Source organism: Nicotiana tomentosiformis, chromosome 11 (genome assembly GCF_000390325.3).
Source record: "Nicotiana tomentosiformis chromosome 11, ASM39032v3, whole genome shotgun sequence".
NCBI classification, from domain to species: Eukaryota; Viridiplantae; Streptophyta; class Magnoliopsida; order Solanales; family Solanaceae; genus Nicotiana; species Nicotiana tomentosiformis.
Window position 1 is genome coordinate 110484891 of NC_090822.1, and position 130497 is coordinate 110615387.

The 130497-nt window shown below is 36.3% G+C and overlaps 7 protein-coding genes across 20 annotated transcripts; 3 read left to right on the forward strand and 4 right to left on the reverse strand.

Moving 5' to 3' along the window:
* Positions 1 to 35958: 35958 nt before the first annotated feature.
* Positions 35959 to 40754, reverse strand: LOC104098009 (auxin response factor 18-like). 9 transcript variants are annotated; one of them, XM_009604657.4, is made up of 5 exons: positions 40540 to 40752; positions 38442 to 39600; positions 36688 to 37565; positions 36467 to 36529; positions 35959 to 36296 (listed from the first exon to the last, which is right to left on the reverse strand). In XM_009604657.4, the coding sequence occupies exons 2-5, from the start codon at positions 39507 to 39509 to the stop codon at positions 36215 to 36217; spliced, it is 2091 nt and encodes a 696-aa protein (XP_009602952.1). In that variant the 5' UTR covers positions 39510 to 39600; positions 40540 to 40752; the 3' UTR covers positions 35959 to 36214. The 9 variants fall into 9 exon arrangements, with proteins under 9 accessions (XP_009602952.1, XP_009602948.1, XP_009602947.1 ...); XM_009604653.4 differs by having other exon boundaries at positions 40459 to 40752; XM_009604652.4 differs by having other exon boundaries at positions 40415 to 40752.
* A 16344-nt stretch (positions 40755 to 57098) lies between these two features.
* Positions 57099 to 59865, forward strand: LOC138900852 (uncharacterized). The gene is made up of 2 exons (XM_070188485.1): positions 57099 to 57156; positions 58415 to 59865. Exon 2 carries the CDS (start codon positions 58632 to 58634, stop codon positions 59676 to 59678), a length of 1047 nt encoding a protein of 348 aa, XP_070044586.1. The 5' UTR covers positions 57099 to 57156; positions 58415 to 58631; the 3' UTR covers positions 59679 to 59865.
* A 290-nt stretch (positions 59866 to 60155) lies between these two features.
* On the forward strand, positions 60156 to 63307 carry LOC108948073 (uncharacterized). The gene is made up of 6 exons (XM_070188484.1): positions 60156 to 60673; positions 60743 to 61057; positions 61145 to 61211; positions 62075 to 62703; positions 62786 to 62912; positions 62989 to 63307. Exons 2-6 carry the CDS (start codon positions 60930 to 60932, stop codon positions 63277 to 63279), a joined length of 1242 nt encoding a protein of 413 aa, XP_070044585.1. The 5' UTR covers positions 60156 to 60673; positions 60743 to 60929; the 3' UTR covers positions 63280 to 63307.
* Positions 63308 to 63349: 42 nt separating this feature from the next.
* On the forward strand, positions 63350 to 64136 carry LOC138900853 (uncharacterized). The gene is made up of 2 exons (XM_070188486.1): positions 63350 to 63472; positions 63543 to 64136. The coding sequence occupies exons 1-2, from the start codon at positions 63374 to 63376 to the stop codon at positions 64029 to 64031; spliced, it is 588 nt and encodes a 195-aa protein (XP_070044587.1). The 5' UTR covers positions 63350 to 63373; the 3' UTR covers positions 64032 to 64136.
* Positions 64137 to 79665: 15529 nt separating this feature from the next.
* LOC104113364 (GATA transcription factor 11-like) lies at positions 79666 to 84469 on the reverse strand. Of its 2 annotated transcripts, none has more exons than XM_009623498.4 (3): positions 84175 to 84469; positions 82842 to 83105; positions 79666 to 80578 (listed from the first exon to the last, which is right to left on the reverse strand). In XM_009623498.4, the coding sequence occupies exons 1-3, from the start codon at positions 84175 to 84177 to the stop codon at positions 79925 to 79927; spliced, it is 921 nt and encodes a 306-aa protein (XP_009621793.1). In that variant the 5' UTR covers positions 84178 to 84469; the 3' UTR covers positions 79666 to 79924. The 2 variants fall into 2 exon arrangements, with proteins under 2 accessions (XP_009621793.1, XP_009621794.1); XM_009623499.4 differs by having other exon boundaries at positions 82842 to 83102; positions 84175 to 84312.
* A 2140-nt stretch (positions 84470 to 86609) lies between these two features.
* Positions 86610 to 94056, reverse strand: LOC104113366 (protein-tyrosine sulfotransferase). 2 transcript variants are annotated; one of them, XM_009623500.4, is made up of 13 exons: positions 93824 to 94056; positions 92683 to 92770; positions 91914 to 92091; positions 91715 to 91786; positions 90861 to 91146; positions 89593 to 89733; positions 88533 to 88637; positions 88291 to 88438; positions 87767 to 87816; positions 87583 to 87651; positions 87366 to 87485; positions 87084 to 87218; positions 86610 to 86919 (listed from the first exon to the last, which is right to left on the reverse strand). In XM_009623500.4, exons 2-13 carry the CDS (start codon positions 92738 to 92740, stop codon positions 86776 to 86778), a joined length of 1506 nt encoding a protein of 501 aa, XP_009621795.1. In that variant the 5' UTR covers positions 92741 to 92770; positions 93824 to 94056; the 3' UTR covers positions 86610 to 86775. The 2 variants fall into 2 exon arrangements, with proteins under 2 accessions (XP_009621795.1, XP_033516460.1); XM_033660569.2 differs by lacking the exon at positions 93824 to 94056 and adding an exon at positions 93615 to 93635.
* Positions 94057 to 96140: 2084 nt separating this feature from the next.
* Positions 96141 to 106022, reverse strand: LOC104113367 (protein ENHANCED DISEASE RESISTANCE 2-like). 4 transcript variants are annotated; one of them, XM_009623502.4, is made up of 21 exons: positions 105605 to 106022; positions 103239 to 103313; positions 103058 to 103111; positions 102915 to 102980; positions 102787 to 102845; positions 102257 to 102387; positions 102018 to 102064; positions 101836 to 101933; positions 100770 to 100865; positions 100629 to 100693; positions 100476 to 100547; positions 100041 to 100187; positions 99626 to 99924; positions 99107 to 99170; positions 98849 to 99024; positions 98307 to 98408; positions 98177 to 98227; positions 97942 to 98085; positions 96928 to 97023; positions 96546 to 96647; positions 96141 to 96434 (listed from the first exon to the last, which is right to left on the reverse strand). In XM_009623502.4, exons 1-21 carry the CDS (start codon positions 105758 to 105760, stop codon positions 96342 to 96344), a joined length of 2193 nt encoding a protein of 730 aa, XP_009621797.1. In that variant the 5' UTR covers positions 105761 to 106022; the 3' UTR covers positions 96141 to 96341. The 4 variants fall into 4 exon arrangements, with proteins under 4 accessions (XP_009621797.1, XP_009621798.1, XP_033516459.1 ...); XM_009623503.4 differs by lacking the exon at positions 105605 to 106022 and adding an exon at positions 103494 to 105540 and having other exon boundaries at positions 102787 to 102841; XM_033660568.2 differs by lacking the exon at positions 105605 to 106022 and adding an exon at positions 103494 to 103631.
* Positions 106023 to 130497: the final 24475 nt, after the last annotated feature.

Sequence of the window (130497 nt, forward strand, 5' to 3'; positions counted from 1 at the left end):
GCCACTTGATTTTCACTACCTTTTCTATCTTGGATGTCAATATCAAACTCTTGAAACAAGAGCACCCATCTCATCAACCGAGCTTTGGAGTCCTTTTTGCTCATAAGATAACAAAGTGCCACATGATCCGTGTGGACAATGACTTTTGCACCCATCAAGTACGGGCGGAACTTCTCAATTGCAAACACAATGGCATGGAGATCTTTTTCAGTAACAGTATAGTTGAATTAGGCATTATTCATGGTATTGCTAGCATAGTATACCGGATGAAAATGTTTGTTGATCCGTTACCCCAAAATAGCCCCAACCGCTGCATCACTTGCATCACAGATGAGTTCAAAAGGCACACTCCAATTTGGAGCGGTAATGATGAGAGTAGTTGTCAACTTGAGCTTCAAAAATTCAAAATCTCTCATGCAATCATCATTGAAGTTAAACTTAGCATTCTTCTCAAGAAGCTTTCACAACGGATTCACCACCTTGGAGAAATCTTTGATGAAGCGTCGGTAAAAAATCGTGTGGCCTAAGAAACTCCACACACCCTTCACCGAAGTTGGAGGTGGAAGTTTAGAAATTACCTCAATCCTTGCCTTGTAAACTTCAATTCCATTCCTTGAGATTTTGTGGCCAAGGACAATGCCTTCATCTGCCATGAAATGACACTTCTCCCAATTGAGCACCAAATTTGTTTCTTCACATCTAGCCAACACTTTATCTAAATTTGCAAGATAATCATCGAAAATATCTCCAACCACCGAGAAGTCATCCATGAAAACCTCAGGGTAGTCCTCCACTATGTCCATGAAAATAGCCATCATACACCTTTGAAAAGTCGTCGGTGCATTGCACAAACCAAATGGCATCCTCTTGAAAGCGAAAGTACCATTGGGACATGTAAAGGTTTCTTTCTCTTGATATTCTGGAGCAATGAGAATCTGGTTGTATCCCGAGTACCCATCAAGAAAGTAGTAGAAAGCACGGTCTGCCAATCTATTGAGCATTTGATCTAAGAAAAGAAGTGACTTTATTGAGATTTCGATAGTCCATATACACCCTCAACCCGGTCACCGTTCTTGTAGGAATCAATTCATTCTTGTCATTGGTGACCATCGCCATGCCTCCCTTCTTTGGGACACATTGAACCGGAGAAGTCAACGGACTATTAGAGATGGGGTAGACAACCTCGGCATCCATCCACTTGATAATCTCCTTTTTGACAACTTCTTGCATAGCCTCATTGAGTCTCCTTTGATGTTCAATAGATATTTTGGCGCCATTCTCCAATTTGATCTTATGCATGCAAAAAGTGGGGCTTATTTCCCGAAGATCCGCCAAGGTCCACCCAATAGCCTTCTTCCTCTTTTGTAGCACCGCCAATGTAGAATCTACTTTCACGTTAGTCAATCAAGAGGAAAGAATAACCGATAAAGTAGAACAAGGACCAAAAAATTAATAGCGAAGATGTGGAGGCAATGGCTTCAACTCCAAGGTAGGAGACTTTTCAATAGAAGGCTTTGTAAGAGGAGTTGTCCTATTTTCAAGATCCAAGGATAATTTTCAGGGTGCATAGTTGTACGATCCCATTCCTTGCAAAGAGTTCACACATTCCATTAAGCCATCCATTTTGTCATTATCAAAGTTGAACAAGACGACCTCCAACATATCACCAATATTGATTGTAGCACTTATTTCATAAACAATAACATCGGTCACCAAGTCCACAAAAGAACACATATCATTGCCATTTGGTTGCTGCATGGACTTACACACATGGAGTACCATGTTTTCATCACCAACCCAAAAGGTGGGTTCTCCAGCTTCAACATCACAAAGAGCCTTTCCCATAGCAAGGAAAGGTCTCCCAAGAATAATCGGCACTTCATAATCAACCTCACAATCTAAAATGACAAAATCTGTCGGAAGAATGAATTTATCAATATGAACCAAGACGTCTTCAATCACTCCTAAGGGCCTCTTCATGGTATGATCGGCCATTTGCAATCTCATAGAGGTATGTCTTGGTTGCCCAATTCTCAAAGTCTTGAAAATCGAATAGGGCATCAAATTGATACTTGCCCCAAGATCACAAAGAGTTTTAGCAAACTCGACACTTCCAATTGTACAAGAAATCGTGAAAGCACCGGGATCATCCAACTTAGTATCCATTGAATGCACAATTGCACTCACTTGATGAGTGACTTTGATGGTCTCAAAATTCATTGACTGCTTCTTTGTTACAAGATCCTTCATAAATTTTGCATAACCGGCCATTTATTCCAAAACTTCAACTAATATAAATAGCGGAGGGATACCAACACTATCCATTCATCGACCTCGCCCGTGAGGATGACGTCGATAAGCGGAGGGACTAACTGTATGGGCTAAAAAATATCTTTGATATGGATATGCCACGCCAACATTATTATAGCCCTCGTCGACAGCCACGTGCTATCAGTAAGGTCCCTACAAAGATCTGCCTCGAGGCGAAGTAGCCTCAAAGCAATGAAGGGTGTGGTCGAAGAGTCAACAAAGATCAAGGTCGCGCAGTCACCGTGGATCAAGGTCAAGGTCGAGGTCGAGGTCGAACATCTTAGACAGAGTGATAACAGGTAGTTCTAAGATAAGACATAAAGGAGAATATTCTAGTGGATATTCTCTGCACATGTACTAATAGGGTTTTTTAGGAACATATTTCCTATAAATAGAAAGAGACACAATGATATGGGACATGGGATATTCATTTGTAAAGAACACATTGACTTTGTAAGAGAGAATTTGGTATGATCGCATATATACAAAAAATAATCTTTTTACCAAGATTCTTTTCTAGCATTTCCATCGGATCCAAGAACAACCCAAATGTTCAAAGGCTTATCAATCATTCATCATTGTTAGAAAGAATAACCACTGATCTCATCCCTTTTCGGGTGACTCACACGTTCTATTTACCTAAATGTCATTTGTCGCTATTTATTACTATTTAATGCCACATTCCATCTTTTTGGATCATTGAACATCACTATCTTTGTTCATATTTATTACCACCCGGACTGAATATACTAGTTGTTCTGTCTTTATGCACGTAGTTTTATCTAGTATATAAGGGTTACCTAAAGATTAACCCTTATTTATATAAAAATCTAATTGGTTGAGCCACAATCAATATTTTTTGGTCAAACAATATTGTCGAGATGTTTAATGAATATATATATATATATATATATATATATATATATATATATGTATTTATCTCAAAATTATTTTTAAAAATTCCTTTATGGTAAGTACCCTGTCTCAACTTATGAAGTTCTTGACATTATGTACGATATTCAGGAATTAATATGTTTAAATTAGTCAAATTTTGAACTTTGATGTTCTCTATTAAACTGAATTTTTGAAGGAAAATCTGCGCTTTTTAACATGTTTTGATTATTGTGATAACTTTAATGTGTACTTTTGATCATTTTGCTAGTAAATCTTTACAAATTTAATAAATTACTAAAATGTTAAAATAAATAATTGCGCTATGCTCACTCACATGTGCGCTATGCTAATGAAGATCATAACTTAATATTCGACTTAATTAGATTAGCGACTGGATTGCTGAAATTATTTCACTAATAATTTCATAACAAGAATTATTACTCCCCCTATTATGATACATATTTTTGGACGAATAATTAACAATTACATACAACCAAACACGTGAGACTGTTGTATTTGGTTTTTAGGTAAGGGTAATGTCCTGGTAAGTAATTAGGGCTAACCCTAACTCTTTTATTAGGTTATGGATTTGTGAACATGCTTTCAAACTCTTTTGACATATCATGTGCCAGTTATTTCTGGTTTTTCTTTGTCATGATTAATTTGCCTAAAAGAAGAAAAAAAAAGGAATGAGGAAGAATAACAAAAGAGAATATATGAAGTTCAAGTTAGTTAACTTGCCCACCATAAAGTCCTTTAATTTAATAAAAAAGAACAAAGATAGAAGAAGCAGAGTTTTCCATACTAATCAATTTGCCAAACATTTCCAGAAAGGCACTGCCAAATAAAAGAGGCCTAAGTAATATATACAAACACAGCATATTATTAGCGGTCGAAGTCTTGTTGCATGTAACATGTTCTATAATCAACATAGGAGAAGTACTACAAGATATTGTGAAGGACAAAAGTATCCATTTGGAAAATATATATGTACCAGCTCACACATAAATATAAGGTTATTTTTGGTACGATGGATAAGTAAAAATAATTCTATCATAAAAATTTAGTAGTGTCTTATCCCTTGTTTGGTTACTAATTCTAAGATAGGTTATTCTAGGAAAATAAAATAGTACCGGGATAACTTATATTTGCCAGAGGGTGGAATAGTAATCCCAGGATAAGCTATCCTAGGATAAAACAGTAATATTGACAATCTCATGATAAATACAATATACTAAATAGTCAATAAGAAATAATCCAGTATAACTAATCTCATCGTAACTAATCCCAACATAACTTGTTTTCAAATCAAACGACCCCTTAGGGCTCGTTTGGTACGAGATAAGAGACAATGAATCACGGATTAAATGTGAGATGAGTTTATATATCCTACCTTTGGTTGGAATAAAATCGCGGTATAAATAATCCTGAGATTAGTTATCCCTGAATTATAGTGTTATTTTTATCTCTATATAGGAGAATGGAATACAATCCCGGAATAATTAAGTACAAAATAATTAATCCTGAGATAACTTGTTTCCCAACCAAACGACCTCCTAGAGTGTTACCACAACCAAATGTAATAGTAGTATCAAAGCCTAGCAAACTGTAGTAGAACCTTTTCTTTTACTGTATATTAGTATTAGTATCCGTACGATGTGCGAATAATATTGTGATCCCACTAAATTAATTTAAAAAAAGTATACATGTAAATAACTATTGGCAGAAACTCAAATATTATAACCTCACATATAGTCCGTAAGAAAAATGAATAAAAATGTAATATGATTTAAAAATAAATAATACTATATAGAGTAATAATTGAAAAAATACATTTAATAATATCTTAATTTAAATTATAAGAAATATATTCTATTATTATCTCAACAGAAGTATCTTCCACAACAACATTAATTTCCACCAACCTAAGTTACATAATTTATTACCTTCTATGTTTTAATATTGAAAAGACAAAATAATATATACATGCGCGATAATTTATCGACAATTAATATATTTTTACTTTTGGGAGTTACCAAAATCAACAATTAGATCGAAATTTGTTCAATAATTCTGATGTCACTTCAATTTTAACCGTACAATTAAAGTTACTTTGCTTTTAACAATCTAAATGATACCTTTATGGCATAGTGCATTGTTCAAATCACTATTCATGAGCAAGAATATTCGATAAAGCTCTTCAACTTCAAGAGCTTCAATTTTATTTAATAATTTATTTTTTAATTCTCAATTAAACAAACTTTTAACTTAATTTTAATATTTCTATTCTGCCACGCACATGTCCTAAAAGAAAAATTAATCAAATACTATCTTTTACCTTTAGTTTTTGTAATTCATTTTATTTTGTGAAAATAGTAATTCCAAATAGTGTATATATATATATATATATATATATATATATATATATATATATATATATATATATATATATATTAGTAGTAGTAGTATGTGCTGATAATACTTCCATCTTTATCGTTAGAATTAGTTATGATAAGGTGTTATTTTTATCTTTCAATTCAATTTTTTCAAAGAAAAAATCTTATTAGTTAAATAGGGCAGTAGGTTGTATTTTTGGAAAAATATTCACTCTTTTCATTTAGATTCAAAAGAATCTTATTTACTATCTTTCCATCTAAATTTAAAAAAAGAAAATTTATCTTCCAATTTAAATTAAATATTATTATAAATATATTTCTAAAATGCCAAGTGGCTTCATAGTAGCTTGACACTTGGCTTAACGTAATGCAAACTTTATTCCTTTATTATTATTATTATTATTATTATTATTAGCAGTCGGAGGAGGAGGAGTATTAGTAGTACATGATGATAATACTTTACTTTATAATTAGTTATGATAAATGTGTTATTTTTATCTCTTAATTAGATTTATTTTAAAGAAAAAATCTTCTTAGTTAAAATAGGGCAGCAAGTTGTATCTTTAGAAAAATATTTAGTCTTTCCACTTAGATTCAAAAACATCTTATTTATTATTTTTCCATTTAAATTCAAATAAAAAATTTATCTTCCAATTTAAATTAAATATTATTATAAATATTTTTCTAAAATGTCAAGTGTCTTTATAGTAGCTTGTCACTTGACTTAACCATAATACACACACACACACACACACACACACACACACATATATATATATATATATATATATATATATATATATATATATATATATATATATATATATATATATATATATATATATATATAAAGTAAGAATATTTCCTATCTATGCTACACTATAAATTTAATTACTCCAATTAGAGAGATTATCACTTAATTATATTAGCATACACAACACTAACTAGTTTTATATATTATAGGAACTACAAATGAGTTAGCTACGCTCTTTAGTAAGCATTTGTCATTTTGCAAAGTAAATTTATTTGAAATTATTTTACGTTTTATAAAAGCAAGAAGTTATTTATTGCGAGTATTCCTTTTTTTAAAATCTATTTTTAATAAATCATACACCTGTTTTATTAAGATTATTAAATTTCTTTTTTAAAGAACGTGAAAATATTGTAGAACTCGGAGAATATGAAACCGAATGAACTATTCAACTTGTAACGATCCGACCGGTCGTTTTGAGCTCTAGTGCGTCGTTCGGAGGTTTGAGCCCTTGAGTAGTTTCACTTCATGCATTACGACTTGTACGTGTGGTCGGAATTGGATTTGGGGAAGTTCGAAGTTGATTCGGAAGGAAAATTCTAATTTCGGAGCTTTAAGAATTGACTAAGGTTTGACTTTTGAGTAAACGATCTCAAAATCGGGATTTAAAGATTACAATAGGTTCGTATGATGATTTCGGACTTGGGCGTATGTTCGGGTTGAGTATCGGGTGGTTCGAAAGCATTTCAGCGCTTAATATTGAAAGTTGGCATTTTGAAGGTTTTAGAATTTCTTAAGTTTGATTTGAAATGGACTTTGGTGTTATCGATGTCCATTTAAGGTTCCGATCCTTGAAATAGGTTCGTATCGTGATTTGTGACTTGTGCGCAAAGTTTGGCGTCATTCCGGAATGTTTAAGAATGAATCGGAAGCATTCGTCGAAGTTTGAATGTTTGGAAGTTTAAAGAAAGGTTTCGATCGTTGATTCGTAGTTTTGATATTGTTTGGTATGATTTGAGTCCTCAAGAAGGTTCGTGTTATGTTTTGGGACTGGTTTGTGTAATTAGACGGGGTCCCGGGGGCCTTTCGGAGGTGTTTGGATTGTGTCGCGCTCTTATTTGATGTTTCGACGTGTTTCTTTGGGAATAAATGGCACTATATTGACAAACAACCTTTGATTTATGATTTGATTGAATCATTAGATCTGTATCGTAATTACAGAGCCATAGCAATAAGAATCGTCGAATTCTGATATCGTATAAGAGAGTTATACCCATTTCTGTGTCGGATAAAATTGCTAGTTTCTAGTGCGAAGTTTTGTTCTTCGCGAACGCGAGAGAGGTTCCATGAACGCGAAAAAGAATTTCTGGGTTGACCAGTCAACGAAATTGCTATTCGCGAACGCGAAGGTCTCCTGCGAAGGCAATTAAGAAAAATCATTTGGACAGTGTTTTAAACCGAGAAATTTAGTATTTTGGGCATATCTTGAATTCTAGAGCTCCGCTTGAGGTGACTTTCACGGCGTTGTTCTCGTCTCAACAAGGGGGTAAATATATGACCTTTATTTTGATATTTATACATGATTATTTTTGTTGGTTATTATTTTTATCCGTGTTTGAATTGTAGAAATTGGAATTTTGAACCCCAAAGTTGAGAAATGGTAAATCCTTGATTTGAGAGTTGATTCATGGACGAAATTGGATGATTTTCTGGATATAGACCATATGAGTTATGGTTAATATTTATTTTTAATAATTTTCGAAATTCGGACACGTGGGCTCGAGGGTTGACTTTATTGACTTTTCGAGCGGAGTTGGAAATTATTGTAAATTGATTAATTATAAGCATTGGGGTATATTTTGATTGATTTGCACGTTGTTTGACTAGTTTTGGGACGTTTGGCTTTGAGTTGAGGTGTTAGAGAGGCGTTGGAACCGGTTATGGAACTTTGGAGCGAGATAAGTTTCCTATCTAACCTTGTGCGGGAAAAACTACCCCTAGGTGATGTAATTGTTATGTGCTATTAGTTGTGGGTGTTACATACGTACGAGATGACAAGAGTCCGTACGTTGCTAAAGTATGTTTATGTCCGCGTAGACTTATGACTTTACCATGTAATATCTAAAATATTTGAATTCATTATGCTGGCTTAATTAATTGAAATTATAATTGAACTTGATTTAGAAATATGACAAATGGACAAAAGTGCATGATTTTGAGTGTATTTTCATCTCAATTCTCGTGTAAGTTGCGGGAGATTACATAATATTTGAAGTGAATTGTACTCATTACATATTTCTTATTTGTAGGAGTGAGCTTGAAGGATAATGGAGCAAAAGATATCAAATTATTGCAAAAAGGAGAAAACTAAAGGCACAAAACAACGAAGTAAAGCGAAGGCACGGATCGCTTCACGAACTGAAAAACTTCACAAGCTTAATCCGCGTCTATGGGCGCACGACACGAGAAGGCAGACACGCCCTCCAGTTCTCCTATCCGATTTTGGATTGCCTTGGACGGCCCTAAACCCTACCTAGGTCATATAAATACATCCTAAAACGTCATTTTGGAGGGGGCCGCAATTTTGGAGGGGGAGACACTACTTTAGTGTTACACCACACCTTTGGAGGCAAGAATACACTAGGAGCAAGGAGGAAGATTCAACCATGAGTTTTTCCTTTCTTCTTCCTATTTTCTATTGTTGGTTATGAATTTTAGTATTGTATTTTCACATACTACTATGAGTAGCTAATTTATTATGTAGGGTTTTGATGGAACCTTTTGGAGGATGAATTCTTATTAAGTTTCAATATAATTTAGCCTTTGAATTTCTTTACTTGTTCAACTACATGCTTATTTCTGTTGATTGAATGGCCATCAATCGACTATGCCTATTTATTATGTATTGCTTGGGAAAAGGTACATATTCAAGTAATTGTTGAACAACGTCATTCCTAACGTATATAAGGAATCAATACGGTAGGTTTAAAGACGAGTTTAGGAATAACAAAGTCTTGACGTAGTCATAGTGAGCGGTAAGATTGTGCCAGCTAGCATAGTTCGGGAGAATATATCTAGTAAATTATTTTAGTTGCTCGGGAGAGAATTACAACACCTGAAGTGCTCACGATCAGTAGAGAATAATTAGGCTAATTTTAGGAGACGTAGCGGGAAGGATTCCGACAATTGGGAAAATCATAACTCTAGACCTCCTTAATCTTGTCTCCAACCCTTACTATCTTTAGTTGTTAATTTTTTATTTTAATTTGTTAGTTAATTAGTTAGACATAAGAATCTTAATATTTATAACTTAGAAATTGTTCAAGCTTGTCTTCTTGGTGATAGTGAACAGATGTAGATAAACCTTAGTTCTCTGTGGGATTCGACTCCGAACTCTTAGACCGAATTATATTTGCAGCGACCGCTTATCCTTTTTAGGACTAGAGTTGGGCGTGATAAAATTTTAGCGCCATTGCCGGGGAACTAACGGTGTAGTTGTAGGTGTACATATTGCTAGGTTGCATGTTTGAACATTTATTTTTGTTTTCTTGTATTTGAATTCTTTTATTTTACTTGTTAATTTGAGAAACATGGCATCTTGGAATTATGAGAGTTTTGATGTTGGTAATTCTACTGTTGATCTTCCTTGTGTGAATTGTGGAGGAAACCACCTGGGGAAAAATTGTCAAAATATTCCCGAAAGCGAGTTATGTGAACCAACTCAATCTTATGTGTGGAATATGTGTGGAATGTGTGGTGGTCAAGATGGTCACTTTCATGGTTGTGCTTATATTTCTTATCCTCCCCTAACCCCTTACTATAATGGTTCTACTTTTTCTGGTGAAGTTAATAGAAACAAAGAAGTAATGAGAAACAACTGCAGATACAAAAGCTAGGGAATACTATCCAAAGGCAAGAGGCAACTATTCTTAACCTGGAGGCACAAGTGAGTCAATTAGTTGAAGTATTTAATGCTCAACCAGCTGATATTGTGGATAGTAGCCAAAAGGAGCATGTATTATATACAAAATTTGAGGTGCTAAGGGAGGAGGTCAGAGTAGAACACCAACGATCAATCGAACTAGATTTTGAGGATGTCGATATTGTAGAAGAGATACTAGAGTCAACCAAGTACATTGATGATACATATTTAGTTGACTCTAGTGTCCTGGGTGTTGAGGATGTTGACAGTCCCAATGTTCATGTAGTTGAGCGCATTGGTCCACACTCCAAGCATTTTTTCACATTGTGTTTGGATGATGATATGGAATTAGAGTCATCCAAGCCAATTTAGGAGTCAAGGAATGAGGAACAAGATGCATATAATTTGGAATTCTTCTTGCCAGAAAGTCAAGATTACATACCTCATGCAAAGGCTAAGAAGTACAGAATACTATATTATTTTCTTGGGACAGTTAGATTTGTTCCACCACCCTTGGAGCATAGTAGAAAACTTGAAGCAAAACTTGGGATTCAATTCATATTCTCAAGGTGGAGGCAAAAAGTGATTCGCGTCGTGCCGCGACGTTAAATAAAACGCTTATTGGGACGCAACCCAGCTTTATTGCTTTCTTTTGTTTTTAATTCTTTTTATTATTATTTTATTGTATTAATTTTGTAGTGTCATTTTTTATTTTCTAGGAGGATGGGAAGCAAAGTCATTGGAAGAAAGCAAAAGCAAGTGAGATGGTTTGAACTAAGTGTGGGGTGCCCGCACAAAGAACCAAGTCTGGGAGAAGTCTGAGTACCCCATGAGCTGCTAATGCTTCGGCCTTTGGCCTGCTAGGGAGTTTATTTTACCCTCTTGTATTTATTAGTGTGTATTGGGGACAATAAATAATTTTAAGTGTGGGATGAAGAGACTGTTTGAGTGATTTTCTATGCTATTTTAGTTGTATTATTTTATGTGTAGAAAAAAATCAAAAATCAAATTAAAAAATTTGGTAGAAATAATCCCTCTTGATTTTTCTTATGGCCACGGTTCTTTTTCAAGGGATGACTCTTTGAACCGGGTAGCGGTTTTTTTTTTATAGGTAGAATTCTTAAAACGTTTTGGACTTTTCCCGATGATGGACCTCCTAGACAATTTTCTTGAGGGTTTAAAGTCCAAAGAAAAAAAAGTCTATTATTTTTTTTCTTTTTGAACTGATAATGGAATAGGAAGAACTTGAGTATCTATGCTTTTTGACATGTTTTATGTTGGGGCTTAGAGCTGGAGCATTTGTGCTGAGTACTTTCTTCTTGAGTCTTGTGACTATATGCCTTGAGAGTATATGTGACTTATTCTGACACTTGGGCTCATCTTTTGACTCCTATTATGTACATCCTATGTGATTGAAATACATTATGACTCTGTTAGTTGCTTTAACTTGAGAGTCGGGTCTGAGCAGTCCTGAATAAGTCATGTACATTGTGTGAGGTGAGATTTTGGTTGTACTCTGTGCCATCCCTTGTTAGTCTAGAACTTGCCTCGTGTGTTAGTCGAAGCGAAACGATTAAGTCTTGTGAGTTTAAGAAATGATATAGGCATTTCTTTGATTGATCCTTCATTAGCCCATTTGAGCCTGTAAACCTTTTCTTTGGTACCCATATTACAAGACGAATCCCTTTTGTTCTTAATTAAATCTTGTTGAACCTTTACCTCCGAAAGCACTTAAGTCTCTAGAAGTGAAGGAAAAGAGATTGGGTAGTTTTTGAATGGAACCATAGAAAGGACAAAAGGTACATGTATGAATAGAGAGAGCTACTAGCTGGAAATACCAATTTATGGAGGGTATTGAAAAGATTTTGAACAAAAACAAATTTAAAAAAAATAAAGATCCCTCCAATTCACTTTGATATGTGCTAGTACTTATGTAGATGTGCTTAAAGTCAATGGACTACGTTATTTACGGTGTCGTAGCGATATGTTGAGTGATCATGAAAAGGATGTGCTTAAAAGTTAAAGTGTATTGTATTAAAAGTGCTTAGGAGGGTTAGTCACTATTATCGATATCTATCATACCCGTTCTTAGCCTACATTACAACCCATGAAGACCTAATTGATCCTAGACTTTGCGAGCTTAAGTTAGTAGAGACTTACATTATAGGCAAGCCTATGGTACGAGCTTTGGGGGCACATGAGTTTCATTGCGAGAGAGAGTGAATTCTTTCATTCTGTGAGTCCTTAAATTATACTTGAACTTATATTTGAGTGTGCGGACTGATTACTCTCTTTGTTTTGTTGGTGAGGGCATATGATTTGCAAAGGATTGGTAGAGACCTTGATTTTTGAGTTGGCACAAGAAGCGAGTCTTAGTTTAGGATGTAATGGAGTCAAATTTTGAGGCTAGGATGTTAGAGAGAGTCACACAATTATTTTAATTAGTTTTGGCATGACGTAAAGCTTGAGGAAAAGTATGAATATTGCTTATGCTAGGCTCTAAGCGTTGATATAAACCATTGTCATTGGTGTGATGCTCGAGTACGTTTTGAAATGTATTCCTTGCCTATGCGCTTAATTTTGCACGCTCGAGGACGAGCAAAAGTCTAAGTATAGACTGGTGATAAATGGACAAAAGTGCATGATTTTGAGTGTATTTTCATCTCAATTGTCGTGTGAGTTGCCGGAGATTACATGATATTTGAAGTAAATTGTACTCATTACATATTTCTTATTTGTAGGAGTGAGTTTGAAGGATAATGGAGCAAAAGATATCAAATTATTGCAAAAAGGAGAAAACTGAGGGCACAAAACAGCGAAGTGAAGCGAAGGCATGGATCGCTTCGCGAACTGGAAAAAGTTCACAAGCTGAATCCGAGTCCATGGGCGCGCAACGCGCTAAGGAAGACACGCCCTCCAATTCTCCTATCCGATTTTGGATTGCCTTGGACGGCCCTAAACCCTACCTAGGTCATATAAATACATCCTAAAACGTTATTTTGTAGGGGGTGCCGCAATTTTGGAGGGGGAGACACTACTTTAGGGTTGCACAACACCTTTGGAGGCAAGAATACACTAGGGGCAAGGAGGAAGATTAAACCATGAGTTTTTCCTTTCTTCTTCCTATTTTCTATTGTTGGTTATGAATTTTAGTATTGTATTTTCACATACTACTATGAGTAGCTAATTTATTATGTAGGGTTTTGATGGAACCTTTTGGAGGATGAATTCTTATTAAGTTTCGATATAATTTAGCCTTTGAATTTCTTTACTTGTTCAACTACATGCTTATTTCTGTTGATTGAATGGCCATCAATTGACTATGCCTATTTATTATGTATTGCTTGGGAAAGGGTACATATTCAAGTAATTATTGAACAACGTCATTCCTAACGTATATGAGGAATCAATACGGTGGGTTTAAAGGTGGGTTTAGGAATAAAAAATCCTTGACATGGTCATAGTGAACGGTAAGGTTGTGCCAACTAGCGTAGTTCGAGAGAATATGTCTAGTAAATTATTGTAGTTGCTAGGGAGAAAATTATGACACCTGAAGTGCTCACGATCAGTAGAGAATAATTAGGCGAAATTAAGGAGACGTAGCGGAAAGGATTCCGACAATTGGGGAAATCATAACTCTAGACCTCCTTAATCTTGTCTCCAACCCTTACTATCTTTAGTTGTTAATTTTCTATTTTAATTTGTTAGTTAATTAGTTAGACATAAGAATCTTAATATTTATAACTTAGGAATTGTTCAAGCTTGTCTTCTTGGTGATGTGAACAGATGTAGCTAAACCTTAGTCCTCTGTGGGATTCGACTCCGGACTCTTAGACCGGATTATATTTGCAGGGACCGCTTATCCTTTTTAGGACTAGAGTTGGGAGTGATCAAAATATATACATATATATTAGGACGAGCTTTATTACCTTGAGTTGTTGGCAAGTTATTTGAGAAACAGTAAAGGTTATACTCACCTTGTGTTCATATACTGTACCGTAAGCTCATGTATCGGAATTCGATAATTTCTTTCCTTTCTTGTGGAGCGAGCCGAACGTCTCGGCAGCATTATGTACCACACTCTCATGGGAGTAGGTAGTTCGCATCGGCAGTCTAATAGATGCATCTATGGTTTGTGCCGCTCGATCCTCGGTAGTGTACATGTTATGATGGGATTAGGTCGATCGCCTCGGCAGTATCATATTCTTTTAAAAATCTGGTTGTACGACTTCGGCATAATCATGCGTTATATCGCTAGCAGTCCGAATATTCACGAGATTTTTCCTTCCACTAATACCTTGCATTTATATGGTATTTCTTATTTATTTGATATTGGCACTAGGTATTTTCTGAGCTGTTGAGATAGAATACGAGATGAGAAATTGATATCGTTTGAAGAAATGTTTGGAGATTATGTGAGTTACAGATTTACCTCACTACTATTGTTGTGCTTATTATCTGTTTATAATTTATCATATTGATTTATTAGACCACTATTAAGTGTCCCCTCGTCACTACTTCTACGGAGTTAGGCTAGATACTTACTGGGTATGCGTTGATTTACGTACTCATGATGCACTTCTGCACTAAATGTGCAGGATCCGATAGGTTTATTTGGTGGTCATCTTGGCGTGTAGGTGCAGCTGTTGAGGAGACTTTATGGGGGGCTGCATTCCAGGCTACGCATCGCAGCCCACAAAGTCTTCATCGTACCATTTACTTTATTACGTCTTATTTACATTTCAGACATATGTTGTATTATTATTATTGTACTCCCTAGTAAATGCTCGTGCACTTGTGACACCGAATTTTGGGATATACTAGTTGATGTTTACGGTTCTATATATTATCATCGCCTTTCATTTCTCTTATAAAGTATATTTTTTTTACGTTCCCGTGGATTTAAAAGTGTAAATTTCCTTCCTTATTAAAATTTATGATTTCGTTAGTAATAAAATGAGTAATTAAAATTGATCAATCACCGTTGGCTTGCCTGACGGCGGCGTTAGGCGCCATCACGACCTATAGTGGATTTTGGGTCGTATTGGAAAAAATATTCACTACTTGAATTATTCCAATTAAATAAAAAAAGATAAAACAAAAGAAAAAAGAGTTAGGGGTGCTGAATTACCACTAGGGGTGTCACTGGTTCGGTTCGGTCGGTTATTTTATAAAATTTGTACCATACCAATATTTCGGTTATTCTATGATGTATAACCGAAATTAGACTTTTAAAAACCGTACCAATCATGTCAATTTCTCTTCGGTATTAGTGCGGTTCGATTAATTTTCGATATTTTTCTAAATGTCATTTAAAAGTCACTAGTAGAAGCATAATGCAATAACATACCTACTTTTATAGGACTTATTAAAACTCTCTAAATAATTTTACTATTTAAAAGGTGATTAACTAAGAAAACATGAAAGATGGCCAGAGTATAGATCCGTCAACTATTCTATAGCAACGTAAAAGAAACTAAACAAAGACAAAGAAAATATAAGTCACACGGGTGGAAAGATATTAAGCAAGTTGAGACTCAAGAATAAAGTCTATAGAAAATTAAATATTTAAAAATATAAATTTAAATCATACGAAAATTCAGTACATTGTAGTTTGTTACTCATAATCGCTAGATTACCTTGTGTCTTGCTAGTAAATATGCTGTAAATAATTTAGTTTCAATAGAAGTATTGTAATAGGTTTGAGAATTAGGATTTTGGGTTTAATTAATTGTTGGCTTGTAACATTTTTATAATTTCATGGTCCAAGAAAAAATTTAATGCTTTATTATTTTTAATATTAATATATAAATATATTTTTTACATGTAAATTTATTCGGTACGGTTCGATATTTTTCGGTTTATTTTTATAAAATAAAAAACTTACTTTAATTATTGGTACGATTATAGATTCATATAAAAATTTACGATTTTATTAAAAGAAATCTAAAAATCGATTCGATTCGGTACGGTACGGTCGGTTTAGTCGGTTTTAAATATTCATAGATACACCTCATTACCATTTACCATTTGCTACGGTAAAAGTGCAGGAGTCTAATCACGCTTCAGGTGTCGGCGAAAAGAGTAAATCTCGAGATTTCAGTTTCTCGGGGAGAAATTGATATTTGCCAAATTTTAGCGGCTTTTGAGCAAACACGAGAACTAAATAGGAGCCATACACGTGGCCTTAGTCCCATACGTGTTTAGTTTAGTTTAAACGATAGGAAAGTAATATAAAAAGGTAATTGGTAGGACCCGCCGCATGATTTCATCCACGCCTGCCATGTCAGCATATCTATGTCGTTTTTTGGTAGGTATAAGAGAACGACAAAGAAAAGAGGACTTTATCTTATTGTCAAAACGATACCTCCTATCAACTATTTATGTAATTTTTCTTACTATGATTACTACAAATAATTCTATCTAGAAATACCCTCTCTTTTTTTGCTTTATGTAACTTTTTTTTTGTTTTCCACTAGGTGTACAAATACCTACTAGAACCTCGGTGAATTTAAATTTGTGATATATATAAAGCCTATTAAGAATATTTCAAGGCTAAAATCCGAGGGCCAAAATTTTTAATTTAAGTTCCTATCCATCTCACCAAAATTGTTGGTACGGCTTTATATAACTTTTGATTGGGTTAAGAAATGAACCTTAATTGTTGGTTGTAACTTAATGTAAATTATGACTCCACCAAACTGTGTATAAAGAATTTGGTTCTCTATCAGTTTCCACAAAACACAGCAGTAAGTAAATAACATAACGATATTTATGTGAAAAACTCTCAACTCACAGGATTAAAAACCATGACCTACACTCGTAAGATTTCAACTTCACTAATTGAGCAACTTTAGATTACAACCTATTGTAACCTAAGAATTAAAATTTTAATCTCTCACCTACTTACAATAACTATATTGCAAGTTTCTTTGTAATAACTCTATTACAAAGCTAACCACTTGACTAACTCTAGTCAACACAACCACATAGTTTATGTCACGACCCAATTTCACATATAGGTCGTGATGGCGCCCAACACTACAGTTAGGCAAGCCAACTAGTAATTTAAACTCATATTTAATTCTTTTAAAATTAACCGAGTAATTAAACTCTTCTTACTTGCAGGAATTTAGTAAATTAAAACAACCAAGAACAAAATTTAAATCCAAACATTCTACTAGTGTGTGTGCCAAGACCTGGTGCCACAAGTGTATGAGCATCCATTAGATTATACAAAACTACAAATACTGTATGAAATAAAATAGATAGAATGTAAATATAAGAAGGGACACCGGTAGCTGCAGAACGGCTCAGAAAGGCAGCTCACCATTATGCCCCTGGATAATGTGGGTGTAAGACGATAGGTCCCCCACTAGTACTTGCCTCAAGTCCTGCACAAAAAGTACAGCGAGTGTAGTATGAGTACGTAAACAACGTGTACCCAGTAAATATCAAGTCTAATCTCGAAGTGGTAGAGACGAGATGGCCGACTTTGACACTCACTATGGGTCAATAATAATAATTGAAATAAAACTAGAATATCTAATTCAGCATGATTCACAAAATATAACAATAATTTATTTAACCAGCAGAAATAATTAAATTCTTTCAATTGCAACAATTCTCAATATATATTAAATTCCTTCAATTTCAATAAATTTTTAATTTATTAATTAATCTCATTTACAGGAATAACAATAATTTCTTAGCAAGCAGGGATAATAATTCATTAAATTCCAAAGATTTCCAATTTATCAATTAGCTTCACGAGGTGCAATAAACTATCCAAGTATCGTGTAATTATTATTATTAAGCACGATTTCTGTCGAGGTCGTACGGCCCGATCCAGAGTGTCGTGTACACTATCGAGGGACGTGCGTCACGATCCATAGATGCATATATCCTGCTGAGGCGTTCGGCCCGCTCCACAAGAAAGGAGGACATTTTCTTATGTACCTCCGGAAGGAGAGTATATTTATTATAAAATAAATTCGGGAGAACGAATAATTTCTTTTAATAATTAATTAATTAAAACAGAAAATTAATCATATGAGATCTCCATCTTTAATATTTTTATCTAACAATTCACAATATATATATATATATATATATATATATATATATATATATATATATATATATATATATATATATATATATATATATATAGCTACGCACGAACTCGCGTCACCTCGTGCGTACGTAGCCCCCACAATTAGCAATAATTATTACTTTAATTACCTATGGGATAATTTCCCCCTCACAAGATTAGACAAGAAACTTACCTCGTCTTGCTCCAATTTAATCCACTAGAAGGCTTTTTTCAAGATTATCCAACTCTGTCTGGCTCAAATCTAGCCAAAATAATTTGATACAATCACTAAAAATTATAGGAATAAATTCTATAAGAAAATACTATATTTTTTTAATTAAAGTCCGAAATTAATTTAAAAATTGTCGGTGGGGCCCACGCCTCGAAATCCGATAAAAGTTATAAAATATGAACGCCCACTCAACCACGAGTCTACTCATACCAAAATCACTAAATTTCGATAACAATTCGGCCCTCAAATCCTCAAATTTATCCAAGAGAGTTTTCAAACTTTTTCCAACTCAATTCACCAATTAAATGATAAAAACAGTGATGGATTCGGGTAATATAATCAATTTTGAGTTAAGACCACTTACCCCATTGTTTTCTCTGAAAATCTCCCAAATCGTTAAAATTGAAAAATGGGACTAAGTCCCATTTTTAGAACTTAAACTCTCTGTCCAATGATTCCTTCTACGCGATCGTGAACTTCCTCACGCGGTCGCATAGTACAAATTTTACTTCCTAGAAAATAACCTTACGCGGTCGCATAAAGTCCCACGCGATCGCGAAGCACCGATTCCGCAAACCTACGCGATCACGAACCTCCTCACGCGATCGCGAAGCATTAAGCGCGTGGCCCAGATCCTCCCCAGTTTTCCCTACGCGATCGCAAATAACGACACGTGATCGCGATGCACAAGCTGGCCTAACCTACGCGATCGCGGACATGTCCACGCGATCGCAGAGAACAAATTTTCAGCTGCCCAAATTAAGCCTACGCAATCGCAACCCCATTCACGCGATCGCGTAGAACAAATCTACCTCTGCCCAAATTACTCTACGCGATCGCAGACCAACTTATGCGATCGCGTATATGGAAATCAGAAGAAAAATACCAGCAGTTATCAGCAGTCTCCCAAAGGCCAAAAGTAATCTGTTAGTCGTCCGAAACTCACCCGAGCCCCTCGGGATCTCAACCAAATATACCAACAAGTTTCAATACATCATACGAATTTAGTCGAACCTTCAAATCACACCAAACAATGCTAAAACTACGAATCATCCTCCAATTCAAGCTTAATGAAACTTAAGATTTCCAACTTCTATATTAGGTACCGAGACCTATCAAATCAAGTCTGATTGACCTCAAATTTTTCACACAAGTCATAAATGACATAACGAAGCTATAAAAATTTTCAAAACTGGATTTCGATTCCGGTATCAAAAAGTCAACTCCCCGGTCAAACTTTCAAACTTAAATTCTTGTTTTAGCCATTTCAAGACTAATTTAACTACGGACTTCCAAATAAAATTCTAAACTCGCTCTTAAGTCCAAAATCACCATACGGAGCAGTTGGAATCGTCAAAATTCTATTTCGGGGTTGTTTTCTCAAAATGTTGACTGAAGTCAAACTTGGCCTTTTAAAGCCAACTTAAGGAACCAAGTGTTCCGATTTCAACCCAAAATACTTCCAAATCCCGAACCAACCATCCCCGCAAGTCATAAATTATTAAAAGTACATACGGGAAGTTTTATTTTAGGGAACGGAGTTCTAAAATTAAAATGACCGGTTGGGTCATTACAGTTTATGGTTTACAAAGTGTCCTACGAGATGTTTCTAATTAAGCTGAGTAGGAGTTACAAGTAAATAATATAAACAAAGACACAACAATACTAAGGACACATGATGTAATCATGTCACGACCAAATTTTCCCTCCGTCTGGGTATCGTGATGGCACCTAGTCTTAGGGACTAGGTAAGCCTAACAATAATTAAAACAACATTGTTTAAATAGAATCTCTTAAAACTCCCAAAACCGGGAGTACAAGTCATAAGCTCTACAGAGTGTTTGCTAGAAAACTTCTAAATATAATTGTCTAGAAATAAGAATAAACAGTACAAAACAAAAAGTTGAAGGTGACTCTGAAGCCTACGAACGCAACAATAGGTTTACCTTGATTCTCCACAGTAACAGTCCACACAGATAACTAACGAACAAGTACCTGGATCTGCACAACAAAAAAAATGTGCAAAAGAGTAGCATGAGTATACCACAACGGTGCCCAGTAAGTATCAAGACTAACCTCGGTGAAGTAGTGACGAGGACTAGTTAAGACACTCACTGGTCTAATAAACTGAACAAGTATAAGTATAGGGATGACAGAACATGACATCTATCTAAGGACCCCGAGATATGGCTAACGACATAGCAACTGCAATAAAAAAATAAAAACAGCAAGTAACAGCGGAACAACAGAATAAGACACAGAAAAATGAACGAAAACACAACCCAAATCCAAAAATTCACAATACAATAAAGGCAAGTAGTAACTCAGCAGCTGCAATAGTTTTTACATCAGGTCTCAGCCAACAACCCCAATAAATTAGTCAAAATCCTTCAAGTGTAAACTTTCACCCGTAAGTTTTTTTTTTTTTTTTTAAATTGAGGTCTTTAGATTATAATCCTTTCCAATAAGAAATTATTTTTGAAATATAATTCATTCAAACATAGTTCTTTCAAGATAAAACCTTTCAAATATAAACTTTTCAAATCATATCCTTCGAATATAAGTTATCCTGTGACACCTGAGTATGGAAGATTTGCAGCCCCGAACACAGATATAACCACAGTGGGGAATCTATCGGAATACCGTCCCGTAATCCCAAAATAAATATGTAGTGCTGGGGAGATCTCCCGGAATATGTCCGTAGTCCCAAACTAAATATGCAAGACAAGGGGGATCTCTCGGAATACGTCTGTAGTCCCAATTTAAACATGGAGTGCTGGGGGGATCTCCCGAAATACGTCTGTAGTCCCAAAGTAAATATGCAAGACAGGGGGATCTCGCGAAATATGTCTGTAGTCCCAATTTAAATATGCAAGACAGGGGGATCTCCGGAATACGTCCGTAGTCCCAATTTAAATATGCAGTGCTGGGGGATCTCCCGGAATACGTCCATAGTCCCAATTTAAATATGCAGCGCAAACAACAAAGATAACAACTATAGCACGACAGAAACCTCGTAAATCACCACAACGAGTACAAAAGCAACAATGACAGAAATGCAAAATACGGCGAGCAAATCAACTCAAGAATTTAAGTCACTAGAACGGTATAACTCATTCACAAGAAATAATCACAGTAAAGAATGTTAGGCACCAGGAGAACAGCTTAACAAGAGAAAACAAAACAAAAATATAGCAACGATTCCACAATATTTAAGTCAACAATAAGAAGCCAACACGAGTCAAATAGTTCCAATAATGGCAAGTCAACTAAGATATAGGTTATCTAAACTCCTTTTGAGGTTGAACAATTACGAGAAAAATTCAACATTTCAAATAAGGATAAGTAGTAGAAGATAATCACAACTCCAATTAAGACTAAACAATTATAGAGTGAGAAAATAATGATTTCAATTAAAGATAAGCAGTTATAAAAAAAAAATATAACACGACGATAGAAGAGGTAAAAATCTTTGGTTAAGTCGAATAAGGGTCAAATAGACAGTAAGAGTGAATCCTAAAGCAATTATCTCTAGTCAAAGCATGTAGGGGTGAAACTAGCAAATAGGAATTCAAACGTATCAAAAACAACATCATACACAGTGAATATAAGGACATAAGAACCCTAAAAGGCCAACTTTCCACAAATAGGTCCGAACACGCACTCGTCACCTCGCGTACACAAACTACAATCAACATAGATAACTCAAATCCTAAGGGGTAGTTCCCTCACACAAGGTTAGGCAAGATACTTACCTCGAGTCAAGCTCAATAAATCTGTAAGAATGCCCCTTCCACGAATATCCGGCTCTGGATGGCCCAAATCTAGCCAAAAGAAATTACATATCATAATTATAACAATAATAGACTCATCTAATTAACGAAATCAACATTTTAACGAAAATTCCAAAATTAACTCAACATCGCCCGTGGGACCCACTTCTCGGAATCGGGTAAAAATCATAAAATATGAACACTCATTCACTCACGAGTCCAACCATAAAAGAATTACTCAAATCCGACCACAAATCCCCTTTCAAAACTCGAAATCTTCATAGAAGAAGTTCTTCCAATCTTTTCCCAATTTCAACCCCAAAAATCCGAAACTAAATGGAGAAAACAACTATAGATTAATGGAATACAACCAAAAACGAGTTAGGAATCATTACCCCAAAATTTCTTCTGAAAATCCCTCGAACAAAATCGCCTAATTCCGAGCTCTCAAGTCCAAAAACGAAGAATGAAACCAAATCCTCGAATTTCTCTTTTCTGCCCAGGCGTGACTGCACCTGCGCATAATTAGCTGCATATGCGCGACCGCAGGTGCGCATGTCCAACCGCACCTGCGCTTCCTCTCGCTTCTGCGCGCCAAAAATTCGATTATGCGGAGCCGCTGATGCGCACAATTTCTCCGCACCTGCGGAGACTGTCAAGTCCAGCTCTTCTCGCACCTGCGCCTCAATCTTCACAGATGCGGAATTTTCCTCGCACCTGCGACCCCTGGCACTCCTCCATTTTTCTGCTTCTGCGCTTGCCTCTTCGCACGTGCACTCTCGCACCTGCGGTCTCTTCTTCGCAGGTGCGAAAATACCAAAAGCTTGAAGACTTAGCAGTAACACAAATCAAACTTTTAATCCGTTAAGCACCCCGAAACTCACCCGAGGCCCCGGGACCTCAACCAAACATACCAACCAATCCTAATACACCATACGAACTTAGTCGAGCCTTAAAGTCACATCAAACAACGTCGAAACCACGAATCGCACCATGAATCGAACTTATAAAATTCAAATCTTTCAACTTATAAAACTCGTGCCGAAACCTATCAAATCAACCCGGAATGACGTCAAATTTTGCAGGCAAGTCCCAAATAACATAACGGAGCTGTTCCAACTCTCGGAATCGGATTCCGACCTTGATATCAAAAAGTCCACTTCTGGTCCAAATCTCCAAAAATTTGACTTTCGCCATTTCAAGCCTAAATCAGCTACAGACCTCAGATTTACAGTCCGGACACGCTCCTAAGTCCAAAATCTCCCAACGGAGCTAATGGAATCGACAGAACTCCATTCCGGAGTCATCTTCACATAGTTCCGACTACGGTCAAAATCCTAAGACTTAAGCTTCCATTTTAGGGACTAAGTGTCCCAAATCACTCTGAATCATCCGGTAACTGAATTCAACCACGCACGCAAGTCAATACACATAATATGAAGCTGTTCAGGGCCTTATGCCGTTGGGCAGGACTTAAATTCTCAAAACGACCAGCCGGGTCGTTACATCCTTCCCCTCTTAAACAAACGTTCGTCCTCGAACGTGCTAAGAATCGCCTCGAAGTCTTTAAATCACTGAAGGTACATATCCAACACACACCCGCGGGCGACTCCACGTCACCCCAATCCATATAAGCTTGACGACACCATCCCAACTGTAATTCATCCTTTCAGCCAATACCGATAAGCCTTAGAGTCAAAATTCTCACCTTCCATTTGTCTTCAAAAGACCCGATTCTAAATCCATAACCGATAACAGTCTCAACTAGCTGTAACAACTCATGCCTAAACCCACAAGGTATGACCACACAACAAAATGCCACATATAGGCCCATGATAACATTTTCGATCATAATAGTTGCCCGAAATAAAAAACCCGTACCGGTAATTAGACCCATATCCGTTAGCAACCTGTTTCAAACCTCCACAACGCTGATAATGATGCAAGAAACACGAAGACCTCATAACTATACACCCAATTCTATAAATCACAACTAACACCATCGGGCACACACCCCGCAAGCCAAAACTTAAGAAGCACATAACGAAATGGACTAAGTATGTAAAGGGAAACACATAAGATAAATATCAAACAAGCCCGACAGGCACAACTTTCTAACAATACCCTACTACGAATCAATTCAAAAGGAAAAATCACAGTACATGAACAAATCATAAGGATCTCATCCTGGTATCACCCTCCACCGTGGCACGCAGCCCGGCTCAAACATAACAAATCACATGGAGTCGCGAGGGTCTCGCCCTCAACTCTGAATCACACGTCGAATACATATCATACCAATGGAAGTCTTCCACTAACTCAATTCTGCCAATAAAATCTCAACACTTGCTAAATTCTCACCCCGGTAGAATATCAAATCACAAATTATAACCAAATTTACTCAGGAATCACATCAAACCTACCATAATGGACAACGTGAATTCACTTATAGTCAACTTTCAATAATTAATAGAAATAAATGATAGACACGGCTATCACTCATAGAGACTCCCAACGGGGTAAACATCTAAACATAATACTAAGTCATGAACTCACCCATAGGTGGGACAACAAGTAGGGGAACTCGCCCCGATAAGCAGGACCGAATCAAAATACGAATGGTGCCCCTCTGTAACAAATCAAAAGCATACATGTATGACATCATCTGGCGCAGTGACCTCGAGCCTACTATATAAAACACATCAACGGGTCGGGCCTTCCCCTCTTGGGAGCCCTCTAATCGCCTGAATACTCTGATGTAACACACCTGTCCGAAGTCTAGGACAATCTCTCACCCTATGGCCGGTATCTCCACACTCGAAGCAACCTCTCTGCTGACGTGGTTGTGGGAATTGTGCGGTATGGGTACTCTGAGACCCATGAGCACCCGAAATATTGTGCGAAGCCTGAAGTGCAAACTGAACTGGCTGACCCACAAAACCTCTACCATGTCATACCCTGTCTCCAAAATAAGGACCAGTAGATCTCTCTGGTCTACGAGGCCTCCTCACCTCCTTGTCCTCTCTCTCCTGATCTCGCCTGTACTCTCTCTCGTGGCCTCGCCTATCTTCTCTCTCCTGGTCCCATATGCCCTCTACTCGGCGGACGATCCCTACCACCTGCTGAAATGAAACATCTGACTCTAACTCACGAGCCATGCTGAACCGAATGTCATGTATGAGTCCCTCAATGAATCTATGGACACGCTCTCGAACTGTGGCGACCAAAGCAGGTGCATGCCTGGCCAAATCACTGAATCTCACGGCATACTCTGACACTGACATAGTGTCCTGGCGCAGCTGCTCAAACTCCGCGCGCCATGCATCTCGAAGGGACTGAGGTACAAACTCTCTCAGGAACATCTCTAAAAACTGAACCCATGTAAGTGAAGCTAACTCGGCCGGGCTACCCAACTCATATGCCCGCTACCACCGGTAGGCCACTCCCCTAAGCTGGAACGTAGTAAAAGCAACCCCGCTCGTCTTCACAATACCCATAGTATGGAGAATGCGGTGACACTCCTCCAGAAAACCCTGTGCACTCTCTGAATCCAAAACACTAAATGTAGGAAGATCATATTTCTTGAACCTTGCAAGTCTAAGCTGCTCTTCCTCAGATGCTACTGCCCTGACCATGGGATGAACTGGGACCACAGGCTGTGTCGCCATGATACCTGGAGCCTGACCAACATGAACTCGCTGCTCTGGAGTATGGGCAGCATGAGTCTGTGTTCCTCCCCCGGTCTGTGAAGTAGTTGGTGCAACCGGAATCAACCCCGCCTGAGCCAATGTACCAAACATGCTCAGGAACTGTACTAAGGTCTCCTGAAGTCCGGAGGTAACAGCAGGCGCCTCCGATACCTGCTCCCCAATTGGAACTAATGGCGGCTCCTCAACTGTTGCTCTGGTAGGTGCTCTGGCTGCGACACTTACTCCTTGTCGGCCTCTGCCTCTAGCGATACTTGCTCCAGGAGCAGTGTCGTCTATAACTATAGCTCATGTCCTCACCATTTGTGAGAGAATGGAATGATAAAAGTTCAAACTCCGAGATCAATAAGCTGGCACGATAGGAATGAAAGAAGTGAGATTGTCCTAAAAGTTTTGTAGCCTCTCGAAGATAAGTACAGACGTCTCCGTACCGATCCGCAAGACTCTACCCAAACTCTCTTATGACTTGTAGCACCTATGAACCTAGGGCTCTGATACCAACTTGTCACGACCCAATTTTCTCTCCGTCTGGGTATCGTGATGGCACCTAGTCTTAGGGACTAGGTAAGCCTAATAATAATTAAAACAACATTGTTTAAATATAATCTTCTAAAACTCCCAAAACCGGTAGTACAAGTCATAAGCTCTACAGAGTGTTTGCTAGAAAACTTCTAAATACAACTGTCGAGAAATAAGAATAAACAGTACAAAACGAAAAGTTGAAGGTGACTCTGAAGCCCGCGAACGCAACAGCAGGTTTACTTTGAGTCTCCACAGTAACAGTCCACACAGATAACTAACGAACAAGTACCTGGATCTGCACAACAAAAATAAATGTGCAAAATAGTAGCATGAGTACACCACAGCGGTGCCCAGTAAGTATCAAGACTAACCTCGGTGAAGTAGTGACGAGAACTAGTCAAGACACCCACTGGTCTAATAAACTGAACAAGTATAAGTATAGGGATGACAGAACATGACATCTATCTAAGGACCCCGAGATATGGCTAACGACATAGCAACTGCAATAAGGAAGGAAAAACAGCAAGTAACAGCGGAACACCAGAATAAGACACAGAAGAATGAACGAAAACACAACCCAAATCCAGAAATTCACAATACAATAAAGGCAAGTAGTAACTTAGCAGCTGCAATAGTTTTCACATCAGGTCTCAGCCAACAACCCCAATAAATTAGTTAAAATTCTTCAAGTGTAAACTTTCACCCGTAAGTTTTTTTTTTTTTTAAATTGAGGTCTTTAGATTATAATCCTTTCCAATAAGAAATTATTTTTGAAATATACTTCCTTCAAACATAGTTCTTTCAAGATAAAACCTTTCAAATATAAACTTTTCAAATCATATCCTTCGAATATAAGTCACCCTGTGACAACTGAGCATGGAAGATTTGCAGCCCCGAACACAGATATAACCACAGTGGGGAATCTACCGGAATAGCATCCTGTAATCCCAAAATAAATATGCAGTGCTGGGGGGATCTCTAGGAATACGTCCGTAGACCCAAAGTAAATATGCAAGACAAGGGGGATCTTCCGAAATACGTCCGTAGTCCCAATTTAAATATGCAGTGCTGGGGGATCTCCCGAAATACGTCCGTAGTCCCAAAGTAAATATACAAGACAGGGGGGTCTTCTGGAATACATCCGTAGTCCCAATTTAAATATGCAAGACAGGGGGATCTCCCGGAATACGTCCGTAGTCCCAATTTAAATATGTAGTGCTGGGGGATCTCCCGGAATACGTCCGTAGTCCCAATTTAAATATGCAGTGCTGGGGGATCTCCCGAAATACGTCCGTAGTCCCAATTTAAATATGCAGCGCAAACAACAGAGATAACAACTATAACACGACAGAAACCTCGTAAATCACCACAACGAGTACAAAAGCAACAATGACAGAAATGCTAAGTACGGCGAGCAAATCAACTCAAGAATTTAAGTCACAAGAACGGTATAACTCATTCACAAGAAATAACCACAGTAAAGAATGTTAGCACAAGGAGAACAGCTTAACAAAGGAAAATAAAACAAAAATGTAGCAACGATTCCACAATATTCAAGTCAACAATAAGAAGCCAACACGAGTCCAATAGTTTCAATAATGGAAAGTCAACTAAGATATAGGTTATCTAAACTCCTTTTGAGGTTGAGCAATTACGAGAAAAATTCAACAATTCAAATAAGGATAAGCAGCGGAAGATAATCACAACTCCAATTAAGACTAAACAATTATAGGGTGAGAAAATAATGATTTCAATTAAAGATAAGCAGTTATAAAAAAAATATAACACGACGATAGAAGAGGTAAAAATCTTTGGTTAAGTCGAATAAGGGTCAAATAGACAGTAAGAGTGAATCCTAAAGCAATTATCTCTAGTCAAAGCATGTAGGGGTGAAACTAGCAAATAGGAATTCAAACGTATCAAAAACAACATCATACACAGTGAATATAAGGACATAAGAACCCTAAAAGGCCAACTTTCCACAAATAGGTCTGAGCACGCACTCGTCACCTCGCGTACACAGATTACAATCAACATAGATAACTCAAATCATAAGGGGTAGTTCCTCCACACAAGGTTAGACAAGATACTTACCTCGAGTCAAGGTCAATAAATCCGTAAGAATGCCCCTTTCACGAATATCCGGCTCTAGATGACCCAAATCTAGCCAAAAGAAATTACATATCATAATTACAACAATAATAGACTCATCTAATTAACGAAATCAATATTTTAACGAAAATTCTGAAATTAACTCAACATCGCCCGTGGGGTCCACTTCTCGGAATCGGGTAAAATTATAAAATATGAACACCCATTCACTCATGAGTCCAACCATATAAGAATTACTCAAATCCGACCACAAATCCCCTTTCAAAACTTGAAATCTTCATAGAAGAAGTTCTTCCAATTTTTTCTCAATTTCAACCCCAAAAATCCGAAACTAAATGGAGAAAACAACTATAGATTAATGGAATACAACCAAAAATGAGTTAGGAATCATTACCCCAAAGTTTTCTCTGAAAATCCCTCGAAAAAAATCGCCAAATTCCGAGCTCTCAAGTCCAAAAGCGAAGAATGAAACCAAACCCTCGGATTTCTCTTTTCTGCCCAGGCGTGACCGCACCTGCGCATAATTAGCCGCATCTGCACGACCGCAGGTGCGCATGTCCAACCGCACTTGCGCTTCCTCTCACTTATGCGCGCCAAAAATCCGCTTCTGCGGAGCCGCTGATGCGCACAATTTCTCCGCACCTGCGGAGACTGTCAAGTCCAGCTCTTCTCGCACCTGCGCCTCAATCTTCGCATCTGCGGGCATCGCAGGTGCGGAATTTTCCTCGCACCTGCGACCCCTGGTACTCCTCCATTTTTTCGCTTTTGCGCTTGCCTCTCCGCACGTATGCTGTCGCACCTGCGGTCTCTTCTTCGCAAGTGAGAAAATACCAGAAGCCTGAAGATTTAGCAGTAACACAAATCAAACTTTTAATCCGTTAAGCATCCGAAACTCACCCGAGGCCCCCGGGACCTCAACCAAACATACCGACCAATCATAATACACCATACGAACTTAGTCGAGCCTTAAAGTCACATCACAAAATGTCGAAATCACGAATCGCACCATGAATCGAACTTATAAATTTCAAATTTTTCAACTTCTAAAACTCATGCCGAAACCTATTAAATCTACCCGGAATGACGTTAAATTTTGCAGGCAAGTCCCAAATAACATAACGGAGTTGTTCCAATTCTCGAAATCACATTCCGACCCCAATATCAAAAAGTCCACTTCCGGTCCAAATCTCCAAAAATTCGACTTTCGCCATTCCAAGCCTAAATCAGCTACAGACCTCAGATTTATAGTCCGGACACGCTCCTAAGTCCAAAATCACCCAACGGAGCTAATGGAATCGACGGAACTCCATTCCGGAGTCATCTTCACATAGTTCCGACTACGGTCAAAATCCTAAGACTTAAGCTTCCATTTTAGGGACTAAGTGTCCCAAATCACTCTGAATCATCCGGTAACTGAATTCAACCACGCACGCAAGTCAATACACATAATATGAAGCTGTTCAGGGCCTTATGCCGTTGGGCAGGACTTAAATTCTCAAAACGACCAGCCGGGTCGTTACAAATCAATGTCGGGATCTAGTCCTTCGTTATGTTACTGTTTTGTTCTTCAATCGCCTTTGGGAGAATAAAGGCGGCTGCACACTTGAGAGTAAAATATGTTTTAGGATTTGCAAGTGTGTATGATCCCTTGACTCATGTTGGTAATATATGAGTGTGGTCACCAAGGATGATACAAGTAAGTGTCCAGTACACAACATGCTTCAACAGTGACAGATGCGATGTTGCGTCTGCAGTGCATCATCTTTAACAGTTGTAAAGAGTTAACTTGTGAATGGAGCAACTGATATATATTTGCTCCCTCTGTCGTTCCGTTAACTGATTTCATTGGAACTTGTGCTAGATATTTGACTTGTTGTTCTGAGCACAGAGAGGCTTTGTATCACATTTTCTATCCGGTTCTCATATGAAATTTGTTAAATCATCAAAACAAAATGTCACATAACTTAAATAACTAATCGACAAAGGAATGTTATCAGTAAATTAAGCTCTAAAATATTAATTTTCCCTATATTAACCTGTTATATTTTCTCACCTTTTTTTTTTCATGCGTACTCAAGTCTCAAATTCTATTTGCCAGACAAGAGAAGAAAAAACAGTTCATGTGCTTCGGTTATTTATCTTTTGAAAGGTAAAGTATGATCTAATTGAAAAATTGTAACAAATCCGGTGGTGTTAAAAAAAGAAAAGGAACAGTTACTGGCATTTTTCTTTTTTGTTTTTGTTGCTGGAATTCTTTTTAAAAGTAGTGATGCATTTTCTATCTAAGCGGTTTGAACTGTTTCATTTGTTTTAAATGTGAAATAATTTTCTATGATGTTCATAACTTGACTAAGCTTCAATTTTCACTTATTTATTTGGCCTATTTATTTTGTATTGCTATCCCTACAAATCCATTAATTAAACCTGAAATACAGGAGTTATTACTGTGTTATAATATAATCCCCAAATTCCATTTTGTTTTATTAGAATTTCAGTACCTGTATGAGCAAAAAACAAAAAAAGAAAAAAAGAAAAGAAAAGAATTTGTTGGTACTCTTTTGTATCTGTTCAACTAGGGATGGCAATGGGGCGGTGCAGGTACGGGACAGGGCAGGTAGATTTGAACCTATGCGGGGCAGTTCAGGTTTGGGTTTGTGCGGGGCGGGCCGGAACGGGTTGATTGTTTTTAAAAAAGAGTTCCTGCAGTTGTGGAGCGGTTGCGGGTTGATGCGGATCTTGGTGCGGGTTTGGCCAAGCTAGAAACATATATTAATAATGCAATCACGCAATAGACTCTGGCTTGATAGAAGAGTTTTGATGCTTATAACAGTCTAGTATTGTACCATATAATCCCAATTTCATTTGCACGCTTATGCTTAGTATCAGCTATTTTTTTTGTAAGTATTAATATCAGCTTCTTCACTCCTCCTCCTGCTTCTTCACTTGCAAATTTCAGCACATTACCATTTTAGTAGTTGTTACCTCTCAATTCTCATCATTGATATTGATTAATTCTGAGTGTTTTAAATTCGTTATTTTGGTCATCGGTGATTTTGATTTATGTATTTTATCAATACAACTTGAATTATGGATTATTTTTTGCCAAAAAATAAATTTAGTAAAACAATTTACAGTTGCACCCACCTTAAATCCCTTAGTTGACTCTGACAAAATAAAATCCTTAATTGATATGGAAACTCCAATCAAAAAATTAAAAAGAAATAAAATTGACTAAATGAAGAAGAAAATATTATACGAGGCGGGGCGGGTGGACGCAAATGTGGGTGCGGGATGGGTAGACACGGGCGAAAATATTATGCGGGGTGGGACAGGACGGGACGGGTTGAAATTTTGCGGATTAAGACAGAACCTGCACCGCATCCGCATCGCAATGCTTGCCATCCCTATTCAACTTCTATCATACTCTTACAATTGTCTACACAAAAATTAGGAGACAAACCACCTTCGATCCAAAGACAAAACTAAAATATACAGAAAGTGATTTGAATAATTTAAGTTATAATGATTTAAATTTAATGTATGGGGTTAATGGGATCTTATGAAAACCAAGAAAACAATTTAAAATATGACTATTAAACAAAATCCTCGTTGATCCCCATGTACTTGAAGCAAAAGTCCGTAGACACACCGGCGCAGTTGGAACTGAAAACAAACACTTGGGATGAACAAAGTTTTATTTTTTTCCCTAATCTTTGACCCCAAATTTGTCGTTAATTAATTTCCTTAACTAGGTATTCCATAATGGACTATTCATATGTGCAATATGGTCAACCTAATTGGGGGATAAAGTTTTCTCATAAAAGACCTTTGGTAGATTTAAAAACATGCACTTAATTAAGGATTACATGTAGAAGTGCAATCAAAATTTAAATTTAATGGGTTCAATTCGAAAATTCTTTTAAAATATGAGTTTAAAATTTAATGTTCAATATTACTTTTCGAGAATTTTGACATATATGGTTTATAATTTATGCTGAAAATGATGGGTTCAAATGATCCCGCTCTTAATATTGTAGGTCTGCCTCTGAATGTAAGTTGGCTTTGTAGTTCAATACCAGAAATTATGGGTGTACAAAGAAAACCGACAAACTGCAGCAAATCGATAATCCGAATCAAAATGAGAAAAAAAACCCGACTATGGTTTGGTTTGGTGCTGGGAAAAACCCCCACCATAATTAGCTTGGTTTGGTTTTAATTAAAAAAAGTCAAACCGAAACCAAACCAACCTGACATTACATGTATAGAAGTTTTAAATATATTAATACATAAAAATATTTATTGTAGTGTAGTTTATAAATATTTCTTAAATATTTTCATAATTTTATCTTTTAACGTATTATTTTAAACTTGGACTTATAATTCTTGAATGCTACAATAAGATTTAGTCAATATTAATGCTAATAAAAGACATTCAATTAAATTGTACTAGGAATAATAATAGTGTTGGATATCTATACTTTTTATTTTTCCATGGTTTAGATAAAATTCACAACTTATTTTCTTATAGTGTTTAGTCATGTAAAAATAGTACTTGTTCAGTCGTACTTATTTTAGCAACTTAGTAATTTTAGATTATGTTTATTTTTATTAAGGCTTATTAATAATATTTGTTTTGTGTGATTTTATTATCTTTATTGTTGAATGTTTTAGTACAATGTCATAGCTCATCTCATATTTTATGCTATTTTCTTGAAAAATACCTTATATAGTTATGTCTTACTAGGATCAAAGAAATAGTTGGAGCACAAATTATATGTGTTGTGCTATGAAGACTTTATGAAAAAAAATCCGAAATAACCCGAAAAACCCGAGATTAAAAACCTGAGTTTTATTGATTTGGTTTGGTCTTCAGATTTAATAACCTGACATAATTTGTTTGGTTTGGTAATTGAAAAATCCGAACCAACTCGACTTATGTACACCCCTACCAGAAATTACCTGTGATTAACTTGAACAAGTCATGCATTTCATTTGGTCACATTACTACGCTAATGTTCCACTTGTTGGGATTAGTACTGAAATTGTTGAAATTATTATGTTAACGTGATGCATTAATTTTACATCATTGAATTATTAAATCTGCACTGTTAAACACACTTTCAAAGAGATTAATAAATACTACCAAAGTGCTTGTAGTCAAATAAACCATTAATGAGAGTTAGGACATATTGGAGAGAGCTTAAATAAGACTCACCCATCAATACGGCGATGCCATTGGAACCTCCACGTGAAAAGGGCTTCCCCCCCCCCCCCCTCCGCGTCACCCCACAGGGGTGTGTGGGTGGGGGTCTGATTAAATTAAAGTAGAAATTAATCACATCAATTTCATGAAAACCTAACCTTAATTGGGTTGGCAAGCAATGCTTCAACTGTTGTTTTACTCTTAAAACAAAACCACAACATGTGTCATTTATTTTTGTTTGTTCTTTTTCGATATTAATATCGTTCAAACATAAGTAGAAATACGAAGTTGAAGTTAGTTAACTTGCCAACCATTAAGTCCTTTCATACCAAAATAACAAAGACAAAGGAACAAATTTCACATTAGTAAAATTGCCAAAAGCATTTAAAGAAGCGAAAAGTAGATCCAAAATGAATGTTGCGAATGTACTTTACATTTGTGTCTTTTAACTTGTATCCTATTTTTTAAAATTATTGATTTGGTAGTCATTTCACAAAAAATTCTTAATAATATGACAATTACACCCTTGGCAAAAGATATAAAACGATCTCCTCCTCTCCTCTCAGCAAATTTATAAAAAAATCAAAAACTTGTCCAGATTCATTTTCAGAATCACACTTGCATGAAGTTGTTTCACAATGAAGCTAAAACTTCATGCTAATGCATGCTGAACTTATTTATCCTGCCGTCAATAGTTTTGTCATGAATTTTATCCAAAACTTCAGTCTAAACATGCTAAAGTTATTTAGTTCATTTGCTAAAATTTCAGACTAAACATGCTTAAGTTATTTAGTTCATTTGCTAAAACTTCATACTAAACATGCTTAAGTTATTTAGTTCATTTGCTAAAATTTCAGACTAATAATCTTTAAGTTATTTAGTTCATTTGCTAAAACTTCAGACTAAACATGCTTAAATTTTTGTCTTTTAGTATGTAATTTTCTAATGAGTTTTTGCTAATCCATGCTGAAGTTATTTAGTTTATTTGCTAAAATTTCAGACAAAACATGTTGAAGTTATTTAGTTCATTTGCTAAAACTTCAGACTACACATGCTGAAGTTTTTTAGTTCATTTGCTAAATTTTCAGACTAAACATGCTTAAGTTTTTGTCTTGCAGTATGTAATTTTCTAAAGAGTTTTTGCTAATGCATGCTGAAGTTATTTAGTTCATTTGCTAAAATTTCATACCAAAACATGCTAAAATTTTGTAACGCAATCTACAATTTTGCCCTGAGTTTTATCCGAAACTTCAGTCTAAACAAGCTGAAGTTTTTAAGTTTATTTGCTAAAACTTCAGCCTAAACATGCTTAAGTTTTTGTCATGCAGTTTGCCAATAGTCTTTTATTAAAGAAGGGCAAAATCGTCTTTTTAAAACGCTTTTAACAACAAAAAAAATAGGTACGTATGCAAACGGAAAAACAAAACAGGTATAGGTTAAAAAGGGGCGACCAAATAGGACTCCCCGTGCAATTTTTACCACAATAAGTGCTTGTTTCATTCATATCTTTCGACCATTCATTTTATTTCCCCGCATAGTTTCGGGTTATTTTCTGGATAAGAGATAGGCCATCAAAACAGTGGCGGAGCCAGAATTTAAAAGTTATGGGTTTGGATTCTAATTCTTTTAAATTGCTGAGTTTTAAATTAATAATGAGTACATATTCAATAAATTTCATAAGACAAATATAGGATTTAGATCAAAGCTATTGGGTTCGATCGAACCAGTAGCTAATAGGCTAGCTCGTCTCTGCATCAAAATAGAGTTAGTGACAATACTATGGGCAATAGATTAGAAAGTTAATATTACAAATGCTCTGGGTTCCCTAATTGAAAGAGGACATTTAAATGTTGATCTTTCAAGATAAGATTTTCCCATTTGAAATTATTATTATTTTATTTCAAGAATTGCATACATTTGAGTTTAAGTTATCTATTATTAAAAGAATTTTAACGGCACATGATTCAAGAAAAAGAATCAAGCTCCCAGGGCGTGTTGAAGACAAGCATATCCATGTCAAAAACATACATGCACCAGCGGACATATGAATATTCTCGTCTTTAAGATTAATAAAGCCAACAAATACAACAGCACTACACATCTAGCAAGATGTCGCAGTAGAACTGTTACAGTAAGCTGTAAGCACATTAAATGTTTCCAACATAACGAACTCAAATATCCATAGAGAAACAAACACAGTATTCCACTGATAGTGTCTCCTTAGCACTACAAAATGAAGCAGTGGATGTGAAAAGCAAAGGAAGGTACTTATTCACATAGGCTATCAAACGCCGACTCTATGCAAAGATGCTAAGTGGTCCTGCCCGGTTTGAAGAATCTAGACCACGTTCAGCAGTTGCGAGACCAGTGATCCATTTCCTGAAATACAGGATTGCAAGTCATTAATCACGAAGTGGCAAATACATAAAAGAGTTCCCTGCAAAACCTGCATTTGGAAGGTCGTAAAATCATACTTTTCAGCCTTAAGGATAATAAGTTTCATACAATGAGGATGTTGCATCCAATGGAAGAGCATGATTAACAATTACCTTTCAATATTGCTGCTTGGGTTCATCAGAATTGTCAATCTTTTAGCAGTCTTAAGGAAGTAGCTACAAAACAAGTCCAAGAAAAAGGTTCATTAAATTAATACAAAAAACTAATTTTTGTGTGTGCGCGCAAAAATATATGCTCACAACTGCCTTCAGAGGAAAAATCATCGAAATTGATTAATTATCAGAAGCAGAGGGTACTGAAAACAACAAAGCACCTGAATGGTTCATCTCCTGTGTGTTTAACAGCACCTGTTGCATCATGATAGAGCACACATGTCAGCATATCCGATCTTTCTAGTCCAAACAAGTTTCCAAGTCTTCTGTACAGTTCTTCATATGATCCCAGAACTGACAGATCAAGCGAAAGGCCTACATCCTCTGACTCAAGGAATACTTTGCAGTGACCAGTATCAGCACCAAGTTCAGCTGCATGATGACCTCGATTCCAAAGAAATGTAGTACTTGATACACTGTCTTGAAGACCTTTCTGCTCAAAAGCAAATCTTTCATCTCTCAGTTCTATCCTGCCTAAGTCTCTTCCTGTTTGGACTTCTTGAGCATTGGCAGAGCAGCGATTAGAAATTTGCTGCTCAGTCAGAATTGGCTGACCAAAGAGTAAGAATCGAGGTGTATTCACACTATCAGTTTTCTCCGACATCTGACTAGAAGTACTCATGGTAAGCAAGCAAGATATGTTGTCATTTCTGTCATTTTGGCCCTTATTGATGCAATTAGTACGTTTTGAATCAGCTGCAACTCGCTGGAAACTGGGTGGTAGGAGTCCCGATTGCACTTTGTTGCTAAGGTGCAGATCCAATAAAGGTACTCCAAATTGAGCATGCCTGGCTCTCTGTATGCCTGCAGTGATGTTGTCAGATAGACAACAGAAAGAACTGCTGGACCTGAGGGGGTTGCCTGAAAAAGATGGTAACGGAAATTGGCCGTCAAGTAAGAAATCTGGTGGTAGACGCAACTTTTTTCTTGGTGGTGAGAAGGGCGAGAGGTGAATGACTGGCATATTTGAGACCAGTTCGACAAGCCATGGGCTGACATGTTTTACATTTTGCAGTAAATCAGGTTCATCCCATGTCACCTGCAGCACATCACGGAAACAGTTAACCACAAGCAGCTTAAACTAAAAGTAAAAGCGCACTCACAACTGCATATTGCATTTTAAAATCTGAGGATTTCAAAGTGGCTGTAAGGCAATGCAATGAAAGAAATCATCAATAATGCATAGATAGAGTTTCTCCTACAATAATATCATCTAAAAGTATCCAAAACATGAAAAATGAAACAGCAGATCTTCATTGCACTAAGCTGATCAAAAGTAATAACCCATAAGCTACCCAGAACATGAGATAAATCCAAAATGTACTGAGACATTGTAATCTCAATCAATCAATCAACTACCTTTTATGACTTGCTTCAACTGTGAAAAAGTCTAAGAGTTGAACAGTCAGTTATGTAAGAATGACATCTCGCAAGTCGCAACACCTTAGAACTATGGAAATTGCAAGAAAGGCCAAAGAACATTGGAGAACTATTGACTCGCTATATGATATCAATATTCATTCGAATATATGCTTCGCAGAATATGTAAAAAAGGAAAAAGTAATACTCCATAAGCTAACCTGTTAACCAGAACATGAAATAAATGTTAAACATACTGAGACATTGTAATCTCAGTCAATCAATTAACTACATACTGTGGCTTGCTTAGAACACCTTGAAAAGTCCTAAGAATGTTGACAAGTGCCACTGCAGTTCAGCAATGCAAAAATGACATATCACAACTTAGAAGGATGGACAATAGGGAAAAAGAGTATTGGAGGACTATTGACTCGCTATATGATATTCACCTATCAGCCAAAGAGCCGATGGCCAAGAATATCAGAATAACGGCATTGTAATTGACATTAATAAGCAACAACACAGACTTTGGTCCCACTAAGAGTAGCTGCATTACCTGAAGAAGCCGCCAAGGCGAATTGGGCCAGTGGATGGGATCAGCAACCTGAATGGAGGATATAGTTCCCATGAACCAGCTGATTCGAGAAGAATCCTCAGTTTCAAAAGCCATTTTAAACCTCATCCCTGAGCACCAGTGAACCCTCATCGCAGTATTCACAGAAGACACCCTAACACAAAATTCTGGAGTGCTTGCACGGGGATAATATACAACTTCAAAAGGCTGCCCACTAGCAGCAAGATATGCAGCTTCAATAACTGATTCAGGCCTCACCCTTCCCTTTCCCTTGAAGCTCCCCCAAGAAGAATTAAGGCTTCCGTTCTTGTTCATGTCTTCCCTCAAAAACGTAGAAAATCCACCATAGTTTCCGGAAGCAGAGTTCCATCCAGATGGGGTTTCTGGCCCACCAATACCACCCCTTTTTGCCCTACGAATTCCCACACAAAGTTCACCATTTTCTGCCCTCAAAAACACAATGGAATCCCCTGCAACCAGCTTCTTCTGATTCACAAAATTACTCCAACCAGTTGTTAACAAATGCCTCCTTGGAGTCCCCCTATAAATGTGCCTAAACTTCCAAGTTTCACCATGAACATCTTTGGCAATCACAGTCTGCACAGGCGGGTCAGCGGTGTAATCCAACCTAGGAAATATAGTCTCTGCACAGTACCTCGGCACTGAGAATCCACCCCCATTATTCGCATCCGATTGAGTCAATGTCTTGGCAAATGAAGTAGGCTTGTCATTTGTTCCCGTCTCATTACTACCCCCCAAAATGTTATCATCATCAAAGTCATCCCCCTTGTTCTCAACCGGGACAAGCCTAATCCTAGCATAAACCTCGTCCGTTTCAGGGTCCGCTAAGAACTTCACAGCAGCTACCCTACATAGAATCAGAGCAGGAGTTCTCGGTAGTGTCGAGAAATCCACATTTACAAGAGTATGCTCAGCATGCCCTTGTGGAAAATAGTAGACCTTGGAGTTGACCGGAGGGATTTGCACCATTCCTCCGGCACAAGCGTGCCATAGCTGCGAGTCCACACATTTCTCCGCAACCTCCTTCATTTGCCTTATCCAGTACACTTCTTTTTTCCTCTCTTTTGTTATGCTTTAATTGAAAACAGCTAACAAGAGCAATTCTGGATAACCTTAAATGCTGCGTACCACAAAATAAACAAACTTCAGTAATAAATTCAAGTAAAACGTACATAATTGAGAAAGCAAGTACAGATATAATTTCAACAACAAATTCACGTAAAAGATTAAAAAAAGAGATTATAAATACAGATACCAGTAATTTCAACGACAAATTCAAGTATCAGGTCCAAAACAGAGAAGAAAAATACAATAACCAGCAGATCTCGAAAGAGTTCAAGTGAAAGGTCCACAAAAGAGAGAAAATATAAAAACCAGTAATAGATTTCAACAACAAATCCTAATAAAAGGTACAAAAAAGAGAAAATTAATACAGAAACCAGTACTACAGTTAATAAATAACATATGCAGTGATTCAGAGTACGAACGCAAAAATACATTTACGCGCAATAAAAAATATGGATCTGCTGAAATACCCATGAGTACGAGACAAATTAAAACCGATCAAAAATTAAAGCCTCAAAAACTGTAAAAGAAATTATGACTCTGCTACGGCTTCATTAATTCTATCCTCTTCAATCAAATCCTAAACAAAACGCGTAGTTTCTGATTGTCTTCTTTCTATTTATATCAATAATACTCATACGACGAAATGCTTCGTAAAATCGGCAAACAAAAGAAAATTAAAAAAGCTTTGGATTACAGGCTTTCCAGCTTCAAATCTCTTATGCATTTACACCTAAACTGTAAAAAATAAAACGTAATCAATCTATTTTCAGTGAAGAGAGAGAGTACTCTGTGTGTGTGTGTGTTATTTGCGTGTCTGTGTGTACAATCTACATCATAAATGCATGCGTGAATGTCAATGTCCGTACAGTTTCTTTCAAATCGGATCGATAACCAAAACGACAAGATTCACGACAAACGACACCGAACCATTGGATCGTAGCGAGTAGATTACGTAAACGACATCGTTTATGAGAACATGAATGTAACTCGCCGGAGTTATAGTCAACGGAGAAACCTACTTCATCATCTCCGCCGCCGCCGTTTTCCTCCGCAACAAGTTCGAATATTATGCTGCTACGCCTACTACTACTACTGCTACTAAGTATGGCAAGCACAGTTAGAAATGAGGATAAACGACGTCGTTTACGAGATGATCAATTTTATATATTATGAATTTTGTTTAATGTATTTGTAGTTGTCTTTTTTTGTTCGCTTTGCTCAGATCTGAACCAATGATCTGAAGATAAAGAACAGACAAAGTGCTGTGATTAAATTAATTAAGGTTGATTAAAATATTAATTAACTTGGTGGTTGATAAGATATCGTCTCGCGAGGGAAGAGACGTTAAGAAAAACGCGAGAAATAAGGGGCACAGTCTTTTTCCTGGGAGTGTACTTCTGAGCAAAACGGTTAATTGACTTTGACATAATTAACCCTAGTTAAAAAAATAAAAGTCACAAAATTAAAGTTTTTCACTTTGTCAGTACAAACCGTAGTTAGCTAGGTAGGTTTCGTGTTCCGACGATTCTAAAGTACCCCCATCCCCAGAACCTATAACCAAAATATTGTTGTTTTGTACTCAAGAACCAAAATATTTGGGGGGAGGGGGGAAATTGGCCACTATAATATGTATAGCGTAGTATTTCATCGCGCTATACTTAATTATTGGGCCCATTAATAATTCTTCTGGTATTAACTGACATACTAGTAATTCAACAAGGTATAACGCGATGAATTACCGCGTTATACTAAAAATTTGGGCCCATTGTACTTAATTGACAGAATAATAAGATATTTTAGTATATGAAATATATATTACTAATGTGCGTGTTAGTTAAAAAAAATTTAATGGTCTTACCATGGTTTCGGCGGGCTCCTCAACATAATCATCCGTCTCAGGCATGTCAGTGTCGCACAAAGTGGCCTCCGTGACGGGCGAGGATGATGTCTTTAAAAAAAATAAAAACGCTTTAGATATTTATGACTAACCAATGAGATAAAACAAGTATAAATAATAGTAATACAAACAAAGTTGCGCCTGTGAAAGATCTTCAGCATCCCTCGATGATGACCCATAACTCAGTCGGCGCCCACTATGCACATCTCGTGCCGGACGATCATCAACAATCGTCGATGGCTATGGGGGACCAGAAAAATACGTATCCCACTCCTGTCGCGTAATGGTCGTGCCCCATTCAACAATGGAGCTGACGGGGTCACCTACGAAGTCCCCGGCGTCAGCTGAAGGCTGAATGACGACATATCATGAGGAGCATCGTCTGGCTCAGGATGGTCACCCGGCTGATCAACTCCAAAATTCTCAACAGGTGGCTCAACGCCCTTTGCTGGGGACCACGTCCTCACCGACCCCCACGACCTCGTGGGACACCTCTTCCTCTTTAGGCACGTTTGCCACGTCGACCATGTTCAGGCTCCACTACTGGCCCACGATGGTACTGCTCTGGCGGCAGATAATCAGCCTCGTGTTCTAAGCGCTCGTCATCCCGGGCTCGCCTCAATGTCCGAGAAGCCAGATTTGTAACCTGCGTCCATACTCGAGCAAAGCTACCGCTCCCTTGCCGGTATGCTGCTGCATCTGGAGGCCCAACTGGTAGAACAAATGTAAGTCAATAGCCTACACAACATGTAAAATATTAATTACGGAACGCTTGGTTAACATTATAAGTAAGTATAACATATAACATACCAGTGCCTCATGCCTCCCGGCATATGGAATGTACCGACCACCAGCGCGATAAACGAGATTTTCGATAAAAAGTCGGGTAATGCTGTTGTACCAGCCCATATACTCATGCTCACCATCCGTACGCTCAGGTGGAGGGGATGGCAGAATCAGGTCATGCCGACGGTTCCAAATATCAATCTGCGCCTCTGGCCAGGCCACGTATGTCTGGTCAACCCTGGAACGATCATCCCACTTATAATATGTCCTAAGCCAAGCGGGCGGAGTGTGTACAAGCTGGGGTCAACCAAACTGGCGAAGGACTCGCTCGGTGGCATGATGCTCGACAATATCGAGACACATCAATGGGACGGAAGAACTCCACATAAGTCGGGCGCTCGAGCAATAATCGGACAAACCAGCTATAAGCTCATCGTTGTGTGGCCTCCATATGAACTATTAAGTAAAAACATGAATCTTGAGTAAACGCAACACATATAAAACTAGGCCAAGTAAACTTAAGTATACATGTACCTGCGCGCCCTCCAGCAAATCCAACAAATCCCTTCAATAGGGAGATTATGTCGAGCCTCGACCTCGCATCCGTAGCCTCGCCTATCAACCCACCTCCTAGCTAAAGGGAGAAACGGTAGAGGTGGTGCATTGAGAGCGATGGGTGGTAAAGGTGGCTACAACTGCAGGAACCGCTCACAGGCCCAAACCTAATATACAATGTGGACACAAAATTTAAGGTATATTTTTACTATGTATGTTATAATCATGAAAATAATTGACTATGTTTTCACCTGCAATAGCGGCAAAAATTCGGCAACGTCTCGCTGGGTGCCCATGCTCTCCCGACACATATACCTATACAAGTAACCTAGAACAGCTGCACCCTAGCTGTAACCAGGTAAATCATCTAATCGTTCAAGATGATGAAAAAATCTCAAGCTGACTAGATTTTTCGAAGTGTTCGGGAACAATACCCCACCAAACACAAGCAGCAACAACAATCTCGTGTACCAGTTGATATAAAGATCCGGTGTATCATCTGTAATGTCCACATCCATCGCCTCCAGATGCAGTCGGTCGAGCGTCAACTGCAAATGACTGGCCCCACTCAATGCAACCTCCTCCACTGGCTGGAACCAGGTGAGCCGCTGCCACATCTCCAGGTACTGCAATCCCGTATAATCTCTGAGTGCATGCGGGTAAGCTACAGGATGTCCATCAACCGGCAGCCCATACAGAACATCCACATCCTAAAGTGTGATAGTAGTCTCACCAATGGGTAAATGAAATGTGTGCGTCTCCGGTCTCCACCGCTCTATCAAAGCCGTGATCAACGACCAATCAAACTGCAACCAGCGATCTCAATAATCCTATAGAAACCCGTAACCTGAAGGCGTTTGACTATACGGGGATGGAGTGGGCGGGCCCTAAGAAAGTCCCACATCTCGTCTACCTGTCTAGCGCGGAATGTCTGGGCCAAACACTGCCCCTCCCATATGTACGAAGACCTATGATCGGCATGTAGCAACAGTAGCTCTAGCGATACAGGTTCGGGATGCACAGGCGGAACCTCCATGACAACTACTGTAAATTGAACAATATTAATTAAAGTATTTTTCTTTTTCATTGCTTAACATCTTTAATATATGCTATTTTATTATTTTATATGTTAGTTTATTATTTTATATGTTTGTTTATTACTCACCTATTTTTTACTATAACAAAATTAAATAATTAATTTTCATAACTATACAAGATTTAATTATTAAATATTCATATAACAATACTTAGTTTGACAAATATTGTTGTTTTCTAATATTATTTTCTTACGTTTGTTGACTAGAATTCGAGAGAGTTTGTGTTTGAACTGTCAACTTTTTTCAGATATTTTTGGGTTTAACAGATAATTAAATGATTAATTTCAATAACTACAAAGATACTATGCTAAAGGACACTATATTTTACTACGCTAAAAGGCATTACATTACAAATACGAGCACTACATTAAAATTACGGGCACAACATACCACTATTAGAAACTAAAGTCACATATTCATATATGTACAACAATAACATCTAAATAAGATTAATTATTCCTAAAATAATAATTTATCTATTTTACTAATATTTTAGCAAATAACTAATCTAAACCGGATAAAAATAACAAATTAATTTAATTACAAAACAATCACAAAAAAATATATAACAAAGTAAAAATTAACTAATAACAATTTTTCTATTTTACTAATTTCTTTATCATGCTAATAATATAATCCGGATAAAAAATAACAAATTAATTAAATCGCAAAATAATCACGAAATAACATAGACACAGTAAGAAGAATTAATAAGCAATTTTTATACATTAGTTTTAACAAAAAATTAAGTCGGAATACCTCGGTTTTCATTTTTTGGAAAGTTGAAGATTTGGTGATTTGGAGCCGAAACGAGCAACTCACTACGAGATAACGCCTTAGATACTATGTGGGAATGAGAATCTACAATTTTTGTGGGACCGGTGGGCTCCAACTGAGTTTGTTTTGGTTAACAATGGTGGGGGACCGCTGGAAACGAGAGGGGTGCTCTGGTTCGCGTTTGTGAGGAAGGAGACTTGCACACTTTTTTATCTAGGTATAGAGCGCATATATACCACGTTATACATTCCCGCCCATTTAAAGTTCAAATATAGCTCAGTATTTCACCGCGCTATACATATTATGATCCCCAAGTTTTTTCTCACATATTTTGATTCTTTGAGTCCAAAAGAATTACATTTTGGTTCAGGACTCCCCATCCCTAATTGCAAAAGTATAATTTTTCTAAATATACTAAAAATAAAATATACTCTTTTTGTTTCAATTTATGTGAACCTATTTTCTTTTCGGTACGTGCCAAATAGAATGACTCATTTCCTTATATAGAAACAATTTACATTTATGCAATGATTTATAGCCACACAAAATATATGTGCCTCATTTTACACCACAAGTTCAAAAGTCTTCTGTCAAATAGGTTCACATAAATTGAAACAGAAGGAGTATTAAAATATATAAATTGAGATGATGGGTATTAATTATATCAATTGGTGTAAGTAGAGGTGTCTATGTAGCTAATCCGTTTGAATAAATCTAACATCTTCTATACGAAGAGTTGGATTCAATATTTAAATTTTATGGGTTCAATTTTAAGTCTGTTAGTATTGAACCTAGTATATTTTAAAATTTATGGGTTTAAATCTACTATTTATTTATTTATTTTAATTTTAATAAATTTAACGCATAGATTTATACTTTCAAAAGTACTGGATTCACGTGAACTGTCTGGCTCTACCTTTACATCAAATATGCCCCTCTCCGTACGAAGTTCTAGTTCGTAGAATATATTTTATTTTGATAATATTTTATATGTGACAATAAATACTAATGTTCTCAATATTTAATATTTCTCAAAAGCTTTCTTAATTTTGGGCAAGGATTGTGGTGATATATTTCGGATTTTATTTTTTCCTTTGCCACATGAAATGTTTAAATAAAAACGAAGAGCTCAGAGTCCTCTATTTTAAAAGGCGTTTCTGGGGCGAGCCTCGAGGCGAGGCGTACCAAAAATACCCCGGGGCGATGGTGTGGGGCGAAAGTCTCAAGAGGCGTACGCCCCGCAATTTGGGGTGTACGCCCGGGCGTTCGGGGCGTACGCCCGAGCATTCGGGGCGCATTTTTTTAGTAAGGAGTAAACCCCAAAGACTTTTTCAAATTAAAATAAAATTTATTGAATTAGTCCTTCATATAATACCCAAATTCTCAAAAGTGAGTTTGGTAACTACTCAAAAGGTTTAAAAAGGAACTCAAAAGTATTAAATTTAAAAGTAAAGACCTTTTTTATTGATTTAAGCCCTAATTCATGGTTTTTTCAAATTTTTATCTTGTCCGCTAATCTGCTAATATCTCCCAAAAGCAACGAATATTTAATTTTTTTTTACAAATACAAAGAGAACTACATTTTTTTTCATAACAGCAAATTCAAAGTTCAAATTGCAGGTTAATCATCCTTTTTGTTCCTCCATATAGAAAACTTTATTCTTTTAGACTCAAATTACTTGTGCTTGTAAGTAACGTATAATAGATTGTTTTGATTAGTTTTTTTGTGGGGATGGAGCACACATATATATAGTTTTCTTCAATATTTATGTAATTTTACCTGTTTATAAATATTAATTATTATTATATTATTTTATAAAATATTAAAAATTAAATACCTATGGGACTTATGCCCCGCGTTTCGAGACTTACGCCCCGCTGAAACATATGTAAAACACCCCCACCTTACACCCACGCCTTTTAAAACACTCCTCGGACCAAACCGGCCGGATGCTCTGAGGTTGAAACAAGAAATGAGAAGCCCAGCGTGTCGAGCACGCTCTTAATTAATGCGTGAGAGAATTGAGTATTTAGTAACTTCTGTTCGTCGCGAACTGCTGACCGGCTAAGACGTAATGGTGACATAAAAGTAATTGCCTTTTTGAGGATCTGTCTTTTCAAATCCACTCTTTTTTTTTTCATTTTATTTAATTTGCCTGTTCTCTTTTTCTTTTTTTCTCTACTCGCAATTTTAAAAATAAATAAATTTATTTGTACAAAATATTAAATATTCCATTTCTCCAAATTAAATATCCTATTTTTAACTTGAATTGTTCTAAATTGTGCTTCGAATATGACATAAACATAATACATACTATTAGAGGCAGATCTATGCAATAGGTAGATGGGTTACCGATACCCGTAAAGTTCGGCAAGAATTTCATGTATACATACAGAGGCGGACCTACGTTGTGGGTTGAGGGGTCATGTGACCCCGTTAGCATCGGCAAAAACCCTGTATATACATATTATATATTCTATACATATATATATATATATATATATATATATATATATATATATATATATATATATATATATATATATATGGGACCCCTTAAATGTTTTAAGTGTGCCCCCAGGCATAAAGAGACGGATGGGAGGAGTGGTTGCTTTGGGCGCTTAAATTCCCAACTTTGTTGGTGACGCAGGTTCGAAATTCACGTTCAGCTTTTTTCTCCTCCTATCTATGTTTATTCTTTGAGTACAATATAATTTATATTTAATAGAAAATTGCTTCATTTTTTACTTTTATCTTTTTTTTTGAATTCATTTATTGTTTAGAACTAATACACAATAGTCAGCTTAATTAATTTTATTCCTTTTCAAATTATTTTCCTAAAATTGAAAGCATCAAATTGCAACTTATCGGTCCACAAATAAAAAAATACAAATCCTTTTGCGATAACCTTCTTCAACAATCTGACTCGACAATGGCAACTAAGAGTTTGAGACTCTTCTTCAGTTCTTTTAGTATTACCATACTCTTAATCTTGATTTCATTAGCAAGTCTTTAATAATTTTAAGTTTGAACGCCCTTTTGATCATTGACCCTTTTTATTTATTTATTAAAAATTAGAATTTTAAAGTATGCATTGTGATGACCCAAAAGGTCATCTTATCTTTTAGAACTCGAATATGCACTCTTAAGCCTTAAAAATCTCATTTTTACCTTCCTCGATTTATGTGCGCAGTCCGGGCAGGTTTCCGGAATGTTTTTATGTTGAAAACTAATGAAAATAAGAATTTTTGCCTTAAAAGTTGATTTTAGTTGATTTCGGTCAATATTTTTGGTAAACGGGCCCAGATCCGTATTTTAACGGTTCCGGTAGGTCCGTATCGAATTATGGGACATGGGCGTATGCCCGGAATCGAATTCGGAGGTCCCTAACTCAAGTTATGAATTTTTGATGAAAATTAAAAGTCTGAAAATTAATTATTTTTAAGAATTGATTGATGCTTGACATTTTTGGTATCGGGTCCGCATTCTGGTTCTGGAGCCCGGTACAGTTTCATTATGATATTTAAGACTTGTCTGTAAAATTTGGTGAGAAACGGAGTTGATTTGACGTGATTCGGACGTCCAGTTGAGAAATTAGAAGTTTTAAAGTGTTCTTGAGAATTTTATTTGTATTGGTGCTAAATTTAGAGTTATAGGTGTTATTTTGGCGATTTGATCGCGCGAGCAGGTCCGTATGATATTTTTAGACTTGTGTGCATGTTTGGTTTGGAGTCCCGAGGGCTCGGGTGAATTTCGGATAGGCCACGGGATGTTTTGGACTTGGGAAAAAATCTGGTTTCTGCAGATTCTGATGTCTGTCATATCCTTCTTCGCGTTCGCGAAGGTCCTCTCGCGAACGCGAAGAGTAACCTGATGAGGCTGAGATTTCTTCTTCGCGAACGCGATGGCCTGGTCACGAACGCGAAGTGATGGGGGATTTACCATTCGCGAACGCGACCGGCTCAAAGCGAACGCGACGAACGTGAAGTACTTGGGGACCTGGGGGAGGGTTGGTCGTTCCTTCATCGCGAACGCGAGCAATGTCTCGCGAACGCGAAGGCCAGGGGGAGTAACCATCGCGAACGCGAGCTGGGTCTCGCGAACGCGAAGGCTTGGCAGTCTGAACCCTTCGCGAATGCGACAGTGGCCTCGCAAACGCGATGCACACTGTCGCCCAGCACTTAACAGAATCCAAAACAGGATTTTTGCCAAAAAACTCATTTTTCTCAAAAATTAAACGGTGAGGGGCGATTTTTCAAGAGTCATTCCTTCCCCAAATTATTGGTAAGTGATTCTAAACTATTTTTTTTTCAATTACCCATTATATTTCTTGAATTTTCAACCTAAAATCTAGAGTTTTCATGGTAGAATTAGGGGTTAGGGTAGAAAATAGGGATTTCGGAAATTTGGGGACTTAGACCTCAATTTGAGGTCGGATTCCAAAACTAATTACATATTCAGGCTCGGGGGTGAATGGGTAAAAGGATTTTGGTCCGAACCTCGGGTTTTGACCAAGCGGGGCCGGGGTCGTTTTTTTGACTTTTTGGAGGAAAATTTGGGAAATTTAATTTATGCAATATAATTGATTCCTTTAGCAATTTTTGATATTACTGAGTCATTTTTGAATAGATACGAGTGGTTTGGAGGTGAATTCCAAAGAAAAAGCTGTGATTGAGAATTAAGTGGCCTTCAGAGCGAGGTAAATGTTGTGTCTCACCCTGACTTGAGGGAATTAGGAACCTTAGATTATTTGCTAAGTGAAATTCATGTGAGTGGCGTATATGTGAGGTGACGAGTACTTATGCGCCGCCAATTTACTTATTTTTTATGTTTCTCTGTTTTTCTTATATTGTCTTTTTTCTATGCCAAATTGCTACGTGTTATACTAGTGTCGTTCAATTTATCGTTCTTATCATGTTTACGGATTTTCTGGTGATAATTGAGTTTTTATTTCAAAGTTGAGATTTATATTATGGAACCAAATGTTGAAGTAAGGTTTGTACTTGTTATTCTATCTCCCTGTTATTATTTATGCATTGCATTATGGTAAGGGAGAGTGTTAATGCACGAAGGGTGATGCCGTGCCATATTGCGAGTGTTAATACACAAAGGGTGATGCCGTGCCATATTGTGAGTGTTAATGCACGAAGGGTTATGCCATGCCATATTGTGAGTGTCAATGCACGAAGGGTGATGTCGTGCCATGATATGAGAGTTAATGCACGAAGGGTGATGCCGTGCCGTTTCTATTAATTTTATGGTGAGATTGAGAGTAAAAGCACGAAGGGTGATACCGTGCATTTTTTCTTACTGTATTCACTACTCATGTTGATTCATGGTATATTGACTGCTCCGGTGATCATTCTGTTGTAGTTCTTTATCTTATATTCCCCTCAGTATGCTCCCTTCCCGACATTTCCTGTTTAGTCCTTCATTTCTGTTATTTGTATATACACTGTTGAATTGAACAGGTTGATTTGTAGGTGCCTTGCCTTAGCCTCATCACTACTTCATCGAGGTTAGGCTCGACACTTACCAGTACATGGGGTCGGTTATACTGATACTGCACTCTGCACTTTCTGTACAGATTTTGATACCGGCTCTGGTTGATCGAGATTTTGCTATTGGTCCGCTGTCCGGAGACTCAAGGTAGATCTTTCGGTGGAAAATTTCGGGTCGTGACAATGCAACATGCTTAATCAAACACCTTCTCTTCCCATAGCACCCATTTTGCGAAGAAATTTCTCTCTCTCTCTCTCTCTCTCTCTCTCTCTCTCTCTCTCTCTCTATCTATCTATCTATCTATCTATCTATCTATCTATCTATCTATCTATCTATCTATCTATCTATCTATCTATTTGTTTGGTGCTTATTTTTTCTTTAGAACTTTTTTTATTAATATTTGGATGATAAGTTATCATAATTGTTAAGTTTTCAAAGAGTTGCACGCCGAATTTTATCGCCAGTGATTAACACAGTGGTGCCCCCATCGCGCTCAAATCCTGAGTCCGCCTCTGTATACATATATCCGTCTTTAGAAAATAGTGATATATTAATAATGGATATCCTATATACAAAGCAGATATTGGTTGAATCAAAAAGTATACCCGTGATCTTCAAATCTTGGATGTGCCTCTATATACCGTATATCAGTATATGTTTTTCATTAGCCTATATTAGACTCAAATCCTTTTTATTTAAATGTATTTTTTGAATTTAATGAAGTCATGGAAAATGAGAACACATTGATTCCAGACTGCACACATTCACTACTTGCCCCACTAATTGGAAAACGACACAAAGCTCTTTGTTTGAGTTCATAATTTTAGATACCATTTGTTTTTGGGGTTAAGGTCATTTACATGTCATTTATTAGTAGTAATCTGGCACTTTAAGCTTAGAAACCTCACATTCAACTCCTGTATGGTTATAATAACTAGGCTTGTAAAAAAGCGCAAACTACACCATGTTGACTCAAAAACAAATGAGTCTCACTGCAAAATATTAATGGAACTCATGAAATTTAATGATTTTATCCATGTTATTTTAATTATAAAAAACTATAACGAATTAACCTAAATAGCCACACATCCAATCTCTTAAATTAAAAATAGTAGATGAATGTGTGATACAAGTATAATTCATATATAGTATGTGTATAACCTTGTATAATCAATATATCATTTATGTATATACCGAATAAAAAAAGTAAATAGTGAATCCGACCGACTATTTATGTAAAGATCTCAAAAACTATTTAGTTCGTGATACACCTTTTAACAAAAAAATGATACAATTAAACCGCAAAACTGAAATACGAGTATGATTTTATTATAAAGTGCAAAATCTATTCCCAAAATGTGCTAAGGAATTTGTTTGACCAAAAAGTATAACTTCCTGTTAAAATTATTGTATTTATATAATGAAAGGTTAAACCTAATTAATGATAATATTTCTAAATGCGGATCCTGAAAGTGTGGATAATGTGGGACATATCTAGTGGGAGATTGACAATAACAAGCATTAAATAATCAAAAAAGTATGATCAATAACGAAGGAATACCTAGCAATAAATAATAATAAATGACATTTAAGTAAATAGGAGAAGTGATTCGCCCATTGAAGAATGAACTAGATGATTGTTCCTCCTGACAATGATGAGTGACAGATAAATCCTCGAATGTTCGAACTATTTTCGGATATGATGGAAAAGTATGAAATAATACGAATAAAAATCTTGGTGAAAAGATAACTTTTATATCTTTGCTAGAGAGAGAATCTTTTTTAGAAATCTGTTCTTATCACCTCAATATTACATATCCTTTTTCCTTCTCTTTGGTCCTCTTTATATGGGACATATCCCTAGTAAACTCTAATAGTACATGTGCAGAGAATATTCTTTAGAATATCCCCTCTATTATCCTATTCTAAAAATTAGCCATTCCGATTCTTTCCGCGGACCTCGTCCTCGACCATCATAGGCATCCTGACCAGGAGTTTCGCCATTTTCTGATCGACCTCGATTGATTTTTCCTCAATACTTTCTCGTCCTAAATGTTCTGTGGTAGATTTTGACCTATACAATTAGTCCCTCCGCTTATTGAGGCCGTCCTCAGATGACCTCGATGAGCGGACTTTGTTGGTTATAATCGAGGAGAGTGGACGAGTGGGTTGGGAAAATAAGTTTGGGACGAGCTGGCAACATGGCCTTTCCTGAGTCATAACTTTTGGGGTTGCGTCGTTTCTACGCTAGAATGATGTCATGACATCATGCTTCATTATGATGCATTTTCTCGATGCTTTACGTCGTTTCTCATGCGACTGTCAGTTGGAGCTGCCGTTTCGATTCTAGTACTGGGTAATGATGGCATAATCTCTTGGTTTTGATGCCCGAACTCTTATAAATAGAGATGCGATGACATCCATTTGTTCTTTACGTGTTTTTCTCATCAAACCTTGTGACTTCTTCTCCTTCCTCCCTTACTATGAATCTTTTTTCCTGGTCTTAGTGCTTCTTGTTGCTTCTAATCCTTCTTTGCCTGAATATCCTTTCTCTCATAAAAAATATGACTAATCTATCCTCTGGTTCCAGTGTGAGAACTGACTATGTCCCTTTGGCGGTGCTTATACCTCCTCACGCTGATGGCGTCTCTATCGCCATTGAAGATGAGAATTTTCCTACGGTGGAGGAAATAATTCCTCGCAACGAGAAAGTTAGGTCTGATTTTTTGAAGGCGCCTGAAGACGAGAGGTTTCTGAGTCGGCGATGAAAGAGGCCAATCTAGGAGAGCTTAGGGCAAAATTCAACATTCCCGCCCGCATCGATTTGGTCCCAACGGGGCGTGATGTGGTACAAATCCATCGCCTGGGGTATTGCGCGTTCTATGCATATCCCTTCCAGGTCGGCTACGCTCTTCCTCTTCTCCCATTGGCGGAGGAATTCTGTCGCTACTATGGCTTGTGCTCGGCTCAACTCGCCCCATATATCTATAAGCTTATCAGGATGCTTACTAAATTTACGAAGTTAGCCGGGGTCGAGATCACACTCCGGCATCTGATGCATCTCTTCGCCCCTAGTTTCTATAGGGAGACAATATTGAACCTTCGCCATCAAGGAAGCAAATGCATGGTGGTGAAGATGGACGACAAGGCAAATCAACAGTTCTGGCATAACTTCTTCTTTGTTAGAACCGAAGACGTAGTAGCCAAAGCGGACGACTTCCCTGAGACTTGGAACTACACTCGTGAGTATCAATTCTTCTTTTGTAAAAACATCTGATCTGTCTACTTTAGTCGTAGGCCCTGGAATTTTATCCCTTCTTTGTGCAGCCAAGACTTTGCCCCCTCCTTTGGTCGGGGACATTTCTGACTGTGTTGGTCGGATTCTACCTCACATCGTGGGAATTCTCGAGTGGCCGGGCTTTTTTAAGAAGTTCGGGCCTGCTCCTTCCTTAGCCGGTGAGTTTATCTATATATGTTTTTGCTGTTTTGGCCTCATGGTCGCCTATTTATTGTAGTTTGCTCTTGGTGGTGATGATAACCTTGCCTTGATTTTTTCTTTTTCAGCCCGAGAATCTTCGAGGAGGCCGAAGGCTCCTCCTCATGCGTTTCATAAGAGGAAGGCTGCCTCCTCTTCGGCGTCTATTCCTGCTGTGACCGCGACTACACCTGCTCGATCATCTGCTTCTGTTCCTTCCTCAACCGCGGCCAGGTCTACTCGGTCGTCGGCCCCATCTACTATTGCCTCATCATCGGTTTCTTCTCCGCCTGTGAATATTTTGACAGCAGAGCTTCCGGCTTCCCCTTTGCACCGTCTAGTGGATGAGGAAGGAGCGTCATCGCCTAGCGACGAGAATTTGGTCCCCCGTAAGAAAATGATCGGTGGACGTTGGTGATAGGGTCTCCCGGGCTCACCCAATGAAGAATGAAGTAGATGATTATTCCTCCTGACAATTATGAGTGACAGATAAATCCTCGAATGTTCGAACTATTTTCGGATATGATGAAAAAGTATGGAATAATACAAATAAGAATCTTGATGAAAAGGTAATGTTTGTATCTTTGCTAGAGAGAGAATCTTTTTCAGAAATCTGTTCTTATCACCTGAATATTACATACCCTTTTTCCTTCTCTTTTGTCCTCTTTATATGGGACATATCCCTAGTTAACTCACACTACTAGAAATCAGGTGATTTCCGTCTAAGGCTTTCCGACCGAAATCGGTCGGAAATAAGAGTATTTGGTCGCAAAAGTCAACAAAATTTTCTGACAACAAAAAAATAACAATTCCGACCGATTTCGGTCGAAAATTGGTCAAATATTTGGTCATACTTGTATATAATGTACAAAAATAATTATTTATTAAAATTTTTCCAAATTTCCGACCGAATTCGGTCGGAAATGGGTCAAATATTTAGTCATAATTGTATAAAATGTACAAAAATAATTATTTATTAAAAGTTTTCCAAATTTCCGACGATTTCGGTCGGAAATTGGTCAAATATTTGGTATTTATTAAAGATTTTCCAATTTTCCGACCAATTTCGGTCGAAAATTGATCAAGTATTTGGTCATGCGTGTATATAATGTACAAAAATAATTATTTATTAAAAATTTTGCAAATTTTCGACCGATTTCGGTCGAAAATAGGTCAAATATTTGGTCATACTTGTGTATAATGTACAAAAATAATTATTTATTAAAATATTTCCAAATTTCCGACCGAAATCGGTCGGAAAGTTTGAAATAATTAATTCCCGCCCAAGTTTGAAATATATATATATATATATATATATATATATATATATATATATATATATATATATATATATATATGAGAGAGAGAGAGAGAGAGAGAGAGAGAGAGAGAGAGAGAGAGACATCTTAATATAGCTAATGTTATATCGAATATAGCTTATATACTATACACTTAGTATATATGTCACAACCCCAAATTCCCTCCGTAGGATGTCGTGATGGCACCTAGTCTCTAAGACTAGGTAAGCCTATCAATGCGGAATAAAAATTTAAATCTGAAATAAATAAACTACAATTCAAACAATTTCAACTCCCCAAATCCGGTAGAAATAAGTCATTAGCTTCTAAGAATTTATCATCAATGTCTCTATATATATCAAGGTTTAAAGAAAATAATGAAGCAAAAAGATGTGCAGAAGCGTAGTATGAGTACACAATAGCGGTACCCAGTAAGTGCCAAGCCTAACCTCGGTAGAGTAGTGACGAGGTCACGCCAGGCCCTACTAGAAAATAATAATTAACTTGCCAAAATACTTCAACAACAATATTTTTCCACAATAAAGAGCTCACGACTCATGCCAACATAAATCATCAATAATATTTTTTCACAATAAAGAGCTCACGACTCCATCACAATGAGTACAAAAATCTTACAAAAATATTCAGGAATAAATAATTTAGCAAAATAATATTTTAAAATCTTTAATACGTTGCTTCAATACCAAATTTAAAAATGTCAAATACTTCATATTGATAATATTTAATTTAAAGAAAATCAACTTCAAATAATGCACAGAATAAAAGAAACCAAGTTTCAACTAAACATGTAAAACAATTAGCAGGAAAAAGTCAAGCAACTTTAAAATATTAAATCAATGATGAAGAATATATCCGAATAAAAGAGTTTTATTAATGCCCAACAGTGATCAACACAATTTAAAAATATAATCTTTCACATTTAGCCCGTGTACACACTCGTCACCCCATGTACACGACTTTCAACACATTATAATTTATCACTTCAATACCAATCCTAGGAAAAATTTCTCCCACACAAGGTTAGATAAGTCACTTACCTCGATTTGCTCCAATTTAACCAAGTAGTATGCATTTCCTCGATTTTCCGACTCCAATCGACTCGTATCTAGTCATAATTAATTCGATACAGTCAAACAAAATTATAGGAATCAATTTCATAAGAAAATATTACATCTTTCAATAAAATCCGAAATTAGTTCAAAAATCACTTGTGGGGCCCATGTCTCGGAATCCGGTGAAACTTATAAAATTAAAAATATAGCTAATGTTATATCGAATATAGCTTATATACTATACACTTAGTATATATATTATACTATACTATATATACATCATATATATACATATACATATATATATATATATATATATAGATATCTTAATATAGCTAATGTTATATCGAATATAGCTTATATACTATACACTTAGTATATATATTATACTATACTATATATACATCTCTCTCTATATATATATAGACATCTTAATATAGCTAATGTTATATCGAATATAACTTATATACTATATATATATATATATATATATATATATATATATATATATATATATATATATACACACACTATACTATACTATACTATATTATGCAATTAATTGATAATTACTTTAAGTATAAAAGTGTAATAGTTACAATTAGCTTATAGATATTGATAATTATACTAAGTAGAAGTGTACGCACTAAGAACATATCCTTAAGTAATGTTAGTGATTTACTAGCCTATACATTATTAATTATATACTAAGTAGAAGTTTATTAATGGTATACATGAAAAATCTTAGTGATTATTTAATTATCTTAAATTGATAACTAAAGTAAGTAGAAATATATTAGTTGCATTGTTAATTAATATTAATAATTAATTAGCTAGTATCATTAATTTTGGTTTATATTATTACATGGTAGATTCTAAATAAACACGTCTTTCTCACCAAAATTATGGGTCATTATCTAGATTATTTTTTTCTATCAATAAACACGCCTCAGCAAAAGCCCTAACTTTGTTTTACTCTTTCTCTGCCTCACTCACACCTTTCTCTCTCTCTTTGACCTTTCTCTTTATCTTTCTCTTTCTCAGCAAATCCCATCTTCACCGGCGTCGTCGGCACTCAACCCAAGGGGCCATTGTCGTCGGCAATCCAAGCGGCCATCGTCGGCACTCTGACTCCTCTCCATCTCCGGTAAGTTTTCTTTTTGGGGGTGGTTTGAGGTTGTTTTTGGGTGAGTGCTGTGAATGCTGTTTCTTTTGGTTTTGTTGCCACTGCTATTTTCATATCTATGTGTCTTATTATGGCTATTTTTGAAAGGTTCCTCAGACCACCCTCGCCAGATTTGACTCCCTCCGCCCACCGCCGCCACACTGATATTGAGTCACAGTTAGGATTCAACCCAAAACTTGGCTATTCTACTCCTAAAGTAAGTAGAATAGATTGTTTGCTATCCCAGCTAATATAATATCAATTAATTGTCAAGGTGTTTGAGCATAGAGAACATGATATAGATGTTTGAACATGATAGTGTATTTTTGAAATATTTGATGGGTATTTGTTTTTTTGTAATTTTGTTTGGGTTGATTTGTGTGGAAAATAGATTGTTTGGCAGCTCATATATTCAGAAAGTTCTGTTTTTGATGAGGAAAACTGATAATCTCTCAGTGTATTTGATAATAAAATAATGACTAGTATATGTTTTAGTAATTTCTATTAAAATTTGATGAGTATTAGTTTTTTGTATGATAACTAACAGTTGACAACATATATAGGAAGTTAGAAATCCTACTTGTTATCCACTCAGCTATTTTCACTCTCTTCCCATGCCTTGATAAATGCAGATTTTTTATTATTATTAAGCTGCGCAAGAGCACTATCTAAGTAAAATAAACAAGAAACATGATACTTGTTAGCTTCTGAGATGTGAAAAAAATCATTCAGTTGGAGAATTTAGTAACTAAACACTTGTTGGAAGTCTGGAACTGCTTTAAGCTTGTTTTTATTTACTGCCTAAACAAAACAAACTGTGCAAAATTGCTTCTGCTTGTCCAAGGAAACATGCTTTCATATATTTGATTAAGTTTGATTAAACATGCTTTCATATGTTTCAAAATATGTAGTGAATGCTTACATGTATTATATGGAATACAAAAGAGTAGAATGGTTAGTTAAATGTGGTTATTGAGAAAGGAAAATTATTTACATATATATCATGTCGAAACATATGGCTTAATATTGCACAAAGTCCTGATTAAATGAGTGTGCTAACAAATTATAATTTATTATGCAACTTAATAAAAAATTTATTTAGGGATATATATGGACTTTCAAATTAATAAGCACTGAAATTATTTAAATTAATTATATTATAACTAAAGTTTATTATGTAACTTAATTCTATAAATTAATTTGAACTATGATTAATATAATTTATTCGTTCTTTATGTAGATGGAATCTCGTAGTTGGATGTATAATAGGAATTATCCTAATCGTCGGTTTTTGAGGGAGGAATTTATAGAAGGGGTTAAGGAATTTATTACGCATGCAATGTCACTTGATCCGTTTCGGATTGGAAGGTTGATTAGGTGTCCTTGTGTGAAGTGCAAGTGTTTGCATTTTTTTTGGATCGGAGGATGTTAAGTCTCATCTTTATAAAAAAGGGTTTATGGATAATTATTTTGTGTGGACTAGTCATGGTGAGATTGATGGTAGTGATGGTATATTTCATAACGTAGTTGTTGGTGAAAGCAGTAGGTCGGTGGGGAATAACATTCAACATCCTAGATACCATGAAATGGTTGCGAATGCTTTTGGGATGCACTTCGATTTTGAAACCCATGAAAGTGTTGAACAACCTCCTAACGAAGAGGCAAAATATTTTTATGAACAGTTAGAGGCCGCTAGTCGTCCACTAAGGGAAGGGAGTATGCACTCTCAATTGTCTGTTGCGGTTAGATTATTAAGTATCAAATCAGATACCAATATTTCTCAAGCGGGAATGGATTCTTTCATTGGCCTTATGAGTGAACTAGTTGACCCAACTTTCAACATACCTGAAGATTTCTATAAGGCTAAAAGATTGGTTTCTAAGTTAGGACTCTCATCTATGAGAATAGATTGTTGTGAAGATGGTTGCATGTTGTATTATAAGGGTGATGCAGATTTAGAAAGTTGTAAATTTTGTGAAAAACCTCGTTTTAAGCGGCTTTCCAGCGGGAAGAAGGCTGTTGTAAAGTCGATGCATTACTTACCTCTTATTCCTAGATTAAAGAGGTTGTACGCATCGATGAGTTCTGCTCCTCATATGAGATGGCACTATGAAAATAGAAGGCCACCCGGTGTTATGTGTCATCCTTCAGATGGGGATGCTTGGAAGCATTTTGATATGACGTATCAGGATTATGCTAGTGAACCGAGGAATGTTCGGTTGGGTTTGTGTGCTGATGGTTTCACGCCATTTTCTGTTTCTGCAACACCATATTCATGCTGGCCGGTCTTTATTACGCCGTATAATCTTCCGCCTGAAATGTGTATGACTAGTCCATATATTTTTTTAAATTGTGTTATTCCCGGTCTCCGTAATCCAAAGAGTTTGATTAATGTATATTTGCAACCTCTAATTGATGAGCTTAAACAGTTGTGGTATGATGGAGTTGAGACATATGATATATCAACTAAGCAAAATTTCAACTTGCGTGCTAATTTAATGTGAACCATTAATGATTTTCCTGTATATGGAATGTTATCTGGGTGGATGACTGCCGGAAAGTTAGCATGTCCTTACTGCATGAAAAATGGTAAAGCGTTCACTTTAAGACATGGCCGAAAGCAGTCATGGTTTGATTGTCATCGTCAGTTCTTGCCAGTTGATCATGAGTTTAGAAGGATGAAAAACGCATTCAAAAAGAATACAGTTGAACATGATTTGTCACCTCCAATTTATTCCGGTGAAGAAATTTGGGAGATAGTTCAGAACTTCACTAAAGTTACCGAGGCCCCACCTTCTAGATTTCCTGGATATGGTGTTACTCATAACTAGACAAAACAAAGCATATTTTGGGAGTTGCCATATTGGAAGGATAATCTTCTTCGGCACAATCTTGATGTCATGCATATTGAGAAGAACTATTTTGACAATTTGTTCAACACAGTGATGGATGATAAGAAAAAGACAAAAGATAATCCTAAGGCTAGACTGGACTTACAAGAATATTGCAGGCGACCTGAATTACATTTGCAGTCTAGGAACAATGGTAAGGTGTTCAAGCCCAAGGCCAGCTACACATTCACTTTGGAACAAAGACGACAGATTTGTGAGTGGGTTACAAACCTAAAGATGCCCGAGAGCTATGCATCGAACCTGGGAAAACGTGTCGATATGGTTGAGGGAAAGCTGACTCATATGAAAAGTCATGACTGTCATATATTCATGGAAACCTTAATCCCTATTGCATTTTGTGGATTGCCTGAAAATATATGAAAACCCATCACAGAGATAAGTTTGTTCTTCAAAGACTTATGTTCTACCACATTAAGGGAAGAAACCCTATTGCAAATGAATTGGAATATTCCTGTAATCAGTAATAAGCTGGAAAGGATTTTTCCATGTGGTTTCTTTGATGTGATGGAACACCTTCCAATTCACCTTGTACATGAGGCGCGACTTGGAGTCCCGGTTCAATGCAGGTGGATGTATCCATTCGAGAGGTAATGATCAAACCTTGATTTATTCTTGTAATTTTTTTTAACGTTATCGTCTAATATAAAAATGTGCAGGACTATCGGCAAGTGTAAATGATTTGTTAAACAGAGGAATAGGATTGAAGGATCCATATGCGAAGCCTATCTTGCAAAGAAAACTGCCTATTTTTGTTCTTACTACTTTGACAGTCATGTGCCATGTGCTAGAAATAGGCCCAATCGGCACAATGTGGTAATTGAGATTGATCCATTATATCCACCAATGTCCGTATTTAATCAACCAGACCGGGGTTCTAAAGATCGAACAAAAAGAGGCCTAAGTAGTATGGAGTACAAATCAGCTTCAAATCATGTGTTGCTAAATTGTCCGGAAGTTCAACCCTTTCTTAAGTAAGTGTTGACGTAAGATTAATTTACATGGGCTACTATTTAATTTGGTTGATACAACTAACAAATAATTTTCAATGCGTCGCTCAGTGACTTCGTGAGTCAATTTGGTCATGGTGCTGTATATTCTACATTTGAGGCATGGTTTAAAGAGTGTGTAAGTGCATCTTATATACTTTCTCACATGTGAATATACATACTTGTAAATATACTTGCTCACTTGTGATTTATTTACCCCTACATGTAGGTCAATAATTCAAACAACGATGTTAATAAATTTTTGAAAGACATATCCTGGGGACCTGCACCTACGGTTACGACTATGTCTAAGTATTATATGAATGGTTACAAATTTCACACTGAGGAATGATCCAAGTATAAAAAAAGCAATAACAGTGGGGTGTGTGTCAAAGGTGATGAAGAAAACCAGGATGGAAAAAATGATTATTATGGTGTGATCAAAGAGATTCTAGAATTGTCATATTCAGGCTGGCCAAATAAGAAGATCATACTTTTCCGATGCAAGTAGTTTGACCCAACACCTAGAAGAGGTACAAATGTACACCCGTAGTACAACATAATTGAGGTTAATAAAAAGAGGGAGTATGATCACTATGATCCTTTTATAATTGCAGAAAGAGTTAGGCAAGTGTACTATGCTCCATATCCATTATGGAGGGATAAGGCTGATTGGTTGGTTGTAATAAAAACAAAGCCTGTTGGTAGGGTGAAAGTTGAGAATGTGCTAGATGTTGCTTACCAAAACGATACCTCAAGTGTTAACCAAATGGTGGATGATCAGTTAGAAAATTACTTGGAGCACCCTCAACGCATATTAGAAGAAGTTGATATGGAGGAAATAACAATCATAGAAAATGAGGATGAAATAAGTGAAGAGGAAGGATTTTCAGACGAGGAAGGATACGTCGACAAAGACAACTAGCATGTTAGTTTTTTCAAGCGCTCTCAACTTATATAGATTTATATTCTCAATTCTAACATGTTCTTTAATTTATGCAGATGGCCGGTAGGGGTCGAAGTAGGTCTAGGAAGGATAAAAGGCCTATTGATCATGATGATGGTGCTACACCCACGCTTCCTTCCACTCCACACTTGCATCCCTCTGCTGCTGATGGCCGGAAGCAATCTTCTAGGCACAAATCTATTCCACCACATCTATCTACTCATCATACTACCCACCATTCGCCCGCCCAGCAGTATTATCACCATTCTCCGCCACAGGGCTATACCCCGCTTCCTCCTCATGATCCTACCAGTACTAACATGGGTGTATCGAGTCACCAGTCACAGAGCTATATGGTACGCCCGTCATCTGCTCCATTTGCTTTATCTCCGGCCGGATCGCATCCATCTAGATTTCAGCCGGCCGGATCGCAACAGTGGTCTGGATCGCAACAGGGGTCTAGATCGATGCAGGGGTGTGGATTGCAGCCATCTTCATCAAGGACCCCGTCTCCCTCTCCACGGAGTTCGTCTCCTAGCATTTCTAGACTTCGTCTTCGGGATAGTAGCACTGAGCCAGATGCCCCCCCTTCTGCGCACACTTCAGATTCATCGGAGGATGATGATCCAGATGATGTGCGTTATGATCGTTATCATAGGATCATCATCAGGCCTGAGGGTAATGGGTAAGATTTATTTATTACTTCTTTATTTTTGCTGAATTATAATAGCTACTCTTGTTTATTTAATGTAATTTCTATGTTGCAGGTTCATTCCTAATCATCAGGTTACAAAGATAATCACTGATATTCTTGGCGGGTTGTATAATGCACCCTATCCAACTTGGAGTGACTTTCCAGAGGATCTTGTGCAACAGATGTTCAACCAATTTAAGGTTTTAATACAATTCTTATCTATTTAAGCATTATATTAACAATATTTTCATCTAACATTACATACTTTATTTGCAGACTAAGTGTGCCTGGAAGGACTGGTATAACCGTGAAATTTGTAAAAATTGGGAGTACAAATGCCGTAAGAGACTCTCTGATTCCTTTAGCTCCGCTCGAAAGGTTAAAAAGAAGCCTTCATGGGTTCTACCGGATGTATGGGTGGATCTGCAAAGGTATTGGGCCACCAAGAAATTCGAGAAGCAGAGTGAACTGGGAAAGAAGGCCCGAGCATCTGAGAAGGGTGGCTCCTTGCACTGTCTGGGTTCAAGGAGCATGGGGGATACGAGGAGACAAATGGTAATTCCTTAAAATATTTCGGTCTATTTTTATCGAACTTTATTTATATATGTTAATTTTGTTAACACGTTTTATTATATTTGTAGGAAAAAAATATGGGAGGAAGATGAGTCATGATGAGTTCTTCATGGAGACTCACATCCGGAAGAAGAAGGCACCGATAGATCCAACTAGATGGGTCGAGGACCGGGCAGAGACTACACATGTAAGTTTCATAACTACTATAAATGTTTATAATATTATATAGTTAGTAATTTTCTATCTTCTAAATAAAGGGTCGCTACAAGATTAATTTGGAGGAGTACACTCAGAGCTTGCCACGGAATGAGCAAGGCGACCGCCCGCCCATTTTAGACGAAGAAGCGCAGAGGATATGGTTGGATGTTGTCGATGGTCCTAAAAAGGGGATAGCATACGGCCTTCCAGATAAATCATTTCGGCGCTACAAGGCTGGATTGCAAGGTATGGGGACTTCCGCCCAAGGCGAGGCGATTGATAGGTCGACTATATCGTCTATGGAACATAAGATCGCGAAGCTGACAGCAGAGCTTGAAGAGACAAAGGCTAGAGAAAAAACGAGAGATGAACAATTTGGTACCCTTCAAGTTCAACTAGAAAGGAGAGACGAACAATTTAATCTCCTTCAAGGTCAGCTGGCCAATCTTCTTGCTAGTGGTGCCTTTTTCATTCCCCGGTCTCGTGATCCTTCCCCATGTGCCGACGATGAAGGTTCTAGGAGTGAAGATAGAGATGATGCTAGATAAAAAAACTCATTGAATGGTGTGTATTGCTAAACAAAGTATTGAACTTGTCAATATTTAGTTGAGAGTAATTTTGAATGATGATTATATTGTTATTTTGTTATTAAACATTTTAGTAGTTGTTGTTAGATAATGGTTGTTAGTGTAAGTTAATAGTTTTTGTTAGTTAATTGTTGTTGTTATTGTTGTTGTTAGTATATTCATTGTTGTTGATTAATTATGGTTGAATGGCAGCAATGTAATGCTGCCATTATAGGATGGATATTGGTTGTAATTGGTAGGTGGTGTAGCTCAAAAATAGGTATTTTATGTCCAGGTTTTACCAGATATCCGACCGAATTCGGTCGGAAATTAATTTTTTTTTGCCCAGAAATTCATAATTTCCGACCGAATTCGGTCGGAAATTATGAATTTATATTTATTTTTTAAAATAAATTAATAATTTATTACAATTTACAACTAATTATTTAATTAAATACAATTATTATTTTTAAAATTTCCGACCGAATTTGGTCGAAAAATAAAAAAAAATAAAAAAAAATATTAATAGTTTCCGATCGATTTCGGTCGGAAATTTGAAAATAAAAAATTAATAGTTTTCGACCGATTTCGGTCGGAAATTTAAAAATTAAAAAAAAATATTTAATTGTTTTCGACCGATTTCGGTCGCAAATTAAAGTTTGATAGTCAGTCAACGCGTTGATGTTTTCGACCGAATTAGGTCGGAAATTTCCGACCGATTTCGGTCGGTACACATTTGCGACCATCGTTTTTCCGACCAATTAAAATCGGTCGGAATTCGGTCGGAAATAGCGGACGAAATTATACTGTTTTTTAGTAGTGTCAAATAGTACAGAGAATATTCTTTAGAATATCCCCTCTATTATCGTATTCTAAAAACTAACGATTCTTTCCGCGGACCTCGTCCTCGATCATCATAGGCATCCTGACTAGAAGCTTCGCCATTTTTTGATCGACCTCGACTGATTTTTCCTCGATACTTCCTCGCCCTAAATATTCCGTGGTAGATTTCGACCTATGCAGAACTATTTCCTTCTTTTTTTTCTTCTTTTTTTGGCCTTGAGAGGGGTAAATGCTTGTATCTATAATAGTTTCAAATGCTAAAAGGTACAAAATGAACAATCCTAAGAAGATGAATTGTTTGATCATAATAACACACATACAAATTATTAGACGCAAGGACAATATATGATATATAACAGATTAGAAAATGACCTCTCTCCAGATATACAAAACAATATAATAAGTCAAGCAATGAAAGAAGTGGTTGAGAGGGAATATAACATTGTAACAGACATACCACATCAAGCCAACAGCAAAATGACCTTTAAAAAGTAGTAATAAATGTGACTTCCATACTCTTTCTACATTTCACTTTAACAATTTAGCTACTACTCTAGTTCTCTTTTGTTCTATTATCTTACTAGTGCCAAATCAATGCCCATGCATGCCAACTACCACTTCTATATAGGGCTGTCATAGTTCCATCCATTTGTTTTTGTCTTCATTTCAGGTGGTCCTTCGCAGACGCAGATTTAAATTATATGGATTTAATATTTAAGATTTTTATCATTAAACACATACAATATATTTAAAGTTATGAGTTTCTGTCCATTATTTGTTATAATACTAATGAATTTTACACATAAATACATGCTTTGTGTTAAAAGTATTGGGTTCAAATGAACCCAATACTATAGGATTGGATCCGCCCATGGTCCTTGTTTGATGTCCAATATTAGTATTGAGGACCCGTTTAATTTATACTCACGTCTCGTAACCCTATTAAAGGAGAAAATAATTTGTATCAAGATATTTTATATTTACAGCTCGAACTCTGGATTCCTAATTATGAACGGAGGGATTTATCTATCCCATCACAAATGTTGGTCCTTGTCTATATATGAATAGACTCTTCTTGATGGAACATATTACTAGTTTTATGATCAAACATCTTAATTGGAGACGGATTTAAAATTATAGATTAAAGATACTATGAAATATCATTATATAGTACTATTATTATCTGTCGTGGCAATCTTAGAATAGATGTCTGTGTCGTATGTATTTAAATTATTCAATTATATAGATAGGTCAAGCTTAGCCAAACACATCAATTAGCTACGGATCGTATACTACATCTGCCCATGTCACCAACTATACTTCCATCTGGCCAATCCCGAGATAGCTAAGCTCCAGCTTTTTGTTTTTATAATTCATTAAAATTATGGGGATGAATAAATTCTTTTACCCTTAATTAAAAGTTTCGAGTTAGTCGTTGCGGATAAAAAAAATCTTAGTAAAAATTAAAGTGCTTCCCATTTAGTTCAGAGCCCTAAAGCAGGTGGCGGAAATGGGGTGGGAAACAAAAAAATTTACCCTGGAATCACACTTCATCTGCACAAAACATCCTGCTTATTTCTTTTTTGAATAATTTTTTTTAACTAATTTTAAATTATGGGCCTGAGTGGCTATCGTATCTCTGCGTCTAATTCCACCTATATATAACGAATCACATGGTAATTTTGATATGTTGTATTAGTTTGTTGTTTGTAGCAGTAACTTGTTAGGTCTTTACCGAAGAATTGTACAACTTCACAAAACCTAGTAGGCGATATACATGTAAAGAGAAAAAGAAATAGTGAAACAAATATCAGCAAAGGGTAAATCAATATATAGTAGTAATTTCTTTTGATTCCATTCATATTGCGTTTACAGTTATTGAATTTCGAAAAGACAATGGCTCACATACTTTCGTAGGACATTATCTTTTTTAAGAGCACAGATAGATATAGGATAGTGTTTAATTTCTTATCTCTTCCAACAGTTAATATATAGCACAGGCAATGCTTTTGGATGGATATATATATATATATATATACTATTTTTCCTATAGGAATCTCATAATAGTACATGTTTGTGTTTGAAGTTTTGCTAATTTGATGCTATAATTGTCCTTTTCGAAGGAGCTACTTGGATAATGTCCATAACTAACTTTAAGAAGTAGCTTAATCGTTTATTTGTTTTCTCCCCAATTAAAAAATATGCATATTTTTCTCTGAAACAATAATCAGCAATTGTCCAACACATAAATGATTTTTTTAATTATATAATTAGGAGCCAGCCAAAAAGAACTAGCTACAATAATTAAGAAGATTAAAGGATGAGCTCGTTTTCTATTTTGTTACTATTAATCAAGGACGAAACCAAAATTTTAATTTTATGAGTTTTGGATAGAGCGATAATTTTAAGTGCTAATAATTGAGATTTAACATTTTTACATATGTAATGAATTTCTTTATGTAATTTCATTATTTGAGCAAAAGAAACTGAATTCGGCAGAACCCGTAGCCGAGCTTCTAGCTCCGCGCCCCTGCTGCAACAGAACATTTGATGCGGAAACAAAAAACCCAGATGGTACTCCAATTGGTGCATAATCAAACCTTTCTGAAATAAAAACCACAAAAGAAAACTCCTACATATTAATTAGTTGAAATGACAAAATATGATAGTTGTAATCCCTCGAATTGAAATTGAATGTCTTAATTTAACTTCACAGGAATCTTGAGTGAAAAGGTGAAAATGTAAGTTGTTTTAACCCCTTAAGAATCATCATCATATCATACTATATTGGCAAAATACATAAAAATCTCATTAAACTTGTTCAAAAAATATGTTTGAACACTTAAATTAAACGAATGTTCTTTTACCCCATATTCATGTTGTGAGTGAATTAAATAACACCCTAAAGACTAATATGAAAGAAAAAGAAAAAGAAAATAAAAATAAAATGAAAGCCCGTAAAATTTTAAAAAAAGTGAGCCCACTAATAATGTATAATAAAAATAAAATCAAATAAAGATTGGGCCCCTCTCCTTCTTCTCCATTCGCCCCCCTCCCCCAGTGCTCCTCGTCTTCTTTCTTCTTCCTTTTTTCTTTTAGTATTTCTTTTTCTTGCCATCTGCCTCATCTTCTTTCTTCTTCTTTTTTATTCAATGAATTTTTCTTTGTTCTGAAAATTAAGAAATTAATTTAGTATTTTTTCGTATTTTCTCTGTTGCAGTTATTTAAACAAAAAAAATCATAGAGGATGTTGAAGATTGAAATGAAAAATTAAAAATAATTAAATAAAGAAACCAAAAAAAAAAAAGAGGAGAGTGAAGCAAGATCGAAGGGATTTAAATTTATAGTGTATCTATGGATGAGAATTCGATGAAAAACATATAATTAAGAGAAATTTAATAATTAATTAGAGATTTATTAGTGTATTAAATAATGAGTAAGGAAAAAAATGTGAATAGACAAAAAGAAACGAAAAGGTTAAAAAAAATCAAAATTTAGATAATTTCTGACGTGGCTCTAACGTGAATTTCTGACGTGGCTCTAACGTGGCGTTGATATGGCTCTAATGTGGCAATGATGTGGCGCGTGTGTAAAGCACATCACATTGTAAGATTGGTATTATAGTGTTAGGGTGTTATTTAATTCACTTCGAACATGAATAGGGGGCCGTTTAATTTAAATGTTCAAATCTGTTTTTTGGACAAGTTTAATGAGGTCTTTATGTATTTTACCTACTATATTATAAGTATGAAGTCGAAAGTGTTACGTTGAAAGACCAAAATAGACATCAAAAGCTGAACGACTATTTTGCCCTTTAAGAAAGTATAATTTCAAAAAGAATTTTGAACAAAGATGTAAATGCACATTCCAATATTTATCACAAATGTGCAATTTATATCAACATTAAATGATAAAGTTACGTTGCACCACAATGAATAAGTATTAATTTCTATAATGACTCGTAATTGCTATCCAACTAAGCTTCTCTTCGTTTCTATTAAACATATGGGTAATTTGATGAGTTTAGTGATCTAAAATGTTATTAGAACAAAGAAGAAACAATTAGAACTCCTATATTGTATTTGTATTGTTAATAATAAACCAGGATTTTTGGTATATGTTCAAGTGACAGTGGGAATTAAATTGAACTAAATTTCTTCTTATTTAGATTAACTAATGATGTTCTCCGGCAAAGTCTAATAGCTAATTTTTTTGCAATGTAGTCCGAAATGTAATTCATTAAAGGAGATACAAATTTTGTAACGATAAATTATCAAAGCAAGCACCGTCATGTTGTATTGTACTCCCTCCGTTCATTTTTATTTGATACATTTTGACTTTTCACGCCCCTTAAGAAATAATAAATGAAGTGCATAATTTATCATGATAGCCATATTAATTGATGCATATTTTATTGGATTTGAGAAAATGATTTGAAATGAGTAATAAATACTGTGAGTATAATATGAAAAAAAAAAATGTCTTCTCTTGATATGTCTAAAGTGACAAGTAAAAATGAAAATCTATTTTTAGTATACATGACAAGTAAAAGTGAACGGAGGGAGTACGTATCATTGGATATTTTGGTATTTTCTTTTCATATACTCGTTTCCCAATAGAATAAAAATTTCTTGAGGTGGATTACTTCTTTCCTATTGTGGTTTTCAAATACTCCAGGTTATTAAATTCCTGAAACTTTTTTTCTCCTCTCATGAATTCCTTTTTTTTTTTTTTGGTTGACTTCTCAGATGCTCCATACCAAAGGCAATATAAGTTTCTGTTATAGTTTGTATGTTTCATCTTATTAATTACTTATTTTCTTGTGCTTATACTAAGAAATTCAGTTTTCTATGCTTAAATGATTTTAATGTTATTCACTACCATAATGTGGATCTATATACAGTATGTTCTTAATTATTGTCCTCATTATCATGAATATTTTAGTGAAATTAAAAATCTATTATCATAGGATATGTAGAAATTTCTTTTTCCTGCTATGGTAGCTGTTACAAATGGTCGATGCATGAATAGCTATAGATAATGAGTATGACAAATTTACTGTGGAGGCATGTCAAAGTTTGAAACTTTACTTGGATTGTCAATTCAGTCGAACTAGCTAGCATAATTTTATACGAGAAGTAACATAAATTGTAAGTTATTTTTTCAAATATTCCAGAAAGAATAAATTAATTTTAATTTGAGTTGAGGATGAGACAATAGCTTGACAAGAAGTAATACGAATTCTTGGACATGCAAGTTTTGCTCTAAAGTAACATCTAGAAGAATGTTTTTCTTCAAAACATCAAAAAGAATGATAGAAGATTCACCAAAATAAAGTATATAGTGGAAACTCATAAAAGAAGAAATAAATTTGAAAAGAATAAAATGAAGTAACTTATGGAGTAAGAAAATATTTGCGAAGTATCAAAGTCCCGCTATATATGTTTATATGATAATCAGTGAGTGTGATTTTAGTAGTTGCATAATATTAACAATAAATTGTAGCCCTTAGAACTTTTTATAATGAATTGGCAAGATATCCAAAGTTCCAAACCCCTAAACCGAATTAATAATTATCAAATTTAAGAACATTTTAAAAAAAATAATTTATAGCAAATACATCTTTTGAATATTATTTACTTATATTTTTTTTTTTAAATATTTCTTATGGAATACATCGTAACGTGTGTGCCTAAGAACTAGTATATTATTACAAAAGAGAACAGGGAGTAACATGCTTTTTAGCCAGAATGTAACTATAAAGACCAACAAGGGTTGTGGTGGAGTGGTAAATACTCATTCATCCTTAATCAGAGGTCTCGGGTTTGAGTCCCTGGATATGAAATCGCCTTTGTTAGGGAGCGTTTTACCCCCAATGTGAAACTTTTCGGTACGAATCCAAATTTAATCGAACCTCATTGTGAATACGGGACACTGGATAGAAACAAAAAAAAAAACTAAGCGTAAAGAATGCAGGACTTAGCCAGTCATACTGCAAAAAGCTTTTGAATATTCAATAAAAGACAAGAAGGAAAAAGAAGAAAAGAAGAAGGGAGAAAGGGATAAAGCTAACTCGAAGTTTAGTGTGAGATAAAGGGGACAGCAAAAAGTGACGCAAAATCCAGAAGAAAGGCAGAGATCAGCAACAGCATCGATGTCATCGTCTGACAATTTCTGCTCAGTTCATTAGTCCACGTGTCAGTTCCCTATTGAATTTGTTTTTTTTTAATTATCAAATATTGTAACTAACTTTTGCAACTAAAATATTCATTAAAATTATAAAAATATTTAGCTTAGAACTCATAAAGTTTATTATTTGGACCCACCTATGATCCACTAAGTGGAGTAACGCTCCCTCTACAAAAATAATTTCTTAAAATTTTAATGTTTTCGTTTAACGAGTCTCATACGAAACAAATTTTATTTTAATTAATGGAAATCTCAGTGTGAATACTTAACATCGGAAGAAAAATGAAAAAACTTTTTTCACACTATAATAGAAAGATCTGAATTGAGTATGGACCAGGTGGAGTATTGGACTAGGCCCAGAGCAAAATGGTGCCAAACTATATGACACACACCAATAATTTTATAGGCTTTTCAGTAAGAAGATATCACGTGGGAATACAGAGGAAAATAATAAAGGAAATGAGGGGACCGAACAGCATTTAATGAATGCACCAGTTGCGACAGCGGCTCCTATGGTCGCGATTGCCCTCTTCTTTCGCTCCTCAATTTTCTAACTTTATTCTTTTACTGTATCAATTACAATATAGTAAAACTATATTAAAGAACTTTTTTTTTGCTGCCTGGTGTGTACATAGGGCAAGGATGTACGATCAACTCGCGCTTCCTATTAAAACTAAGAATTATAAACTCGTTAAATACAGTAATGTAGTGCTCGTGTAGTTCAGAAGATCTATGAGCATGTATAATTAAGGAGTTTGTTAGGTTTAACTTGACCGAAGATACTCTTAATAACATGATATGATATTATTTGTTTTGCACAATCTCGTACGATTTTTTTTAAAATGTCGCATTCCATTAAGAGATCTCTACACTTTATATGTATGTTTCCAATCTTTTCAGCTACCAATGTGAGATTTGTTCGCACACCAACAATCTCCCCCTCGAACTAAGTTTCACGCCCGCAACTAGCTTTTTCTCGCCATACTTGTCCTGTCGAATCTGAGCTCTGATATCAGTTGTTGGGCTTAACCAGCACATTGATACTCTTAACATGGTGTGATATTGTACGTTTTGAGCCAAACCCGCGCAATTTTCCCCAAAAAGACGTCACAATATTAAGAGATTTCTATACCTTATACGTAGATTCTCAATCATTTCGATATCAATGTGGGACTTTTGTTCGCATAATGCGTGAGAACAACATTTTTTTCCGACACCAAATCGAGTTTATTGACAAAAATCTGACCTTGGTAAACCATTTTGGTTACATCCTCCACTAGACAATTAATTGATTAAGATGTCACAATTTGAATCGTATAGCTCTACTCTTTTTATAATAGCACTATCAATTCTGAAAATTGGAGAGAACATCATTGACAGATAACTGTCGCTACAGGGATGAATTTACAGCTTAACTCATATAATCATTATATCGTTTATGATTTCTTTAGCCATTACAGCATGATTTAATAGGTAATGGAGACATACCATGTGTCAAATCGTGTACCCAAATAATTTTATCAGTTATTTAGATTAACGACTTGTATAAAACAATTCATTAACATCGTTAAGGATATACCTTTTTTGTACTATGTCGTACTTGTATATATAATCTTTTGTACGTAAGCCTTATTACTAAATTAGGGTTAACTAATATATATTCTGATACAATTTATCGCTTAACATAAATTAACATGATTTGGTGGTCCAAGTAAATTTTAATCCATCGCAAGACTTAATATTAAGGTAATACGAGTTGGTGATGGAACTAGGTATTCAATCGAATCCCCGGTATATCTTTCATTGCTGCTGCAGACTGCCCTAACAAATATAAAATTGGTCGCTCGGTCGAAACTAATTGAATTCTCTAGCTAAAAAGTATATAAAATATGTATATTTTTTAGTATATAATACACATATAAAATAAATTGTCGGCTATTATTTTTGGGAGCACCTAAAATATACATTTCTCAATGAAAAACCCAATACATGGGCAGGAGTATGATCCATAATAAATGGACCTTATTGGGCCGAGATTCATTCACTCTGAAGGTAAAAATTGCACGAGGTGTCCTATTTAGTCGCCCCCATTTAACTTATAACCACTTTTTAAAAAAGTTTTAACTTGTACCCGTTTTTTAAACAATTTCAGGCATCTTTCTCCTCATCCTTCTTCTCCTTCGTTTTCTTCTTCTCCTTCTCCTCCTTCTTCTTCTTCTTCTTCTTCTTCGGGTGATAATGATTTTATACGATGGTTGTAAACATATTTTAATGTAGTTTATAATATTTTACAATGGTGAGCTGTTATGACGCTTTATTTTTTGCTATTGCTTAGGGTTTCTTCTCTTCTTTTTCTTAATTGCAAAATGGGTTCATTAGATTTATTATTGTTTTGACAAATTGATGATTGAGGTTTGTTCCTGATAATATTTGGAGGTTATGTTTCAAATTTGAGCTCATTTGGAGTAAATTTAGGTATTAAATCGTAAATTGGATTGTTATAGTTCGAAGAACAAATTTCTATTTCTGGGCAATTTGCACTTCAGGCTTATTTGGCCTTAAGTGCATAAAAAGGTAGGTTGCACTTCAAACCTTTTGGCCTTAAGCGCATCTGAAGTATAATTTTTTACTTCAGACTTATTGGCCTTAAGTGTAGCAAAACGTTTGTTGCACTTCAGACCTTTTGGCCTTAAGTGCATCTAAAGTGCAATTTTTCACTTCAGACTTATTGGCCTTAAGTGTAGCAAAACGTTTGTTGCACTTCAGACCTTTTGGCCTTAAGTGCATCTGAAGTGCAATTTTTCACTTCAAACTTATTGGCCTTAAGTGTTGCAAAACGTTTGTTGCACTTCAGACTTTTTGGCCTTAAGTGCATCTGAAGTGCAATTTTTCACTTCAGACTTATTGGCCTTAAGTGCATGAAACCATTGGTTACACTTCAGACCTATTTGGCATTAAGTACATCTGAAGTGCAATTTTTCACTTCAGACTTATTGGCCTTAAGTGAATGAAAACGTTTGTTGCACTTAAGACTTTTTGGCCTTAAGTGCATCTGAAGTGCAATTTTTCACTTCAGACTTATTGGCCTTAAGTGCATCAGAAGTGTAATTTTTTACTTCAGACTTATTAGACTTAAGTGTATGAAACCATTGGTTGCACTTCAGACCTATTTGGCCTTAAGTGCATTTGAAGTGCAATTTTTTCACTTCAAACTAATTTTTTTTTAACTTCAGACCCGATAAGTCTGAAGTTGATCGTAAAATGGATACGCTTGCAAATGTTTTTGCAAAGTGGGTATAAGTTCAAGTGTGACCTCAAAACCGGGTATAGATGCAAAAGCCCCACTCTGAAGGGATCTTATAAAATTGTGGGCCTTTTCTTTGGCCCACTAATATTTGGACATGGGCCTAGGGAATTCTTCCGTAAAAAGTGTATGGGCCGCTATATTTGGTCGTCCCCATTTAACCTATACCTATATTTTTAAAATTATTTAATATATACCCTAATTTTGACAACTTCAGACACCTCATCTTCTTCCTCCTGACCTATGCGCTCCTTTCTTCCTCCTCTTCTTTTCCTCTTCTTCTTTTCTCTCTCAAACACACGAGACTTTGATTGGATATGAAGTATACAATGATCTAGCAGTAAGGTATGAGTTTTGAATTAAAGTCACCATTAAAGGACCTTTAAAACTCAAATCAATAATTGAGATGTTGAAGATCTAATCTTGAAATCATCTGCGTATTTAAATATGAAATTTCAAGTTTGTTAATTCAAAATTATTTGACTAAAATCCTTGGACCTGCATTCCTTGTTGGAAACGTGATTGAGTTTTGTCCGGGAGCGTGAAACTCGAAGAAGCATCCGGAGCTCAATTATTGAACGTGTTCAAAGATACGAGTCTGAAGTCTGGGACTGCAGGGCCAAACTTTCTCTAAAGTTTGCAATTGTCATGCCAGACTTCAGCAATTGTCATGCTAGACTTCAGCAATTGTCACGCTAGACTTCAGAAAAAATTATCTGAAGTTCAAATATAACAAGCTAATTTTGTCTGAAGTTTGCACTATAAATTAAAGAACTTCAGACTAATTTGTTTGAAGTTTGCACTATGAAGTAAAACTGATGGCTTTAATACGTTCACTCTACAGTAATTGTTGAATAGACGTAGTTGCCTGTGTCTCTTCAACAAACCAAGCTCCACATACATTATTTTCAAGCTTTTGCTATGAAGAGGCTTTATCTCACTTATTCTTTAATTCTTAGAAGCTCCGTTGATCTTAAATTATTCGCCAACTCTTCACAGGGGCCACAATTAGAGGGCTACTGTATAGTCTGTATTAGGGGTGTACAAAAAAAACCGATTACCTTTGCAAGTTAGGCCAAACTTCATGTGATAATATTTTGAAGTTTTGCTTTAATAAGACCACACTTCAGGCAAAAAAATTCTGAAGTTCAAACTTTAGACATACACGATTGAAGCTTTACAACAGAATCTTTGCATTATGAACTGAAGTTTGTTCTTGCACTATGAACTGAAGTTTGCCTGATTGGCTTTGCAAGTCAGGCCAAACTTCAGGCAAAAATATTTGAAGTTTTGCTTTGATAAGGCTACACTTTAGGCAAAAAATTCTGAAGTTCAAACTTCAGACACAAATTTTTGCTACTTCAGGCCCGTATGTATGAAGTTACCCGAAAAGTGGATAGACTTATTGACCTTAAGTGCATCTGAAGTGCAATTTTTTACTTCAGACTTATTAGCCTTAAGTGCATGAAACCATTGGTTGCACTTCAGACCTATTTGGCCTTAAGTGCATTTGAAGTACAATTTTTTCACTTCAAACTAATTTGTTTTAACTTCAGACCCGATAAGTCTGAAGTTGATCGTAAAGTGGGTACGCTTGCAAATTTTTTTGCAAAGTGGGTATAGGTTCAATTGTGATCCCAAAATCGGATATAGATGCAAAAGTCCCAATTCTTCTTCCTTTGCAGTGACTCGATTTACTTTTTTGGTTGTTACAAAAGGAATGGCTCCTTCCAAAATTTGAAAATAATTTAACTTAAATTTTTTTATGTTATCCTTAATGATCAGCTCCATACAAATATTATGACATATTTAAGACCAGAAGTTTCAAAAGTCTTAGGGTCACTCAAGTATTATGACATATTTAACATCAGAAGTCTTAAAAACGCTTTATTTTGATGATTTTATCTTACTCTCTGTGCCCGACAGAGCAAGGTTTAAAATAAAACGAGAGTAAATGATTTTTAAGCGCTTTCGTTTGTTTACAAATTGTTCTGAATTGAAAAAAATGGAGATTGTTATTTGTTTTATACTTCAAGAGCTTTTTAAGTTGTACATAATTCAACTGAAATATTTCATAAATTAAATTAGTTTTGTAATTTTTTTTCTTATAGTTAGATATGAAGAATGCCTTGAATTTGGGCTATGATAGTTAAGATCATTTTCTGTTATCTCCAGCGGAGCAGTATCACAGCAAGTTGGAGAATAAGATTTGGTTTCTATTTGTTATATTAACCATGCATATTATAAGTGACTTAGCTGTAGATTTTTTATTATCATTTTCTTTCCTTTAAACTTTGAAAACTATAGTTTACTCAATACATAATAGCAGGAACAAGTATAAAACTAAAGTTTAAAACTTCCCATATATAAACAATTTCGGATATTTAAAAACTTAATTTCGAATTATTTGTTGATTTTCAAATATTTGTGAATTAAATTGTGAACAAAATCTTTTCTTACTCTAGGGGATTTGTTTTTTCTCTAACTTTGTGTTCTATGAACTTTAACTGTTGTAAATCTTTTTTAAATTCATAGTAATTTAAACAAGGATAAGATTAAAGAAGATGCTACATAGAAAAGCTTGCGGTAATTGTGAACTTAAATATGAAATATATCCTTGATTCTTAATTTTTGTGAATTAAATTATGAACATATATTTATTCAATTCAGAGAAGGGTCAAAAATATCCCTTTACTATGCGAAAATGATCATTTGTACCCCCATTATACTACCGATTCATTACAGCCCCTGACGTTATAGAATTGGAACAAAAATACCCTTTTGCCGTTAGGCCCCTCTACTATGACCAACATCATCCCACATGTCGTGATATTTTGCTTAGGTAGATGTCATATGGCATGGTATCTCACGGCTCCAATCCATTTCATTCCTCCCACTTTTTTTTCCTCCCCTTTAATTTTTACAAATTGCCCAATGTACAATAATTGATGAACAAATAAGGAGTACATGTGACTCCTTTCTTTTTTTTTGGATGAGCACTGATTTTTTCTGGATGAGAATTTTGTTTGAACTGGACCAACGTCAGCCAGGCAACTGGTTGCCAATCTCCAAAGTACTCTCCAGTGTTATATATGCATTTTTTTAAAATTCAATTAATTCCTATTTTTGAGAATTTAACATAAATTTACAAGAAAAATATAGAAAACCCACACAGTATATAGGTATACCTAAAAAAAAAAAAATATAATAGACCTCATAAAAATGAAGTATATCTATACAGAGAAATATTTTGAGTCTTGATGTTTTGTAAAATAAATAGATAACACAAAGTATTCAATTTCTTCCGTATATTTGACCTAAAATATAACATAAAATATAATAGGCTGAATACATATGAAGCCCCTTGAACTTGTCCATTTTTTCTTTAGACACTTGAACTAAAAGGTGTACCTGTTGGACACCTCAACTCAAATCATATTGTGCAATTGAACACACATTGATGACATGGCTTAGCATGTGTAATACACTCTCTTTTCAGAGAGTGAAAAGTCCTAACCTTTATTTTATATTTTTTTACTTTTGTCTCCTTCAACCTCAAATTTGCCACCACCATCCCTACCACCTCAAAAATAAAAAATCCCTTTATTTGTTTTAGTTTTTTTTTTTTTTTTTGGTTCCACAGTTACTTCTCCTCTTCATCATATAAAACTTGTCTTACTCCTTTTTATCAAAATTATCTTAATTAAAACTAATAAACCTCATACATGGAAACGAGAAAAGCTAGGCACCTACAAAATTGTCCTTTGCTTCTAACTCAAAAACTATCCATTAAATTTTGACTTCTACCTTAGCCACAACTATTTGTTCTTCGTCTCGAGAAATTAAGAATGGAGCGATGCGAACATAAAAGAACAAAATATATAGGTGGAAAAAATTTGTCATTCAGCACCAAGGAAGAATTAGCTTAACCAATTTTTTGGTCCCTTCCAATTATGTCATTCAACAGAAGATCAAATTAGTGGAAGGAGGACGATTCACGGACCACTATCGGTACCGTTACTGCCGACACCATTTCCATCACTTTTCCCTAAAACCACCACTGCCACCCTAACCGGCGAAATTCAAACCACCGGCGAATACCTTCTTCTTTCTTCCTCACATATATAAAACCCATTTCTTTCAAATAACCTACTTATATAACCATTGACACGCCTATTCGTGAATGCTTTGAAGGTTTTATTGGGTATGGCATGATTAAAAGTTGAACAAGTTTGATCCCATCAATCAACAAGATTCATAGATCTCTCTGCTAGAAATTAAGCTTAAAATGACAATGTAAAATATAGTATAAAAGAATATAGAATGGAGTACATTGGAATGATGAAGTTGGACTGCAGTGGGTAGCTATTTAATCAAAAAATGGGGTAGTTTGCTGCTGCTGGTGTTTTCACGTGGGGATTGGGTATTTAATGAAGGAGCCTAAAGGGAAGGTGGAAGAAAAAGGTGAGCTGATGTGTCATTTTCTTATTTGTAACACTGCCACGTCAACCGCATTTGAACCTCACACATGAAGTATTTTGGATTGCTACCAAAAAATGTGTTCAATTGACACAATATAATTTACTTGTTCAGTAGGTACATCTTTTAGTTTAAGTGTCTAAATAGAAAAAATAGGCAAGTTTAAGGGGCTACATATGCATTTAGACAATATAATATAACTAAAATGTAATACCAACTAAATGACATCGCATATTTGCATTGAACTGAAACGAGCTTGAATAGAACGATACATGACCCGATATACGAAGCATCTCGCATTCACGTAGGGTCCGAGGAAGGGCCGCACACCAAAGAGTGCGATGTAAGAAACCTACCCTGATGCAAGTATCACTAACTGATTTCACAACTCGAATCCGTGACCTATAAGTCACAGGGAGACAATTTTATCGTTGCTCCAAGACTCCCCTTCAATGACATGAGAATTCAACTGGGCGACCTCAACTTACTTGCGATTGAAGTGTAGTTGTTTCTTTGAAAAGGAGTGAGCACGTGAATAGTAGAACAGCCAGCAAGAACATGTAAGAGGCTTGGTAAAATCTGAACTTTGCAACATTTGAGTACAGATTTAAGTTGCTAGTGTTGGATGTAATGCAACTCCAATCTCTTTAAATGAAACACAAAATATTTGCAGTGTGGCAAGATCAATCCTCTTTGAAGAGAAAACATTCAAAATCATGTTGCAAATATGCAAATTAGTGTATCTAAAAGCTACAACTCCATTGACACTAAGACTAATAAAAATATATTGAAGGCCAAATAAAGGGGGTAAAAATGAAACCTAGCCATCTACTATATCTAGTTCAGTTTTTACATAAGAGGAACTGCTTTATCAAACATTGATTCAAAGCTTTTCCTTCTGACCTCCAATCAATTATCTAATCTAGACACCTAAGATTCAACATTTGTACATCGACACATAACGCGAGTAGCCACCATACCAGCAGAACCACCCATGACCCCATCGAAAATAAAACAATAAACTAAAATTAAGCTCCTAACTAAAAGTATAATCATCTCTTCAGTATACATCAAACAAATAGCTACTCATTGGAACAAACTCTGGCGCCGGTGACATTGGAGGGCCCTCTACGATCACACTGTGAGGTTCCTCGAGTGCAGATGTTTCTCCATACAGAGCTTTTTTTCTCATCTCTACGACTTTCCTGTGAGAGTTTGAGTGCAAAGTTGGAACAAATGTAGGACTAGCAGCAGGTCGGTACTCTGGGAATAGACGCCCTGACCGATAGCGAACTCCACAGGCATTGCATAATGTCTTTGGTCCCAATGGTCCCTCTCTCCACTGAGGTGTCTTCGTGACTTGACAATGTGTGCATTTTTTGAAACTAGACTGTTGCGTGGAGGTTGTCTTCTTCTTGGTAACATCTGCTATCTGTGGCACTGATAGCAGTGACATCTTTCTCTTCTTCTCTTTACCCTTTCTAGCATCACAAGTCTTCTTGGATGCAAATCTTGTAGCAGATATGGGAGGCATCAAAATCCATGGATTAAGAGCTGAAGATCGCGGACGCTTGGAGCGTGGACGTACGGGAATGGCAATGTCATGTTTGATGGATATGCTCTTTCCACCAGAGCAGGAGTTGCTGCTTTCAAGAACTGAAACCGGGCTTTGCGTCTGGAAAATACCACTTCCCTGGCCTTCAGTAACTTTGATCTGATAAGGTAGCGCTTAATTAGGAACGTATGTGATATATAAATGACAAGCAGCTTTTCTGCACTACCACTCTTTTAAGAGTTGATTACAACAGCTTACAAAGAAAAACTATGAGAAACAAAAGAACTAAGAAGTTACATGCGTAACTGCGTTCAGCTTTTACAAAAATATCTGGCCGGATTCACTATTTACTTTTCCTAGTCAGTATACATAGATTACACACTGATTATACGCGGTTATACACATATTATACATGAATTACACATAATATTATACATCCACTCAGAGGCGGAGCCAGGATTTGAAGTTTATGGGTTTGGGATTCTAGTTCTTTTAAGTTACTGGGTTTTAAAATAATGATTTGTACATATTCCATAAATTTCACAAGATAAATACAGAGTCTACAAAAACTACTAGGTTCGGCCGAACCCGTAAGCAAAGGGCTAGCTCCGCCACTGCATCCACCAGCTATTTCTAGTTTAAGAAGTCTTGTGGGCGGCTATTTGAGTTAATTCTTCTAATATCTTGATGGGCTTGCATGTTTAGATAAGCAATTCTACAAGGTGAGAATGTTCTGCTGCACTTTGAGAAACACAAATAAATGAACAAAACAGCTTAAAGAAAAGCATCATGTTAATCGCTAGCTATCAAGGTTTCAGAAGTTAAAATTAGTTTATTAACTTCAAACCTAGAAGAGAGACATGAATTACTTTATTAGGTGGAATTTTCAGAGAATTGCTTTTGTATTGTTTCAGTGCAACAGATTAGTTCTTTCTTCAGAGAAGCAAAAGACTGAGCAACAAGAATAATCTTCTCGTTTCTTAACCTTTATGGTCAGCAATTCAAGTACAAAGGTTCAATATGTTCTTCTATTAAACATACAAGTTACTCTTCTTCAGAAGATCAAAACTCCTTATGACAGATATCTTATGAAGAAAAAAGAATCGCCAAGAAAGATACAATAACATCTTTACTGACTCTGACAATCCCCATCTTCGCAGAAATTTGAGGTTCATTAATCTTTAAGAAGAACTAAAAATAGGGATAGGAAGTTCTTTAATATTTTCAACTGAAACTAAAGGTTAATTCAGCTAAAGTGACCGAGACTTTGACTCAATGCCGCTAGTTGTGATCACTCATAGTAACTTATATAAACCACATTACCAACTGCAAATTTCAAGCAAGCCAAGTACTTAGTTGATGAACTAGTTTTCTTACACGTTGATCATGGCACTATCCTTTAACCAGACACCATAGCAGATGATGGACGATAGCAATTGGAGTAGGTATTCTCCACCCAAGAATTTTCATTAGCAGAAGAGATGAAAAGGAACAGCTTGTAACCCAACATTTTATTGTAGCTTCTAGATAGGGACACTTGCGTTTTTTGGTATTACCTTTTCGATAAGGACACCATATCATTTTTCTTTAAATGAGGCACCAACTTAAGCAAGATTTAAATATATATATATTTCATCCTTCCATTTCAATCCCGTAACATTATGACAAGCTGGTACAGTATATTTCGCAGAATTCCATGTAACACAAGTTCTGGCCTTCGCTCATGCAGTTTTTACCAAGGAGCAACTAGGAGAAGCAGAAAACAGAAACCAAAAACAAAAAGAAACAGAGAGAGAGAGAGGGAGAAGAAGAAGTTAATATATTTTTAGAACAAGTGTTACAAGGAAACAAATAGAAAATCCTTTTTTCTCCTAAAACTGCACGATAGTTTGGAGAGAGCAAAGGACTACATTTGCAGAAAAAAGGCATAGGACAGATTGAAAGGAAAAGAAAATAGAAGCAAAGCCAACACAATCACCTTAGAATTACATTGTTTATTAGGAATCAAGCATGGGCATATCTTAACATTACATAAGCTGTTCTTTGTTTATCAAACCTTGGATTTCCAATACAAGAATGCCATTGCTTTCATATGTGAATCCATAATTGAAAACAGTAGAGGCTCGACAGGAACATAAAAAAAAAAGGGGGCATGCGTGAGTCGAACAAATTTAACCAGAAGTACCAACTTTCATGCTTTGACACTGCCCCTGGTTTATAGGCTTCCAAATAGAAGACATAGTTCACCCTTATTATCAGCAGCATTCTCATTAAAGAGCAACAATATAAACTACTAAAACCTCTTAACCATAAGTCTACGCCACCAACTTGCATATTTGTTTACAAAACAAAGAAACCAAAAACATACAACACAAAAGCATTCAACATAAACAAGCTTTACAAAAGAAAACTGAAAACTCACAGGATGATTGGAATTTGGCTCTGCCTTCACCCGACTGTTACCAATGTTGCCTTGAGGCACGGGCGGGAAAGCCATAAGAGCATCCGTCGGAATCGGTCCAAGAAACTTGGACTCACTAGCATCCCATTCTACACCTTGTCCATCTTCTTCCAAACTTTCCAAGGGAAAATCCAAGAAATTGAGTATATCATCAAAATCTTCATCAACAACAGGACCAGTTGGAATTCCATCCAAATAACCACAATGTCCAACCATAGTCATCTTCTGAGGTACAAAAAAAGATTATAACTTTATAACACCAAAAAAAACAGAACAAAATACTTATGACAATGATACCATTAAAGAGTATTTAAAAAGGACTCATGCACAAAATTCATACACGTAACTCACCATATAGATTATATTTTTTTTCCAAAATTATGTAGCACTATTTAAGTAAACGTGAACCTAACCTAGGAAATAGATTACTAAGGTTTATTTAAAGAGAAAAAAAGGGTAAATACTATACATAAGGTTGGATTAATATTACCTATTCAAATTTTATCCATATAAGGGTACACGAATTTTTGCTTATACAAAATCTTAGTAGGTAAGGAACAAAGTTGCAACATATTTGATACGTGTCTTTGTGCTATGTACTAAAATTGTACCAAAAATAGGATTCTAATTAGAATCCAATTATGAAATAGAATCTTCATCTAATTATGATAAAGTACTTATCACACTAATGAAAAAAATTAATTTTAAATACCCATTATATTAATCACTTTAAAATATAGACTAATTCTGCACCTGGATAAATCAAGAGAATGCTGCAGAAGGAGAATCTTTTGGTCTAAATAGAGTAATTGTTGACCAAATTAGGGAAAAACTGATAATTAAAAAAAACACGTGTTAATTATAAAATTAAGAAAAATAATCTTACTCCTAATAAAAACGACGACGTTTTGTCAGTCACTTTCCTAAACAGTACCATCAACTTCACATGACCAAAAAAACCTTTGCCCTAGCAAACTTAACAAGAGACAAACATGTCGGCTCAGTTCAGCAGCTAAAAAATATATGAAAAAAAGGCAATAAAATAGAAAAAATTAATTCCCAAGGAAAAAACTCAAAAGCTCAGTAATTTCAGTGACCCATTAAGCTAAATTAGCCATTTATACAAAAAAGTAGCAAAAATCTTCAAAAATATTTGACCCATTTTCTCAACACACCTTAAAAAGCTGGAAAAAAAACACAAGGTGAGTTTTTACCTTAAAAAGATGCAAACTTTAGTTAAAATAGTGAAATGGGTATGAGAAAAAAGAAGTGAATATTTTGCATGTGTACTTACCATAGAACAAAAACCCCTTAAACCCTTGAGTATGGCATTTGCACTTTATGGGGGAAGTTTAGTTTTGCAGAGAATAGACGAATAACAAAAAGATAGGGTAAGAAAGAGGATATAGATAAAGGGGAATAAGAAAAATAAAAGCTTTTTCTTTTTTTTTTTCTTTTTTTTTTTTATAACTTTTTTTCGAAATCTTTTTGTCTGAATTGGTGAGTATTTGGAGAGTTTGGATTTTCGAAATTCAGACTTTAAGTTTTCGTGAAAAAAGTAAATTAATGAAATAATGCAATTTGATAGGGTGAAGAGGAGGAGCAGGGAAGTGAAATGGTCGGCGGATCATGTGATTGTTTTGGAGGGAGAGACAAGTGATCTTATGACTTATGGTCTAATTTTAAGATAAATATTTATTTGCATATGATATTTATTGAACGACAACACGGTGCACAAAGTATATGATATTCACATAGAGTCGGGGAAAGGGTCACACAAGGTCAGGGAAAGGGCCGCACATAAGTGATGTGATGTAGACAGCCTAACTTAATACAAGTAAGTGGCTGCTTTTAAGGCTCGAACCGTAATCTATAAGCCACACAGTGATAATTTTATGGCAATTGCACAAATAGTCATTCTCAGAGATATTATTTAGAGATTAGCCAGTATTTATATTGTCCTAAAATTTTAAACTAAAAATCTTAACTTAACACAATTCTGGAAGTTTTTGTCCTATAAAATTGAACCGAAAAATTAAAATTCAGGACACACTGACTAATTCTTAAATAACAGCCTTTAAAAGTGGCTACCCGGTATCATTTCTGCGATAATTTACCGTTGCTTTAAGGTTTCTACACATTTATTTATGTCAAATAAAATAATTTAAATTCAAATACTTGTTTAATTGTTTAAATATTGTTAAGTGATAATTTAGGTATCAAAGATATATATTTTATATTTATTAATTTAATATAAATATCTAAAATGAATAAATTTTACGATAATTTTGATGGTATGGGACCTGAGTTTGTGTAAATGTTACTCCTATCTGATAATTGATGAGTTGTTAAGTGGGTCCAATATTTGTGATGGTCCCTTCTGACCAAAGGGTAATACTAATACAGTATAATTCCAAAAAAGAAAATTGATTTTTTTTTTTTTGGGGTCTATTTTTCTTTGACCCCATCAAAAAAAATTCTGACACTAATAATTTGATGCAATAATGCATATGATTTTGGTTGGGAGGTTCTAATGTTACTGTGTGCCGATTGGACAGTTTCTGTTTGAAATGCTTTCTAGTGTTTCTTTTATTGTATGTATGTATGCTTGGATCATTTATCCTTGGTAGAATTTTTTTAGAATAGTTGTAATTAGATTGAATTGCAATATACATCTAAATATGATATTTATTGATCTATAAAAAGGTATGGTAGAATGCAAAGGAAAATGCAGTGATACGTACTAGTAGGGGTGGAATCGGACAGTTCGGACTAGATACAGTAACTTTAGTTTGGATTTTAAATACACAAATCGATTTTCTTACCCCTGCCTGTGGAGTCTGAAGAGGGTAATGTGTACGCAACCTTACCCCTACTTGACAAGGTAGGAAGATTGTTTTTGATAGATCATCGGCTCAGGAAAAACAAAGTCACAACATAGTCCAAAAGAAATACAATAAGGAAACCACAAAAAGGAAACAATAACAGTTATTTCATATTTTAATTTTCGCTAAATTAGACTTTTTTTCTTAGAAGAAAGCATATTCAACTAAGGTATTCATATCAATTTGCCGTAATAATCCCTCGTTCCGTGTTAAAATATTGCAATTACTCTCCTAACATTAGTGAAGAAACTGCAAATTCAAAACGTTTAATTCCACCTTAATTAGCGATAGAGGGGGGGTTAAATATTAATCACTTGATCGTGCAAACGATTTACTTAGAATCGGTACGTGAAAATGAATATTGACTGATTTAGTTTGCTAACGGACTAACTTGGCATGGGTTATAACTACATAAGGTATAAATAATTTGAATTTGTGGAGATACAAAAATCTGAAATTCAAAATTTTCAAAAATTAAATCCGAACCATAATCCAAAAATCTGAATAAAAACCAAAATTCTAAAAACAAGTAAATCAAATGCCATGTGGTTTGCCTGAGAATCCACTTCTGTAACCGGGTATTTGTTATTTTTACAACATAAGTAGTTTTATACTCCCTTTAAAAGGGTTTGATTTTCAGTGAAACATATTTGGGAATATAAACAAAAATTGCTTAGAACAACAACGACGACGACCAATAAAATCCCACAAGTGAGATCTGGTAAGGGTAGTGTATACGCAGAGTCGCAAACCTTATCCCTACCCGAAGAAGCAGAGAGAAAATTTGCTTAGAACATCTAATAGAAAAGTATATAGTAAACAAGAAGCAGTAGCCAGCAAGGGGTATTGGAACAAAATTTTACATTAAGCTTTGATTTACCCACAAAATTGCATGCGAGTATAGTTACCTCCACTATATCATCTTACATGCTAACTGAGCTAACTTTATCTTTCTATTCAATTTCTTTTCCTTTTTTCCGGTCATTAATGTCGGAGATATTGCAATACAATCATAACTTAAGTTTCGATGTTCTTCTTTTTGCAGTTTCAAAAAGGACAGCAACTAGAAGAACAAAGAGCACGGAAACGGCAATAGAAATGGCTTCCCAAGAAAATGCACCATATGAATCGTCGAACCCATTGTCCACCTGGTTCTGCAAAATAGCACAAACGATTAAGCCTGCAACTTATTAAATAGAATGCTCTCGTTGAAATCCATGCCCTACGTAAAATTCCTTAGGATGAGACACAAACATGCTCTAGTGCTTGTAGCTTATGCAAAGATATGTTAACTTGCAAAGATCGTTTGGGCACTTACTGTGACAACCTTGTTCTGCAACATGAGTCTGTGTTGATTTGCAAAGATCGTTTGGGCATATTTATAAAGCTCCACGTCTAGGCTGTTTAACGATGTGATCTCCTGAAGAAGTGCTTCAGACACCTGACGACGTCCCTGTCAAATTTGAAACCATGAATGTCTATGATAAGATGATTGAACCCTTGATAAATCTGAAACCAAGTATGTAGAACTGCGTGGGCAAACATGTAAAAATGAAAATTGCAGGAGGTTGAAAAACAGAACAGGATTTGGCTACAATACCTCCTTTGTAAAATTTGCTGGAGAAATTTTCTTTAGAGAATTTACACGTCTTTCAGATTGGGACTTCCTTAAGTTCGAAATGCAGCTCTCATACACATCCATGAGTTTTCCTACAGTCATCTGTTATGGAGGCAGAAAAGTTACATTTTGGAACATTCTCATATGTTGCAGTTAGAACAGAAAGACATTGTCTTCGACTTCAAAGGAATGGGCTTACATTTTCCTTTGTCGCTTCACCTCGCTCAACTGATGAGATTTGACTGGGCTTTTCGTATGAGCTGTTGCTCTGAAGTTTGGGCGAAATGAAGGATTAAAGTCACAGCTTAATATGATATTCAAACAGGCATTTAAAGCCGATAAGGCAATTAATGATCACATTTCAAGAGAGACAGAAATCTTACATGGTGATAAGTGTTATCAAAATCAGATTCTAGCAGTGAAGATCTCTGTTCTGTGCACAACCAGATGATGTAATCGTCAAAACTACAACTTAGTAAGTGTCCAACTTGAAAAACACTAGATTCTAGCAGAAAATAGGCCGTTCTTGAGAAATCAATTTGAAACATTTCTATAAACTCACGTTTGAAACATTTCTATTTTTTTTGATAAGGAACTTTTAAAACATTTCTATAAACTCAACCTCTAATTCTGACCAATTTTTGGAATTTTTGATGAAGCAATAAGAAAAAAAATGGGACCACCAAAATCGCTCTCGTAAGGTGGAAGCTTCAGTGACGGGTTCAATAACTCACCCCATCAAGAACAAAAATAAATAGAAAAAAGAAGTGTATAGCTGAGCGTCTGCTTAGTGTGTTCAAACTGATATTCATCCCACCATTGACTGTTACATGATACCCGTAGAACAAAAAAGGAATATTTGTAGCCAAGACATCAATTCGGTGAAATAAGTTGCTTCTAAACTGACCTGAGTTGTTATTAGCAGCATGATCTCCATGTGATCTAGAACTAGTGAACTGTGAAATTGCCTGAGTACCGACTACATTTGCAAACATGGTGGCTGATTCTTTGTGGTTCTCCGTGAGTCCAACATACAACATATCATCCAACCTCTTCTGCAAGAATTTACAAGTAATTTCAACCATCATCAAGAAGGGGATAATAGCAGAGTATATTACAGAAGAGTCGCTATTTAGCGTGGCTTATTACCTTTGCAACCTTAAGCACATAATCTCCAAGAGACTGATACTTCAGTACACAGTGACGAATGTCATGTGCCTCTGTCAGATAAGAGTTGTTTGTAAGTCCTGCGACCTATAAATTAGACACTATCAGGCAGATGAAACAACTTCAAGAGCCATTCCTTTGGGTCGGGAGAGGGGGAGGGGTTTCTTTTCTTTCCATCCTTCAGAAATCAAGAACAAAATTTTAGTTATGCTATTGCTGCCCCACTCGTTAGACACAAGGAATGTTGTATGCATACCATTATAATCAACTAAATAGCAACTTCTTTATCCCAGGTTACTAGATTATCTAATCTCAGTAAACTTGTATGGTATCAACCCTACTATATATGCCAGGCTCTGGTAAATTGATCCTAGGCTTCATGGTTATCGTGATATACTAGTTGTGACATTCTGAGCAGAGACAATTATAAAGGCAGGCACCAAAACAATTATGCAGAAACAGCACTAATGTTTTTTTTCCTTTCTATCCACTCTCTAAGAAAAGAATCCCTCCTTTGCTACAGCCAAAGAAATGATAAGGAGCCTCGTCATATATCATTGTTGCTTCTTTTTTTTTCTCTTTTTTTTTTTGCATTAATTGAAGAATCTGTTTTGAGAAAACATTTTCAAAAGCATAAAATTGTTAAAGCAAGAGACTATTTCATGATACAGCAAATAGCACGCAAGGCAGTATCTGAGGCTGGTCTAGGGCCAACACGTTCAAGGTTTAAAGCAATTTGCAGTTTCATTGCAGTTTGCCAATGTTTTCTGAAAAGAATGAAACAGAAAAGAAAAGGATTCCAACTGTAGTTCCAGTAACCAGTTAAACACCAATTAACCAATCAAGCAGAAGAAAAAGGGCACCGGGCTGCCCTTTTTTATAGTAAAATACCAACATAAGCATGCCACTCACAACCTTCCCACAAAAGTTCCGAGTTGGATCCCTAATTTAAGCTTTTGTAGAACTCCAAACAATGGAATGCAGAAAACGAAAAGGAGGTCGCACGGTTTCAAATTGTAACTATAAAACCAGGCAATAATACCTGAAATGTGGCTCCATTGTGAATGATGTCCCGAGCAATAGGATTGTTAATATACTCATGTAGAGGTATCACCATCTCCTCCATATCATATGGATTAGTGCTTGCAACAGCAGAATTGCCCTTTTGTTTTCTTGCTTCCCTCTGCAGCCCAGAGGATATGCAACATATTAATGATTTAAGTAAGACAAATTCATAATGCTACGGAGAAATGCATGACAGAAATTCCCCCCACCTTGCTGCCCCTGCCTCCACATCAGAGGGGGCAAACCTAGTAAAAGATTATTAGTCATTTTAATTGTATTTTGAAATAAGCCTCCTAATACAATCAGAAAAGAACTTCATACATAGTAGAAACATATAATGTCTCAAAATAAACAAGGTAATGTGTTTCGGACCAGTTGTTGTACACACTAGAAAGAGGAATTATTTAAAATAATAAGCATCTTGTACTTTATTTAGCAACCAAATAAATGCAACTAAGAAGCATCCAAACAAAACAGAGGCATCATATGATGAGATATCTGAGAAACAGGACATCCATGACTATCACTACCTCAGGAATACCTGATACATAGTACAGACTATACTGCGGAATATGCTAGAAAAGAAAAACTGAATATAATTTCCGATGGCAAGGAAGCAGCGAATGATCAGTAAAGGAACCCATTCAACCATGGGTTGGTAAGGAACTATCTGATCAACATGTTGGTATTGACAGAGTCTGAATGCATTTGGAGGATGAGGAAAGAAAACTAGATAAAGACAATTATACTTTCAGGTTAATTTATCAAAGGCGAAAAGCGCAAAATAGCTCTAAGGTCCGTTGGGGCTTTAAGCGCAAATAAAGCGTGGGCTTTAATCAAAAAAGGCGTAATGGGAGAAAAAGTAAAACTATGCATGTAGTCCAAGACTAATCATTATAAGCATGAATAGCAAATATATGGACAAAGAAATTGAAAAACTATTCACAATAAAGTGAAATATCAATTGTTTAAGGTCACCTTTTCAGGATTACACTCATTGGCAAGGAAAAGTATACCTTAGAGCTTTGATGCAACACTAAAGCACCCACAAAGCGAGGCGAAACGCTCAACGTGTTTGAGCCTCGCTTCAGGGCTTAAGCGCGCCTTTGACAACGGTGGTTAATATATTTGGCTGAATAAGGTTTTTAGATGTATATGTATAACTTGTTAATATAGAGGCATGCATGATAGGTAAAGCTCACTGGACAAGATGATGAATGGACAAATGCTGTTAAAAAGACATACTCGAACAAATAGATCTTCTCTCATCCAAGGGACCAAATACTTCCATGGCCAAATATCCAGAGTGCTGATTGTATTTTTTGAACGCAGCCGTCCAGACATTCTAGTGGCAGATGTCAAGTTAGGGTGCACCAAGAACCTAGCTGCTACCTCCACAGAAAACTCGTAAGCACTAAAAACACGGTCAATTGGATTCCTAAGGATTGTCACCACAGAAGTTTCATCCTTGGGAAGTTTGGACATCATGCTGTAGTCATCGTGAGTAACCAGCAAGCGGCATTTTGGTTGTCTGCACCAGCAAAGAAAAGTAGTAAAATTGAGAGCAACTATTAATTAGATTTCCTGAACTGAAAAAGGTAAAAAGGAAAAGAGGAAGCAGATAGACAAAGAACAAACTGTACAGTAGCGCTAATCAGAATTGCTTCTCTATTACTATATTACCATAGGAAGACTGCTGAAGTAAAAGCAGAGAGATTTCGTGCTCCAGCACACTTCAAAATGATTGATATAATAGCTTCTACCTGGATGCTTCCAAACAACCAGACCTTATAAAAATATGTACTTTAGTTCGGTAAACCATTTATTTCTTCTCAATAAAGCTAAATACTCTGAATCATATAATGCTCCCATTAACTCTAACTTCCAAAATACACAAATAGGAGTAAAACGAAGAGTCAAATGGGCAGAAGTTACCTTACTACACTGGAATGCCTAATGCAATTTGTCATTTCAACTTAACTTATGAGTTCGCTTAGGTGCCTTCTCATAGCATCTAATATAACGTTCTAACAACTTTGAAAGTAGTAATGACCAATACTTGCGACGATTTGATGCATAAAGAATGAAGAAATTATTACCTTGGATCAATCCTTAACTTATCATACGAACGTGGACACTCCAAAGAACTGGCATAAAGCTTTTTAAGAAAGCTGCACAAACACAATTAATAAATCATTAGCCAATATGCAGATCATTATATGCAATGTTTCGTCGAAGCAGTTCTGTTCCTCATCTCTGTCAAAGGGTAAGGAATTTATCGAGGGAAGCCATTTGTACCAATGAAAATATGTTCGCCCTCCAGTCCTGGGGACATGAAGAAAAAAGAGCAAGTTCTGCAAGACATGTTTGTCATCTTTGACTTCCAAGTCAAGTGAAGAAGCCGCCCACTGCTTGACAATGTGTTCACACTGCACGAAGCCATCTTTGCTGTCAGATGCCTTTGATATGGTAGAAACTGCGCACCAAACAACATTATCACTTCCCAGATAAATATAAATCCCCATTCCCCTAAACTGAGCTCCATGACATGCTTATGAAAAAATCTTATGAACTTCATATGAATCGTATCCATAATGCTTCACTTAAAACATAAACAGCATTCGCATGTAACTTCCCAAACAAAAAACACAAGGACAGATATCATCATCGTGACAATATTCAAATCAGAAGTATCATGAAACATTCAGCTTTCAATCAGAGCTATAATAGAGATTTTCAGGACGGCAAATTTTTAATCACAAGAAGGCCTTTAAATTTTTGCTGTTGAACTTTACTAAATATATACGAGGTTCAAAGACTAAATTAGCTTCTTTTTACAAGCCTTAGTCTTCCCTGAACCCCAAAGGAAATCAAGAGAGGAATGTGCTAGCCAGAAGTAGAATGCCCATGCAATACTAGAAATTAACAAAGAGGGGTATAGGTTTAAACAAGTAGATACTGAGAATTCATACATTTCTTAAGGAGAAAAACAGCTAAATATCCTTCAGACCAAAATCTATCCATGATATAAAGTACAAAAGAATAAGCAATAAATAAAGAGACATACCCAAGAGCAAAAACACCAGGATCACAAGAACGTCAAACTTATCACCCTTCTGCCTCATTCCCACCTCCAATCTATCCCAAAAGTCAAACTGAAACGACGAAGAAGAACTTTTTACAATCAGAATCCTCCAATGAAGTGTAGACACCGATAACTATTCAAGAATCAAAGTAAAGATTCAAACTTCAGCACTTTTAACCGGACATTAGTCCTCTAACACCCACCCAATTATGAAATCACCAATAACAGGGGGGTGGGACGCCTTCAACATTCAACTAGCTGAATACACAGGGCATATAGATAATACACACAGAGACACTCGCAACTACTCAAGAGTCCAAGTAAAAATTCAAACTTCAGCACTTTCAACAGTGCTAAACACAGACTAATCCAAATTATAACATCCACCCAAATATAAAAACGCCAAATGGGGGGGGGGGGGGGTGACCATTAACATTCAGCTAGTTGAATTCACAGGGATATATATATATGTATGTCACTTACCCAAATTTAACACCCACCCATCTATGAAAACACCAATCACAACTGTAAAGTTTTTTCTGAGGGGGAGGGGGAGGGGAGTGGGGAGTGACCATTAACATTCAACTAGCTGAATTCGCTGGGCATATACATAATACAGACTCATAACTATTCAAGAATCCAAGTAAAAATTCAAACTTTAGCATTTTTAACCGTGAAAAATGAGCACTTATCCAAATTTAACACCCATCCATCTATCAAAACACCTGTCACAATTTGAAATTATTCTCTTTCTGTTTTGGGGGTGGTGGGGGGGTGGAGTGAACTTTAAACAAACAACTAGCTGAATTCACAGGGCAAATACTCATAACCATTCAAGAATCCCAGTAAAAATTCAACCAATCACAACGTAATTGTGGAAAATGATAACTCATCCAAAATAAATACCCACCCACCTATCAAAACGCCAATCACAACGTAAAAATCTTTTCTTCCTCTTTTTTTCCTGTGTAGGTGTGTGAGGGGGTGGAGGTTAATTACCTTCTAAAATCCAACGAGCTGAAAATCCACTCTCTTTCACACACACAACACTCAAAAAAACAGATATATATATAGGGGGAATGCATGAAATAAAGAGAATTGAGAAAAAAAAAATGGGGCTAGCCTGTTTATGGAATTTCGAGATCTCGTGCTCATAAATATGCACAAAACCAGAGAAAACTCCTCCACTATCAGGAATTGGGGGTGATGGGGTCCACTTCGCCGCCGGCAACCTCTCCGATCGGAGAAGTATCCGGAATCTAACCACTGAGCTTTTCCCTGGAAAATTCGAAACACTGTTTCGCTGATCAGTGTGATGGGATTTTTGTGTTTTTCTTAATTAATAAATCAGAAAATGAAGAAGGTCAAAGTCAAAAAGATATTTATATGAAAAATATTTTACTGATATTTAATTATTGAGCGAAAAATATTTTTTGAAAAAACAATTTACTATGTTAGAGTTATTAATAATAATTGTAATAGTAAAAATACCCTTGAACCAGGATAGTGTCCTAGTCAGCTTGAACTAACCTCAATTATTTTATCGAGTATTTATTATTTTCTATGAATACAAATATAGGAGAACTTTTTAAAGTTCATTAACAATTATAAGTAATATGAAGTTATAATTTTAGATAATTAGAAGGAAATGAATTATTTGAAAATTAACTTTTTCACTTTTGATGAAGAAAGTGTTATTTAAAATATTAGATAATGAGTGCCTCGTGAAAATATTTCTGATGTTACGTTTCAATCCACAATTTAGTACAAAATTGTTTACGTTTCAAATATTTATGGTAATATTTTTTACGTTTCAAATAATTTTGGAACATACAGACCCTTAGCCATAAAATGTTAAAATCCTAAAAAAGAACTTCGAATTAGCAGTAGACATTTACTCTTAAGTCTTTAACTATTCGTTTTAGACTAGCAGTAGTGGAATCCACCACTTTTGCACTTGCACTTGGTGGAGTAGTTTTTTTATTGTTTTTTTAAGGCGGCATCTTTTTAGTGTTTGCTTTTTTCATTAATTTTTCAATAAATAAAATTTACCAGTAATAAATTGGAAAAGTAATCCTCGACTCAGATTACAAGAGTTGGATGTGTACAACTTTAATTTTGTTCTTAATACTCTTTCCCTTTTTTTCCTTTTCTGACTTGTAAAACTTTAATGCATACATATCTTTTTTTGTAATTTAATAGCAGTTGGAAGATTATCCCTACGTGGTATTTATTATAGTATTATATATTTTTTTTTTGGGCAAGTTACATATTTAGTCGATCGTTCAAAAATAATTATATATCAAAATATGTATACTATATATTAATATACAAAAAGTATACAATTATCGATTATTATTTTTGAGAACGTTTATGCAGTATAATTTTTCTTTTTTTAGGTTGCAGTATTTACTAGCTCTATAGAAATTTCATAATTTAACAACACGTTAAAGAATATTGTATTTGTAGCATTTAAGGATTGAAAATGGAAGTCCTCGTTCACTTTTTAATACTAAAGTTAGTATCTCTTTAAACTATCTGATCTTTTTATTTTAATCCCCATTTAATGATAGTTTGTAACTCATAACACGTTTGATTCAATAAAGAAAGCAGAAGAGATTATAAGGAGAGAACTTACTGATTCACTTTTAATAAAGAAGGTATTTATCCTTCATCTCAAGTCTCAACATGTTTCATTATTATGTTCATATATGCCTCACTCACATTCTATTTGTTCCACATTAAGGCAAACTAATACCAAAAAATATGGTGGAATGATAAAAACTCTTTGGCGTTTAATTAGAGGTTTTAGATTTGAACCCTTGAATATAGTCCTCTTCGGTGGAAAGCGAGGACTTTCTACAACACAAATACAAATTAATTAGACCAATGAATTCCAGACACAACTACAACAATGATGACATGACGCAAATTTAACTTTTATCATTGTGATTTTACTTCCCCTACGTTTTGCATATTTCCACTTCAACTATTTAACAAGAAAATAGTTTTTAACATCATATCTAATTCTTAAAGGACAGATCTTGACCAGAAGATCAGAATTCCAGTTTTACAATAACCTCTGCTAGCCTAGTAAGTAGTAACTTCTACTATATAAAACTCTTTCGTCTAAAGTATTTAGGTATAAATCTACCTAAGTTTAATGGACAGAGTTACCTGATATTATTACCTGATATTAGTGCCGATAAAAGTTAATACATACTACTGAGTAGATTAGTTAAAGAGTCTGCAAATTGGCACGAACACCGCCGTTGTTATGTTAGTACATGATAAATATCATTTCCCCAACACCACCATTTGGTTCTTGTCTCGAGAGAAAACATTGCATTTAATAATGGAAAAGAAAGAAAAGCATGTTCCCGCAATGGGGTTTACCAAAAACTAGAAAACAGCACAATTTTGTTGATTATACACAAACATTAATGCAGCACATTGCTGGTGTGGCTTTTGATTGAATCAAAGAATTGGACATTCACTAGTCACTTTACAACAGTTTTGTAGTTTTATATAAGGTGTCATTCATGTTTCCTGTGCAAATGAATAACCCTAGCATCCTGTAAGCTTCTGGACTAATTACTTAGAAACTGAATGTATTAGAAATCAACTGAGATTATATAAGATCATGGTTTCACTTGAACAGCTTTAGTAACATCCAGATGGTTAAGACGGCAGGTCCCTAGAAGATACTCAGGGAGCTCTTCCGGTGTGTTGGCCTGTAAAAAAAGATCGTCAATGTGCTTTAATAACCATATCTACGTGCTATGATCATCAGATCACGAGTTAAAGTACTTGTCTAGATGGAGAATAAGGACATGAAATTTTACCTGGACAAGAAAGGCCATCTCAATGACTAAATTGCTCAGGTAACCAACAACAAGGCTGACAACACCTCTTGCAACAGTAGATGAGCCAATATCTATACCGAGCTGAAATTACAACATAACTTTTCAGGTTTACGAATGAGAGAGCACGATACCTCATAACATGGTGATGTTGGTCAATGTTAGCTTCAGGTTCCACTTATAGTTCTAAAGATAGTTAACACGATATAGTATATACTACTTTTTTTAAAAGAGAACAAAAACTATTCAACTTTTACCACAATGATAATGTTCAGAAATCCTTAACCGTGAACATATACCTGCACCGAGCATCAGTTCTTAACATTACAACAACACTTTGCATCATTTAGTGCCAAAACTTTACCTCTATGTAGTTCTTTCCACGAAAATAATTAATTTCCAATGCTTGACCTATAAGACAAGCTTTCTTCCCAACACTCTGCTTGACTATCCATGGTCCCTGAAAAGTGAAAGCTCATGTAAATACAACCACTGTACGTTAATTGATGGAATATTACAACGCATCCAGCAGTTGAGACAAATAGTATGAGATATGTCCAAGGTACTATCAGAAATGCTAACAAAAATAGACAGTGCAACCAAAATGTGAACAACTATTAGCAAATATACAATCTTCTGCATGGAAAACAGGACTCTAGGATACATGGGTTTCTGAATAATAAACCAAGCATGCAGCATCCAACTATAATAACTTAAACATGTAGCATCCCTGTGTCTTTCTAGATGACCTTTCTGCATTTATGTAGGCCCAAAAAGAATTTCTTTGGCCATCATACTTTGTAATATCTCTAGACCCTTGAAATTGAAAGATTTACCGTTGTTAATATTCATTACTGTTATTTCTAGGTATAGAGCCCGTTTGGATTGGCTTATTTTACGTGCTTTTAAGCCAAAATCGCTTTTAAGCCATTTTGTAGTGTTTGGATAAAGTAAAAAAGTGCTTTTAAACACTTGTTTTTAAGCTAAAATGACAAAAACAAGCCAAAAGCCAAAAGCTAGAATTCCTAACTTATGGCTTAAAAGCTATTTTGATTTAAAAGTTACTTAAAATAAGCCCATCCAAACGGACTCATAATCATTTGCACAAAATAAATTAATCAATTTTAAAACCTCTATGAAAACCTATCTGTAGAAATACCAAAAGAAGACATTCAGTTTTGCAAAAAATTGAGCACACTAGCTAGCTATGGTATGATTAATAGCTGAGATGCAACAGAAGAGAAGTGCAAAATGATATGGACCAGTGCACATGGCACATGAATGTTGATGTGCTAAATGGACTAAGCAACTTAGAGAAAAATATGTCAGCCTTATATGAAAAGTGATTTTGTTCAGTCCCAATCTGCAAAAAACAAACCTTGGATATGTATGGTATCAGCTTGAACCTTGAGTTTCTATAAGCATCATCTCCTTTGACAAAACTCTCCAGCAAAGGTGAATCTTCTAAAGGGGTATCCATCATATAGTAGAGAGCAAGACTATATGTTGTTGTACCTGGGACCTGAACACAAGTGATATACCGCAAAATGAAGCATTTGGGTGGCAGCTTTATAGGATATCAAAGTATATGAACGAAACAAGAGAAGTCATACCTGTATGTGCACAATGAAGAAGAATTCCGGACCACCCTTTGCTGCATATTTCTGCAGAGAAAAGATAGTGAGCAGTAGGCATGAAATTAAACAATATGATCACTCTATTTTATTGAATAACAGAAGAAACCTGAACAATGCCCCCAGGCCGACCACCTAGATCATCTTCCCGTTTGTCAGACTTCAACCAATCTGCACCCACCATTTGCATCAAGGTGCCTTTTGCCTTAATCTGTATAAGAGAGGCATAATGATAAACCGGAATAATAACACGAGGAAGTATCTAGATTCTGATTACAGTATCAAATTTAAGAATCTTTTGACATTAATAAAGAAAAGAACATCCACATGCTCTCCAGCATAGCAGACACCTAGCCAAGTAGCGTGCAGGATTTACAAATAATGCTGTTTCCTTTAATGCAGCTTGACTAACATTTGGCTGTGAGTTGTGATATAGCATGTTCTGCATGCTGTTTCCATGTAATGATTAGAAAGCAAATCTCAGACCTTAATCTTTAGTCCACAGAAAAACCGAACTGTATGTGTCCACTAAACAATGGAACCATCCCGAAAGTCCAATATCAATCAATTAAGAGATGGGGACCACAACAATTGAACCAGAACATACTTATGGTAAGCTAAGTGAGAAAGATGAATCAAATGAGACCTCACCTTCTTACGATCATCTAGGTAGGTCAATCCACGAATAAGAAAAGTAGAAGGATCTGTTTCAGTCCAACTGCAAGGCAAACTACAAGTTGAATCTTTTGGAAGAGTGGATCCATAGTGACAAGATGATGTATCTTCCTTTGCCATCTCATGCAGATCTACATAGCCCCTCTTCTGAACTGCACCATTAAAAGAAATCTTAAGTCCTTAGAACTTTAACATAATCGAGTTTCCTAACACATCAACAAACATCAAACTTGCCTGCAAGATCATGCAGCTTTTTCACAAAAACTGCAGCACTTGACAATTTGGGATGACGTGCATCCTGTAAACTCAAAAACCAGAATACACATGAGGAAATAGGAGTAAACATATGCATAAAAGGAATGGGAAGAAGAACCAAAGGATTTAGGTTTTGATGAGGTAGGAAAATGATTCTTTTGGGTGGGTGTTGAGAAAATGAGGTTGATTTATTAACATCGTTGGCTACTAAGATTTGGAGGTTCCCAGGATATTTCATATATCCTTAATTCAGTGTATATACCTTAGACCAGATTAGAGACTCTTATTGTGATACCACAGAAACAAACATGAAGCTCTGCTCAAGTAGAGATTCATTTGAACCAAAGTGTCACTTTCACTCAATACTAGAAGGCAATCCGACAAAAATGATTTCATCATGGAAGTCGTGCCTCGTGCAGACTCCTGATTTTCTAGGATACTACCTGTTTATAGAACAACTCCCTAAGCTTATGGTTTAAACTTTAAACAGGTAAATACCTGAGAGTATGTCTCTGGGCCAAAATCAGAAGGCCAACCATTTTCTGATTGGTCATAATCCAGTGGCTCAGAGACATCAAAGAACTCATCTGCCGCATCGTTTAAACCCATCAAGCTTGAAGGTGTTTTAACTACTTCTTCCTCCAGATCTGCCAAATTCTTTCCATTTTCTAACCGGGTTTGCACTTCAAGCTTAATTTCTTCTTCAACTTGACGCAGTCTTTTGCTTTTGACCAGCTCCCCTGACACATCAGAGGGCAAGTAATTTCCTATTTTTGCACTGAAAAGCTCCCTCAAAGCTACAAAAATGCAGTGGAAAATAGTTTAGTTGAGTCTGGTAAACAGTCATAGAATACAAACTTGGACAAATCAACTAATGAACTTGACAGAACTAGAAATCACATAGAAAGCACACCAGCAAGTCTCCCTAGCATGCATATTGTTATAGATCTGGCCGCAGATGTCCGTACATATGACTTCCAGAATTTCCAGTCAATAGCAAGCATATGCTTGACTACTGACCTCTTCTCTTGATTAACTGGTGATATCACATATCCTCCACCTGCATGGATTTAGGGGATGCCAATTTGTAAGAGTCCCAATTGAATGGCAAAGTACATCCAAAACATGCAGATCTGTTATAGTAATCTTGTGCATAAAATGGTGGTAAAAGCATATGGCTGATTCAGTGTAACGACAAATCTATGTCAACATGCATAATGTACTAGTAAATCTGGCATTCAAGCACATAAGTAATTTGTCATTTTGTAGTTCATCCATGATCCAAATAAACAACTGGTTCATAACAGCAATAACGAAGAACCAGCTCTACATTACAGGCATACATTACTTTTAAGGCAGGCACGAATGTAGCCCTTTTGAGGTGGACACTTCTGGTGAAACACTGAATGGTACAGAATAACTGCAAGGAAGAAACGATTGGTTATGGTGGATCTAGCTCTCTAAGAAGCAGCTATAGAGAAATCCTCAATAGAGTTAGTACCATAGGTTCCATCATCCTCCCTTCTCCAATAACGCTGCAAAAGAAGATCTCTTCTTCCCATACCCCTGCAACGTCTTATGTCAATTATAACCCTAACAGAGGAACAACAAACTATTTCCAGAGTTGAAACATGAACCATACCAAGGTAGCCAATCCCGATTTAGAAGCTTATGAACTATATCAGTGTGACCATCAAGATGTTCAATCACACTGCCTTTGTAGAAACAGAAATCCCACCTGCAACATAAAATAAAATATATTTAGGTCACAACATAAGAGAATCAACAAGATGAGAAGTATACCACTGCAGTTTAATAAGCTTGCAGATGACAAATTGTAAAAGGCTATTTCTTGTCCATTTCTCTACACATAGAGGCCATATAAGCTGCCTTTAAGAAATTCTTTTTGGAATAGTGTACTTTGTAAACAGTCATTCAATACCCTCTTTTGTTGTTTAACCTTGAACATATTATCTAGGGCTTTTATCCCTTGATAACTAAGAAGACGCATCAGTTTCTTTAATTCATCTCTCCTCACAACTATCTATGTCAATCTCCAATCCCCAATTCAAAAAGCACTGCTTTCTTCAACATGATTTGAGCCTATAATGGTTTCCTCAGACAATGGGAAGTTGAATAACATATACTGTGTTTATGAATTATATTATTGGACATTTGAGGTTAAGTGAAAAACTTCTATTTCTTGATTCACTTACTTGCGTACTTGGTGTTAAATGTATAGTAATATCAGTTCATAAATAGATTCTGATTGTCAATAGTTTTGAATCGCCAAAGTTTAAACAAATTGCTTTCAGATTACTTGAATCATACAGACGAAATTTGTTTATTCATTCTTAAACATTTAGCTGTACCAGCTTTTAACTTTACCCAAACATTATTACTCAATTGTTGATTCATATGGTCGCAAACTCATATTACAGTTCTCAAGTTGCATCCTGAATAAAAAATTATGGCAAAAATTCATTTCTGCTCAAGTTGAATCCTGATTAACAATCACCGGGAAAAATCATTCAAAGTGCAGAAGACATGGGTGACCGGCTAAAATGTATCTGCCTACTAGCACCTGTTTTATAAATTACTTTAGTCAAATCTTATTCATTTCTGCCTACGGTGATTTTTGCTATGGACTTCTCTTTTTATTTTTTGGGGGATAAAATACTTTTTCCATGGACTTCGCAGCAACTTACTCCGATCTTGAAGGACCAAGTGACATGAGTGTCTGAAAAATGGCCTCTGAAGTTCCATCAACTACACCAACAGCCATTATAGCGGGGTGATCATCCCACTGCAAAGCATAGAACAAGTTCAGCAGCATTAGTTTCATATATTTACTGCCACAGCCCACAGGAGCTGGAGAATATCGACTTACCTTTCCAAGAGATTCCCTATCTTTAGCTTCCTTAAACAGCCTAAGACCTGCATACCCAAGTGATTCAGGTCAACAAAAGGAGAGGAGATAGACCACTTGACAACTAAGTTGCATATACTTCATAAATTTACATTAAATAGTTCCAAAATTTTCTAAGAAGATGTGGATTGGTCTACGAAGTAGGAATTAGAAATGTTAATCCCGCCATCCTCAAACACAACTGTAAAATCAAAACCTACCATTCTGACACCCAAAGATAGCCCAAGGCGAGGGTGCAACAACATCAGATGTCATAGCATCTGTAACTGAGGATGAACAGACAGTCCAATCAATCGAACTCAGACGATAAGACTTGTTGGAACAATTTAACCTGCGAGCAAAACAAAACCGTAAGGAAGTAGTAATAATAATAACTACAGTCCTGAGATGGAGGCTTAATTGGAACTCGATTTTACACAATGAGAAAATTAACCAGTGACGGTCCCTATAAGTAACTTATAATCCCCTGTTCCATTTTATATGGCACTCTTTCCTTTTTGATTTATTCCAAAAAGATTTACACCTTTCGATATTTAGAAACTCTTTAATTTTAAATTTCCCAATGGTTTTATAGCCATAAAAATGTCATGGCATGTTTAAATTAAGGGTTTCTTTTTTTGTTTCTTAAAGTCCGTGCTCCATCATACAGCCAAGTAAAATGCAACGGAGTGAATAACTTAAATGCTATATCCTGAGCAAAGAAAAAGGGTAATGCACCAACTAAATATACCTCAAAGTGTGTGAATCACTCCTGGGAAAATCCACTTGATTTCCTCTGTTCATGTCTGCCTAGATTTACTTATTATTGTCAGTTGCCAACGAGAGACAATAAAACAGCTCAAATTGACCAGTCTGTACCTTTAAAGCTGCTTCCTGAAATGCCTGGATCCATCTTGCAGCTTCCTCAGGACTGCTTGCTCCCAACTGTTGTTCATAAATTTCATTTATTCACCAACAGCCCATAAAAATAAAAACTGAATGGACGGGGATGATTTCTGTACCTTCAGCTGATCGTTATGATTTGAGGTGTTATAAAGCGTGAAAATGAAAAAGACCTGGAAAATGTAGAAGCAAAATTCAGCAGAAAGTCTCAGTAAAGAAACAGATGAATTTAATCAGAATAATATAGCGAGAGCAGATATTGTCTCTGCCATGAAGTGAAACTGGGGTGAAGATACATACTTTTCTTTGAATGCTCTCTCTGCCATTGTCTGTTACGCGAATGCAGGAATCAATAACTGCACTTCTAATAGGATCCTACCAAAAGAGTCAAGATGACGTATTGCAATGAGTCCTGGTAATACGGCAAATGTGTAATTCCAAGAAGTGAAAGGCAGAACTTCACAAACAGACATATCTCCCACTTATGACCTCAGAACCCTTTAATATCAGAATCTATCACTAACAGTTACAACAACAACAACAACAACAACATACCCGGTGTAATCCCACAAGTGGGGTATGGGGAGGGTAGTGCTTACGCAGCCTTACCCCTACCTTGCGAAGGTAGAGAGGTTGTTTCCGATAGACCCTCGGCTCAAGAAGTGCAGTAGTGAAAAAGCCATAAAATAAACAGTATCACCAGCAAGAAATTAAAATAACCGAAGCAAAAGAAATATCATGTAGTAATAAAAGTCTAAGGATGGGAAAAGTACGAGAATAATACCAAAACTACTGGTCTGGCGAAAAGATACGCTCGACTACCTGCTAAGCCTCAAACCTAATTCTCGACCTTCACACCCTCCAAGAGTCATATCCTCGGTAAGCTGCAGTTGTGTCATGTCCTGCCTTAACACCTTTCCCCAACAGGGGCGGAGCTAGAGTGCCGGTAGCGATTTCGGTTGATCCCAGTAATTTTGGTTTGAACCCTGTATTTGTCTTAACAAAATCTATTGAATGTATATAAATTATTAATTTAGAACCCAGTAGCTTTAATGATTAGAATTTCAAACCCATTAGTTTGAAATCCTCGCTCCGCCTCTATTCCCCAATACTTCTTTGGCCTAACTCTACCTCTTCTCAGATCTACTATTGCCAACCCCTCACACCTTCTCACTGGGCATCTAGGCATTTCCTTTTCACATGCCCGAACCATCTCAGCCTCGATTCCTGCATCTTGTCCACCAAGGGAGCCACTCCCACCTTGTCCCGAAATATCTTCATTCCTAATGTTATCCCTCCTAGTATACCCACATATCCATCTCAACATCCTCATTTCTGCTACTTTCAACTTCTGGGCATGAGAGCTCTTAACTGGACAATACTCCACATACAACATAGTCGGCCAAACCACCACTCTCACTAGCAGTTAGATATCAAATAAAACACACATGAATAAGAGTCTACCGCTTGAAATACGACAATGCAACAAATTATGCAACCAATTCACACCAACTATCAAATATCTCCCAATCAATAAGAAGTCACACGCTGTTCAAGGTGTGAAGTGCACACCAACACTCTCGACTCCATAGGAGTTCAGTGATGACTAGTGAATGGATACACTTACTGATCAAGATATATGTGCAATTGAGCCCGTGGTATCTTCAGCACATGCATTAGGTAGAGATTCGACCATAGTAACTAGACTTTTGGGCTCCAAAAATATTAGTACTTTCAGCTCATAGGCTGCAGGAATTTGCTATCCCTCACTAATCAAATAAAGTGATCACTTAGGAAATGATATCCAACAAGAGGATTTGCTCGCAATCGAGGAAGTATTTGAAAGAGAGGAAACCAATAGGATGAATATCGGTATGGATCAACATAAAATGCAATAGTTTCCCTAAAATCCTCTTTCTTTGATCACGAAGTAAACTGTTAGCATTATAATATGTATCACTCCTAAGAAACTAAATCCTGAGATATCCAAACAACGATCGCATCCAAGGGTATGGCCTAGCAGTCAATGAAGTGGGAGGAGAACTATGAGGCCTCAAGTTCAAATCCCGGAGGTAAAAAAAATACTAGGTGATATCTTCCAATCTACCCAAGTCTTGGTGAGCAGAGTTACCCGGTACCTACAGATATTCCAAACAACAAACGTATGCAGAATATGGACAAAAACTAGGATATGCAATGAGTGGTATAGTATCCAAAATCACAAGTCACAAATTCACGCTGAGCAATTAAGAAATTAGCATCAGGATTTTCATAGTTAGTTTATAACATCCTTTACTATACAAGCCTACTCCAGCTTCATGCAAGTCCTTTCGCAATCGAAGTGAATAAACTATATCTTCTGGGTTAAACCAGCAATTAAACTGAAATATAATCTCCCATTTTTCACACAACTAGCAACATAGATAAATTGTAAAGTTGCTAATATTAGCACATCAAACAAAATCAACTCATTGTCATCGGCACAAACAACATAAATCCTAAATCACAATTTACCACTTCCCAAACAAGAAATAAAGTACTAATATGTACATCTACCAACAAACACTTAGCATTTGCTGAATTAGTTCGAGGTACACGCAAACTAACCGGAAAACACCGTCATTACAAAATATTTAAATATATGAACACAGAGAATATAATTATACCTCGTTACTGGAAACTGGTGTAGATTTGTAGCTCTGAAGAAAATGGTCTTGAAGAATGAAGTATCGTTTTCGTGAGTACTGAAGTCCAAACCGATTTGAACGAACAAGATATAACCACCCTTCCATCCTACTACTATCCTTCTCCGAAACACCCATTGGAAAATCAAATTTAACAAATAACCAAATTATTCAGTTTTTGCCAAATTATGCACAACCTTTACAGAAACAAGACCAAAAATGGAAGAATTAAACTCTGATCCCCAAAGAAAAAATTTCAATGGGAATCAGAGATGTACTGTTACTCTGTGATTGTGTCTTTGCTAGTATAGAGAGAGAAAGACTTTTTTTTTGTTTTCTATTTTTTTGCTTTTCTCTGTGTGTGTAAATGGTGGGTGTAATTTACTTTTGTTCTGTGATGAAGAAAATATAAAAGCAACTGAAATTGGATACGTGAGAGACAAAAGTTTGGCTGGCAAATGATGAAAAAGTTTTGTTTTGACTCTTTTACCCCTTTGGTTGCGAAAAGTCTTGATTGGTAGTTGCGGCAAAACCAATCTGGAAAGTTACATACTGAAGTAAGCGTAAGCACACACATTTTGATTGACTCTGGTTGGAATGATATTTAACATTTAATTTAAAGACACCTATTACATATTTTTTAATTTGTATAATCGTCTATCCCAAATAATCAGGGGCGGATCTCTTAACCCAAATATATGGGCCACCTAAACTCATAAATTTTCTGTCAAATTAGATATATTATATGCGTATTTTTAAAAATTAATCTAATATTAATTTGCTGGCACTTATGTTCCAAAGAGGCTAAATAGCGCACTTGGTTGAATTCTGAGTTATTTAACTAGAGAAGGAGGGATTAATTCTCACTTAATACATTTTTTCCCTTTCTCTTTAGTGGTGCACCTATATTATAAAAATTCTAGTTCCGCATCTATAAATAATAATTTAAATCTATTATTATTATTATAATTGTAATTGGCCTGAGCCGAGCGTTTATCGAAAATAATTTCTCTACTTGCACAAGGTAAAGATAAGTTTTGTGTATACACTATCCTCCCTAGATTCTGCTTATGGAATTTTACTGAATTTTTTGTTGTTATTATTGTTCTTTATTATTGTAATTATTATTATTGATGTGAACTTTCTCAAATTATAGGTGAAAATGTGGAATAAGTGCCTTTTAAATTAAATTTTACCACAGATCCATATATTTAGTGGGCGTTTGGACATAAGAATTGTAAAATTTCGAAAAAAGGTGAAATTTTTCTTCAAGTGAAAATGATATTTGAAAATTAGAGTTGTGTTTGGACATGAATATGATTTTGGATTGTTTTTTAATTTTTGTGAGTGATTTGAGTGAAAATTTTGAAAAACAGCTTTTTGAAGTTTTTCAAATTTTCGAAAAATTTCAAAATTCATATTCAAGTGAAAATTAAAAATTTTATGACCACATATCGATTTCGAAATGGGCTCAAATTAAATATTTGCATCCCAAAAGTGTACTCAAAAGCTCTTAATTTATAAAGTCTTGTTGCTAACAATATTAATCACTATGACATAAGACGAAAAAAAATTAATGGAAAAGGAAATATTATTGCTTCATCTTTTCACTCATTTTTTTTTTAACGAATATAGAATAACATACAATGATTACTCACGATTGAAAGAACCGCTTTATTTATTCATTAACATATGAGTATATTGTATTTTGGTACCTACTAAGAGTTGTACATTCTTTATCTTACTTTTAATATTATCCTATATTATAATTTTTTTCCTTTTCGTACCTTTTTCCCAATAAAAATTAATATCGGAAATGCCCAACCAACTCCCAGCATGCATCAATTTAGTCTTTATATTTCTGTTTTATAAGTAAACAAATTGGAAAATGCCATTCATTTACACCCTTCAGGTTGAGTTAGATAATATTACGCCCTCTTCTTCTTTTCCACTCATTTTTTTATCCTTTAAATATCATTTAGAGATACTGAGAACAAAATAAATGTGTAATCAAATCTGGGGTTAGGATTTAAACCTTACGGGTTCGAAATTATAATCCTTTTAAGTTACTGAGTTCTAAATTAATAATTTGTACATATATATTCATTGGATTTCTTAATACAAATACAGAGTTTGAGCAAAAACTACTGAGTTCGGCCGAACCTGTAACCAATAATGTGGCTCACCCGAGAATCAAATAAAACTTTTGGTGGTCCAAAGGTGACTATATGAAACTCATCGAGTCAGGTCGTCAATTAGAATTTAGTTGAAATAATCGTAAATTAGAAGAAAAGAAAATCAAATATGTTAAAGTTGTCATCATAAAATAGAAACGTATAATATATGTGGAAATACAATAATTTATATATTTTTTATTATTAGAGATTTTAGATTCGAGCTTTAAAATTAAAAAAAAGTTTTGGCAGGGAGTATTTCTCCCTTTAAATATCTTATGCAATAAGAATTCAGATTTATCGGGCTTCAATGCTAAGAAACCGGATGGAAATGAAAAAAGTAAAAATCAAAAATTGAAGAAAAAGGGAGAACCTCACTCATATAGATTTTTTAAAAATATAAAAGAGAATTCTTTATTATTATCACTCCTAAAAAGAGGAAAAAGAGAGAACCTCGTCCAATTCCATCTTTTTCACAACCCTACCACCCTTCTATTTCTGTCTTTTTGAACGACCAATGTAGTATTTGTTCGTTTCCTTTCCTTACAAGACGCTAAGGAAAAATTGTGGGATAACGACTTGAAGTTGACTCCTTTGAATATGTAGTAGCAAAATTCCATTGATTTTTAACATATATAATATGAATAGTTTTATTCAAGCGCGTTGACATGGCACTTTCAAATGTCAATTATCCCAATTTCTCTCGTGGGGTGTGTGTGGGGGTGGGGAATATAATTTGGATGTTGCAATTATTACTCATATTATTCATCGTTTAAGCTATTTTAAATCCGCATTAAATATAAGTCGGGTCAAATATTCGTTTTTGCATTACTTATTTCGACTCGCCCGCCCGTTTGCCCCTACTCATAAGCATGTGAAACTGTAACATGAACTTGAAAGAAAAAAAACTTATTGAACGTTAAATTTACCATCAGTATTATTATATAGTTGTATGGGGTAAAATATGTTATATTAAATGATCGCATGAAAAAGTGACACGTAGAGTCGAAGATAGAGGATAGCTGAAATCGAAGGCAACGATCTCGTATGTTACCGGAGAGAATGATACTCATAAATATGAAATAAATGTCTGTCACCCGGTAGCATTTAATAAAGAATATTCTAGAACATTTAGTACACTGCTCGTTACAAAAGAATATGACATTCATGCCCTCCGTTACACATTCTTCAATGACCCTCATAATTGACATTAAAGAGGGGCTTGATCCTAGGAGGCTAGGATCTTATTCCCTAGGTGCAACTATAAATAGTGAGCTCTATTATCATTGTAGTGGAGACGAATTTTGTGAAAAACACATGCCACACTTTATTCAAAGCTTAATATAATTTTATCTTCTTGCTTTTTGATATTATTGTTGTTGTGTCCGGAAGCCTTGCTCCTGGAATTACTATTTCTACTATTTCGTCTTCATCTCAAGGCTAAGTATTTATATTTTTATCCAATTCATCTATTATTTTGTGATCAAATTAATTCGCTTGTCTATAAACTACGTATAAATTCAACTGTAGCATTTTACGGAATATATTTTGGCGCTCACCGTGGGACTTAGACAGTTGTGTAATAAAGTTGATCCTGGCCTTTTTTTACTAACGTGTTTGATTATTTGATCTTAGCAAAAAATCATAGAAAATGGTAGATAATGGTGTTAACAACACACACAACCCTGAGGCCCAAGGAAATCACCCTTAGCATGAGGATTCAATCAGCGATACCCGCAGCGAGGGGAACGAGGCCACACTTGTCCACGGAAGGTGATACTCACGACACGCTCGAGAAGTGACTCCTGATGATGCTGAAGAGGAGCACGTGGTCGAAGCGGTAAGGGTCCTGCAAGAGCAACAAGAGGCCATTCTAGGCCATCTCACATGGCAGTATAAGGTAATGACAGAATTGAAGCAGGCGTTATCGGCTGCTTCTAATAACGCGAATGGGCGAGGTTTATCTCCTCCTGGTTCTCCCGCAAATCAAACAACGCAGAGGGTCGACAACAACACCCCGAGGGGCGAGGTCGGCTTCGATGGGGCCGGAGGGAGCGAATTCGGTTATAATAACGAGAGTGATCCCTTCACAAATGAACTCATACAGTTTATGAGGGAAGTGAACGCCTGTATGGACCAGATCCCGGGTACACCACCGTGTTGAAAGGGTCGGACTCAAATAAGTATACTGAACTGCCATACAAACCAAGCGCGGCACCAGAATTGACACTAAAGGGGTTTAAAATGTCAGACGTACCAACATATGATGGGACTTCAGATCTACATGAGCATATCACCACCTATACAATAGCTGTGAAGGGGAACGATTTAGCTCCCCACGAGATCGAATCAGTTTTGCTGAAAAAATTCGGAGAGACTCTCATGAGAGGAGCCTTGATGTGGTATCCATTGTTACCCGAGCATTACATAGGCTCCTTCGAGATGCTCGTGGATTCTTTCATTAAGGCCCATGCCAGGCTAGAAAGGTGCAGGCCCGGAAGGCCGACATATTCAAAATTGCACAAGGAGAGTCTGAGTTACTGTGAAAATTCGTAACCTGGTTCCAGAAGGAATAAATGTTGCTCACGGCTGTTCCGTATGAATAGGCGGCTGAAGCATTCACCAAGGGTTTGAATCTGAGAAGTTCCGATGCTTCCCAAAAGTTGAAGGAAAGCTTGATTGAGTTCCAAGCGACGACTTGGGCGGATGTTCACAACCGGTACGAGTCAAAGATAAAGATTGAAGATGATCAACTCGGCTGCCCAGCATCGACTAAAGGTCGGGAGAGGAATAAAGAGAAATTAAAAGATGATTTCGACACAGATAGACAGTCTTTGAGGGATCGGTTTTTGCCCTATGAAAGGGCCGAAGGACGTGGCAGAGATTTCCGGTCGGCAGACAGCTTCGTTACCGATTGAAGAACTAATCGCGACCGGAATAATAGATCATTGCAAGACAAAGAAACGTCGGGTTCTCGGGATCCTTCCTACCCCAAACCTTCAGAATATAACTTCAACGTCAATGCAGTAGAGTTGGTATCGGCTATGAGGAATATTAAAGAAGCACAATTCCTGAAGCATATGAGGTCTGATCCCAGCCAGAGGGATCCTAATTTATGGTGCAAATACCACGGGACGAACGGTCACCGGACTGGGGACTGCCGGCATCTGCGTGAAGAGGTGGCAATACTACTGAAAAATGATCATCTCAGGGAATTCATAAGTGACCGAGCCAAAAATAATTATTGTCGTAATCGTGACAACACGGAATCCTCAAAAGCAGGAGAAGATCCCTCGCGTCTGACGATCAACATGATTTTCGGGGGGAACGAGATCAACGGGTTTACCTTCTCGACATAAAAAAAGACGAAGGTATCAATAACCCACAGCAAGAGACTCCGGAAAGTCACTGAAGATGACATCACCTTCACAGATGAAGATGCGGATGGACTGTTGCTACCACACAACGACGCATTGGTAGTTTCTCTAAATGTTTTAGATTTTAAAATCAAACGTGTTCTGGTAGATCCAGGAAGTTCGGACAATATTATACAATAGAGGGTATTGGAACAATCCAAACTCAGTGGAAGCATCATTCCGACCACAAAACTCCTCGTTGGGTTCAACCTCGCAAGCGTGCCAACCCGAGGAGAGATCTTGCTGCCCACGAATGCCGAAGGTGGTGATGAAGACGACTTTTTTCGAGGCGGTGGATGGTGATATGGGCTACAATATTATCCTGGGAAGACCATGGTTGCATGAGATGAAAGATGTGCCATCGACATATCACTGGCTGCTGAAATTCCCAACTCCCGAGGGAATTAAACAAATAAGGGGTGGCCAACTGGCGGCAAGGAAGATGAATGCATTTTCGGTCTCCTGTAGTAGAGGGAAACAACATGCGGTATAGCAATTATAGGAATCGGCGCTTGCTCCCGAGTCAAGTGAAGTCAACCGGGGGGAAGAGGTGTCGGAATCTTATGAATTGCCAAGGTATATCCAGGTAACAAAAGAGACGGATGCAACAAAGTCCACATATGAAGAGCTTGAGCAAGACGCATTGTTCGAAAAGTTCTTGGAGAGGAAATTTTACTTAGGGACAGGACTGCACCCCAAACTAAGGTCTGGATTTATTGAATTTCTTAAATCTAACGTCGATTGTTTTGCGTGGTCGCATGCGGATATTACAAGTATACCGCCGAAAGTGGCCGTGCACAAGCTAAGCTTAGATCCCAACATTCCTCCGATAAGACAGAATAAAATGTCCTATTGCAGAGGCCAGAAACAAATTCATCAAAGAGGAGGTAACTCGTATACTTGATATCAGTTCAATCCGAGAGGTAAAGTATCCATACTGGCTAGGTAACATAGTAGTAGTTCCAAAGAAGAATAATAAATTTTGCAAGTGCGTAGACTATAAGGACTTGAATAAAGTATGCCCAAAGGACTAGTTCCCCATTGCCAAACATTGATCAAATAATCGATGCAACGGCCAGTCATGAGTTGATGAGTTTCCTCAATGCTTACTCCGGGTTCAACCAAATTAAGATGAACCCGGAGGATCAGGAAAAAACTTGACTTTGTTCATAACAAACTTCGCCACATATTGCTATAATGTGATGCCCTTCAGGCCAAAGAACGCTAGAGCCACTTACCAGCGGCTCGTAAACAAAATGTTTGAAAAATAAATAGGGAAAACCTTGGAAGTCTATATAGACGATATGCTTGTTAAGTCTTTGAATGAAGGTGATCATCTTAAACACTTGCAAGAGACTTTTGACATCCTAAGGAAGCATAACATGAAGCTTAACCTTGAGAAGTGTGCATTCGGGGTCAGCTCCGAGAAGTTCCTAGGATCCCTGGTATCACAAAGGGGAGTTCAGGTTAACCCTGACAAAATAAATGCCATCAAAGATATCCCGGACCAGCTATCAGGCGTAAAAGAAGTTTAAAGGCTCACGGGGAGATTGACCGCTTTGAGCAGGTTCATTTCCCGGTCTTCAGAGAAATGCCATCATTTCTTTTCGTTACTCAAGAAGAAGAACAACTTCGAATGGACCCCGGAGTGTCAGCAGGCCTTAAGGGATTTGAAAAGGTACTTATCAAGTCCTCTAAAAGTCGGAGGAATGTGAAAAATTATTAATCTACTAAGCAGTCTCGGAGGTAGCGGTAAGCGTCATTTAGTCTGTGAGGACAAAGGTACGCAATCTCCAATTTATTACGTTAGTAGAATTTTAACAGGAACAAAAACTCGCTACTTACATTTGGAGAAGTTGGCCTTAGCCCTCGTAGTCGCCGCTCGGAAGCTAAGGCCTTATTTCCAATGTCACTTGATACCGGTGGTGACCACCTTTTCCCTGCGGAATATCCTTCATAAACCCATACTTTTGGGTAGGCTGGCTGTTACACCCCATATTTTTCTACGGGGAAGTACGCCATAAATAAATTGATATAAGCTCGGAAAAAAGATATTACATTCTGCATTTTCGTACGTTAAAGTTTCGTCGTAATCTGATCACGTAAGTTTGGGAATGGGATTATTTTGAGATTATAAGAATTATGCTATTTCAAACAAGTGATGAGTAAATTCGTGAAAGTGAGAGGGTAAGCAAATCAAAAAAATAAATTTTCGTCAAAGTTTGACATGTTGGGATAAAATACGGCCTGAGTTAAAATACCCGGTATTTATAGATTAGTGCCACACAAGGTACCCCATAACCACGATAGTATGGTACGTAAAGTGTATTAAAAGTGAGTAGTATTTTAAGTAATTTGAGATAATTCTTAATTATGTGGATTATTAGTTAATGGGGGAATCAACAAGTTAATTAAAGTTAGTGAGTAATTAATTAATAAACTTAGGATAAGACTAACCCCCCCCCCCTCCCAAACGTGGCAAGTCATCAAAATCATTTCCTACATCTCTTAAGAAAGAGCCCAGCAAGCTTTCCTTACACAAAGGTAACGTTAAATCATTTCTCTAACATGCATCTGCATATTATATATCATATAAGCAACGCCCAAGCCTTCAACAATTCAAATTAATGTGAGATTTTGCAATATTAAAGGAGTACGGTGTAATCTTTCTCAAGAGAATCGACTCAGGTATGTTAAGGCTATCCCTTCTTTCTTTTGGCATGGTCCAAATGATACAAATGAAACGAGCAAAATACGCAACTTTCATAAATGACTCTATTCATAGAAGTACTAGGGGTGTCTATATTCTTGATTTCCCATATGAATTATTATTATTTCTTCTGTTCATGGGTCTCAGAAAAATACGTATTTGATAAAGTTTATCCGAAAGGCATATTGATTTTTATGACAATTCGAGAAATCTTATTAACGTATACATGTACATTGACCCATGACAAGATGATGTTATATACGCGTATATTATATGTATATGAGATATGGGAAAAGGTTACGGCGTTATATACGCACCACCACCTGATTAGCTGGTATACATTGATGATTTGCCCACAGTGGCCGAAATGATATGATGGGACGCCCTCAGAGGCTTGATGATGTTATGAACACATATACCTATGCATGGTATGACATTTATATGCATATGCATGACATTATAAAAATGAAATGATTCACAGAGCTATGCAGACGTACATGTCGAGTCTTTTACTCCATATTTCTCTCATGTCTATTATTTACTGATTTTCATTCCTTACATACTCGGTACATTATTTGTACTGACGTCCCTTTTGCCTGGGGATGCTGCGTGTCATGCCCACAGGTCTCAATAGACAGGTTGAGAGTCCTTCAAGTAGGCGATCAGCTCAGCAGAAGATATTGGTGCACTCCATTTGCTCCGGAGTTGCTTGTTTAGTTAGTATGATTTAGATGTATATTGTTTGGTATGGTGGGACTCTGTCCCGACCTTTATGACAATTATGTATTCTTAGAGACTTATAGACAGATGTCATGTATATGAAAGATTGTATGGCCTTGTCGCCCTATATTCAGTGTACGAGTGATCGTTTTGGTCTTATAGGCCAGTATGTAAAATGTATAAATTTTTATATTAGATTGGGTCGTCTTATATTAAATATTCCTTTATGTTTATTCTGGTTAGCCCATGACGGCCCGTTTGGCCCATTTTCCAATGATAGTACGATAAGAAGGATACATTATGTTGGTACTCGGTTGAGTAAGGTACCGGGTGCCCATTGTGGCCCATAGGTTTGGGTCGTGACAAAAGTGGTATCAGAGCCAGGTTCTGTCCTAGGGAGTCTACAAGCCGTGTCTAGTAGAGTATTGTTTATGGGTATGTTGTGCACCACACTTATAAGCAGGAGGCTATAGGGCATTTAGGACTGTCACTCTTTCTTCTTACTCTAGATCGTGTGGTAGAGCTCACTTATAAGAATTCAGATTCCTAAATTCTATTATATTCGTAATACAACGATACCGACATCTAGAAAGATGGTTGATAAGGGATTGAATATGGTTGTGGAAGAATTGAGTTAGAGGAACTCAATTTTGCATCATGCTTACGATGAGTAAATGTAAGGTCTCCAACAGAATATGTGGATACTAAGACGTGGAAGCTTCTTGATAAGGAGCCTTAAGGCAAGAATATCTATCCACCTTATGATGAAAAGCAATGAGAGATTCAAAATATAGACACAAGCTTGAACAAGTAAAAGAAGCAAGGTGAAGAAGGGTACGAGGCGCCCAGTTAATGAATGTTATCAGTATTTACAATTCAGGTTGAGAAATATAAGCATTTTGAGTTACCTTCAACAAAAACAGCGGTATGTACAATTGGCCACACCTATCTCAGTTATGCCCTATGGGAGCTAACATATATGGTTTAATAAAAGGAAGGGATATCAGGATCCGGCTAGGGTTAGAGTAACCCAAAATTGTGGATGGATTGTTATCATTAGTTGATATTTTCGAAGGATATTGCAAATGTGCTAATAGATCTCCTTGTGAGACGCCCAAGTGGTGCACTCTAAAATAGTACAATTAGATATGAATACTACAAAGATAGGCACTGGAAGCATGGAAGGGATAAATATTATCTTAGTGTGACTCGCGTCCCTAGTAGAGCGAGAATGTTAAGCAACCCGAAGAGCCACTGGATGGAGCAAAGGGGAGCTAAAAGCAAAAGAATGTCTTATTCGAGTTTTCAGAATAAAGTGATAGACATAAATGTTAGCGGGAAATAAGAAAAGAGTTAATGAAGAATTATGAGTAAGATATGATACAAGGATGACAACGGTAGATCAAAAAGATGACAACATTACAGAATCTATAGTCAAGTGAAGGAAGAGACGAGAGGTGACAGTCCTTAAGACAACAAAAGAGTATAGGCCATACATTCATATCCTCATTTCGAGAAATAAGTTCGCGACTCTAACACGATTACCAAAAGGAAAAGTTAGAACCCAAAATAATAGAAATCAGTATGGACTGATGAACAAGATAAACTAAACATAAATTAGGGACTGAGTGATTTGATAATAGTCGGCATCATGAGAATTTCAAAGATTGCGTTCCGACAATAATAGAATGAACGACGGAAGAATAACCCTTAAAGGTCATTCAGGAAGACGCTTCCCTAAAGCAAGCAAGGTGAGTAAAGTTAAGCTTAAGGGATTGTATGTGCTAGTTACACTAAGTGTCACCCTCGCGAGTGAGGAATTTCGTTATCCTTGGTACAGAAGGATTACCGCGAGGCGAATAAGGATCATCGATGATGTGAAAAGATACCAAAGATGAGAAGGTAAAACATCTATACGTAGATCATCGTAGCACTAAATCTTAGTGCTCTCCTAAAAGGGGGAATATGGTATGATGTGGCATTAAGTCAGAATTAAGTGGTTCTAGTAACTATGGAATGGTAAAGTAAGAATGCGATAAAAATAAAAAAGGGATGAGATTGAACTCATTCAAATCCTGCAGATATGCTATGATTCCATAACATTATGCAAGCACGATGTCAAGGAGAGGAAGTAAGGGTTCCTACCCAAGATGTTATTGATAGATAAGGAACCAGTACGAGACGTAAATTAAAACAAAGGAAATAAACCAAGAAAGATTACGCGTAATATTGATATGAGAATGGGCCAACGAGTAGTTAGTAGTTGATCCAGGAAGAGCCTAGTTATGGCTAAACAAGAGGAACACAGACAAATCAACAGATTGTGCAAGACGAACATAGTGAACACTAACATAGGGAATTCAGTCTCGCGGGTATGACATTCTGATCCTTGAAAACTTTTCAGATAAGAGTTGGGATAATAAAGGTACCGTATGAGTGTTACGAAAATAAAAGAGAGTCCCACTGGGAAGACAGTCAAAATATTAGTTCAGAAGTAACCCTACAAGCACAAGGGCGTGGAAATATGTAACTACGAATAATTATAGGTGGGGTAGAACATCAAAAATTCCATCCAAGTATACGATGTGATAAACTCGCAGCTTTACAAGAGTCAGAGGGTCCTCCCTAAGTACTACAATGAAAGACTAGCTGAGGAAATAAGAAAGTGGCACCTACCGTGGCTAATGAACTGGGTAGTAAAAAGACCAAAAGTAGGATTCGAGATCATATGAGTTGCATAAAAATTCAAACATGCGTGGGAACTAAGATAAGCTAAGTATGCACGCAACAAGGCGACAGGAAGAGCAGGAAAAGAAATTGCTTACGTTTAAAGAAAGCTGAGAAGGAACGGAAAGAGTTATTCGATCAATAATCTAGAGTTAGTTACATTATGATTGCACTCAAGATTTCAGAGTATTATCCATGCAACATATATGTTGACAATCATACAGCCGTGGAAGACTCTGGTATAAGTTAAAAGAAAGAATTGAGCCCAGATTATAGGCAAAGGATTGAATTGTTAGAAAATTATATCATGGATATTCCATAGTGCCCATGAAAGGCTAAAGTAATCACTAATACCAGGAGTCACAGATCGGAAGATAGCTTAAACCTACATAAAGGCTGATCAAAAGGAAGAGGAAACTAAAGAGTTACATCAACCAAGTAAATTACGAGTCTAATTATTGGACCCAGAAAATTATAGAAATCGTGATTGAGGACACTGCAGAATCACTCTTAATATCAGAGGTACAAGAGAGATAGTACAACCATCATATCCTATAACGGCCCTACGATTGAACCAGTTAGAAGAGTACCAGCCTCATAAAAAAAGTCAGTATTGAGCTACCACCAGATTGTGTATGCACAAGAGGTACAAGTATTATAAGAGATCCTAAGTTGTGGATGTGAATTATACCTATGTAGAAGGGAGGTCATGAAAGAGGTATAAGATATCATGTGAGAATTTAAGATAAGTAAGGTAAAGGTGGATAACATACGAGATACTCAAATGTAGAAGGTTGTGAATAGTCCTTACTTCAGATAGAATTCTAGAAGCGCGGGGATTCAGTATCCAATAATAATAGTGGCATCGTCAGTAGCATATCTTCCAGCCCATGGTTTCTAGGTATTGAGAAGCCTGGTTAAGAGAGTAAAGAAGAGTTAGAGATGATGTGATGTCTCGCTTGATGTTCCAGAATAACATAAGAAAATCTATGGTGCAAGCAAGTTGAAGGAAGGTTGTGAATAGTATAAATAGATATGTATAAGTCGCAAGCTAAAGTATAGTAAAGCGATAAGGTTTTATGATAGGAGAAAGGATGAGAAAGTGTGAGTGAGAATGTGGGGATTAAGCACATGAAAACAAGAGAGCTAATGGTTTCTCTAAGTTATAGAAAGTTCAGTATAGCCTGAATGAACTCAAAAGAATCTAAGACTAATAGCATCTAGAAGAAATGGAATATTACCCTGGTAGTGGAATGAGGGTGTGATTGTGATAGATAAAGGATGACGTTTGGGCCCTCGATTGAGTAATGACTTGAAGAGGATTTCATGAATTGTACGGGATTAAAATACCTATGTAAGGTGAGTCATATTGGGATGCTATAAAATATGGTTATGGAAGTATAGTATCGCCCCTAGGTGGATCAATCTAATTACCCCAGATGTCCCCTATGAGACATGAGCCCTAGCGGCAGTGTTACATAAGAGATTAAGTTATCAGTGGTAGATGATAGATCAATATTGAGGTGAATCAACAATAGATGGATAAAACTTACAAAGTATGAGACGAGATTAGACCATCATTCTTAAGATGAACAGTAATGAAAAAACATTAAAGGACTTAGATTTATGCATATAGGATAAGCAACGAGAGTAACCTGGAGTTTGGTAGCAGACCTCAGTAACGATAAATCAAAGTAAGAGTTATGGCAGTAAAGTCGTACGGATGGATAAACAGATAGATGCCTAGAGGGACATCTTATCAAGCTCTGTATATGTTTACAAAGTGAGGCCTAGAGGGTTAAAAGCCGGAGAAAATAAAAGGAGAGAAGATCGCATAGGTGCACTTATAAAGTCAGAGTCGTACAGGCTGCATGATAGAAGGTAGCAATAGTTACGAGATTGGAAGGATTTCGACCACAAGTCGTGGTGTGAGAAAGAGGCCTAAAGGGGGGGGGGGAGGGGATGCCCTGACCTTTGGATTTATTCATAGAACAGTTGCCTAGATGGCAAGGAGAGTACTAAAGTATTCGCAAGAGCTATGCGTTATGAGAATGATAAGTGCATCACTCAATATTCAAGGACGAATGTTCCAAAGGGGGGAATGATGTTACACCATATATTTTCGTACGAAGAAGTACGCCATAAATAAATTGATATAAGCTCAGAAATGAGATATTACATTCCGCATTTTTGTACGTTAAAGTTTCGTCGTAAGCTGATCACGTAAGTTTGGGAATGGGATTATTTTCAGATTATAAGAATTATGTTATTTCAAACAAGTGATGAGTAAATTCGTGAAGGTGAGAGGGTAAGAAAATCAAAGAAAATAAATTTTCGTCAGAGTTTGACATGTTGGGATAAAATACGGAATACTCGGTATTTATGGACTAGTGCCACACAAGGTACCCCATGACCACGATAGTAGGGTACGTAAAGTGTATTAAAAGTGAGTAGTATTTTAAGTAATTTGAGATAATTCTTAATTATGTGGATTATTGGTTAATGGAAGAATTAACAAGTTAATTAAAGTTAGTAGGTAATTAATTAATAAACTTAGGATAAGACTTAACCCCCCTCCCCCCAACGTGGCAAGCCTTCCTAAGTTCTCTAATGACTATTAATGAAAGTGAAAAGGTGTCACACCTTAAAGTGACACAAAGCTTGCAGTGAGGGGCCCACCTAAAGTTAAGAATAACATCTCAAAAATCAAAATCATTTCCTACATCTCTTAAGAAAGAGTCCAACAAGCTTTCCTTACACAAAGGTAACGTTAAATCATTTCTCTAACATGCATCTGCATATTATATATCATATAAGCAACGCCCAAGCCTTCAACAATTCAAATTAATGTGAGATTTTGCAATATTAAAGGAGTACGGTGTAATCTTTCTCAAGATAATCGACTCAGGTATGTTAATGCTATCCCTTCTTTCTTTTGGCATGGTCCAAATGATACAAATAAAACGAGCAAAATACGCAACTTTCATAAATGACTCTATTCATAGAAGTACTAGGGGTGTCTATATTCTTTATTCCCCATGTGAATTATTATTATTTCTTCTGTTCATGGGTCTCAGAAAAATACGTATTTGATTAAGTTTATACGAAAGGCATATTGATATTTATGACAATCCGAGAAATCTTATTAACGTATTTCATGCATTTATACATATACATTGACCCATGACTAGATGGCGTTATATACGCGTATATTATATGTATATGGGATATGGGAAAAGGTTATGACGTTATATACACACCACCACCTGATCAGCTGGTGTACGTTGATGATTTGCCCACAGTGGCCGAAATGATATGATGGGACGCCCTCAGAGGCTTGATGATGTTATGAACACATATACATATGCATGGTATGACATTTATATGCATATGCATGACATTATAAAAATGAAATGATTCACAGAGCTATGCAGACGTACATGTCGAGTCTTTTACTCCATGTTTCCCTCATGTCTATTATTTACTGATTTTCATTCCTTACATACTCGTTACATTATTTGTACTGACATCCTTTTTACCTGGGGACGCTGCGTGTCATGCCCGCAGGTCTCGATAGATAGGTCGAGAGTCCTTCAAGTAGGCGATCAGCTCAGCGGAAGATGTTGGTGCACTCCATTTGCTCCGGAGTTGCTTGTTTGGTCAGTATGATTTAGATGTGTATTGTTTGGTATGGCGGGACTCTGTCCCGACCTTTATGACAATTATGTATTCTTAGAGGCTTGTAGACAGATGTCATGTATATGAAAGATTGTATGGCCTTGTCGGCCTATGTTCAGTATACGAGTGATCGTTTTGGTCTTATACGCCAGTATGTAAAATGTATAAGTTTTTATATCAGATTGGGCCGTCTTATATTAAGTATTCCCTTATGTTTATTCTGGTTAGCCCATGACGGCCCGTTTAGCCCATTTGTCAATGATAGTATGATAAGAAGGATACATTACGTTGGTACTCGGTTGAGTAAGGTACCAGGTGCCCGTTGCGGCCCATAGGTTTGAGTCGTGACAAAAGTGAAGTGGGTCGTCGAAATGAGTGAATTTGACATAGAATATAAACCTAGGACTACGATTAAGTCATAAGTTTTGGCCGACTTGGTGGCTGATTTCAGTCCAGGATTGTTACTTCTGGCTACCAAAGAGTTAGTGATGGTGTCATAATCGACATCAGGAGTTTGGACCCTATATACGGATGGAGCTTCAAACGTAAAAGGGTTTGGGCTCGGCATATTATTGACCATGCCTTCGGGAGAAACCCTAAGGCAGGCCATAAAAACGGTTTCTCTAACTAACAATGCGGAGTATGAAGCTTTGATTATAGGACTCGAATTGGCCCGGAGACTTGATTCTGAGGTCATAGAAATCAAATGCGACTCTCAGCTGGGGGTGAATCAGGTCTATGGGATCTTCGAAGCCAAAGAGGAATGCATACAACATTATGTAGCGAAGGTTCAGGCTCTGCTTGCTCGGTTCCGGGAGTGGTCGATTACACATATACCAAGGGAGAAAAATGCAGAAGCAGACACATTAGCTAACCTTGGCTTATCAACGGAAATGAAGGGATTAGACTCCGATACGATCGTACAGCTTATGCACTTTGTTCTGGATGCAAATAACTATTACGAGGTAAACGCGACTAATTTGGTCTGGGACTGGAGGAATGATATCGTTGATTACCTTGAGCACGTAAATTTATTTGAAGATCCTAAGACATCCCGGGCGTTGCGCACCAAAGAAACATGATATAGCTTTAAAGGAGGCCAATTGTACAGGAAATCTTTCCAAAGCCCGCTGGCCCGATGCTTGGGAGCCTCCAAAGCGAACTATATTATGCGAGAAGTTCACGAAGGAATCTGTGGAAATCAGTCAGGCAGATTCCTTAGTACTAAAGTTGGTAAGGGCAGGATATTACTGGCCCCGAATGGAACAAGACGCCAAAGCTTTTGTTCAAAAATGCGATAAGTGTCAACACTAGGCACCATTGGTATATAAACCAGCAGAACCATTACACTTGATTTTGTCTCCATGACCGTTCATGAAGTGGGTAATGGATATCGTTGGACCACTGCCACCGGCCCCTAGAAAGGTAAGGTTTCTTTTGATTTTAACTAACTATTTTTCTAAGTGGGTTGAAGCAAGTCCTTATTAGAAGATCGGTGAACGTGAAGTGGTGGATTTCTTGTAGGAGAACATAATTTTCAGATTTGGGATACCAAAAGAGATAGCCTGTGACAACGGGCCACAATTTATTGGCGCAAAGGTCACGAAGTTCCTTGAAGACTTGAAAATCAAAAGGATTACATATTCATCCTATCATCCGAGCGCAAATGGTCAAGCGGAGTCAACGCACAAAGTGATTATACAAAATCACAAAAAGAGATTGGAAGTAGCTAAAAGCAGATGGCCCGAAGAACTGTACGGAGTACTATGGGCGATTGAACAACGGCCAAATCGAGCACATGAGAGACTCCTTTCTCCCTTATGTACGAATCCCTGATATGGGTGGAAGTAGGGGAACCTATTCTGAGATACTTTCAGACGAATAAAGAAGCAAATAACGAAGCAATGTTGGTCAATTTGGAACTGCTGGATGAACGCAGGGACTTGGCGCTTATAAGGATGGTAGCTCAAAGCAAAGAATAAAAAGATATTACAATCGAAGATCCAACCTCCGTTATTTCAAAGTGGGAAGCTTGGTTTTAAGAAAAGTAACTCAAAACACCCGCGAACTCAATGCATGTGTCACGACCCAAACCGTTGGGCCACGACGGGCACCCGATACCTTACTCAACCGAGTACCAACGTAACGTATCTCTCGTATCATACTATCATAGGTAAATGAGCCGGATAGGCTGTCGTGAGATAAGTAGAATAAAACATGAGAAAATACTCAATATAGGGTGACCCAACTTGATATACTGACTTATGCATATGACGTACTTGCCTATAAGGCCATACCAGTATCCGTATACATGAAATATGTCTACAAGCCTCTAAGAGTACATAAATATCATAAAGGTCGGTACAGAGCCCCGCCATACCAAACAATACATATTCAAATCATACTGACCAAATAGGCAACTCCGGAGCAAGTGGAGTGCACAAACACCTTCTGCTGAGCTGATAGCCTACTAGGAGAACTCTCAACCTGTCTATCGGGACCTGCGGGCATGCAACGCAGTGTCCCCAGGCAAAAGGGACGTCAGTACAAATAAAGTACCGAGTATGTAAGGCATGACAGTAGTATATAAAAGACATGAAAGAAACATAGAGTTGAACTCAACCTGAAATTCTGAACAGTTCTGTGAATCATGAAAATTTATAATGTCATGCATGTGCGTATAAATGTCATACCATGCATAGGTATATGCGTTCATAACATCATCAAGCCTATGGGGATATCCCATCATATTATCTCAGCCATTGTGGGCAAAATCATCAATGTATACCAGCTGATCAGGTGGTGGTGCGTATATAACGCCGTAACCTTTTCCCATATCCCATATACATATAATATATGCGTATATAACGCCTTCTGGTCATGGGTCAATGTACATGTATAAATGCATGAAATGCATAAGAAATACGTTAATAAGATTTCTCGAATATCATAAAATCAATATGCCTTTCGGACAAACTTTATCAATTACGTATTTTTCTGAGACCCATGAATAGAGGATATAATAATAATTCACATGGGGAATCAAAAATATAGGCACCCCTAGTATTTCTATGAATAGAGTCTCATTTATGAAAGTTACGTATTTTTCTCGTTTCGTTTGTATCATTTGGATCATGCCAAAAAGAAAGAAGGGATAGCCTTAACATACCTTAACTCCATTGAGTCCTTAATACCTTCCAAGTAATTCTTCAAACAACTAAACTCAATCTACCATAGCATAAGGAGATTTAAAATCAGTGTTGAGTAAAGGCTAAGTCCGTAACTTAAACTAGTAGCTCGTTTACGTAAATTTGGGCAGCATCTCCCCTGTAACTAGGCCCTCCTCCAATACCATATACCAACAACAACAAGAGCACAACAATAACAACATGTAAGCATCATTTTCCAACCTTATCTCCATCACAATATACCACAAAACAGCCCACACACCCTAATCACTTCATACATAAAACGACAACCAAAGTAGTGTCAAACAACTTAAACAATGTAACGACGAACGACCAGCCCACCATTCCGTAATTATGTGGTGTTTCTTCACACTATTTGTCCTCCAAAACTCCATTAAATAGTAGAAAAATATACATCCCAAAGGCAATACGAAACAGCCCACAAAATAGTCCACTACAAGTCAAATAACTCGAACTCACGGCTTCCGATCACCGTCCCGTGAGTTCTAACTATTAGGAAACGAATTTATCAAAATTACTTGATATTTAAACACTTAAATACATAAATTAGGAATTTTAGTAACTATTAAATACATTCCAAAACTCAAACTACAAAGAAAAAGAGAGGCGATATAGCAATACTTACGTCGTAAGGATCATTTTAATGTTATCGCTTCTTGATTCCGTGCCCGGGATGATACTATTCTTTGAAACACTATTAGAGAGCTCAAGGACTGTTTTTATGGTGTTCTATGGTCAGGTTCTATGTATAAATGAAGAGAGAGACGAGTTAAGACATATATATCAACTTTTGAAAAGTCAAAAGGTGCTAGCTTGGCACCCTCCCATTCGCCCATCTTCCGACGTTTATATATTTTTATCCGGATATCGTATGAACGAACGGTTAAGATAGTTAAAAATTACATTACAAGACCTTCAAATTTGTATATAATATGTCCCAAAAAGACCTCATATAGCATACGAAATTTATTTCTCAAAAAGCTCTATTACAGGGCAAATCCTTAGTTGGTCTTTCCGCAACTTTAATCCGATTTTCCCCAAACTTTATATGTTTTATCCAAACATCATATATAGTAATATTATGACTTTAAAATAATTTAAATCATGATTAACAAGTCTCATATTCATTATACGTCACCTTAGGACGCACAGGGTATAACAATCTTCCCCCATTAGAAACATTCGTCCTCGAATGTTAAACTCCTAGAAATATATAAATTTTTTGGCAAAGTCTCCTCTGTAACGGTACTACTACCAACTTCTCACACAGTAAATCCAACAATACAAAGACACACAGGGCCACAATCATCAATAACACCAATAGCCTCACACGACCAATAACAATAACTAACATAAGAATCAAGTACCATATACGTACATAAGGGCTGTGATGTCTTAGTCTGATCCTCCTATGGAAGTGGAAACAAGTGAGGATACCTAGTCTTCATCTCTTCTTCAGCTTCCCAAGTTATCTAATCCACATTATTGTTAATCCAAAGTACTTTAACTGAAGCTACATCCTTAGTTCTTAATCTCTGAACGTGTCTATCTAGTTTAGCAATGGAAGCTTCCTCATATGATACCTGCTTTGTAACCTGAACATCGTCAACTGGAATAACTTTAGAGGGATCTCCAATACACCTACAGAGCATAGACACATGAAATACTGGATGTACAGATTCCAATTTGGAAGGCAAGTCTAACTTATATGCTACTTGGCCTACTCTACGTATAATCCTATAAGGTCCAATGTACCGAGGGATAAGCTTTCCTTTCTTGCCGAATCTCATAACGCCTTTCATCGGTGATACCTTTAGGAATACACAGTCATCTACCTGAATCTCCAAGTCTCATCGTCGATTATCTGCATAGGACTTCTGATGACTCTGAGTTGAAGCCTTCTTCCTTATTCCCTCAGCTAGTCTTTCTTTGTAGTACTTAAGAGAGACCCTTTGACTTCTGTAAAGTTGCGAGCTTATTACATCGTATACCCGAAAGATTTTTTTTTTTTGACGTTCTTACTCGCCTATAATTATCCTTAATTACTTACCTCCGCGCCCTTGTGCTCGTAAGGTTGATTCTGAATTGAAACTTTTGGATTGTCTTCTCAATGGCACCATTTTGTTTTTCATAACACTTATACGGTACCTTTAGCAATCCCAACTCCTATCTGAATATTTCTCAAGGATTACGATGTCATCATATTTGCGGGACTGAATTCCCTATGTTGGGTTTCGCTATGTTTATCTTGCACAACCTGCTGATTTGTCGGTACCCTCTTGTTTAGCCATGGATAGGCTCTTCCTGAATCAACTACTAACTACACGTTAGTCCATTCTCATATCTATATTCTGCGTAATCTCTCTTGGGTTATATCCTTTGTCTTAACTTACCCCACACACTAGCTCCTTATGTATCCAGTGTTCATTTGCACTTATTTATCAATAACATCTAGTGATGGAACCCTTTCTGCCTCTCCCCGTCGTCATGCTTACATAATGTTCTGGAGTCGTATCATATCCGTAGGATCTGAATAAATACAATCTCATTCCTTTTGCCTTTCTACCACATTCTTCCTTTATTATTCCATAGTTACCTTAACCACACAACTCCGACTTAATACCATATCACACTATATTCCTTCCTTTAGGGGAGTACTAACATTTATTGCTATGAAAATTTACCTATAAATGTTTCACCTCTTCATATTTGGTGTCTTTTCACATCTTCACTGACTCTTACTTGCCTTGCGTTAACCCTTTTGTACCAAGGATAATTTAATTTCTTACATACAAAGGTGACACCTAGTGTAATTGGCACACTTAGTCCCTTAAGCTTAACTCTGCTCACAACGCTTGTTTTAGGGAAACGTCTTCCTGAATGACATTTAAAAGTTATTCTTCTGTTGTCCATTCAATTATTGCCCGGAACGCGATCTCTAAAATTCTCATAATGTCAACTATTATCAAATCCTTCGGTCTCGAATTCATGTTCAGTTTATCTTATTCACTAGCCCATACTAATTTTTATTACTCCGGGGGTCTAACTTTTCCTTCTGGTAATCGTGTATGAGTCACCAACTCATTTCTCGAAAAAGGGACATGACTTTATGGCTTATACTCTTTTATTGTCTCAAGGCATGTAACTTCTTATCTTTTCCTTCACTTGACTATAGAATCTGTAGTCCTGTCATATTTTGATTTACCGTTATCATCCATTTATCACATCTTACTTATAATGCTTCATTTACTTTCTTTTTATTCTCTTGCTAATATTTCTGTCTATCACCTTATTATGAAAACTTCTTCAAAACATTCTTTCACTTTTAGCCCCCCATTGATTCAACTCACTAGCTCTGTAGCCTAACACTCTCTCTTTACTAGGGACGAGAGTCATACAAAGGTAAATATTTATCCCTTCTAGGATTCCAATGCCAATCTTCTGAAATTTCTGAACATTCTAGTATTCATATCTGATTGTACTATGCTAGAGTGCACTATCTGGGTGTCTCATAAGGAGAACCATTACCACGCTTGCAATATCCCTCAGAAATGTGAGCTAATGATAACAATCCATCCACAATTTTGGGTTACTCTAACCCCGGCTGGATGTTGATATCCCATCCTTCTCTTAAATTATATTTGTTAGCTCCCATAGGACATAACTGAAATAGGTGTTGTCAAGTGAATATATCTTTGTTATTGTTGAAAGTAACTCAAAATGCTTATATTTCTATGCCTGAATTGTAAATACAGATAATCTTCACTAACTGTCGTATCCTTCTTCACCTAACTTCTTTTACTTGTTGAAACTTGTATCTACCTTCTGATTCTCTTGTTGCTTTTTTTTTTTTTACCATAGGGGTAGATAAATATTCATGCCTTAAGTCTCCTTATCAAGAGGCTCACACGTCACAGTACACACATATCTACTGAAGGCCTTACATTTACTCATCATAAGCATGACGCAAAATCGAGTTCCTCTGACTCAACTCTTCCACAACCACATTCATTCTCTTACCAATTGTCTTTCTGGATATAGATGTCGTTGTATAACGAATAAAATAGAATTTAGGAATTTGAATTTCTTACAACTGAGCTCTACCACACGATCTAGAGTAAGAAGAAAGAGTGACAAACTTAAATGCCCCGTAGCCTACTGCTTATAAGTGTGGTGTACAACACACCCATAAACAAGACTCTACTAGACACGACTTGTAGACCCCCTAGGACAGAACTGCTCAGATACCACTTTTTTCACGACCCAAACCGATGGGCCATGACGGGCACCCAGTACCTTACTCAACCGAGTACCAACGTAATGTATCTCTCGTATCATAGGTAAATGAGCCGGATAGGCTGTCGTGAGATAAGTAGAATAAAATATGAGGAAATACTCAATATAGAGTGACCCAACTTGATATACTAACTTATACATATGACGTACTGGCCTATAAGGCCATACCAATATCCGTATTTATGACATCTGTCTACAAGTCTCTAAGAGTACATAAATATCATAAAGGTGGGAAAGAGCCCCACCATACCAAATAATACATATTCAAATCATACTGACCAAATAGGCAACTCCGGAGCAAGTGGAGTGCACAAACACCTTCTGCTGAGTTGATAGCCTACTAGGACAACTCTCAACCTGTCTATCGGGACCTGCGGGCATGAAACGCAGTGTCCCCAGGAAAAAGGGATGTCAGTACAAATAAAGTACCGAGTATGTAAGGCATGACGGTAGTATATAAAAGACATGAAAGAAACATGGAGTAAAAACTCAACCTGAAATTCTGAATAGCTCTATGAATCATGAAAATTTATAATGTCTTGCATGTGCGTATAAATGTCATACCATGCATAGGTATAAGCGTTCATAACATCATCAAGCCTATGAGGGCATCCCACCATATCATCTCAGCCACTGTGGACAAAATCATTAACGTATACCAGCTGATCAGGTGGTGATGCGTATATAATGCCGTAACTTTTTTCCATATCCCATATGCATATAATATACGTGTATATAACGCCTTCTGGCCATGGGTCAATGTACATGTATAAATGCATGAAATGCATAAGAAATACGTTAATAAGATTTCTCGAATATCATAAAATCAATATGCCTTTCGGACAAACTTTATCAATTACGTATTTTTCCGAGACCCATGAATAGAGGATATAATAATAATTCACATGGGGAATCAATAATATAGACACCCCTAGAATTTCTATGAATAGAGTCTCATTTATGAAAGTTGCGTATTTTGCTCGTTTCATTTGTATCATTTGGATCATGCCAAAAAGAAAGAAGGGATAGCCTTAACATACCTTAACTCCATTGAGTCCTTAATACCTTCCAAGAAACTCTTCAAACAACTCAACTCAATCTACCATAGCATAAGGAGATTTAAAATCAGTGTTGAGTAAAGGCTAAGTCTGTAACTTAAACTAGTAGCTCGTTTACGTAAATTTGGGCAGCATCTCCCCTGTAACTAGGCCCTCCTCCAATACCATATACCAACAACAATAAGAGCACAACAATAACAACATGTAAGCATCATTTTCCAACATTATCTCCATCACAATATACCACAAAACAGCTCACACACCCTAATCACTTCATACATAAAACGACAACCAAAGTAGTGTCAAACAACTTAAACAATGTAACGACGAATGACCAGCCCACCATTCCGTCATTATGTGGTGTTTCTCCACACCATTTATACTCTAAAACTCCATTAAACATTATAAAAATATACATCCCAAAGGCAACACGAAACAGCCCACAAAACAGTCCATTACAAGTCAAATAACGCGAACTCACGACTTCCGATCACCGTCCCGTGAGTTCTAACTATTAGAAAACGAATTTATCAAAATTTCTTGATATTTAAACACTTAAATACAGAAATTAGGAATTTTATTAACTATTAAATACATTACAAAACTCAAACTACAAAGAAAAATAGAGGCGATATAGCGATACTTACGTCGTAGGGATCGTTTTAATGTTATCGCTTCTTGATTCCGTGCCCGGGATGATACTATTCTTTGAAACACTATTAGAGAGCTCAAGGACTGTTGTTATGGTGTTCTCTGGTCAGGTTCTATGTATAAATGAAGAGAGAGACGAGTTAAGACATATATATCAACTTTTGAAAAGTCAAAAGGTGCTAGCTTGGCACCTTCCCATTCACCCATCTTCCGACGCTTATATATTTTTATTCGGA

What these genes read in the sequence shown, in the direction of transcription:
- LOC104098009 (XM_009604657.4), bottom strand. Translation starts at nt 39,509, where the DNA reads ATGAAGGAGGTTGCGGAGAAATGTGTGGACTCGCAGCTATGGCACGCT. An exon ending in ACAGGAGATGAACCATTCAG is followed by an intron (nt 36,530 to 36,687) that starts GTGCTTTGTTGT and finishes CTTGTTTTGTAG; the next exon opens with CTACTTCCTTAAGACTGCTA. An exon ending in CCAAGCAGCAATATTGAAAG is followed by an intron (nt 36,297 to 36,466) that starts GTAATTGTTAAT and finishes CCTGTATTTCAG; the next exon opens with GAAATGGATCACTGGTCTCG.
- LOC138900852 (XM_070188485.1), top strand. Translation starts at nt 58,632, where the DNA reads ATGGATAATTATTTTGTGTGGACTAGTCATGGTGAGATTGATGGTAGT.
- LOC108948073 (XM_070188484.1), top strand. Translation starts at nt 60,930, where the DNA reads ATGTCCGTATTTAATCAACCAGACCGGGGTTCTAAAGATCGAACAAAA. An exon ending in ATCAGGCCTGAGGGTAATGG is followed by an intron (nt 62,704 to 62,785) that starts GTAAGATTTATT and finishes TCTATGTTGCAG; the next exon opens with GTTCATTCCTAATCATCAGG. An exon ending in AGATGTTCAACCAATTTAAG is followed by an intron (nt 62,913 to 62,988) that starts GTTTTAATACAA and finishes CTTTATTTGCAG; the next exon opens with ACTAAGTGTGCCTGGAAGGA.
- LOC138900853 (XM_070188486.1), top strand. Translation starts at nt 63,374, where the DNA reads ATGAGTCATGATGAGTTCTTCATGGAGACTCACATCCGGAAGAAGAAG. An exon ending in ACCGGGCAGAGACTACACAT is followed by an intron (nt 63,473 to 63,542) that starts GTAAGTTTCATA and finishes TTCTAAATAAAG; the next exon opens with GGTCGCTACAAGATTAATTT.
- LOC104113364 (XM_009623498.4), bottom strand. An exon ending in AGCCAAATTCCAATCATCCT is followed by an intron (nt 80,579 to 82,841) that starts GTGAGTTTTCAG and finishes CTACCTTATCAG; the next exon opens with ATCAAAGTTACTGAAGGCCA.
- LOC104113366 (XM_009623500.4), bottom strand. Translation starts at nt 92,740, where the DNA reads ATGAGGCAGAAGGGTGATAAGTTTGACGTTCTTGTGATCCTGGTGTTT. An exon ending in TGCTGCTAATAACAACTCAG is followed by an intron (nt 87,817 to 88,290) that starts GTCAGTTTAGAA and finishes GGTTGTGCACAG; the next exon opens with AACAGAGATCTTCACTGCTA. An exon ending in TGCAGAACAAGGTTGTCACA is followed by an intron (nt 86,920 to 87,083) that starts GTAAGTGCCCAA and finishes GCTATTTTGCAG; the next exon opens with AACCAGGTGGACAATGGGTT.
- LOC104113367 (XM_009623502.4), bottom strand. Translation starts at nt 105,760, where the DNA reads ATGGGTGTTTCGGAGAAGGATAGTAGTAGGATGGAAGGGTGGTTATAT. An exon ending in AGTGATTCACACACTTTGAG is followed by an intron (nt 102,388 to 102,786) that starts GTATATTTAGTT and finishes TTTTGCTCGCAG; the next exon opens with GTTAAATTGTTCCAACAAGT. An exon ending in TGATACCATACATATCCAAG is followed by an intron (nt 97,024 to 97,941) that starts GTTTGTTTTTTG and finishes TTCACTTTTCAG; the next exon opens with GGACCATGGATAGTCAAGCA.